This window comes from Rhinopithecus roxellana, chromosome 1 (assembly GCF_007565055.1).
Source record: "Rhinopithecus roxellana isolate Shanxi Qingling chromosome 1, ASM756505v1, whole genome shotgun sequence".
Classification (NCBI taxonomy): domain Eukaryota; kingdom Metazoa; phylum Chordata; class Mammalia; order Primates; family Cercopithecidae; genus Rhinopithecus; species Rhinopithecus roxellana.
This window is the reverse complement of record NC_044549.1, coordinates 90211630-90333525: the sequence shown is the minus strand read 5'-3', so window position 1 is coordinate 90333525 and position 121896 is coordinate 90211630. Positions and strand designations below refer to the sequence as shown.

Sequence of the window (121896 nt, the reverse complement as noted above, 5' to 3'; positions counted from 1 at the left end):
AAAAAAACACTGTGGGCCTCTCTCCTGAGGAAAACATACCAAGTTTCACTTATTAAAGTCTTTGAAGAATGTATGAAGAAGTGATTGGATGAACGTGTTAGGATGGGGATGAATCTAGCTGAAGCCATGCTGGTTCCCCCCTTCTTGATGTGGCCCCAGTCCTTGGGTCCCATAGTCTTCCTTCCCCAATATGCATGAGACAGAGGTGGAGTGAAGATCAGCTTTATTATTGGCATGAAGGCAGGGAGGTGGTGATAGTGCCAGGCCCTCTGCAGGCAAGGAGGCGGAGGGCTTATCAGCCAGCATCGATCCTCCAAGTTGGTCCTCCCAGTGAGGTCCAGGGTTCCAGGTGCCTCTGGCTTAAAGCAGAAGCAGTGGGTGAGCAGACGAGCAGACTGTGAGGCATTGGATATGTGGAATCCTCAGGGCTGCTCTGGAGCTGGGGTCGGGCTGGGGTTGGCAGGGGGTGGGGGCCGAGGCTGGATGTCTCTGGTGCGCATATAGGACAGCAGCTGCTCCGGGATCTCGGCCAGCACATCCTTGGCCAGTCGGGCCATGCTCAACACCTGGTTCCCCGACCGGTCAACATAGTCTCGGAATGGGACGAACTGGGTCAGGCACAGACAAGAAGAGAGAAGCCATGACCAGGAGAGAGGGCATGGGGGTACAGCTGGGAGGCTTCTTTTTTGATCCCCAGCATCTCTTTCCAACTATCATAGTATCTCCCTCCCCACATCTTGAACAGTTTTGTACATTTGCTTTCTCTCCACCTACTTTTTTTTCCACCCTCAACCCACTCCAGTTTGGCTTCACACAGGCCATTGAAACTGCTCTTGCTGATGTCGTCAGTGGCCCTGTGTTGCTAAATCAGTCCAGTGAACAGTAATTTTTAGTCCTCATCTTGCTTGACTTCTCTTTAGCTTTCCATTACATTTGACCATAATTCTTCTGGACACATCCCACTCTTGACACCACACTCTTCTGGCTTCTTGCTTACCTTTCTTGAAGCTCCCCCCTCCCACCACCATTCCTCTGGGTCTACTTGCTCTCTAAACCTGGTCACATCTCTCTCTCAGCTCTCTTCCTGGATGATTTCATACACTTCCATGACTTTAAAAATTGTTCCCTGGAAGGAAGTAGAGCAGGCCAAGAGGTAGGGAGGGAGACTGGAAAGGAGGGATCAGGGGAGAAAAGGGGCAGGGACCAGGGAGAAGGGATCCTGAGAAGAGGAGGAGGCCAGAGAGATGGAGTTGGGGCAAGAAGGAGGAGGAGTCTGTGAGAAGGGGCTGGGAAGAGAGAGAGGCCTAGGAGAGGGTCTTAGGGAGAGGAGAAGAAGAAATGAGGTGTGGGGGGAGAGGGGCTGATAAGGGAGAAAAAAACAAAAGAAAATCTGTTTCCTAATGACTGCCAAATGTATATATCCATCCATGACCTCTTTTAAAAAAATTATGTTTTATTTTTATTTATTTTTTTTCTTTTGAGACGGAGTTTCACTCTTGTTGCCCAGGCTGGAGTGCAATGGTGCGATCTCGGCTCACCACAACCTCCGCCTCCCCCCAGGTTCAAGTGATTCTCCTGCCTCAGCCTCCCAAGTAGCTGGGATTACAGACATGCACCACCACGCCCGGCTAATTTTGTATTTTTAGTAGAGACAGGGTTTCTCCATGTTGGTCAGGCTGGTTTCGAACTCCCAACCGCAGGTGGTCCACCTGCCTCAGCCTCCCAAAGTGCTGGGATTTACAGCCCTCCTCACTCCCCATCATCATCTAATCATCAAGTCTTGTAACATTTTCTTCTTAAATATCTTGTGAACCTGCCACTTTCTCTCCCTTCCCACTGCTTCCAGCCAGATCTTTATCACCGCCCTCTACTACTTCAAAGGCTTCCTCACTAATGAGTCTACTTGCCTTTTCTTTTGCCCTCTTACTGTCCACCCACCTTGCAGCAGCTACAGAGATCCTTTTAAAATGCCATCTCACTCCCCTATGTAAAATCCTTCAAGAGCTTTCCAATTCTTTTATAACAAACCCCCAAATTTTGCCTCCCTCCTCACACTCAGTATGATCCTGCTACCCTAGCTTCTGCATTTTTGTTGATTGGGCCAGTTCTTCTGGGCCTCAGAGCCTTCTCACATGCTGCTTCTCTCCCTGTAATGCTTATCACCTCCCCCTTTGGTCTCGGCAAGCTAAAGAACCGTTTCCTGACTACTGTACCTATGTTAGGTCCCTGTTACAGGCTTTCACAGTGGCATTTGCTATTCCTCTGGAGTACTTATTACAATCTAATGAGATATTTATTTGCGTGATTATTTATTGTTGGTTGCCTCCACTAGAGGGCAGGGGCCTTGGGGATCTCCCGACCTACACCATGGATGCACCAAGGCTGCAGCAACCTTCCTATATATCAAAAAGGAGGTATTCAATGGATGAGAAAGGATGAAAGAGTGACGGGGAAAAAAGTAGGAGACTGAGAAGGCAGTAAGTGTGAGTGGCTCCCAACTTAGCCTATTCTTCTCACTGTGCCTCTCAGCTCCGCAGCCTCTCCCAGGTCAGGTCTACCTGAACGATGTCCCGCTCTGCGTAGCGTCCTCTAGAGGACACGCGCACATCATCACCGTCCAACTCTTCCATTGCTGCAGAAAAGACACCCCTCAGCTGATTGGCCTCTCCAGCCCCACCCCCATGTTGCCACCTCCCTTTGAGCTCCCCTTTGGAGTCATCAGAAGAATGCCTAATGCTTGCGATCAAGTCCTACAAATATCAGGCTTTGTCATGGAGTTATTATTATTATTATTATGCCTCCCAGGCAGTCCGTCCTCCCAGGAACCCCAGGGGAAATATTAGTATCATCAGCCTTGATTCTGATAAGGAAACAGGTTCAGAGAAGGTCTGTGACTTGGCCAAGGCTTCACACAAGGGTATCTTACCTTGTCTCTTCTGTGACGCAGGCCCAAGTACCCGACCCCCTCCCACTTTTCTCCTTCGTTCTTAGTCCCACTCAGGGACACCCCTTCCTACTCACCCTCAAACATGGCTGGTCCTACACCGACGATAATGATAGACATGGGCAATGAGGAGGCCTGTGGGGGAAAGAGGGTGAACGGTTGGGGCAAGCAGCCATCACCAGGGAGGTGACTGTTGGCAGACAGTTCTCTGAGTATGTGTGTCATGGTTCTGCACATCTTGTAAGCAGAGGCATTGATTCTCTCTGCCCCAGACTACTTTTTGAAGGATGTTTCTATATCAAGCAGCCTTGAAAAATACAGTATTTTCCTCTAGAGCAGAGGGCATATTTGCATACTGTCCAATATAGTTTTAAAACAAGTTCTCCAGGCCGGGCGCAGTGGCTCAAGCCTGTAATCCCAGCACTTTGGGAGGCCGAGACGGGCGGATCACGAGGTCAGGAGATCGAGACCATCCTGGCAGACACGGTGAAACCCCGTCTCTACTAAAAAATACAAGAAACTAGCCGGGTGAGGTGGCGGGTGCCTGTAGTCCCAACTACTCGGGAGGCTGAGGCAGGAGAATGGCGGGAACCCGGGAGGCGGAGCTTGCAGTGAGCTGAGATCCGGCCACTGCACTCCAGCCCGGGAGACAGAGCGAGACTCCTTCTCAAAAAAAAAAAAAAAAAACAAGTTCTCCCTGGAGACCTTTGGAACAAAAGGCAAGCATGCTTACTGTCCATTATAAAAGACTCAAGTTCCCTAAGCTCAGGGTTCCTCTTCTGTAATGCAACCCGCAGTGGCTGCAAGTGTCATCTGTCCCTCTTCACATCATCCAGTGGGAACTGGGACTTAGAGAATGCAAGCAAATGCTAATACTCCAGCTACTGCTTTTGCTGGAAATCAAAGTCCTCTGTCTCTAATCCAAGAGTCTTGTGTCTTCTGCCAGCATCCATGAAACTGGCAGGCTAACTTGTTAGCTTGCAAGTAGGATAAAATCTCAGCCCCTTCACAGTATTAACATTACTCCTCCCTGCCAAGCCCTCCTCCTCAGACTCACGCTGACGATGGCCTCCTTGGTCTGCATCATGTCAGAGATGACCCCATCAGTGATGATGAGCAGAACGTAGTACTGGGAACCATCAGAGATCTTGGCTGCGGCCCTGGATGAAAGGCCAAATCAGAATCCAGATGAAAGCCAGACAGGCCACAGGAATACCTTACCCCCGGAGCTTCCACAGCCATTGTGTGGGCAGTGGGCAAGACCTGGGGCTTCTGAAACCCATGCTCCTTCCCCAGACCTGGCAGCCTGCCCCTGCCTGCATATATGTATATATATATACACACACACACCTTTTTTTTTTTTGAGACAGAGTCTCACCCTGTTGCCCAGGCTGGAGTGCAGTGGTGCGATCTCGGCTCACTGCAACCTCCACCTCCCAGGCTCAGGTGATCCTCCTGTCTCAGCCTCCCGAGTAGCTAGGACTACAGGTGTGTGCCACCACACCTGGTTAATTTTTATATTTTTAGTAGAGATGGGGTTTCACCATGTTGCAGGCTGGTCTCAAACTCCTGACCTCAAGTGATCTGCCTGCCTCAGCCTTTCAAAGTGCTGGGATTACAGGCCTGAGCCACCATGCCTAGCCTGCCTTCAGTAATACTTATTGAACACTTACTATGGTAGACACTGGAGATAACATGAGGAGAAAAAATAAATCCATCCCAGCCCTCTGGAGTGAGGCAGACATTAATCCAAGAATCACACAAAAAAGTGTAAAATTACCACTGTGATGAGTGCTGTGATGGAAGGGACACTGCTCTGACAGGGTGCCAGAGGGGATCCTGGCCAGGTGCCTGTAATCCCAGCACTTTGGGAGGCCGAGGTGGGCGGATCACTTGAGGCCAGGGATTTGAGACCAGCCTGGCCAACATGGTGAAACCCTGTCTCTATGAAAAATACAAAAACTAGCCAGGCATGGTGGTGGATGCCTGTAATCCCAGCTACTCGGGAGGCCGAGGCAGGAGAATCCTTGAACCCAGGAGGCGGAGGTTGTAGTGAGCTGAGATTGCGCCACTGCACTCCAGGCTGGGTAACAAGAGTGAGACTCCATCATAGATAGATAGATAGATAGATAGATAGATAGATAGATAGATAGATAGATAGATAGACAGACAGACAAATGGGATCCTGATATGACCCAGAAGGTCAGCGAAGTTTTCTTTAAGGAAGTGATGTTTGAGGATAGAGAGGCTAAATGAAAGAGGAGGAGGATCTTTCTAGGAAGGGGGAACAGTAAGGCCAAAGGCACTAGAGTGGGGCTAAACGACAACTCCCCTGTGTGGAGGTCAGGAATTGAGGGAAGCAGAGTGGGCCATGTGGCTGAGGAAGCACAGAGCTTAGACACACAGGGATTTATCAACCCCTGGCAAGATTTTGATGTTTATACACGAGCAAGAGCAAAGGCTGAGGGCTTCCTTGCTTCCCTCTCCCCTACATTTCTTCCCTCTCCCTTCTTCTCTCTGCTGACCACATCTCATTGCCTGGGCTGTTGGGCCCCGTGCAGTCTTCCCCTGGTCAATCTAATAGCTGCTTCCAGAGCTCCTTTTCCTTCTCTCACCAGTCTTTGAAGCCAAGATTTTTTTTTTCCACCTGAAAAGGATGTCAGAAGTTATTGAGTCCAGTCCCTTTATTATGAATATTCAAAAAAAAAAAAAAAAAAAGACCTAGAGAGGGCACAAAGGTAGTAGGAGACCCTGGTCTCTTGACTTCCAGTCTCCAGTCCTGTGCAGATTGGAAAGGATGAAGCTGTGCTGTCCAGTAAGGTAGCCTTAGCTGCATGTGGCTATTGAAATTTAAATTAATTAAATATAATTAAACATTCAGTTCCTTGGCCACCCTAGCTACTTTCACGTGCTCCATATCCATATGTGGCCGGTGAATACCATATTGGCCTGCACAGATACAGAACTTTTCCATCATTGCAGAAAGTGCTATTGGATGGTGCTGTATTGAAACCTGATCTCAAAATGTGAGGAAAGGGACAGAGAGGGCGTAAAATTATAAAATAGCTTTGGGGACAGGTGGGGTGGCTCACGCCTGTAATCTAAGCACTTTGGGAGGCTGAGGCAGGAGAATCACTTAAGACCAAGAGTTTGAGAACAGCGTGGGCAACATAGTGAGGCCTGGTCTCTACGAAAAAAATTAAAATTAACTGGGCTTGGTGGCACGTGCCTATAGTCTCAGCTACTCAGGAGACTGAGTCAGGAGGATTGCATGAGCCCAGTGAACCATGATGGTACCACTGCACTCCAGTCTGGGAGACAGAGTAAGACCCCAACTGAAATAAAAATAAAAATAAAAATAAAGTAATAAAATAATTTTGGCTCAGTTTGCCCAGGGCCCAGAGTGGGAGTGGGTCATGATCCTCTTTTTTTTTTTTTTTTTTTTTTGAGACAGAGTCTTGCTCTGTTGCCCAGCCTGGAGTACAATGGCACAATCTCAGCTTACGGCAACCTCTACCTCCTGGGTTCAAGCAATTCTCCTGCCTCAGTCTCCTGAATAGCTGGGATTACAGGTGCCCACCACCATGCCCGGCTAATTTTTATATTGTTAGTAGAGACAAGGTTTCACCATGCTGTCCATGCTGGTCTTGAACTCCTGCTCTCGAGTGATCCACCCACCTCGGCCTCCCAAAGTGCTGGGATTACAGGCATGAGCCACCGCAGCCGGCCATGATTCTCCTTTACATCCCCTACCCACTTCCTGAATTCTGGTCCCAGTCTCCTCAGAGACCTGGCTTGGTACCTTTTCCTGTCACTTATTTCACAAATAGCAATTGCATACCTACCATGTATCAGGCACCAAACTGGGTGCTGAGCATGGAGCAGAATAGGATCTTGTCCTTGGGGAGAGAGAGGTTTAAACTACTAAAATGCATTGAGGTTGGGGCTTTGAGGATGTAACATCTAACCTAAGTACCTGAAAAATGGGTTGGGTTTAGCCAGGTGGTGATGGGGGTAGGAAGCAAAGGGAAAAGTGTTCCAGAGGGAGAGAATGGGTAAGTGCAAACCACGAGGAGTTACATGTAGGACTATAGCAGAGAGGCTGGACCTGGTGACACATCTAAAATCCCAGTGCTTTGGGAGGATGAGATCAGAGGATCCCTTGAGCCCAGGAGTTTGAGACCAGCTGGGCAATGCAGCAAGACCCTGTCTCTACAAAAAATAACAAAATTAGCCTGGCATGGTGACATGCACCTGTGGTCTTGGCTACTTAAAAGTCTCAGGTGGGAGGGAGGATTGGTTGAGCCCAGGAGTTCAAAGCTGCCGTGAGCTACAGTGGTACCACTGCACTCCAACCTGAGCAACAGAGTGAGACCCTGCTCTTAAAAAAATAAATAAATAAATAAGGAACTATAGAAGAGAGGAGACAGTGGGCATAATGGAAGGGTTTGGGGGCACAGGAGGTACATCTTTGGTTCCCTGTAGATGCCTTGCATTTTCAAGGCTATTTTTATCTGGAAGTTAGCTGAGAAAATGGGTGAGTGGCCAGAGGCCAGTTTGTGCCTCACTTGGCTGTAGAGTAGGAAACAGCAGAGTCCATTGTGATCATCAAAATCGCAGATGTATACTTGACATACATCATCTAATTTGTTTTTTTGTTGTTGTTGTTTTGTTTTTTTGAGACAGAGTGTCGCTTTATCTCCCAGGCTGGAATGCAGTGGTGTGATCTTGGCTAACTGCAAGCTCCGCCTCCTGGGTTCACGCCATTCTCCTGCCTCAGCCTCCCCGGTAGCTGGGACTACCGGCACCCGCCACCACGCCCAGCTAACTTTTTGTACTTTTTTTAGTAGAGATGGGGTTTCACCGTGTTAGCCAGGATGGTCTCGATCTCCTGACCTCGTGATCCGCCCGCCTCGGCCTCCCAAAGTGCTGGGATTACAGGCGTGAGCCACCATGCCCGGCCATACATGATCTAATTTAATCCTCACCCCCATTCTATAAGGTAGGCACTTTAAAAGTTCCTATTTTTATGGCCAGGTGCAGTGGCTTATGCCTGTAATCCCAGCACTTTGGGAGGCCGAGGGGGGTGGATCACCTGAGGTCAGGAGTTCGAGACCAGCCTGGCCAACATGGCGAATCTCCGTCTCTACTAGAATACAAAAAGTAGCCAGGCATGGTGGTGCGCACCTGTAATCCCAGCTGCTCCTGAGGCTGAGGCAGGAGAATTGCTTGAACCCGGGGGCGGAGGTTGCAGTGAGCCGAGATCATGCCACTGCACTCCAGCCTGGGTGACAGAGCAAGACTCCATCTCCAAAAAAAAAAAAAAGGTTCCTATGTTTAAAATGAGGAAGCTGAAGCTTGGAGACATTAACTAGCATCCCCAAGGGGTTATGAAGCTAGAGTCCAAGCCCATGCCTGATCAGCTGAGCCTAAAACTGGAGCTCTTGATTCTCTTACTCTTTATCCCCAGGCCATTCTCTGTATAGTCCTCTGTACACAGTGTACACTCTAGTCATATTAAACTCTTTACTGTTTCATGAACTTGCCCCTTCATTCTTCTGTTTTTCACATGCCATTCCTTCTACCAGGCATGCTCTGCTTCTGTTTCTCTGATAAAGTCTACCTCGTCCTCTAGACCCAGCTGAGTAGTCCCCTTTCTGGTACTGGAGCCTATGCCCTACCCCCTCCCTCTAGGATACTGCTCCACCCACCAAGATGGGCTGTCTGCTCCTCTAAGTGGGTTCTCACTGCCTGATCTGCTGGATTAAGCTAGATGACTATAAGTACACTTAAAACACCTTTTTCCCCTAAATTAAACATGGATGCAATGTGAGAAGAATATAAAATTTGCATGAATTTTTAAGATGGAATTCAGAAACTTCAAAGACATTTTCAGCCTGACTGCTTTCGGCTATGCCCCCAGATTCCCCCAGAGGGACGCTGTCGCTTGCCTTTGCCGACAGGCGACTTGCTAGAAAAGTCTGGGAAGCTCTGGTCTACAGAAGGTAATGATTTATTTATATTTCTGTCTCCTGCACCAAGGCGGGAGCTCCCAAGGACAGGGACTAGATCTGATTCATCTGTGAATCTTCAGTGCCCCAGCAGAGAACTAAGCACACAGCAGATGCCCTTTGAATAGTGATAATGATAATAATAGTAACAGTAATAGCGAACACCTGTAGTATTTATGATGTGGCAGGCACTGTTCTGGGTGTTTGACATATATTAATTAGTTCTCACAACAACCCTATGAAGTAGACATTGTTACTTTCCTCATTTTACAAATGAGGAATAAGGCACAGAGAGGTTAAGAGTCTTGACCAAAGCCACAGCTAGTGAGTGATAGAACCAGTGTGTTAACTTGGCTAGTCTGGCTCCAGACCCCACACTCAGGATACACTGCCCTTTTACTGAATGTTAACTAAGTGAATGAATAAATTTTGAATTAGTGTAGTTGCATAAGATAATATTTAAGAAGTCCGCTTAATAACAACAAAAATATGATCAGGTTCCAGTATTAGTGGGGAAAAAAATCAGTAGTGAAATGTTATATGTATAATAATTTGACTATAATTATGGATGCATAAGGAAAGTAACTATATACATCTACATTCCATGGGCAGTATTCAGGGTGATTTCTTACTTCATTTCTCTATTGAAATTTTCTACGGTTATTATTAAAGAATCTATTATCATTACTGCAAATTAGAAAATAAACAAATCTACTAGAATTAATACCTGAGTGATAAAATAATCTGTACAACAAACCCCCACGTGTCAAGTTTGTTATGTAACAAACCTGCACGTGTACCCCTAAACTTAAAACGAAAGTTAAAAAAATAAATAAATCTTTGCTAGGGGAAAAAGTATATGGGCTTATAAATCTCACTGAAATCCTTTCACTTTTACTCCCTTTTTGTTTCATCTTTTTTTTTTTTTTTTTTTTTGAGACAGAGTCTCGCTCTGTCGCCCAGGCTGGAGTGCAGTGGCCGGATCTCAGCTCACTGCAAGCTCCGCCTCCCAGGTTTACACCATTCTCCTGCCTCAAACTCCTGAGTAGCTGGGACTACAGGCGCCTGCCACCTCGCCCGGCTAGTTTTTTGTATTTTTTAGTAGAGACGGGGTTTCGCCATGTTAGCCAGGATGGTCTGGATCTCCTGACCTCGTGATCCGCCCGTCTCGGCCTCCCAAAGTGCTGGGATTACAGGCTTGAGCCACCGCGCCCGGCCTGTTTCATCTTTTTACTTCTAAGCTTTCTGAGGGGCTTTATGTTAGCTGGGTTTCTTCTATTTACTATAAAGTGGGGTTTGCTTATTTTTTATTCAATCAAATAATCTTTTTCTTTTTTAAGGTCAAACAGAGCTTATTTATGTTTATTGACATATGTTTGGTTTTAGTTCTGTCATTTCATAAATTTGTTTTAAATTTATTTTAATACCCTCTGGTTTTTAAAGTCATTTGATATATGATCTGGGTTTTCTTTGCTTTGCTTTATGTGTGTGTGTGTGTGTGTGTGTATTTTTTTTTTTTTTTTTTTTTTTTGAGACAGAGTCTTGCTCTGTCACCCAGGCTGGAGTGCAGTGGCGTGACCTGGGCTCACTGCACTGTCTGCCTCCCGGGATCAAGCAGTTCTCTGCCTCAGCCTTCTGAGTAGCTGGGATTACAGGCGGCCGCTACCACGCCTGGCTAATTTTTGTATTTTTAGTAGAGACGGTGTTTCACCATCTTGGCCAGGCTGGTCTTCAACTCCTGACCTCGTGATTCACCCGCCTCGGCCTCCCAAAGTGCTGGGATTACAGACGTGAGCTACCGCGCCTAGCCTGCTTTGTATATTTTTATTCTGAAAACTTGGACAGTCACGCTTCTAGTTTTTAACTTATCATTTATTGAGCATGTACCATGGGCCAGACACTGTGCTAATACTTGTTACACTGTTATCTAATTTTAACCTTGCAATAACTCTGTAAGGAAGCTGCTATTGTCATCCATTATCATACCACCTTACAGGGAAGAAACGGATGCTTAAAGAGGCTAAGTTGCTTAAGGTCACATGGTTAGTGAATGGTGGAGCTAGGATCACACTCAGGTCTTATGCTAAAACTTATGCCTTCACCACAGTGCTGTAGGCTCTTCTCTCTCTTACCCAAACTCAAGCCCTGGGTTGTCATTCTCAGGCAGTGGGGTTAGGGTAATTTGCTGACGCCCTTTCTGCCCCATAATAAGGTACAGTCATCCCTCAGTATCCACAGGGGATTGGTTCCAAGACCCCTGTTGATACCAAACTCCTCAGATACTCAAGTCTGTTATATAAAATGGTGTAGTATTTGCATATAACCTATACACATCCTCCTGTATACTTTAATTTTTAAAATTTAAATATTTAATTTTAAAAAAAATGAGCCAGGCATGGTGGCTTATGCTTGTAATCCCAGCACTTTGGGAGGCTGAGCAGGCGGATCACCTGAGGTTGGGAGTTCAAGACCACCCTGACCAACATGGTGAAATGTCTCTACTAAAAACACAAAAATGAGCTGAGCGTGGTGGCGTGCACCTGTAATACCTGCTATTTGGGAGGCTGAGGCAGGAGAATTGCTTGAATCTGGGAGGTGGAGGTTGCAGTGAGCTAAGATCATGCCACTGCACTCCAGCATGGTGACAGAGCAAGACTCTGTCTCAAAAAAAAAGAAAAAAAAAAAAAGAGATGGGGTCTCACTATATTGCCCAAGTTGGTCTTGAACTCCTAGGCTCAAGTGATTCTCCTGCCTCAGTCTCCTAAAGTGTTGGGATTACCCACTGTGCCTGGCCTCTCCTGTATACTTTAAATCATCCCACATTACTTAGAGTGCTCCTGACTGTCCTTGGGGAATCAGTCCCTTATGTGGGTCCCCTCATTTCTCCCAGCCTCCACCCAGTTCCCTTACCTGGCCACTTGGTTGATGACAGGAGCAAAGTAGGTGGGCCCGTAGAGCTGCACTGTGCGCAAGCTCTGGAAATAGCTCTCCAGCACACCCTCGATGCCCGCACAGTTGGGGTCCTCATCATTGTTGTTCTGTCAAAGAATATGCCCTGCCAGGCTGAGCCCATGCAGGGTACATCCAGGAGTGCTCTGATTCCAGCTCACTCCTTCCATTTTCCATCAGTCCCTTTCATGCTCCCCTCCAAACCCAGCCCTGCTCCCCTCTCTGCTCTGCTATCCTCTCATAGCTTCCTGTTCCTCTACATGCCCTTTGAAGAAATATAAACAGAACAAAATCATCAACTTGGGTGAACCAGATGCCAGGGCATGGAGATTAAGCTCTGGCCAATACCATACCAGGGGGAACTGGTGGGAGATCCGTCCCTCTGGGGGCAGCTTGGCCCCAAAGCCATAAGCTGGGAAGAGCTTGTCACTGTCATAGTCCTGGATGATCTCTCCCACTGCCTTGAGGGCCATGGCATAGGCGCTGAGCTGGTAGGGACTCATGTAGTGCAGGGAGGTAGGCTGCAGAGGATTCCCTGTAGGGACACAGGAACCCCAGCCTCATGATCATCTGGATCATCCATCTGCTCACCTGCTTATCTTTGTGTGCATTCATCCATCTGTATCCATTTATCTGCCCTCTGCCCATGTCCTCCCTCCTTATTTTACCCAATCATCCATTTGTTCATTTATCCATCTATCCACCTACCCATCCCTATATCTATTCATCCATTTACCTACCTACCCACACATCCATCCATCCATCCACCCATCCACCTGGCCATATATCTATCTTTCAGTCTACTTATACATCTTTATCCACCAATCTCTCCATTCTCTTATGCAGCTACCTGCTTACCCACTCATCCATCCATCAGTCCATCCATCCATCCATCCACCCATCCACCCACTTGTCTACTTGCCATTTTTCTTCATTTTCCATCCATCTATATAGCAGTATTATTTTATCCATCCAGCTATCCAGCCCTCTCCATTCCATTCATTCTCTTGTCTGTTCTCATATGGATTTATCCACTCATGCATTTCCCCTATCTAATTACTTGTTATTTCCCCAACTTAAACTTTGGTCCATTTGTCCACCCACATACCCATCCATGCATCTACTTGGCTAACCTATTATACTCACTCACCAACCCATGTACCCACTCCATTTGTTCATGGATCTATGCATTCATTCAAGACTCACCACCTATACACCTATCCATCTCTCCTTATACCCCCTTTCTCTCTCATCCATCAGCCTACTCATCCACCTGTTGAGCTATATATCCTTTCAACCCTCTGTGATCCATCTACCCATCTATTTTTCTGTACTCTATTTTCCTGGCTGGGTTTTGCCTAAGTTTGTGCTTCTTGGGTAGGTAAACTCTTATCCCTAGGTAGGAATCCAGACCAACTCCTAATGACTCCCTTAGAAGTCCCTTCCCACCTCCCCCTTTTTCACTCATCCATGTCTCACCATTGGAAGCCGTGAAGTCAATAGCTACTGTGAAGTTCAGCTGTGTCCTGTTGGGGAAGCAGATGAATTGAGAAGTGAGGAACTAATAATTATTACTTCACTATTTCTCAAACAGTAATGTGCATATGGATCACCTGGGGCTCATGTTAAAATGCAGATTCTGATCCAGATGGTCTGGGTAGAGCCTAACAAACTCCCAAGTAATGCTGATGCTGCTGGCTCATGGACCACACTTTAGGTAGCAGAATTAAATGCCTGCTGTGTAGCAGGTGTATTATAGGTCACTTAATTTAACCCTTACTATAGCCCTGAAGTAGTAATTAATATCCCCATTTGGCTGGGCGCCATGGCTCACGCCTGTAATCCCAGCCCTTTGGGAGGCCGAGGCAGGCGGATCACCTGAGGTCTGGAGTTCAAGACCAGCCTGACCAACATGGAGAAACCCCCCATCTCTACTAAAAATAAAAAAAAATTAGGCAGGCGTGGTGGCGCATGCCTGTAATCCCCACTACTTGGGAGGCTGAGGCAGGAGAATTGCTTGAACCCGAAGGTGGAGGTTGCAGTGAACCAAGATCGCACCATTGCACTTCAGCCTGGACAACAAGAGTGAAACATCGTCTCAAAAAAAAAAAAAAAAAAAAAAAATCCTCATTTTACATAGGAGAAGAGTGAAGTGCAGAGAAGCAAAGTACCTTTCCCAGGTCTGCCTGCTTCCACCAAACCAAACAGAATGTCCCCTATAGTCTGCTTGGCTTTTCCCTCTGTCTCTACCTCTCCGTCTTGCCTGACTATAACTTTCTTCGTGCCCCAATTTAGGTTACTGGGGCCACCAATGAAGACCACTGGTCTGGGAGCCGTCTTCCCGGGAGGAGCCGAAAGCCAAGAATGAAAGCAGCCCCATGAAGGGAACTAAGAGGAGCAGTATTCTGCATTTTACAGAGCACTTTGTAGTTGGCGAAGTGTTTTAAAGTTTATCTACATGGTCTCACTGGACCCTGACCATTCATAAATAAGAAACCTGGGGCTTAGAACTGGGAGTAATTTATTTCCGGGCTTTCAGCCCAGAGCTTGGCCTGTGACTCACCCTCCCTTGATGTAATCAACAAAAGTGAATTCAGAGTCCACAGAGAAGGAGAGCAGCGTCACCTGTGGGACAGAATAGGCAGCCCTGGCACTTTGGAAAAGGCAGTTGGGTTGGCAGAAGGGAGTGAGGCATATAGGGGCTTGGAAAGAGGCACGTGATGGGAGGCACATGATTCCACCTGCTCCCCCAGTCAGCCCCACCCTGTTCAACTTCTGACAGGGAAAAAGGGGAAGCTGTCAGAAACATAGTTGGATTTCCAAAAGTATATTAAATTGGGAAATACAACTTAGGTTTTTTTCTTTTATTCTGCAAAAGAGTAAAATCAGAAAAATTTCCTGAGTGAGAAAAAACAAAAATTTAAGTGGTGCTCCTTGTGCCCAGTATTACTATTCCAAGTAATCTGTGCCCACTGTCTTGCCTTGCCCTCAATATTTCTCATGCTGTGTCAATGGGGACAGACACGGAAGGATCCAGGGAGGGCCACAGCTCTAGGGAGCACTCACAGTTCCTGAGTTGACATATTTTTTCTTCTTACATTTCTTCCGAGGGTTAAGTACCTAAGTGGAGGAGGTAACAGTGATGATGAGAAACAAAGGAAGGGAGGTGCAGACTCAGCACACTGGGATGGAGGGCCTGGGTGATCTGGACAGGGCTGGAATGCTCACCTCATATACTGTGAACTGGTTCTGGGCCTTGCTCAGCTCCCGGTAGCTGGTGGTGAACTCACCAATGAAATCGTGGCTGCAATGAGGTGGGTGTGGCTAAGCAGCAGCTGCTGCCGGTTTGGAACCAGACCTGAACCCAATCTTTTATTCCTTCTATCCTAAACCCCTACTTAGGCTGCAGGGCAGCCTAGTGCTGGGGCCATAAGGGAGGCCAAACATAGGGGAAAAACAGGAAGAGACAGTGTCCAGAGAGACAATTAAGGGGATCAGTTGTACCCAAGACCCTGGTGTTTATCATCACCTTTCCTGGCTCCTAAAGCTACTTTGGGGTTCTCAGTGAATGTACAACCTATTATTGAGAACTGCTTGGGTCAAGTACAGGAGAAGGGACCATGTGGGGCAGTTCTACCTTCCATCCCGATCCCAGTCGTACACGTCAATCTTCACGGTTCTGAAATGTAGGAGACAAACATATGCTGGGTTTGTATGATAAATCCCAGAGACACCCTCATACACTTAACCACACACATATCATCTTCCCATCCACCCATCTGTCTTCCCATTAAGTTGTTCATCTTTCAACCTACCTCCCATCCTGTCTATTCGTTTATCAGTCCATGCCTGTACCCAACCACATACCCCTGTTAATACTACTATGGTTAGTACCACTAGTACTTTTTTTGTTTGGTTGGTTTTTTTACTACTTTGAGCCTTATTGTATTGCAGGCATTGTTCTCAGCACATTCACAGATGTCTCATTTAACTTAACAATCACCCTATATAAAGTAAGTACTATTATTATTATCTTGGGATAAGGAGATTGAGATACAAAAAAAAAAAAAAAAAAGTAATTTGGCTAAGATCCCATAGCTAGTAAATGACTGAACTGAGATTTAAACCCAGGCATCCTGATTCCAAAGACTTTGTTCTTACCTGTCATGCCTAAATCATTCCATATGTCTACCTATCAGTATATCAGCCCATCCAACCATCCGTCTATCCATCTAGCTACCTATTTACCCATACATTTGCCAGTCCAATTACCTATCAGTTCATCTCTTTGGCTACCTAACTATGTGTCTAGCCATTCACTGACTCACTGAGGCATGCAAGCATCCATCCGTCTATCTACCCAACTGTATAACATCTACCCATCTGGTTATCCATTCATCAGTATAACGATTCATCTACTCATGTATGTGCCCATCCATTCTTCCACCCTTCCACCTACCATCTATCTTTATACTACCCATTTACTCATTCATTTGGTTGGCCTATCCATCTAATTTATACCCATCCATCAACTAATTCACCTACAAATCCATCCATTCATCCATTTGCCATCTATTCATCTATCCAACCATCAATCCACTTGTCACTCAACCTATCTTTTTGTATTCCACCTGCTTTTCTGTTCATCCTCCTGCCTCCCCAGTCATCCATCAAACTCATTTACCAATTTATCACCCACCCATCCATCAGCTCATCCATCTGTTAATCACCCATCATCTGTATATCCACAAATCCACCCATCATCAGTCCAATTATCCATTCATCTGCTATCCATTTATCTGCCCCTCTACCCCCCCCACCAATTCACTCATATATCCATCCACATACGTATCCAACCATTCGCTAGTTTACCCATCCAACGATCCATCCATGTACCTGCTTATTCATTCGTTAATCTGCCCTTTCATCTACCCATCCACCTACCATTCCATCCATCAGTCGATCCATCCCTGGATAGTCCACCTATCCATCTGTATGGCTATCCATCTGCCTCTCCATCCACCCAATCTCATGCTGCAAACTCTATCTCACTGAGCAGGACCCTCCAATGCTATTTATGATACTTCTACTATCATTCTTGGGCCCAGGAACCCCACTGGCATGTCCTTGGCTCCTTATTCCCCAGCTTATGCCGGAGCCAACCTGTCATAGTCTCCATTGCACAGAGCCCGCACAGGGATGCTGAAGGGCTGCCACACAGGATTCAGTGTGTTTTTCACAACCTCTGTCTTGTGGCAGATGGTGAACCTGGAGGGGAGTGGGAAGGATTGGTATAATTTATCTTGTGCCTGGGGGTAGGACTGAATCCAGAGACAGAACCGGATGCTCTCAGAGATTCCTGAGATTACCCCACTTGTTAAGCACATGCCCCACCCCAGCCTAACAGCCCTGATGGCAGTGACTCACGTGCCATCCTCATTGCTCCTGTAGAACACAAGAAAGGGGTCTGATTTCCCAAAGAAGTCCTTCTTGTCCAGCTTGTTTGCACACAGCTGCATGGTGGCAATGTCCTAGGGATGGATGAAGTTGGGCTGGTGACACCCAAATTGCCCATAGCCTTCAGACAGCAGTCCATTAAAGGGTTTATGGGGAGAGAAGGGAGCTCCTGGGTCTAGCATGTGGCCCTTACTGACCCGACAATTGCTAAGCTCTTCTGCAGTCAGCAATATGGTCCCACACTTCTTGCCTGGTACACCCCTGGAAGTAGAAAAAGCCTCTTAGTGAGAGGAGGGAGGGTAGGCAACAAGGATTGAGTGGCCAGTCTGGGGTTAGGTGGGCCAGGGGATTCAGTTTGCCATTTACTGACAGTCCATTTTGTCTTGAGTGCCTTCTGGTGAGGAAGGGCCTCACTTTGACTGGGTGGGGTCTGCAGTCTAGTAAAAAGGGGTTAGAACAGCTTAGGTGAACATCTCACAAAAGTAGCATGGGAAAGACAAGGGATTTAGAGTCAGGGGATTTTATGATTGTTAAGCTGTGTGACCCTGGGCAAGTTATTTCCCCTTCCTCAGCTTTAGTTTTTTTCTCTGTGAAATGGGAATCATGATGACTTGTCAGGGCTGTGAAGAGATCTGAATGAGTGCATGGAAGGAAAATCAACTCGTAATCTTTATAGATATGAGCTGGTTGTATTCTTCAAAGCCGACTCTGGTTCCTACTATCTGCCGGGTGCTGTGATAGATATGAATTGAGCAACTGGCACTCTCCAGCTCTGCTAGACTGCCCGCAGGGAGCTTCAGGGGCAGGGGGAGGTGGAATGTCAAAGCCAATAGGTAAATAGAGTGGGTTGTAGTGATACTGAATGAGGGAGAAGAATTTCTATCCAGACCCAGGGACAAAGGGCTGGTTTGTTAGGTCAAAGCTGATGTGCTTTCTGAAGACCATGGAGAGGGAGATTTAAAAGACAAGGGAAACCTTATCCTTTCCTGACCCTAGAAGGAACACTTCCATGTGCTTGAACGGTGCATACAAGGACCCCCAAGGGGGTTCACCCCCTTGGGCCTGTGAACCCTGATTCCCAAAGGGATCCAAAATGTGGCAGGGAGAAAACTAGGTCAGGAGGGTCCTGGATTCCAGTCCTGGCTCTAACTTGCTATATGATTTTCCCTATCCTTAGAATGAGAGTTGAACTATTTCTTTGGATCCTTTGATCTTTGACTCTTTGTGCTTTACCAAGAGGGAGCATGATGAGAATAGGGACTATTCGCCTACGGCTGGGCGTGGTGGCTCACGCCTGTAATCCTAACATTTTGGGAGGCCGAGGCGGGTGGATCACCTGAGGTCACGAGCTCGAGACCAGCCTGACCAACATGGTGAAACCCTCTCTCTACTAAAAAGACAAAAAAAAAGAAAAAAAATTAGCTGGGTGTGGTGGCGGGCACCTGTAATACCAGCTACTGGGGAGGCTGAAGCAGGAGAATTGCTTGAACCCGGGAAGCAGAGTTTGCAGTGAGCTGAGATCGAGCCCTTGCACTCCAGCCTGGTTGACAGAGTGAGACTCCGTCTCAAAATAATAATAATAATAATAATAATAATAATAATAATAATTCACCTGCACATCCAGGACCAACAAATTGTTGATCCTGTTGCCTCCTCACTGTTCTTTGCCTCCTTGATGTTCTCCCTTACCACCTCATCCATCCAGTGTGAATTCCAGTCAGTGATTATAATAATCATTCCTTTGCATCCTGTCTCTTTTTTCCTTCTCTCACTTTTTTTTTTTAAGAGTCGGGGTCTCTTGGCCGGGCGCGGTGGCTCAAGCCTGTAATCCCAGCACTTTGGGAGGCCGAGACGGGCGGATCACGAGGTCAGGAGATCGAGACCATCCTGGCTAACACAGTGAAACCCCGTCTCTACTAAAAATACAAAAAAAAAAAAAAAAAAAAACTAGCCGGGCGAGGTGGCGGGCGCCTGTAGTCCCAGCTACTCTGGAGGCTGAGGCAGGAGAATGGCGTAAAACCCGGGAGGCGGAGCTTGCAGTGAGCTGAGATCCGGCCACTGCACTCCAGCCCGGGCGACAGAGCAAGACTCCATCTCAAAAAAAAAAAAAAGAGTTGGGGTCTCACTCTGTTACCCAGGCAGGATGGAGTACAGTGGCACAGTCATAGCTCACTGAAGCCTCCAATTCCTGAACTCGAGATCCTCCCACATCAGCCTCTCAAGTAGCTGAGACTACAGGTGCACATCACTACACCTGGCTAATGTTTACATTTTTACTTTTTTAGAGACAAGGTCTGGCTGTGTTACCCAGACTGGTGTCGAACTCCTGGCCTCAAGAGATCCTCCTGCCTCAGCCTCCCAAAGTGCTTCGATTACAGGTGTGAGCCACTGGCCCAGCCTTTTCTCTCACTTTCAATATATTTATTTGGCAGAACCACAGCTCTAGTTAAGCCTAACTCTGCCTAACCCATACTGTACCTGTGAAACTGAACATGGCCAGACAAAAACACAATTATGTGAACTTGTCTTGTTTCGAATGCATGACTGCAGACCTCAAGAGGGTCCTTATTGTTGCCTCGGATTCATATGTCCCAAGGCCCTTCACTCTCTGGTAGATGGTAGTTCTGGTAGATGGCAGTTTCACTCCTTCTCTTTCCTCAACCCCTAAAGCCTCCTCCCCTATCCGCATTCTCAGCCAATGACCTTGTTTCCTACTCACTGAGCAAAATTGAAGCAAGCAGAAGAGAATGTCCACCCAGCACCACACCTACCCTGCCACCAGTATCTCCACCCACACAAGTGTGGCTCCTACAGTTGCTATAAATGAACTGTCCTTGTGCCTATTTATCCCTCCACTGTGTACTGTATTTCATACTGTCTTGTCTGCACAAGAACATCACTTCAGTAATGCTCACCTCTTTTTATTACATCAAGTTTTCAGTTTCTACTTGGTCATTCCCATCAATATGTAAATACAGTATAATTTTCCTTTTTTTTTTTTTTCTGTAGAGATGGAGCCTCACTATGTTGCCCAGGCTGGTCCTGAACTCCTGGGCTCAAGTGATCCTCTCACCTCAGCCTCCAGAGCAGCTGGGATTACACTACGCCCAGCCAATGTGATATAATTTATCTCATGTTAAATTTTTTTTCCTTTCTTTTTTTTTTTTGAGATGGAGTCTCGCTCTGTCACCCAGGCTGGAGTGCAATGGTGTGATCTCGGCTCACTGCAACCTCTGCCCCCTGGGTTCAAGCGATTCTCCTGCCTCATCCTCCCTAGTAGCTGGGATTACAGGCGCGCTCCACCACACCCAGTTAATTTTTGTATTTTTAGTAGAGACAGGGTTTCACCATGTTGGCCAGGCTGGTCTTGAACTCCTGACCTCAGGTGATCCACCTGCCTTCACCTTTAGGAGGCCTCAGCCTCCTGAAGTGCTTGGATTACAGGTGTGAGCCACCGTGCCCAGCCTCATGTTAAAAAATTATAAACCTGGCCGGGCATGGTGGCTCACGTCTGTAATCCCAGCACTTTGGGAGGCTAAGGTGGGTGGATCACGAGGTAAGCCGTTCAAGACCAGCGTGGTCAAGATGGCGAAACCCCATCTCTACTAAGAACTACAAAAATTAGCCGGGTGTGGTGGCAGGCGCCTGTAATCCAAGCTACTCGGGAGGCTGAGGCAGGAGAATCACTTAAACCGGGGCGGCAGAGGTTTGTAGTGAGCCGCTGCACTCCAGCCTGGGCGACAGAGTGAGACTCCATCTCAAAAAAAAAAAAAATATAAACGTATTCTTGACCTCTCTTCCTGCTTCAGCCACATCTCCTTCTCTCCTCTCCCCTCCCCTTCCCTCCCCTCCCCTCCACTCCACTCCTCTCATCTCCTCTCCTCTCCCTTCTCTTCTTTTTTTTTTTGCGACGGAGTCTCCCTCTGTTGCCCAGGCTGGAGTGCAGTAGCATGATCTTGGCTCACTGCAACCTCTGCCTCCCTGGTTCAGGCGATTTTCCTACTTCAGCCTTCTGAGTAGCTGGGATTACAAGCATGTGCCACCACTCCCAGCTAATTTTTTTGTATTTTTAGTAGAGATTTCACTATGTTGGCCAGGCTGATCTGGAACTCTGGACCTCAAGTGAGCCACCCACCTCAGCCTCCCAAAGTGCTGGGATTACAGGTGTGAGCCACCGTGCCTGATCACACATCTTTTCTCTTCTCCCCTTTGCTGTAAAACTCCTTGACAGATGCCTTGACTCCCTCCGTCTTCCATCCACTTCACCTACACCTCTCCTTTAAAACTATGCTTGTAAGAATCAACAGGGATTTTCACCTTGCTAAATGCAATGGCCAATTCCCAATCCTCATCTTATTTGAGCTGCAGCAGCATTTGACGTGGTTGGTAACTCTCTCCTTGATAACCCTTCTCTTTGCTTCCATGACAGCACCCTCTCTTGGTTCTCATCCTACTTCATTAATTGCTCCTTCTCAGCCTTCTTTTCTAGGTCCAATTTGTGGAGCCTCAGCCTTTGGTTCTCTCTCTCTCGTCTCCCTCTTTCTTTTTCGCCAGTCCTTCCGCCCCTCCTTTGGTGATCTTATCTAATAGCATGGCTTTAAAGTTAACATCTAAGGCTGGGCTCAGTGGCTCATGCCTGTAATCCCAGCACTTTGGGAGGCCAAGGCAGGAGGACTACTTGATGTCAGGAGTTCAAGACCAGCCTGAAAAACACAATGAGGCCCCTTGTCTCTACAAAAAATAATTTTATTTATTTATTTTTTATTTTTTGTGAGACGGAGTCTTGCTCTATCGCCCAGGCTGGAGTGCAGTGGCCGGATCTCAGCTCACTGCAAGCTCCGCCTCCCGGGTTTACACCATTCTCCTGCCTCAGCCTTCCGAGTAGCTGGGACTACAGGCGCCTGCCACCTCGCCCGGCTAGTTTTTTGTATTTTTTAGTAGAGGCGGGGTTTCACTGTGTTAGCCAGGATGGTCTCGATCTCCTGACCTCGTGATCCACCCGCCTCGGCCTCCCAAAGTGCTGGGATTACAGGCTTGAGCCACCGTGCCCGGCCCAAAAAATAATTTTAAAATTAGCTGGGCCTGCTGGCATCTACCTGTAGTTCCAGCTACTTGACTTCTTGGAAGGTTGAGTGGGAGTATTCCTTGAGCCAAGGAACTTGATGCTGCAGTGAGCTATCATTGCACCATTGCCCTCCAGCCTGAGCTACAAAGTGAGAGCCTGTCTTGAAAAATCAACAACAAAACCAACATCCAAGACTCATTTGATACCTCCACTTGGATGTCTAACATTTTATATATTTATAAAACATAAAATTCAACATGTCAGATTGAACTCTTGATTGAATTCCTCCTCCAACTTGCTCCTCCTTCACATTTTTTGTTTTGTTTTGTTTTTTTTTGTCTTTTCGTCCACAGACAGAGTCTCACTCTGTCACCCAGCTTGGGGTGTCACCTCGCTCTCCTTTGTTTTTTTTTTTTTCTACTATCTCGGTTAGTGTCAATTCCATTTTTCCTGTTGTTCAAGCCAAAGACCTTGGTATTGTCCTCAACTCCTCTTTTCCTCTCACATTCATATTCAATCTGTCAGGAACCTGTTAGCTCTACCTTTAAAATATATCCCAAATCTGACCACTTCTCCCCTTCTTCACTGGTAGCAGCCTGGATTACTGTCAGAGTCTTCTCATTGGCTCTCTGCTTCTACCTTTGGCCACCCAAGGTTTATTCTTTTTTTAAAAATTTTATTTAAAAAAAATTTTTTTTGAGATGGAGTCTCGCTCTGTCGCCCAGGCTGGAGTACACTGGTGCAATCTTGGCTCACTGCAAGCCCTGCCTCCTGGGTTCGTGCCATTCTCCTTCCTCAGCCTCCCGAGCAGCTGGGACTACAGGCACCCGCCACCACGCCTGGCTAATTTGTTGTATTTTTAGTAGAGACAGGGTTTCACCATGTTAGCCAGGATGGTCTCTATCTCCTGACCTCATGATCCACCTGCCTCGGCCTCCCAAAGTGCTGGGATTACAGGCATGAGCCACCGCGCCTGGTCCCCAAGGTTTATTCTTAACCCCATAGCTAGCACCATCTTTTGTAAGCAGCCATATCATGTCACTTCTCTGCTCAGAAACCTCTAGTGACTCCCGTTTCAGAGGAAAGGTAGAAGTCCGCTGCAAGGCCCTGTTAACTCTTCAGCCTCACTTCCTCCTGCCTCCCAGTCATCTGGCTCCAGTCACGCTGGCCTCCTTGCTGTTCTTTGAATGTGCCAGGCTTTTGCACTGGCAGTCTCCTCTGCCTGGAACAGTCTTCCTCCACATGTCTGTACCATTGACTCCCTCACCTCCCTCAAGTTGTTGCTCCACAGTTACCTGTCCATGAGACCTGCTCAAACTGCCACTGTTGAATCCTGCACCTCCCACTCACCCAGCATTTCCAGTTCCCCTTGTTCTGCTCTACTTTGTCTCTTTCCTCATAGCACTTAATATTGTCTAATCTAGTATGTAATTATGTCTATTTTGTACCCCCACAACTAGAGTATCAGCCCCCTGAGGACAAGAACCTTTGTTTTGTTTACCATTGCAAGCTAATCCCCTTTATAAGTGGCTGACATAGGGTATGTATACATAGTGTTTGTGGAATGAATGAAGCCCTGGTGCCTAGAACAGGGTGTGGGATATAAAACATGCTAATGCATATTTAGTGAGTGGATATAATGGAAATTCCTGAGGATTTGATTTATTCCGGGGGAGCTTCCCTGTGGAGAGGGGCTTGGAAGTGGACCTTAAAGGTTGAATCAGATTTAGAAAAAGAGTGAGGGGGGAGAGAGAGAGAGAGAAGAGAGAAGAGAGAGAGAAAGAAGGAAAAGACATATGAGGCCTGAGAGTGACTCGGGCAGAGCACTGGAAATTGGACTTTTCTACGAGGGTGATGGGAGCCAGTGCAGGCTCCTGACCAGGGGCAACCCCAGCTTCCACTGCTATCAGTCAGTGACATCCTTGGGACAGAGAATTTGGAAGCCCCCACCCCACTCCCACACCCCTTCCCATTCAGCTTACGTGAGGGTTCTTTCTACTCGGCTGCCCTGGCCTCCGATCACCTCTCCCAGGGCCAGGAATGCTTGTCCCAGGAAATCCTATGCAGGACAAGGAGTCAGCGAGACCAGAAGCTCTTGAGTGCTGAGTCCCAGCTCAGCCCCAGTGATGCTCCTGCATAGGAGGACCAGGGCAGTTCCCAGGCGAGTGAGTGGTGCAGGAGCCACCACCCTGCATGGGCTTTATTGGAGGGGGTGTGAAAGAAGGGGTCTGCGAGCAATCTCTGTCTCATAGTGGGTCATCAGTCCAAGCTTGTTCTCCACAACACCACCCCCACCCCCAGCCTCTGCCCAGCCCCATTCAGTCTCACCTTCTGCAGTTCCCAGTAGTGGTAGCCAAGAAGGAAGAAGAACAGTGAGTAGGGGACACAGGCAGGACACTCAGGCAGGAGGAGAGGGACCAGGAGGGTGGGTTGGGGGCCTGAAGAAGATGGGGTCTGGGTCGAGGGTTAGGAGGAGTTCCAAGAGTTGTTGAACACATCTAAGTGCATCCTTTGTGCTCTGCCAACCCTCTAGTAAACGTTTGCTCACCGGTTTGGAGATGTTGGTTTTGGAGTCCACGTTGTACCTAGGAAAAGAGTGGAACGGGTGTGGGGTGGGGCTGGGTGGGGGAGAGGGTGGAAGGGGGTCGGGCACCGAGTCTTGGTGAAAATTTTGGGTGGAGGGATGGGTGGCTGTGGACCCGAATTCAGCTTTGGTCTCCTTTGGGGGAGGAGTCAGGGTGGGCCGAGGAGTAAAAGGGTCAAGCCTGGGCCGAGGCCAAATCAGGGGCTGTTGGGGGCAGGGTTGTCTGGAAGGGGTCGGGCCTGAGGTGGAGCTGCGATAGGAGCAGAGTTATGGGCGGGGCCAGAGCGGGGGACGGAACTGGACCGCATCTCACAGAAGGGCAGGACTCAGGCTAGAGGGGGCCATTCAGAATGGGAGGGAGGCCTGCGGGAAGAACCAGGCCGGGAGGCGAGGCGGGGGTGGGGCCAGCCAGAATTCCGGGCGGATCCAGGTTGGGGGCGGGCCAAGCCGGAATTCCGGGCGCAGCCTCACACATCGAAGCGCAGATTTTGCTTTTCCTCAAAGAAATAGTCGAGGACGAATTTGCGCACGAAGTCTGGGTTCAGCGTGTTATCGATCACCTCGGTCCGTCCGAACTGGGTAGGGGGGTGGAGGGTCAGCGTGGTACGTGCAGACGCGCAGGGGATTCCCGGGCGACGCCCTGGGCCGGGGGGAAGGGGGGGCTCTGGGACTCACCTCCCGCCACTCCTGGCTGGCCCGGCTCTGCGTGTAAAGCACCACCACTGCAGGTGGGGGCAGGGAGGGAAGGACGTGAGGTCGGCTTGCACCCCTGGCCCCGACTCCACCCGCCCCTGAGTCTCGCCCAGACCCCAAGTTCCCCCTCCCGGTCCTGGAGCCGCCTACTGGGGTCGGACTTGGAGAAGGTATCAAGGTCTAGCAGGTTCCTAGAGAAAAGCAACAGACAGACAGAGTGGATCATCCTGGAGCCCGCCCGCCTCGAATCGGCTCTGAGCCGGGCACTGAGGGGAGGTATGGGGCCCGCGTCAAACCTCTGTCCCCCATGACTACCCCCAGCTGGGGTCCGCGCTGTCAGCACTCTGGACAGCACCGGAAATCGCTGTCCAGGAACCGTGGCTCTGCGGACTGGACGCGAACGCACCCACACTGTCTCCACGGGCCCAGGAAAGAGGGCTCGCCCCAGAACTTTGTCCTCCTGGGGCCGAGCTCCTACTGAATACCTGCGACCCACCCCCTGAACCCGCAGGCTGAGCCCTTTTTTCAGGGTGGGGCTGCCCAAGAAGACCCCCCCTTCTCGATCCCACCAGCAACACCCCTGTCATCAGTTGTGATTTTCCAGCCAATTTCGCCTCTCCCCTGGGGGTCTAGCCCCTGCCCGGGCTGAGCCCCGCGGCTGGCTGGGGCTGGGGCAGTGCCAGTGCCTAAGCCCTCCCCAGCGCGGCTCGCTCACCGGCAGGACACGGTAATTTCAATCTTGGTGGCCGGGACGCTGCGCTCGGAGGCTCCGCCGAGAGACATGGCTGGTCGGGCGACCCGAGCCGCAGGAGGCTGCGAGACGAGGGCTGCTGGGGCTAGGGGCGACGGCAGCGGCGGGGCCGGCCCATGTGCCGCGGTGGCGGCGGCGGCTGCAGCGGCGGCGGCGGCTGCACTCCCTCCAGTCCTGCGTGCGCTCCCGCCGCTCGCGCCCTGACAGTGGCCGCCGGCGGCAGCGGCTCCAGATGGCAGTACAGCCCCGCCCGGCCCTGCGGGCGGCCCCCGCCCCATTGGAGCAGCCTGGAGCCAGCGGGGAACCTCACCCTGACCCCCAACTCCAACCCACACCTTGGTAGAGTCCACCCTGCGCAACTCTCTGGGGTGGAAACCCAAGCCCCCTAGAGTTGTCCATGATGCTGAAGCATTTGGGGCACCTGGTGGGCGTTGGAATTGTTGCCTCTTACTGAGCCACTCCCTTAGTGTTTCTGCTCTTTCCCATTCCCAGCCTGCCTAGGTCTCTGAATAGGAAAAATACGTCTCTTATTAGCTGTGTGACCTTGGACAAGTTACTCAACATCTCTGTGGCTTGACCGTGAAAGACCGTTAGAAAGGCCCTTAGCAGCTACTTTAGGTGCTGTAAAATTTTACTGCGATAACCCAAGGAAAGCACTTAGCACACAGCAAGTGCTCAACAAACATTCACTGGTATTTATGATTTGTCCTCTGGGTATTCACACTGATGACAGTAAATGGTGGCTGTTAAGCACCGTGCAAAGCTGTCTGCCCATGCCTTTAAACCCTCACAACTTTCATGGCATTACAGATGCGGACACACTCTCATGACGCAATCTACCGTAGGCCACACTGTAGGTCAGCCTACAGGTCGGGAAGAGAGGTCAGCCAGGCTCTCCCCCACCACATGCACATCAATTGCTATCTCCAAAGCTTTAGAAGCCAGTCCCTCCTCCATAGGCAGGCCTCAAGGTAAGGGCTGCAGGTCACTTGTACCAGGACCATGCTGCCTACAGAACTTGTTAAAGATGAAGATCCTGATCGGGTGCGGTGGCTCATGCCTGTAATCCCAGCACTTTAGGAGGCCGAGGCAGGCAGATCACTTGAGCTCAGGAGTTTGAGACTGGCCTGGCCAACATGGTGAAACCCCACCTCTACTAAAAATACAAAAATTAGCTGGGGACGGTGGCATGTTCACGTAGCTACTCGGGAGGCTGAGGCAGGAGGATCATTTGAACCCAGGAGGCAGGGGTTGCAGTGAACCAAGATTGTGCCACTGCACTCCAGCTTGGATGACAGTGAGACTCCATCTAAAAAAAAAAAAAAAAAATCCTCCAGCTAATTCCCAGGCAACTTCCTTAGCAACCCAAAGGCTAAAGCTCAGGCAGCCCTGGGAATGTGCACAACTAATCAGGCTCCCTAGGTGACTAGGACCTGCTTAGGCCTGAGAACCACTACCCTCAACAGTCTTGAGTATTATCCCCACTGCAGGACTACCATGGCTCACGAGTGGAGAGGTACACCTGTCACCAGTTCTCTTCCTGTTTCACCTGTCCTCCACTTAAACACCCCTTGTCCAGCAAAAAGGACAATGATAACCTTCCTAATAGCTCCACAAAGACAATAACCAAATGAGGACACGAGTGGCTGTTCAAAAAGACTTTGATTTTATTTTGTGATCTGTGTCAAACTGCCTCATTCTCAGTGCAGGTGATCCCTCCTCCCCAGGAAACAAGAATTGAGAGGTAGGGTCTTTGTGAAGTCATGGCTTCCATAAGGCCCCAGGGAAACCCCACACAGTTCTGAGAGTTGATGGGAATCCCAGCAAAGACGGGGTGGGTGGGAGACAGTGACAAGGGGTGGTGGTCACCAGTCAAGAGGCTGGGGGTTGGAAACCCGTCTTTGGCCTTGCTCAGCTTTGGGGCTGCCACGTACATGATGGAGATGGGGGAGTGAAATTTCCCCTGACCTGGAAGTACCCCTTTGGCCAGGCATGGCTTTGATTCTGCTAAGGACTCAGCTGAGAGAGGAGCAGGAAACTGTCATGGGCTGGCTTCTTCACAAGGCATTGCTGCTGATGCCCCGGAGTCCGACACCACGGGCAAACTGCTCCAACAGGCCCCCGATGGCACCAGAGGGACTGGGGGCTACTGCCCGAAGCCCCACCGTGCTGCTGTACGCAGCCAAGAAGGCTGAGCGCACCTCCTGCAGCCGAGTCTCTCGATCACTCAGGGCTGCAAGCCTATGGGGAGGGAAAGAGAAAGAACAAAGACATTACCCTGGGACAGGACCCAGCATCCTCCCTCCACACCACCTGTCCTTGTGCTTCTGACTGTACAAATCCAGTGTCTGTCTTATGGCCATGCTATCCTTGTGGTTCAGGCCCCAGATAATTGGCCCTGTTTTCCCTTAAACCATTCCTCAAAGCCTTCAGGCTACTGTTCCCACCTAGAGCAGGAACTTTTACTGGGACACTAACCTTTTTTTTTTTTTTTCTTTTTCTTGAGATAAGGTCTCACTCTGTTGCCCAGGCTGGAGTGCAGTGGCACAATCAGGGCTCACTATAGCCTCAACCTCCTGGGCTCAAGCCATCCTCCTGCCTCAGCTCCTCAAGTAGCTGGGACTACAGGCACATGTCACCATGATGGGGTTTACCATGTTGCCCAGGCTGGTCTCAAACTTCTGGACTCAACTGATCTGCCTGCCTTGGCCTCCCACAGTGCTGGGATTACAGGCGTGAGCAACTATGCCTGGCCTGACCTGACCTGTTGTGAAAATAACTTTCTTTGTGATCACTGGGAAGGAGGGTAGCTAAGCAGGAGGGAATCTGCCCCAGCAGCTCTCTGCTTCCACTCCTCGGGAAGGGCAAGCTGAGGCATGAAGTTTTATACCTAACAGTAAGGAGGCCCCTGAAATCTGGCAGCAGGCTACAGCTGTTGAAAGGCCTCAGCCTTGGCCAGGTGTGGTGGCTTATGCCTGTAATCCCAGGGAGATTGGGAGGCCGAGGCAGGTCAAGAGTTCGAGACCAGCCTGGCCAACATGGCAAAACCTTGTCTCTACTAAAAATACAAAAATTAACCGGGAATGGTGGCATGTGCCTGTAATCCCAGCTATTTGGGAGGATGAAGGCAGGAGAATCGCTTGATCCCCGGAGGCAGAGGTTACAGTGAGCCAGACTGCACCACTGCACTCCAGCCTGGGCAACAGAGTGAGACTGTGTCTAAAAAAAAAAAAGAAAAAGGCCTCAGCCTTGAGGCGTAGACATGAAGCATCTTAGGAGGAAGCTATTGCCCTGGAAGAACCCACTGTCTGCTGGGTTGAGGGCAGGGTTCCCCGCTGGAAACCTCTAGGGCTTTAGCTACACCTTCCATCACTGTGATTCGCAGGTAAACAGCTGAAAGGGTGCTCGCTTTTCCAGAAAGATCTGTGTTCTGATTCTATCCCCCATTCCTCTCTTGGCCTCTGTAGGCTCTGATCACAGATGAAAGCCCCTCTTCTTTCCTTACCTTGAAATTACAAGTCAAGAAGGGAAACAAGTGCACACAACTCAGGCTTATCAAAGTGTGACTCCACATGAGGCTGTGTGACATCCCCAAGGGCCTTTAATAGAAGAGGCCCGTGGACTCGACTCAAAGGTCAGGTACTCACATGGTGTTCTCCCGATGGGTCCCTGGAGGGCCCTCTCTAGGGGGTCACAGACCTACATGAGAAGAGCCCTCACCTACATACACCTAAATACTAAGTATTTACACCTAAATACTAAGACCAGCCATGCCTACTAATCTTGCTCCAAATCCGCCCCCAAGAAACCAATGCCTGGACAGTCCCTCCCTGGAAATGTGTCAGAGGCAGCTGAAGTGAACCCAGTCCCAAAGCCTCTCAATGACTTGTACCCAGGGCTTGTGGGAGCAGAGGGGTATCTGAGGATAAATGACAGTCCTGAGGTAAGTAAGTGGGGAGATAGACAGGACTCAAGGGAAAGCAGATCAGTGGGAGTGAAACGTGAGAGATGGAAGCAGTAGGCTCTGGACAAAGAAAAGTCAAATCGCTCCTGCAGCAGCACTAAGAACATGGAGCTGAGACCGGATTCCTGCACTACCATGAACAATCTTGAAGTCTCTCCTGGTAACTGGGGGAGAAGCATGGCCCGAGATCTTTTTACTTTCTAATTTCACACAGGCCAAAGGCCATGCATGCTTGCCTTAGCTTCTCCTTACAGCATACGAAGAAGAAACAGACCAATTAGTTTACACTCACAGGGAACATCCAAAGATCCATACATGAGCATTCTCACTGCCCTGCCCACCTCCCCCACGCCCCGGCCATGGCTGGGCTGCCCATTTCTGAGAGATGGAAGGGACAGAGACCACAACCTCCTGAGAGACGAGAAAACAAGAGAGGCTATGTGATCCATTTAAGGACACATACCAGGCAAGGGAGGTACTACAGTGCCATTCCTTCTTGAGAGATGAGCTAACAGGCTCAGAAAGGGCAAGGCTGACACTAGAAGATACAGCTGATGAATAGAGCAGCTAGGATTTGGACTTTTTTTTATCAGTTTCTCTGATACCAAAGCCCAAGTGCTGCACTCACATGCTGCACGGCTTCACAGGAATCAACTCTGACCGCATCCCACAATCTTGGAGGCCTTGAGATCATACAGAATCCAGCCCTCCTCTTGAGAACCTCCCAGAACTAAAGGGTTGGCTTGGAGTACTGCCTGGGGCCTAAATTTAGTAGGTTCTAGGGTGGGTGATCTGGGGCTAGAGTTGCCAGTTTCATTGGCTAACCCCAGGTAAGTGAGGGGTGCTATCAAGCAGGGATATCTGTGCTTCCTTCAGAGATGGCTTTTGGGCAAACAGGGCTGGAGTAGGAAGTCTCTACAGAAAGGTGCGATTTTTTTTTTGAGAGGTTTGCTCTTGTTGCCCAGGCTGGAGTGCAATGGCACGATCTTGGCTCACCACAACCTCCACTTCCCGGTTTCAAGCTATTCTCCTGCCTCAGCCTCTCGAGTAGCTGGGATTACAGGAATGTACCACCTCGCTCAGCTAATTTTGTATTTTTAGTAGAGACGGGGTTTCTCCATGTTGGTCAGGTTGGTCTCGAACTCTTGATCTTAGGTGATCCGCCTGCCTCGGCCTCCCAAAGTGCTGGGATTGTAGGCATGAGCCACCACACCTGGCCCGCAATTTTTTTATTTTTAACCTTCAAAAATCGAAGAGATCTTGTTTCTGGCCTAGGGGCTGGCTGCAGTGGAGGCTGTGCCAGGCACAGTGACCTCAGAAGCTCTTTGGTGACTTCACAGCTGCAGGGCCAGGACCTGTGCCATCCTGGAATTTCAAGGTCTGACTGGCTCCTGACTGCCCTCAGTTAGGATCCAGGGCCCCCTTTCCCTTCCCAACTCCGCAAGGCACCTTGCCTCCACCCACCAACATGGGTGGGGATGAGCTGGACTGCGGTGCTGGTGGTGAGGCCCCAGCATGTGCCATTCATCCAGCCCATGGTATGGAGGTGAAGGGAAAGCTTGCTGAGGGGCCCTCAGGCACCACAGCTGAGGAGCAGGTCTTGCTCCCCCGGTCACCGGAGGCTTTCTCCTGCCTGACATCCATGAAGCGGCAGAACAGGCCAGGGGCAGGTGGTTTCCCCGGAGGCAGCTGCTCCAGTCAGGTGGACACATTGTAGGGGCTGGAAACTCAGGGTTTTGTAGGTGTGGGATCTAGAATCCCCATCCAATTCTTATTCCTGCCCAGAGGCAAAAACAGAAGACAAGGCGGGTAGAGACAGCAAGTCAACCTAGATTCTGCTCAGGAGCACAGCTTTGGGCTAACCCAGCACCACTCTGGCTCTGGCCTCCACCATACACCTACCTTCACTATCCCACTGTTCTGCCTTCAAACAATTCTCATGTCAGGCAAAGGCTTATACAGAAATAGAATCTTCTATAGTTACAGTCTAGCAGCTTTCCCTTTGGGTGCACCTGAGACACCAGTGGATGGTTTTTAGAGGCTGCAGAGTGAACGCACAAACCAGTGCACTTCCTGACCAGCCACAGGCCTCCTTCATACCTCGGGTTCAGCAGCTGAGAGGGGAGGGGCAGGAGGCCAGGCCAGCTCCCAAGCGCCAGCCTCTGCCTCATTCCTACCCAGCACTCCTGACTGCTCACCAGCTTTTCACATGGGCAGGGGAGTATCCTGCCTTCTCAAGCAAGACACTTACAGACAACTGTTAGGGAGCTCATCCGGGAAGCTGAAAGGGAAAGAGGAGTCTGTGTGCAGGACAGCCCGCTCCTGAATACTGCCACAGCCCGTTACCATCTGCCAGCTGCCATAGTCTGTGGAGAGAGAGGATCCGGGCAGGGGATGGTCCACTGATCTGGGGCAGAGAGGAGAGAGAGGGGAGAGGATGCAGTCAGTCATATGCCTGACACAGGCTCTGGAGGGGACTGGGGGGCTAGCATGGCCCTGGCTGCTAGGTTCTGTTGTCAATCACTGTCTCCAAAAGTCTAAAAAAAAAAAAGCTGGACAAGTAGTGACCGAGAAAAAAGAACAGATCACCAGGTAAGCTCAGCTGTGAGGACAGTACTTTGTGCAGACTTACTGTGGAAGCAAAAAACGAGAACAAAGCATGGCAGTAAGAGTGAATCGGAGCGACAGCCTGGGACCAGGGTGTGCCTGTGCTGGGAGCAAACATGGCAAGGACAATCTCAACAGCACCAAATGAAGGGAGCAAGGCTAGCACCCAAATGAAGGTGTACCGGCAGCCGGGTCACCCATGCTTCCTGGCATGCAGATTTGCAGGGTGGGCAACAAAGAACCCAGGAGTCCCATCAGAAGAGACAGAACAGGCCTCTTGGGGATTGTGGAGGGTATGACCTAGACTGAAGAGTGATGGAATGGGAGTCCTGAAGTCCCCCCTTTCTCTGCGGTGCCATAGTTTGTATTCAGAAGCATCAGCCCAGCAGACTCAGTGGCTATGCCCAGAGGGAAGGGATGAATCAGGCAGGCAGCCTGACAGCTTCATCAGGCCTTCTTCAGATGGAGGTTTGGGGGGTGGGAGGAAGAAAGTTGTGCTGGGAATCTACTGCTTCCGCCTCCTCCCCACTCACAGCCAACCCCCCTCTTCTGTCCTGGGCAGTAGTCCAGCCAGTGCGGGTGAGGGAGGAGATAGGGAGACATCAAACAAGGCCCTTCCACCTGCTACCCCAGGTCCCAGTCCCCAGAGGGACATCATCTTTGATGCTTGACCCTTTATTCTTTCATCCAAAAACAGCAGGAGGTGTTCCAGTAGGGACCCAAAAACAGGAATGAAGAGCAGGGATTGGGAGTGGAGAAAAATGTTCACTGGCCTTGGCTCCCCCAGCTGGCTGGTATCAAGGGCTCCTAGTCTGAGGTGACAGCCCGACTGGTCACTGGGCCAGTCTTATCCCCAAGCAGCTGCCACTGGACTGCAGCTGGCCAGGCACTGCAACTCTGGCAATCCTTAACCATCTCCATCTGTAAGACAGGTGAAGATACTTGCCTGATGTATCACAGCTAGGGAGTGTGAGAAGAGGTTTTTGTTTTTCCAGTCTTGTCACCCAGGCTGGAGTGCAATGGCGTGATCTGGGCTCACTGCAACCTCTGCCTCTTGGGTTCAAGCAATTCTCCTGCCTCAGCCTCCCAACTGTAATCCCAAGTATCTGGGAACACAGACGCCCACCACCATGTCCGGCTAATTTTTTTGTGTGTATTTTTAGTAGAGATGGGGTTTCACCATGTTGGCCAGGCTGGTCTTGAACTCCTGATCTCTGGTGATCTGCCCACCTCGGCCTCCCAAAGTGCTGGGATTACAGGCGTGAGCCATTGCGCCCGGCTGAGAAGAGATTTTTAAAACCAAGAATGATTGCACATTTGTCCTGAAACAGAACCACCTTGGGACCAGGAAAAACAGATGGTTTTCTATGTTAAGGCTGCCATAAATCGGAACCCCCTACAACATACAGACTTACCACATTCATCATTCCTGCTAAACTCTAGAAGGTGTGTGATGGCAGCATTAGGGATGAGAACAGGACATGGTCTGTCACCTGACGGAAGCCCCTAAGGCCCGACAGAGCAGGGCTTCCTTGTTTCTAGATGGAGAAACTTGGGCTCAGGCAGTCTGTAAATCAAAGAGACAGCTCCCCAGGAGCAGCCTGCCCTGTGCCTCCTCCAGGTCACACTAGGCCTTCAGCCGGCACAACCCTGAGGTGCATCCTAGCTCCACAAATCTCATCTATTGTTCAAGCTGCAGGGTAGAATCTTTTCCAGTTTTAGTAGCTTGTGGGAAAACAACAGCTAAAAACCAGAATGTTGAGGGAATGGAAGGGATGCTGACTAGGATGAGGCACAGCTAGGGCCAGGAGCATGGGGAAGTTTCTCAGGCCCCAAAACCACTCCCCCAGAGCCAAAGAGTAACACTAGCAAGGGAAACATGGCCAATGGGAGGGAGTTACTGACTGGCTCCCCTCAAGGATTCCAGGTCCCCTGGGCTAGTCACTTCCCTTTACTTCCCCCATGTCCCAGCAGGTAACACCGGCCAAGAACTGCATTTGGAGCAGCTGTTGGATGGATTAGGCGGCACAGACAGCAGCAGTGTATGTGATCCCAGGGGACAGAAGCATCTCTCAGCAGGCAGCCATCTTCTGCAGACTCTGGGATTTTTCAAGAGTGAGCATACTGGCTACAAAGGAGTTTTCCTACGTGAGGCCTTTGTCAAAGGAAGGGCTACAAAGTGACCATTCGGCTCCTGGGGTTGAGGGCAAAGGGCCATGCTAAGCAGGAAGGTGTCCACAAATACTACCATGGATTAGCTGGCTGCAGGGTACATCTACAGTGGGTCATGTCACCAGGAGTAAGGACCTGTGCCCATATACTGAGAAGGGAGGAAAAGCCTTCCAGTCAGTCTAAGAACACAGGTAACTTAACCAGCTTCAACAAGAGCCCAAACCCTTTTGCCCTGGGCAGCAAACAGAGGGGTCCAATCTCCACCCCCTCTGCTCTCCCACTACACAACTGGAGAGAACATGGGACCAAACAACCCTCAAACTGGATGGTGGTAGAGCAGACAACGCTTCAGAGGTCACCTGTCCACATCTCAGCGGCTCGGACCTCTGCCTAGGAGGGTGGGAGCTCAGCAACATTTCACTTCCTTAGTGGGATACAGCCCAGGGCCCTCTTCATAGCACCCAGAGCTGTAGTTCCTACAGACTCCCACCTCCCCAGATGCCCTACTGATAGCCAACTCAGAGCAGGTGTCTTTTAGCTAGTCCTTTCTGGAAGGGGGTACAAGAATACTCACACAAACTGAGCTGGCTCAACCCAGGCAAGAACACACAGGTCGGGATGTGGGCCTGGCCTTTTATGCAGCTGTCAGACAAATGACTGATAAGGCCAAATCCTTAACCACAGCTACCGTTTGCTGGGCATTGGTAAAAAGGTATTTACTATGAGTATTTACTCCATCCATCCCAATCCAGTCCAATCCATCTATCTGTCTATCCGTCCATTCAATCTATCTATCTAATCTATCTTTTGTATTGGCAGGGTCTAACTATGGTGCTCAGCCTAGTCTTGAATTCCTGGGTTCAAACGATAATCTGACCTTGGCCTCCCAAAGTGCTGGATTACAGGCATAAGCCATCACGTCCAACCCATTATTTCATTTTAACCCAAACTTACGGGGGCCTGAATCATTTTTCCCCCTTTAAAAACAGGATAAAATAACCAAGCTCAGAAGGGAAGTGATTTTTCCAAGTCAGACAGCTAGGACTGCAAAGCTATGACTGAAACCCAGGTCTGACCAAAGCCCTTGCAATAATACACTCATCTTTCTTCCTGGTAAGGGGTGGGCACCTCAGAAATCAGTTCATGGACCACCACATAACCTCCAATGGGAATAAAACACACAGCTTCTACCTATAACTGAAAAAAAGAGGCTCTCATGTGACCCCTTGATGTGAGAAAGGAAGCAGCGTGTCATCCTGGGAGCCGCTGTCAACCATTTTGCCACCATTAGGGAAGCTGGGCAGAGAACAAAGCTAACATGCAGAAGGAGGCAACGGGAACAAACTACAGGGAAATAGAGCTGGAACCTTGATCAGGCTGCACTTGAAGACTGATTTTCCACTAGGCTTTTCCATATACAGTTGTTCCTTGTTATTCCTTTTTATCGCAGGGGATTGGTTCTAGGATCACCACCCACTTACCACCCCACCAATACCAAAGTCCTTGGATGCTCAAATCCCTTACATAAAATGTAGTAGCACAGCTGATCCCTGAACAACACACATGAACTGCACGGGTCCACTCATCTGCAGATTATCTCCTGCCTCTGCTGCCCTACACAGCAAGACAACCCCTCCCTCCACTTTCTCCTCAGCCTCCTCAGCAAGAAGACCCTTATGATCCACTTCTACTGAACACACAGGAAATACAGTTTCTCTTCCTTATGATTTTCTTAACATTTTATTTTCCTCTAGCTTACCTAAGAATACAGTATGTAATAGAGATAACATACAAAATATGTGTTAACTGACTTTATGTAATTGGTAAGGCTTCTAGTCAACAGCAGGCTATCTGTAGTTTTTGGGGAGTCAGACTTATACACAGATTTCAACTGAATGGGGTGAGGGACAGCCCTAATCCCTGCATTGTTCAAGGTCACTTGTATTTGCATATAACCTATGCATATCCTCCCATATGCTTTAAATCATCTCTAGATTATCTGATACAATGTCAATACTCTGTACGTGGTTGTTATACTGCATGTTCATTGTATTACTTTCTATTGTTTATGTTATCTTGAATGTTTTCAATCTGGTTGGCTGATCATGGATGTGGAACCTGCAGATATGGAGGGCTGACTGTAAATGTGTTTCCTTTACTGTTTCAGTCAGAGATGTGTTTTCTGTTACTTGCATTTGAAAACATCTGACAAGGCTGATACAGAAGGTTTGAAGGTATACAGCTAGGAAGGACCTTGGAATTACCTAAGCCTCTGATTACACAGATAAGAAAATGGAAACCCAAAGTCATCAAGTGATATGTCATGAAGTCACACACAGTTAGTACTTGAACTAAGACAGAGAATCCTGGGTTCTGAGGGGACCTAGCTGTCACCTAATCTAAACTTACCCCGCTCCCACCCACAAGCAGACAGCCTAGGACAGAGCTAGTTGCTCAAGAGTAGTTAGCAGGTGGTGGAGGTTGGGGGAAGAGTAGCTAACTGGGCAGCAGAGGTTGGTCCCTGTGTTGCTACTCAGCTATTCAACCAGGCTGCTGGGCATCCCCCAGCAAACTTCATCTGCTCTTCAGGTAGCCTGGCTTCAAGCTGGGCTCAGTGGTGGCACCATCCCTCCTTGGGCATGGATAATGCTGTGCTAGCAACCCCCCTACTCCTAAAGGATGTGTGACTCCAGAGCAGAGGCCAAGGCCATGCAAGGTGGAGCGACCTGCTAACCAGAGGTGGGGGAGGCATGTGAGCTCAGAGTATTGGTCCTGGCCCGTCTCAGCCCTCAACCCTGTCACTGATGAGAGATTTAACAATGGTCCAGAAATGCAGCTTAATCAGAAGCTGCTGCAGCAACAGCTAAGAATGATTAAAAACCACCAGGCTTGCCAAAAAGGGGTATGGGCTGGGGGTTAGTAAGAATTGGCACCCCACAGAACTTTCTTCCCAACCTGATTCATACCTACTACTTAACTTTGAACAAAGCTTCACAGATTCATTCCATGGGGGAATCCTGCTTTAAAAGAGAGATGCCTGTAGAATTTGGAGCATATAAAAACCCAAAGAATTCACATTAGAAGAATTTTGGTTGTCACAGACAGCTTCACTAAAAGGTTTCTTTCCATACAGCTTCTCCTAACACATTAAAGACCTGGCTATTGTTACCTAAGAGGCAGGGAAGCTAATCCCTTAGGCACTTTAAAAGACTAAATTAATTTTAATGGTAATGGAAATATATAATTAGAATGCTCCAAATCTGAATAATCTAGACTTTCAAAACCTCTGACCAACAGGCATCCAAGTCAGAAGAAGCCTGGCTCCAGACAGGCCTCCCCCAAACAGACCAGCAGAAGGATCTAACACCTCACAGTTGCCCACCCTGCGCCTTTCAAAGCCTTACACCCATCTTGGTACAGCTATCCCAAGTTTGGCCAAGTCCCAGTGTGCAGGGCTCTGAGGTCAGGAGGACAACCCCTATCCTCCTCAGCCTCCCAAGAGAGGGCCTTGGTGGCCATCCTGACTGGCCACAAGAGCCTGAGCCACGTCCTGCAAGCAGAAAGTCACCTGTGAGACTGAGGGACACTATCACAAGATTGGAAAGTGCTATCTTTTGGCAGGCAGAAGATGGCGAGCTAGCGTGTGGTAACGGGTGATGGAGTGCTGCCTCAACTTGGGAGCTCACTGCATTCTGGGCAGTTAAGACTGAGGCAGGACCCAGAGGACAAGAAGAACCTTCTGGTTTCCTCCCTAGTAGTTCAGCAATGCTGCACAGGCAGAAAAGGAGGCAGGGACCATGACCTCAAGCCACAGCCTGGAACAGTGAGGGTCACACAGTGCCACTGCAGCCCCAGAGTGGCCCTGAAGACAGCTGGGTGCAGACAAGGGTGGTGCGGCAGCAGGCATGCACACAGAGGATGGGACGGGGCACCAGCACATGGGCTTGTCTGTCTGGCCCCGTCTCTGCCCCACCACTTCCAAGACACCTCCTATGGGGCCAGACAGCGTGTGGCCGTAGTTTCACAGACTCAGCTCCAGCACTCAGGCAGTGTTCTGAGCTGAAGAGCTCACTCAGGGGTGAGCACACAGGGCCCCTGTGGGCAGTGCAGTCTGGAACGCCCACTCCCGCTTATCTGCTCTGCCTACGTGCAGAGGATGTTCTTCCCCATATTCCTTCATTGCCTGTTTTTGCCCAGAGGGAAAAATCAGAGGGGTGATGGGAGGAGGGTTCCAGAAGTTTCAGAATGTTTTTCTTCTTAACAGACCTATTACTACCAAGGATGAAACTGAGTCTGAAAATCACATGGATGTGATGTGGCAGGGCTTGACTTGAATCTGGGATGGAATCTAAAGCTCATGCCCATTCTTCTAAATGCCCCTTTCTCCCTGGAATTCACCAAGGGCCTGAAGTCCCACACTGCTTTATTTGCTACAGAAAGGCGAGACATTCTCAAAGCTTTAGAAAACAAAGCAATTCACAGAATTCTTTCGACAGAGTATGAAGTGGAAAAAGTGGTAGGAAATGCTTTCCCCAAGTGCCAGACCAGTCCTCAGTCCTAGCCTCTGGCCCGTGCTCAGCTCTAAACTCACCCAGAAAGCACCGTTCCTGCAGCACCCTTCAGCCACGGCCCTGGCATGGCCACCCTGGCTGAGCTGCTCCCTTTCCAGGTGTGCAGTCACCACCATTTGTCCCAGCCACACACATGTAGCTCAGCTCCCTAACATCTGTTCTCACTGCTTCACCAATTCAGACTTGAGATGTGAGAGCCAGAAGGGACTCAGAATCTAGATCCATCTCTTCAATCACAATGGGAGGTGCGCCTAGGGGGCTGGGATCTGCCAAAGGTAACAAGTGGAGGCAGTCCCTATTCCCCACTATCACATCACAGCCACAGCACTTCTGGGTTCCCCTGCATTCTGCTAGGGTTTGAGGTAGGAATCTCAAAACATTCTACAAATCAGCCCTTGGTTTATTACCAAACACTAACCCATCCTCCAAATACTGGGCCTGCAAGCTTAGAAACCCTATCTTGAGACCCTAGCTCAGGTGCTGGGCTCCCGACCCTCCAGTCTTATTAAGGGGGAAAGCTAGCCACTTCCAACAGCAAGGGCTTTGGAGCTCCTCACCTGGGTTTGGGGACCTCCAGGGGACTGCTACCCATCCTGAAAAAGTTATCAGAATGGTTTGAGGATGAGGAGCTGGAAGACCTGGCTTCTACCAGCCCCTGGTAGGAAGGCAAGCGGTCCTCTGAGGGTTGTGGCCGGTTCCAGAGGACACTCTGTGGTGAGGATGAGTGGCTCTTCCTCCTGCAGTGGAAGGAGCAGGGCTGTGAGCCAGGGGCCACTGCAGGCAAAGCCCTCTGCCCACCCTCACTGAATTTCAGGCCCAGGGTTTACTTCCACTGGCAAAACGTCACATAGGAGTGGGCAAACATTAGCACTCTCTCCAGCTCAGGGCCATGGGTAGCAGGGCTGGGTCTTTATGGAGGGCCTATGGCATCCAAATCACACTAGCCTACTGGCCTCGAAGTATGTGCTAGAAAATCATTCCTCACTGTTCAGTCACTGCCCACCTCCATATGTTATGCAAAATCTTTTTTTTTTTCTTCTTTTTTTTCCCCTAAGAGACGGGGTCTCATTATGCTGCCCAGACTGATCTTGAACTCCTGGGCTCAAGTGATCCTCCTGCCTTGGCCTCCCAAAGTGCTGGGATTATAAATATGAGCCACCACTCAGGACTGTGTTATACAACATCTTGAGCCATATGTCTATGGTGAAAGTCATCAGGGTCTCAATTTCATGAAATTCTCAAAGGAGCTGACCTTCAAACAAGTTCCCAATTCCCTATCATCTTACACCCACCTTTTTGGTTTTCTTTTTCCAAAATGGCCCCCTATCTCCCCAACAAATGATACAATGGAGCTCCTCCAATACCAGCCTCCCAGCCCCCCTGCCCTACCCTGCCTAGCCACTTCTCTGTCCCACAGGGAGCCCTAGCCCTTTATGCTCCTGGGCCACCACAGGTAGTGCCCTTCACCAACCAGATGGCTGGCTTCCGAGGCCCAGTAGAGACAGCAGGAGCACGGAGCTATCTTCTCAGCTCTTCTGTTGGGGGCCCCCTTTGTTCTCAGGGCTCCAGCCTGACTCCCTGGTGCTGATGGCCCTGGGCCACAGCTGTGAGTGACCTTGGTCCCAGTCTGGCCCCTTACCAAGCTGCCTGAGTCGGCGCTCCTGCTGGGACCAACTCCACGGCCTCATAGGTGAAGCTCCCAGTGGCTCCTGGGGAACTCTCCATGACCAGGGAGAAGTCGCTGCCAAGGCTGGTGGTGCTGCCACGGTCCTTTCGTCCTAAAAGTAGCCAGTGCCATCAGTCAGTGTGTTACCTTCTCCCACTACTAGTCCCCTACTTTTTCTATACCACATAACTAGGGGGAAAAAAAAAACCAAAAAACTTCTAGGATGAACAGTTCCTGCCTGATCTGTACTCGGGAAGATGCATGGAGGAAGGGAAATCTATTGGGGCCCAGGACTCACTCAGCATACAGATGTCTTCCAGGGTGAAGCCTCCATCCCGGGCTGGCAAACTCTTCCTCCTAGAAACAGAAGCTGGAGCAGTAAATTCCAGATCTATCTGGGGTTTTATTGTCTCCTGTTCCTAATCCTGCCTGCCCTGGAAAGCAGCTCAACTCACTAGCAACTCATGGAGATGGGTCCTAGCCTAGGGAGTGTTATAAAACACCAGGCCCACTGCTGGGACACATGCTGCAAGGCTCTGTCCAACACACAGGTGCAGATTTCTGAGGCCAGCAAGGTCTGCATCCTTCTCATCAGCTTGTGCCCTGAGCGTTCGTGTTCAAATCTGGCCCAACATGCTTGTAGCTCGGATTAGGAAAGCAAACCAACTCAGGCAAGACCCCAACTCTCACAGGGGTCCTAAGGCAGTTGCCAGCCAAGACGCTTGCATTTCCCAGGCTGGAAGCAGCAGCCTTCTGCCCCTTTGTAGGGGGCTGCAGTGTTCAGCCAGACTTTCTGCTATAGGCCATGGAGGGCAAGAGTCAGCTTGAGTGCACTGGGAGTTGAGTCCTCCTACTCCTGGGCTGGCTTCTTCCTGCAGCAACGCACCTGTTCTCTTGGTCATCAGAGACCATTCATCTGTCCCAAAGCCTGTCTGCTAGTGTGACTCCAAGTTGACCCCAACATGGCCTTCCCTGCAGAAGAGCCTCTTCACCAGTGGCCTTCAGCAGGGACCGCTACCCTGGCCTCAGAGCGAAGGCAGGAGGGAGCACCAGCCCAACAAGGAGGGAGGCAGGGTGGGAATGAGGTGGCCAGCCTCTGCCTGCCAGGGAGCAGCCCTTCTCAGAGTGCCCTGGCCCAGCATGACACGTGTAGGCCTCCACTTACCTCTGGGTCTTCAGAGCAGAGAACTCCTCGGAGGTAATATGCTTCAAAAAATTGAAGCAGAAGAAGAAAATCTAAAGGAGAGACCAAAGAGCAAAGCACAATGAGAAGAACCAAGGAGGCAGAACTCACAGGAGAGGGCAGCCAGCCACTCAGGTCAAGGCCCCTGCCGGACAGTGGCCCTGCTGTGGGACTCTGTGGGTGTTCTGGTCCATAAATGGTGTGGGTGGTACAGAGGCCTTGGCAGGGCCTGGCAGATGCACTTGGACCGGGGGAAGGCAGGAAGGGATTTCCTTCCTAGGACTGCCAGGGTTAAGACAGCAATTTTTGTTGTTGTTGTTTGTTTTTTGAGACGGAGTCTCGCTCTGTCACCTAGTCTGGAGTGCAGTGGTGCAATCTCGGCTCACTGCAAGCTCCACCTCCTGGGTTTATGCCATTCTCCTGCCTCAGCCTCCCGAGTAGTGGGACTACAGGCGCCCGCCACCACGCCTGGCTAATTTTTGGTATTTTTAGTAGCGACACGGTTTCACCATGTTAGCCAGGATGGTCTGGATCTTCTGGCCTTGTGATCTGCCCACCTTGGCCTCCCAAAGTGCTGGGATTACAGGCGTGAACCACCACACCCGGCCAGGCCATTGATTTTTCAAACCATTGTCAAATTCAACATATGTGTTCTCAAGTGGTTAAAAAGGATAAAGTGAAATGGTACCCTCTCCACTCTTCTAAGATTCCCAGGGAGAGACGCTAACAGGGAAGGACAGCTGTGGGAGAGATGACTTGGGCGCAGGGAGAATAATGGACAAAGCAGGAACATAATGGAAGGCAAAGGAATCACATTTTTTAGGAGACGCACCCAAAAATACTGGTTCAGAACTAGGGGTGTGGGCAGTCACTGTCTGGTCTAGAGCCTCCCTTGCTGAGAAGCTGTGAGGGTCAGGTCTTAAGCCTGAGATGGGCATAGGCAGGAGGCTCCTGACCCCACCCACATCCCCACCTCCATGAGCAAATTATCTTCTTCCTTCCAGCCAGTGCCTAGCCTAGGGGCCTCCAGGAAGCACACACCAGGCTTCTGTTTCTGTGGTGATTCCCAAAGGCCTGGCCCATGAGCCCCTCCCTCAGAGAAATCCTCACTTGGCATCCCACAAGCCCTGTCAAGTTTCTTCTCTCTGTGTGCCCAGGCAAGGAGCTTCCCCCGACAAGGAGAGGGTTGCCCAGGTCGGGTCAATACGAAAATATTGTGTTACATAAGATTAAACAGGTGTTTTCACTGCAGACTTTGTAGTCTTTAATATACTAATATGTTCCTAGAACCTCCAAGGTGAGGTGGGGAGATGACACAATCATGTTTAACTAATAGGCCTGGGGGTTTTGCTTTGGACACATCAGTGTCTGGATTGTCTTGGGGGTGGTAAACGAAAGGTCCTGAAGATGAACGCTGCAGTTGAGGAGAGCCTCTTGTCTACATGGAGAGATGCCAAGGTCTCAAACTCAGACACTACTTGGCTCAGCCCCACCCTCTGCAGGCAGATCTGGTCTGCTTTGTTGGGGTAGGGATATTACAGGGAGGGTAGAATGTCCCGGAGCTCTGCGCAAGTTCCAAAATGAGAGGCTACAAAGAGGCTTCTTTAAGCACTGATTTCAATGCCAAAGTCACCGCCTCTGAGGAAGTTCACGGAGGCCTCTGAGGAATAGGCTTAGAGCTCTACAGCCCTGGCAGACGCGATAAGTATTCAGAAGAAGAGATTTGGAAGGGGAGAGGAGCAGCTGAGACGGAGGAACAAAAGGAGGAGGCGCGAGATAAGATGCCCAGGAAGGAAGCAGCCTCACGAGGGTGAGAAAGATGAGAAACACACTTTGGGAAAATGGGGGAGTGGGGGCCAAAGAGAAGGAGCTGGCACTGTGGGGCAGCCTCCGTGCTGGGCTTCTGGACTCATTCTCCTAGTGAGGCAGCACGCTTGACACCAGGAGACTCAAGGTGAAGCACATCACCCAAGGTAACCCAGGCAGTAAGGGGGCCAACTAGGGGACACACTCAGGGCCGACTCCAGACCTGCATGTGATGAAAACAGGCACTAACAGGTAAGGCCTGTGGAGAGTAGCCGACAGGATGGGGGCGCAGAGGTGGTGACGGGCATGGGGTAGAGAGTGCTGAGCACGTGGGAAGAGGAAGGAAGAGCAGGTCCGAGGAGAGGGGACCTGGAGGCAACCATCAGGGGCAGGACCCTGCTGCTGGGCACCCTGACATTGAAAATTGGCTGAAGGGTGTGATGGGAGGGTGAGGAAGAGAAGTGCTGCTGCATTTTAGCTATAGAGACGGGGGAACAGAAAAGACTTGTAAGATGGTTCCAGAGCTGAGCAGAGAAAACGAATGGCCTGTGAGAGGGAAGACCACAGGCAGCCAAGGCAGCCTTGTAACTGCTCACCCCGACTTGTGGGCTTGTATTATCTCCACGGCACAGGCCCATGAGGCCCAGAACAGACAGCTACTATGTGGGTGCTTGTCCTGCCATGTTGCCTTGGACAGGTAGGACAGGGGGCCACATTCCTGCATACCTGGGGCAAGGAGCTGTCCCTAAAACATGGAACTCAGACAGGCCACCCCCTGCCCCTCTTTCAGTGCTGAGCTGCGCCCACAAATTGTAGGTGGCACTCACCTCCTCCCCTTTGCTGAGCCGATCTACCAACATGTGCCTGAAAAAAGGAGGGTGGAGAGGCAAAGTCAGCAGCACCAAGATGAGAAGGCCAAGAGGACAGGGTCACCAGACAGACTGTGTCACTGGCACCAGCGTGGCAGGTGGGGCCTGATCAGCAGCTTCGGTCCTTCTCAAGGGGTAGAATTATCCTTACCTCCAACCCCTGTCAAGGGAGCCACTACACAACATACAGAAACTGTTACCAAGGCCCCAAAACCCGACTCCTGCAAAGGCTTACCCAAAGAGGAACCAGTCATAGGCCACAGTGAGGTAGAGGATCTCAGCAGGCTTCAGGGACGTGTGGATGAGCCCATCCTGGAAGAGACCACAGGAGCTGTGACAGAGCCCTCTTCTCGTCCCCAGGAGCTAAACCATAACCAGACCCAGTGACAACGCAAGCTGACGAACACCCTGAAGGACAGGGTTAAACACATCTGCTCTGAGCAATGGCATCCCCTGCCTCAACCTCTGTCTGGAGACAGTCCTAACACACCCAAAGAGCAGAGCTTGGTAAGGGCCCATTCATACTCACAGCCCACAAGGAAAGGCGCAGGAGGGAGATGAAGAGGGGGGTCCGATCCCAGCCTGAGATACAGTGTACCAGCAGCCCGCTGTCATCTACTCAGGAACCACAGGAGAGGATGCCCAGGAGAGAATCAGACATGGGCCGATGAGCAGGGAAGTACCACCACCCTGGCCTGGTGGAGAGAGCCAGGCCCCACCAGCTTCTGTCTTCCCCACTGGCCTCCCCACGGCTCTTCTCCAGCCTAGTCCCAGAACGGGGTGAGTGGCAGGAATCTGGCTTTGTAGCCTCCTTTCTTCCTTTCTGGCTATAGTTCTCAGTGTACTTCTGGGGACACAGTGCAGCCTGCACAGTCCACTTTGCGCAAGTCATTTAGGCAGGGCTGACATCCCTACCCAGTTTCTCAGAGGGCACTACAAGTATTTTTTTGGGGGCGGGGAGTGGACAATTTTTCAGTGTGCAGGGCTGCATGAGTTGCAGGACAATGACTATCCCTGGCCAACCCCAACCACATGCTAGTACTACCTTCCCCACCCTCTAGTTTCTACAGCACCCAATACGCCAGACACACATTTCCAGAAGTGCTTTGAGGGGTAGGTACTGCCCCCAGCTAGAGAACCAGTGCCTGGCTCCAAGGGCTGGCATGTGACTTTGTGGCAACTCTCCCTCCAGTGACTAGTTCAAGGATGGGCACTTAACCCAAACTGGGCCAATGAGCATGAGCTCAGACTTTTACTGGAACTCCAGAGACTGAGGCAGTCTCCCCTGGTGGAGCTAAGATGGTGGAAGACAGGTCTGGAATGGCTGCCAGCCATGAGGCCAAGACAGTGGTTTTGAGAAACAGAGAAAGATTCTTTATGGTGTTCACCTGGCTCTGTTCTTGGGCCTTCTTGGTTCCATAAGCCAATGCATTTCCACTTGTTTGAGCAAGTGCAACTCCTACAGAAGTCCTGACTGCTACCAGGGATTTAGAGTCCGTCTGCTCTAGAGACATTGAGCAAGCCAGGCCCATCCCATCAAAACAGCCAAACTGGGTGGAGGACTCTGGAGAACAGGGCCTCTACAGGCTGTGTGCATCCGCTGAGCAGCCAGGATTGATTCTCTCATCTCATGCCTCATCTTTCTGAATGAGAGGCCCATCCTGGCCCCACACACAATGCTGATGAGCAATGCTGAGCCAGTGTGAAAATACCCTGTGCACGGCAGAGATAGTAATGAGTTCTTAATTTTGTTTTCCAGGATTTTGAGGACATGGAATAAAGCCACCAATGGACAAATCCCACCCAGCCTCTGGGATTCTAGGAACTCCCCAAATCCCTCTCCCACAGTGCAAAAGTTAGGTGTGCGACTCCAACAAACATACAGTTGAGGTAGAATGAACTGGGAACTCCCCAAGGGTGCAGTGGCTCGAGGGATCTGGAGGAGACAGACTCACCATCGCTGTTAACTAAGGAAAGCAGCAGCTTCAGGTAGTTTTGTGTTTGTTGCACCAGGTCCCAACACTGTTGGAGAAAATTGAGAAGAAAAGGGGTCTAAGAATGGACATTAACTCAGATTTAGAATTTAAAGTATTTAAAAAACAAAATGCCCAGTTATTCTGGGGCAACTACACAAGGCCCTTGGTCACACACCACAGGTTTTGAATCCCAGATAATCTGGGACATTCATATTCCATCTCCAGCAGCTCCTACCACCTCTCCCTGCACCCCTCAGCCTGTGGACCCCCTACTCAGTGTGTTCTGACCCAATGTGAGAGTGAGGAACAGAAAGGGATGCTGAGGCCAGGGTGACCCAGAGCCCCCTGCCCACATTAGGGTCCTCTAAGTGCTGGGCTCCTGGTGTGGCTGTCCAGGAAGTCAATAAAGGTAAATGAAGAGCCCTGAGGCTGTGGCCAATGTCTCCAAATGACCACATAAAAAGATTCATTGCTTCATTTGTGATGACATCATAGAAACTAAAACATCAACCTTTTCAAACATGCTTCATTTGCTTTTTATTGCTATTTGCTACATACTATCTTTTGATAAACAACAAATAAGGAGTCTAACAAGGAAAGTCTTTTTCAAAAGGAGGCTCATGAGGTGGGAGATAGGAAATTAAGTAAAAGTCTTTAAAGAGATGAGAACCTCTGTTCTAGCCCAAGTGCAAGGTCTAGTCCAGACCCTCTAAGAAACAGCCCACTCAGAACCTGGAACTCCATGGAAGGGCCTGACCCAGTTTTGCAGCAATCTCTTCCCTAGCTGGCGGAGCCTCTGTTCTCTTAAGATACAATTGCTTAGCAGTGTTCTGGGGCTGTGCAGAGAGGGTGACGCATGCCAGCAAGACAGTACTTCCCAGGGGGAGGGGGAACACGGCACCTGTAATTGGAATGGCTTTCCCAGGAATTTAAAACAGGCTCATTTACCTGACCCTCCCACGCCCCTGGAGAGTTCTGACCCACTTTTAGTGGCTCCAGAGACAGGTGCTGCAGCACTGTGCTAATAAAGTCATTATCAGTAGCTGCACAAGGGATCTCTCAACTCATCTGGCTCAACGTGTCAGACACACCATTGCAGTGATTCTCACAGGGCAAGGAAAAGCAGGAGAGGGAGGTAGGAGCTGCACTGCACCAAGTCCAGTGAGCATCAGGTGGGCTGGGGGATGACTGCAGCAGCCGGGGAGGGCAGGCCCCGCTAAGGACTAGAGAGCTGCGGAGTGCCAGCCACCATGATGGCTGTCTGGAGGAGATGCTGACCATCAGAGAGGAGCAGGAAGTTCCCAGGGCTGGGGCAGGAGCTACAGGCCGGGGAGGGCTGGGCTGGTAGAGGCCCAAGGTCACACGGCTGAACTGAAGGATAAATCAAGCCCTGCCAGACTCCAAAGTCCACATTCTTAATCACATGCTACACTGTAGTTACTCTTCCTATAACACCAGAGTAAGCAGCAGAAGTCTGAGGGGACTGCTCAAAGTGAGGACTGAGGAGATATGCTAAAAAACAAAAACAAAAACAAAAAAAACTAGGCTCATGCCTGACTCTCTCATCCTACGTGCTTCATGAAGAAGTCTCTGGGAGCTGAGTTGAATGCCATGCCTCTGCTTGTTTCTATGCCTAGAGTACTCTTTCTCCTGGTTGGCAAACTCCTATTCATCCTTCAAAGGCCCAGCCCAATTATCTTTTCTTTGGGGCTTCTGTGACCACTGCTGAAAACTGTAATGTAGACGATGGTTATGTTGTTGCCTATTTTCCTATTCTAATCTCCATGAGGGCAGAGGCTGTTTTGGCATCTCTAAGGCTTAGTGTTCAGGGACTAGGAGGTCACTGCAGAATGTTCCTTGCTGCTTGTTCATAGGTGGGGCAATGCTGAGTGCCTGAGGGGCAACAGCCCCAGAGAGGGGTCTTAGTACACAGAAATAAAGGGCATACCTCTATGGAATTCAATTCGGTTACACGGAGGGCAGCAAGACACATGTGTCCTGCCACAACTGCTCCTACCATTCATTCATTCATTCAGTGAGCCTCACACTGCATGCCTCCTGAAGGGCCTGGCACCAGGCACACAAGGGTGAATATGACCTCAGCCCTCATGGAGTCACAGGACAGGGGAGACGAAGCTAACCACTGCAGGCGTGCAACTAAAAGGAGACCTCTAGGATGCTGTGCGACCATGTGACTGGAGAGCCGAGCCTAATCTGTAGGGACATCAGGGAAGGCTTCTCAGAGGTGATGACATGAGACAGCATAAGCAACAGAGAAAGGAGACGTGTTTCTGGCAGAGAAAACAGCACATGTGAACCTGGAGAGGGCTGCCTTTTTTTTTGAGATGGAGTCTCGCTCTGTCACCCAGGCTGGAGTGTAGTGGTGCAATCTCTGCTCACTGCAAGCTCCACCTCCCGGGTTCACGCCATTCTCCTGCCTCAGCCTCCCGAATAGCTGGGACTACAGGTGCCCACCACCACACCCGGCTAATTTTTTGTATTTTTTAGTAGAGAAGGGGTTTCACCATGTTTGCCAGGATGATCTCAATCTCCTGACCTCGTGATCTGCCTGCCTTGGCCTCCCAAAGTGCTGGGATTACAGGTGTGAGCCACCGTTCCCGGCCATGGGATGCCTTCTTAAGGAACTGAAGGGAGGCAGTGGGGCTGCAGGAAGATCAGCTGGTCACAAGAACAGGCAAGACCAGACTGCATGGAGCTGGAAAGGCCATGTACAAGTTTTTACATTGTACTGTGAGGAAAATGGGAAGTCAGTGGTAGGTTTTAAGGCAGGGGTGACAATGATGGCCCTGCTCTATCATTTCAGTGCTTGCTATCTGAGCACTTCATTTCTAGTTACTCCTCAGTGAGGCCCCATGCTCAGCTGTGAGATGCACCGAGACAGTGGTGGCCTGAGCTAGCCACTGCACGGGAGATGAGGGCAAGAAGGATTGCAGTTGCATCTGGGGCAGAGACTAGAGAACCAATGGGAGCTGGTGATGGATGTGGTGGGAGCAAAGAACTCAAGTTTCAGGTGTCAGCATCTGGGTGAACAGTGGCTATGGCCAACTCTACTCTGGACAGCTTGAGTCTGAGGGGCCACCTGAAGGGACAATGTGTGAAAGGTGATGCAGGTATGGATCAGAGAGGCCTGGCTGTGGGCTCATGGCGTGGACGATGGATGAGATCACCTGGGGAAATGGTGAAAAGGAACAGGGTACCCGCACCCCAGGGCTTTGCCGGCAGAAAGGGCAGAGCCCACACCCAGTGAAGGAAGAGGATGCTAGGAGCCCCAGTGAGATAAACAGGTTGAACAACACCGAAGAGGTGGCCTCTTAGGAGGCACCTGCCTGACTGCTACACTCCAGCCCTACTGCCTTCATGCCTGGAAGTTTATCAGTGTTCACTTCCCTGAGTTAGCCAGCTAGCAGCCTCTTCATAATTATCATTACAATCTGTCTGGTATTTCAGTTCAGGAGTCCCTTTCAAGCAGTGATCATATTTGAGCCTGGCACAACCCTGAAATAGGTACTGGCAACACCACTTTCAGGGGGAAGTGAGGTCATTTGTTCTAGGCCACAGAGCCTTGCAGGAAGGGCCAGGCAAGCTGGGACCTAGATCTAGGGCCTGCATCTACTAAGCAGAGTACCTCCTCACATGCACAGGACCCCTTCCTAAAGAGGTAAACATCCTTGGCGGGACCAGTGCCTGGAACTGTCACATCTCATTTGCTGAGTAGTTCATCAGATCCAGTTTGTACCTGCATAAGGAGAAAAAATGGTGCCAGAAGGGACCAGAAAGAGGGTGGCTTGCGGCAGAGTCTACTTGACCCCTGCATGCAGCACATAAAGAAGGAAACCTGCCGGTTCTTTTATCTACTCAATCTGTCTAAACACAGCCTGGGACATGAGACGACAGCACAGGTAGCCCAAACCTGTTCCTTCTCCAGACTTCCAGACCATAATAAACTGGCCTGCTTTCCTTCCCAGTGCTCCCTCTCTTGCAAACACCTGCATAGGGGAGACCTGACATCACCCTACTTCATACACTCAAACAGTTGCTGTGAGCGTAAACCTTGAGATTAGGAGCTGGATATATAGCGAGAAAACAAAATGGACTTTGCTGCTATCAGAACAACAAGAGTACTGACATTGGTGATCTAGGAGCACCCAGTTGCTTAACATAGCCAGGTCAGCCTTTCAAAGAGAGAGATCTCAAGGCTAGGTGGGAGCTGTCTAGACCTGGGGACAGGGGAAACTAGCAGGGAGGCAGAATGTTTTCTGTTGCTCACTGGCTCAGTCTTTCAAGTTCTAGGCTCTGTGCCTGCTTCTGTGCTGGGATACACAAACTGTGGGTCCCTGTCCTCCAGGATTTCAGGGAAGCAGATCTCTAAATCAGTGACTACAGCTCAGTGGAAAATTCCATGATGGATGTGCCCAGGGGGTTAATGGGAATATAGATGCAGGCATCCAACTCTCCAGGGATAAGGAAGAGGCAGATCAGGGAAGTCTTCCTGAAGCAGACACTTGAGCCAAAGCCTGAAGGGCAGTATGTCAGCCAGACAAGAGGAAGCTGAGAGGTGGTAGCCAGGCAGAGGAACAGGACATGGGAAAGGTCGCATAAAAACAAAACTACTTGTTCTGTCTGAAGCAACTGATGAGCAAAGCTGCTGGCAGCCTTCACACTGTGTGGGCTAAGTAAGGGTAGAGAGATGTTTCCAGTAAGACTAGGGGCCCCTTCCATGGTGTGCAGTGATGGAGAAGAGCATGGTGGAAGTAATTTTAACGTTTCTATAATCAAATGAGGTCAGGCAGCTCTGTACTTCCTCTGGCTGAACATACGTTTAAAAGGAAAAATGTAAAAGTAACTAAAGCCCAGATCTGGAATAGCAGACTCTATGAGGTCCTCTGGAAACAGAACCCCCTGGTAGATGCAAATCTTTGAATGAGTCACGTTCAGAAAGCTTTGATTTTCTGGGACATGAGCAAATCAAGAGATAGTTGAACGGACACACAATTCCTCCTTTCTGAGAGGTCAGAGGGCCAAAGGCATCTGAGGGCACAAACCAGCCCATCAGGCAAACATATGAGGACCTTGTGGGGCAGACGTCAGGGGTCTTCTTGGTCCCCACTCCCTTATCCTGCCCTCAATGCTTGAGTCAGGTCTCTCACCTGATACTGGCTCCAGTCAATGTTCAGAGAGTGAGTCAGGAAGTCAGGGATGCTCAGTGGGGCATCAACGTAGTCCTGGGGACAGAAAGACTCCTGTGAGATGTGGGTTGGCCACCAGACGAGGCTAAGGTGATGGGGAAGCTTATAGTCCTGAGGCTGTGACTACCACAGGCAGCGCTTGCCTTCTCTGGGCCAGATACCTGTGCTACCTGGGAGTGACAGCTTAAAAATCAATGTGACCAGATCATTACAGCCGAGGAGAATTTTTCAGTCGGACATTTGATGTTTGTTGCAGAAACATGCAAGATCAATATGTATTCAGCTTCCAGCAGGTTTTCCATGGCCTGCCCCTATAGGGTGGGGAAGGCAAAGAATGCTGCCTCCAGCTTTCACACAGAGAGTACAGAAAGGAAGGGCTTTTCCTATCTTGTTTCTGAAAAATTCCCTTAAACAAAAGACAAATAAAGGGGAGAGGAAAGTATAATGATGAAAATTTAACATGTATATACAAGGAGAAGAGGGAGAGAAAGAAAGAAACAATCAGGGGAGAAAGGAAAGAGGAAGTTACTTTCCCCTAAAAGACTGCTTGTTGTTCTCCTTGGTCTTCCTTTACAAAGAGACATAAGACCCAATTTGATGTATGTTATTGCTCATACCTGCTTCCAGTTAAATATGAGCCCTTCTGCCATGTAATCCCGATCTTTATATTCCTTGAAAAATTCACAGCCTGGAAAAGAAGGGCAGAGTTATGATACCTCCCTTTCCAGCCCAAAGTCTTCTGAGACAGCTCTGGCCAGACCCAGGTCCCTGAGTGCTGTGGAGAGGGGGCCGCCAGCTCACACTTCTCCAAACTAGTGGCTCCAGTGAGGCCAAGGCTGACATGGGTGGGCAAAAGCCAGAGGCTAGCCTCTAGAGTCCCTCTGGTTTCCTGGCTGCATGCCTTTTCCACGAGGCACCGCGTGCTCTCAGCCTCTTTGTAACTTTCTCCATCTATGCTCACTGGTCACCAGTCACTTCCCCCACATTGCAAGTCCCTTTGTCCTACAGTCTCTGTAGTGCCAATCCCAGTAAACAAAGGCATGACTCACAACGTGAGCCACTGCAGCCTAGCTGCAGAGGATCACTCTTCCTCATCTCTAAAATGGGGGCAAATAATGCTAGCCTTGCAGGCTTTTAGTGAAGACTAAACATCCTAACATACTGGAAAGGCCCATGGACAGTGCCTAAAACCTGGTGTTCAAGAGACACTGCTATGCCCAACAAAGCAAAGAGGTACTTTTCTATATTATTTGGTGGAAGAATCATAAGTAACTCCACCAGGACAAGCCCTCAGGAATAGAGAGAGAAACACTAGAGAGAATAGGGCTTTGGCAACATTCCCAGCTTAAAATCTCAGCTTTTTACTTAACACTGTAACGCTGAACAAGTTGTTTAATGTCTCAAAGCCTTGATTTTCTCATTTGTAAAATGGCTGTTTAAGGATGACAGAATACATATAAAACACGTAGCACAGCACTGGTCCAAGTGGCACTCAAATGGCAGCACACCATTGTCATCACGCTGCCACTGCAACAAGAGCCCACAGTGCCAGCCCACAGCTTGAAGTCAACTACTTTGCTCTGCACTTGGGGTTGGCCGCCTTGGTCAGAGAGAATGAGTTGTGCCCCCAGGCTGTGGCCTGCCCCTGCTGAGTCTGACCATAGCACAGTGAGCATCTGGTCCTCCAAGAGCTCCTGGTGGCTTCAAGAAATACCGTGGAAGAAGGCACTTGGCTAGCTTGCAGTTATTCTCAGCACCTCAATCAGGGCCTCTACACAAACTTCAGAGGACACGTAGCTTTGGCCACACCTCCCAGTCTGGTGAGGTCCCAGAGGCAAGAAAACAATCGTCCAAATTCAGGGGAAGTAGCTGCAAATATTCACATGGAATGTCACAGCAATTCCTGGGCCAAGTTCCTGTCTGAGGCCACCTCAGGGAAGATAGGAAAGCTTCCCTGGAGACCCAGCCCATGTCTTCCACAAGTGGCTTTCATTCCATACACACCCTGCACTCTAATCCCCAGGCCTCGGGAAGTCTGGAAACAATCCTCAGTCATAATACTTTAGCCTATTCTTGGGAACCTCACTGGGAGAAAGAAGAATTATAGATCTCAGACAGAGGCCCTGAGTTATGAGCCCAGGTTTAGAAGAGACACCAATTATCTCTCAGAGCTCTTGTGAAGTGCTGTTTTCCCAACTCTAGCTGCTCAAATCAACACTGCAAGCCTTAGGCTGAGTTCAGACCCACCTATGATACAGAAGCAGTTTTTGTGAGAAACAGAATTAAAATAGACTCTACTCAGGGCAATGCCTGATGCTCATTACCTGAATAGGCTTCTGAACCACTGTCAGGCAAGAGGAGAGGGACCAAAAGCAGGATGAGAAGAGCCATTCACTCAAGGAGGAAACAAATTAGATTTGTGCTGCAGAATTTGGGCCCATCTATTTTGGTGTGCTGAAAGAAATGATCCCAGAATACTTCTCATTTCCAAGGGCCCAAGATAGAGTGACACAGCTAGAACTGAGACTACTGAGTACCTGTTTGAGCCTCAAAGTCATCATAGGGCTCAACTGAGATTCCTTAAACAGCATCAAAGTGCAGCTCATGACTTGGTTTTGATAACAGTAATTTTATTTCTTTTTCTTATTATAAAGTAAGAGAAATATGTTAAAACACACACAGACACACACACACACACAAGAACACAAGTCTATCAAATAAAAAGTGATTCTTCTGTTCCCCTTATTTGGGTGTGTAATGGTGTCTCACCCCATCTCCAGCTTTTTTATTTTTATTGATCCTCATTACCCTCCCTAACACACATACACTGTCGGATGCAGTACACACAAATTTTGGTCTGTTTTGATGTCTTTTTTATGTTTTTGTTTTTATTTTTGTTTTGAGACGGAATTTTGCTCTTGTTGCCCAGACTGGAGTGCAATGGCACACTCTCGGCTCACTGCAACTTCCACCTCCCGGGTTCAAGTGATTCTCCTGCCTCAGCCTCCTGAGTAGCTGGGATTATAGGCATGCAGCAGCCTCCCGAGTAGCTGGGATTACGGGCATGCACCACCATGCTTGGCTAATTTTGTATTTTTAGTAGAGATGGGGTTTCTCCATGTTTGTCAGGCTGGTCTTGAACTCCCGACCTCAGGTGATCTGCCTGCCTCGGCCTCCCAAAGTGCTGGGATTACAGGCTTTTGGTGCCTTTTACAACAAAAAAAGTTTTGGGGAAAGCATTCAGGCATCTTAACATTTTGGCACACTTCCTTTTAAGCCTTTTTTTGTAAGCACGTTTTCCTTTACTTAGTTGAGAGTATACTATGCGATTCTGTATCCTGCTTATCTTAAGCTCTGTGACGTTTTCCGTATCAAAAAGTGTAAGCATTTTCTATTTTTTTTTCTTTTTTGGTAGAGACAGAGTGTTGCTGTTTCCCAGGCTGGTCTTGAACTCCTGGGCTCAAGCAATCTTACTACCTAGGCCTCCCAAAGTGCTGAGATTAAAGGCGTGAGCCACCGTGCCCAGCCCATTTCCAATTCTTCTATGACTATACTATATTTCATTCTACTGATGGATGTTCCATCATTCAATCATTATTCTGATTAGTGAAAACATTTCTTGTTTTGCTATTACAAATAGACATCATGAAGAATGTCCTCAACACCAAGTGGCTGAATTATAGCCTAATGACCAATTATTAGAAAAATACCTGGGTTAAAGGGTGATAACATTTTGGGAGTCTTGTAACAAGTTGCCAAACTATAGCAGAAAGGACACTCCGCGCTACTATTTTGGAGCAATGGTATTTATACCTCTAGCAAAACTATTTTTTCCAAACCAAGTCCTACTTGAAACCTAAATTTAAATGAAGTAATGTCTGGTTCCTCAGGCAGTGCAAACCTGCAGAGTTCAGTCTGTGGAACCCCCGAAGCATCTCCTGGGAGCTGGAATTTAAATGAAGTAATGTCTGGTTCCTCAGGCAGTGCAAACCTGCAGAGTTCAGTCTGTGGAACCCCCGAAGCATCTCCTGGGAGCTGGAAACTATGTCTGAAAACTAGCTATGGAGTTACCCAATGGTTCCAGTGTGGACCCCCTTAGGTAGGATACTCCCATCAGTGTGGGTCTGATACTGCCAAGCTCACTCCAGCATCATTATCATCATCATCATCTGCATCAGCCCAAACTTGCTTTTAGGGAAGAGGAGGTTCCCTGAGGCTTTCCCAACTACTCATCATTAGGCCTGTTATTTATAGGACACCTGTTATGGAGGGGTCCAGCACTTCACTCTGAAATAAGCACCATTATCTTCATTTTATTAAGGAGGAAACTGATGCTCGGAAGGGTTACAGGACTTGCTCAAGGAGACACAGTGCTAGGGCTGGGATTCCTGCCCAGTTCTATGTGGCACCAAACACCATGCTAGCAGAGAACAGTGAATAGACTCAAGAGAGGTTGCAGGAGGCAGGGGAAGTCCCCTGCAGAGGTGCTGGGTTACCAGGGGCTGGAGTTTGGATACCACCATCTTGCACGTGATGAGGACACCCCTCCTACAAGGCACTAGATGAACCTGCCTGCCCTTGCTCATGGCTATGTGGCCCCAAGATTGAGGAGATAAGGTCCAACACAAGACTGAAGGCAGATGCTGGTGCTGAGAAACAGGAGAGAGGTTTTAAGGAGAAAGAGTATATTACTCCCTGTTGTCTGCTGACAACATCTTGCACTGATGTTAGAGGTCCTTGCCCTCCCTTGCTGAACAGGCAGGTATTGCCAGAGAGCTTGAATGCTACAAACTAGACTAACAGCTTTAATATCCAGTGCAGAGAATATAGCCCTGGCCACAGGTTGCACACACTTTTATGTGCCAGGGACAAATGCAGCTTTGTGGATACCAATGTGCTTTGCAACATGGTGTGGCCACTGTCCAGTTACTGGGAACATAGCAATTATGTGTTCTTCTACCACCAGAATAGCCTTGCCTGGGGCAATTTCCATAAATAACTCAATCACTTCAAGACATGCACCCAAAGCGTGACATCCACTCCAGCTAGAGCAGCAAGTATAGTTGCTGACACAGAGTACTAATAATGTTATTTTACACTTAAATGGTATTTTCATGCACAGACCACTTTCATATAAATCAAAACGGAACAAAATCGTTCCAAGTTCCTGGGAAAACTTGAGGCTTGGAGGGGTGAAGTACTTCACTCAAGGCTATGGCTAGGACCAGTGACAGTACTCAATCCCTAGACTCCTTGAGTGGAAAGTCCCTTCCCCAGGACACTATCCTATGCTTAGTGTGGCCTGTGACCGGGAACCAAAATGTCCTACGCTGCCTGACGCAAACCCTCCAGGAAAGCTCCCAGGGCACCAGTGTAACTAAGTAGAGAGGGCTTGCTCATGGCCCCCTAGGTCACCAGTCCTAGGATGCCCGCCACTAGAAGAGAGCCCCCTACCTGGATACGGGATGGAGAGGAGAGTGAAGTCGGCATAGCGCTGCGCTTTGTCCACCTTCTCAGAGGAGGTTACGCTATAAGACAAGGACACAAGGTGTTACAGTGTCGCAACACACACACCATTCCCCAAATAAGGGTTATAATCACAAATGAAGCTTCTGCTAAAGAACTATTCTTCAATGTTAATAATTCCCTTCAGCAGTGCCTACTTTGTACAATTAAGAACTATAACTTTGCCCGGGTGCGGTGGCTGGAGGTCAAGTTCCCAACAAGTTCCCGTCAAGACCAGCCTGGACAACATGGTTAAACACTGTCTCTACCAAAAATATAAAAAATTAGCTGGGTGTGGTGGTGCGCTCCTGTAGTCCCAGCTACTCTGGAAGCTGAAGCAGAAGAATTGCTTGAACCCAGGAGGCAGAGGTTACAGTGAGCCAAGATCGTGCCACTGAACTCCAGCTGGGGTGAGAGAGTGAGGCTCCATCTCAAAAAAAGAACTCTACCTTCTCTGCCCCATCCCAACATATCAAGCAAGCGAAGGTACTCCCCCTCTAATACTACAGCAAGCCTGAATCAGAGCCTAAAGGTGCAGAACAACCTTCCACCTGACCCCAAAATGCACAGTGTAGCCACTCTGACCCAGGAGTGAGATGAGAGCCAAATAATATGATCCTATGGGAAAACTTTTTTCCTGCTCTCCTGTCTTCTCTAATAGTCACTGAGCCCACTTCTAAACAGGGTGAACAAACAGCATCTGAAAATAAACACTGGGGACTCTGACAGATAACGGAAGGAATAAGGCAATATTCAGATCTGCAGATAGGTGAGCTCTAATTTTAGCCTCAGTATGCCTTATTTTCTAAGATCACCTTTTAGGATCATTTAAAAACATTTAAAAAACAAAATTTTGCCGGGCGCGGTGGCTCAAGCCTGTAATCCCAGCACTTTGGGAGGCCGAGACGGGCGGATCACGAGGTCAGGAGATCGAGACCATCCTGGCTAACACGGTGAAACCCCGTCTCTACTAAAAAAAAAATACAAAAAAAAAAAACTAGCCGGGCGAGGTGGCGGGCGCCTGTAGTCCCAGCTACTCGGGATGCTGAGGCAGGAGAATGGCGTAAACCCGGGAGGCGGAGCTTGCAGTGAGCTGAGATCTGGCCACTGCACTCCAGCCTGGGCAACAGAGCGAGACTCTGTCTCAAAAAAAAAAAAAAAAAAATTTTGGAAAAAGCTCCTACAGTCTCATCACTAACCCAGGCTCTATTTTCCAGTTTTGACTTCTTATATTTGAATTTGGTCCATATGTGTTATTTTTATATGACAGCAGTCATTGAAGTAAAATTTGAATATATGCTGATTTTTTTGTTCAATTTTAAAAGAAATTCTAGGACCAGGCACAGTGGCTCATACTTGTAATCCCAGCACTCTGGGAGGCTGAGGCAGAAGAATTGCTTAAGGGCCACATGTTTGAGACCACCTTAAGCAACAAAGAGTCCATCTCTATGAAAAATAAATTTAAGGCCGGGCGCGGTGGCTCAAGCCTGTAATCCCAGCACTTTGGGAGGCCGAGACGGGCGGATCACGAGGTCAGGAGATCGAGACCATCCTGGCTAACACGGTGAAACCCCGTCTCTACTAAAAATACAAAAAAACTAGCCGGACGAAGTGGCGGGCGCCTGTAGTCCCAGCTACTCGGGAGGCTGAGGCAGGAGAATGGCGTAAACCCAGGAGGCGGAGCTTGCAGTGAGCTGAGATCCGGCCACTGCACTCCAGCCCCGGCGACAGAGTGAGACTCTGCCTCAAAAAAAAAAAAAAAAAAAAAGAAAAATAAATTTAAAAAATTAAGAGATTCTAATCTGCCACACATGGCATAGAACTTGGAGCCAGAAAAAAAAAAAAAAAAAAAAAGATTTGATAAGTAAGAGAAGGTGGCAACAAAGCACTGGGTAGAGACTGATGGCTGCCACAGTCACTAACATACAACCTGAGAAAGCTACTTCATCTCTCTGTGCTTCAGTATCTGTAAAAGGGGGACACCGATACCTGTTTTGTAGGGCTGTCTGAAGATACAGTGAGAGAATGTACAGAAAGCCCTTTGTAAGAAGGCCAGCACGCAGTGACAGCTACGTACTAATGCCAGCCCTACAAATCTGTACACACTGCTTCTGCTCATTTTGTGGCCCCTATACTTACTTCATGCCAAACTTCACCTTCTTGTTCTCCACCATCAGGTCACAGATGTATTTGACTGACAGGTATCGAAGCAGCTTGATGTCATAGCCTCTGACCTTATCAAAAAGATGCGTGTCACCACTTCTGAAATAAAGAGTCAGAGGAAGAAGTTACATAGCATGTTCACTCAGAGAAGCCTGGGGGTGGGCATTCATTCAGGGAAGTATGGATGTCACTCTTCTTCAGAAGCTGGGGCGTGTGCTAGGTGGATGCATGGGTGCCAAACAGGACAACTGGTTTCAGAGAGGTTGCAGGGAAGGTGACTTTCTAAGAGATTACCCCAATCTCTGGGATGTATTTCAAAGAGGAGCAATTTGCAGGTGGAAATGGAAAAGGACTTTCTCGCGTTGCTTGACATTAAGCCAGAGGACTCAAGATAATCTCAGGGTTCTAAAAAGCAGCAGGCTGGTGGCTGATAGAATCTTTCCATTTCCATTAGAATTGATCTCCTTCTGCCGCCTCCTTTTCCCCCATTTATGACCATTTTTAGCCACATGACTTGCTCATAATGTAACAGTCTGAAATTCTTGTAGAGATAAAGTTTTTAGAGCTATTTTATCAACTGACTATGAAATACTAGCAAGTAAATTCCCTCTACCTAGCAGGCCAATGAAGCAAAGAGAAAGATAAAAAATTTAATGCTCAATGCTGTCTTTTGATCAGCCCTGCAGATATAGGCAGAAGTAGAAAGCATAAACAGTCATCATTACTTTTTTATTTTTTTAATCCACACCGCTTTGTTGTCCCCAGCAGTTTCCTTGCCAAGAACAGTGTATGCTGAAGATGGTGACCTGGCTGGGCAGAGGTCACCTGATCTAGGGAGAAGAGCCAGACATTCTTGAGCACAAGCCAGAGCCGCTGCTTTCAGAGCTAACAGGCAGAACCTGGGCATAGCAAGATGCCCTTTCATGAACTGAACTATGATTTGGGAAGCTGATCTTAACTAGGGTGCTTGTGTGCATTCCAGAGATGCTTGACACCAGTTAAAGACTTTCCATGTGGTACAGACCATGCAAAGGAGCTTTTCTAAAATATCCTGTAGTATTGTTTTCTAAAAACATTTGGAAAGGGGATAGGAAGAGTGTGAACCAGCCCATTTCCTCCTTTTATAGGGATTCAAACTCCTGTTCCATACCAATTATGCAGCTGTGACACATCTGGTCTCCAAATGTGCCTTCCAGGCTAGACCTCATGTCTCCTACGTATGGACTATAGCCCTTGCCCTGTGCCTCAGTATCAGGTGTACTGGGTGAGATGTGGCACACTGGTAGTCAGCATCACAGCTGCAAAGTGGCAACTCTGTGGGGCTTTTAAACAAATATAGATGTCTGGGCCCTATCTCAGGCCTGCAATATCAGGAACCCCAAGAGTGGGATATTCTCTGTGAATCCAGATGTGCACTCAGTGGACTTCAACAGCCCTATTTCAGGGGCACTGACTTGGCAGACAGAAGGGAAGCAGCCAATCCACTCACCTGAACCAGTGACAAATACACATGGACAATATGAACACGGCCATCTCTGGCCAGACACCTCGTCCCCAACACAAGCCCCTGACCACAGCAACTCAGCACTGACCGAAGAGCACCGTCCTCCTCCGTGACGTCCTCCGCATCTGCCCAGGCATCATCTGTACCCCCTGCCAGAGAAACTTATCTGTCAGTACTAAGGCTGGTGACCCAGGGCTCCACACAGGGGCCTCCTCACCAGCCTCCTTCCCCGTAGTGCCAAGGGTGGGCTGGGCCAACATGGCTCTACCCTTAAGGACACACTATGCCCCCATATGTCTGTTAGTCTTCACCTCTAAGGTGAACTCCTATTTGTTTCCTGGTCCCTGATCAAAGGCAGGCCCCTGATCTCCACCCAGCTCACTGAGACCCCCTACCTATTCTACTGTGGCCATGGGTGGCTATTCTTTTGTTTTGGGATGGAGTCTCACTCTGTCGCCCAGGCTGGAGTGCAGTGGTGTGATCTCGGCTCACTGCAAGTTCCGGCTTCCAGGTTCAAGTGATTCTCCTGCCTCAGCCTCCCGAGTAGCTGGGACTACAGGTGTGCACCACCACGCCCAGCTCATTTTTTGTATTTTTTTAGTTAGCCAGGATGGTCTTGAACTCCTGACCTTGTGATCTGCCCTCCTTGGCCTCCCAAAGGGTTGGGATTACAGGCGTGAGCCACGGTGCCCGGGTAGCTATTCTCTATGACTGGGTTCTCATTCTACATTAGAGGATGCTGTTCAACATTCACCTGAGAAAAAATAGTTGTAGCCTGAGCGTCCATACAGCTCTCCCCATCCAGCCAGTGTGGCCGACCTGCAAATGTGCTGGGAGAGAAACAGCATTTTCAGGGTCAGATGGTTTTCTGAAGCATGCACAGTTGAAGGAACACCTGGGACTCCTCTGATTCTTCCAGGCCAGCATAATGGGCCCAAGAGCACTCCCCAAAGTTTTATCAGCATCAAGGCTGCCGCGATCAGTCAGAAGATCCCTAGTACTTAATTCACAACCTCTACTGAGGGAGTCTCACTCCCAAACAAGAGGCGCGTTACCAACACGATCGGATCAGATTGGGTGGTTGTTGCATGTGTACCACATGCTGGACATGGTACTGAAAAACCCGCCATCTTTTCACTGAATTTTCACAACAAGCCCATGAGGGACATGTGGCAGGTGGCATGCATTGTTGCTGTTACACAGATGAAGAAAAGAAAAACAGGCTCAAGGAGGTTAAGTGATATGTAAGGTCACATAACGAGGGGTAAGCTAGGATTTGATCCAAACCCACTGAAAACCCACTGACCCCCAAAGCCTATGTGCTTACTGTGATTTGGAACTGTTCAGTGTAGAGGGGAAAAACCTTTCTAGCGGGGGTGGATGAGAAATGTTTTAGAGCTTTCTTTTCCTCATCACTGAAGGGATCACTGCAAGAGAATTCTAGAAACCAGGCAACTGGCACAAACTTCAATATCTAATTGTAAGGTTACTTGTTTAAATAAATAATGTTTGCTGAAATGTGGTAGGGTGGGGGGAATGGGAGGAGATACCTGGTGATGGCAAGCCAAACCAGCCCAGAATTTAGCTAAAGGCTAGGAGAACATGGCCCCGTTACACTGCAATGGGGAAGTTGTGAGGTGACAGACAAGGAGTGAAGCTCACTGCTAAACAGGTCACACAATGTGCAAATGGAAAGTGGATCCCTGGAAGACTGCCAAGTACCATCTGAAGACTTCTTCTCTACCTGTAACATAATGGGAAGGAAAGTTTTGCTGCTACAGCAAAGAGTTGTGCATGGGAACAATTAGGTCACTTTCTGGCTCTCCCTGAGGTAGCAGCAGCCTAGGGGTGGGGACAGCAATAGAAAAGCTACCTGGGACAGAGTGAGGGGCTTTACTGGTGCTGGGGCAAGAGCTGGTTTGTGGAGAGGTTATCCTGGAAACCTACTGAGGAAGCCTACCAAGGGCTGGCATTCCTGCTGGCCTAAGTAGGATGTACTCCAGTGGGGGCCACTTAAATTTCTGTGGGTCTAAAAGCAATTTGAAAATCTGATAAAAACTATCAACCATCTCCTAAAAAAAAAAATATATGTACACATCATAATCTACTTACATTTCCAGGGATTTCTGGACTCTCTCAAGTCCACTGATGAATCCACCCCCAGACCCTGTTAAAAGCCCTTGCTTTAAGGAATCAGTCAAGTAGTGAGGAGCAAAGTGGATGCTTCTGCAGGAAAGGGCTGAGGACCTCTAAGACTCCAAAGAAAAGGGGTAAGTCTGATTTCCTCAAGATGTTGGGAGGGTGTGTGGCTGCCTGTTCCACTGGCATTTGTATCATGTCCACCCTCCCCACTTCATCTAAGCTGCTGGCAGCTGACCTCACTCTCCTTTGCATTATTTCTGTTAAATCTTTCAGTGAAGATAGCTGCCTTCTTTTTGGCTGTTGAGTTGAGACCCTTTTTCTGTTCCCAATTCTTCTTCCACATCCCTTCTATTGACCTTGTCTTTCTAGTAACTGAGGCAGCCAGACCTAGGCCAGCAAAACCCCAGAGTCAGATGGAGAAGAACAAGTTGGCCAAGTCCCCAAGTGGGGCACCGGCCTCTTCAGGAAGGTCCCTGGGGAGGGCTGACCCCTCTTGATAGACACCTGTCTCATGGTTGTGACTTATAACCAATCATCTCTGCCCTTTAAGCTGGCTCCTGACTGAAAACGCAAGATCTACCCTGAATGCTCTCCATTTACCTAGTTAGGAATGGCCTCTAATTCTGTCTGTGGAAAAGTACTCTGGATGATTTGCTAATTTAGTAACCTCTGACCTCTGCTCCCCACCTCTTAAACAAAAAGAAAGACGAACTGTTCCAGTTTCAGTGGTCTAAAAGCCAGACACAAGTGTTTGGGGAGAAAATGGTAAGAGAACTTACCGCTCAATGCTTGAACTGAATTTTGAAAAATTATTTAAATATTTTACTTAACCCATCATATCCAAGACATTAGGTCAACATGTAATCACTTTTAAAATGAATATTTTACATTTTTTCTATTAAATCTTCAAAATTTGATGTGTATTTTACACTTAAAGCATATCTTCAGTAGGATGTGAAACTTTGGGCATTGGCCAGGTGTGGTGGCTCATGCCTGTAATCCCAGCACTTTGGGAAGCCAGAGTGGGCAGATCACTTGAAGCCAGGAGTCTGAGACCAGTCTGGCCAACATGGTGAAACTCAGTCTCTACTAAAAAGACAAAAATTAGCCAGGTGTGGAGGCATGTGAATTAGCCAGGTGTGGAGGCACAAGAATCGCTAGAGCCTGGGAGGCAGATGGCATCACTGCACTCCAGCTTGGGCAACAGAGACTGTCTCAAAAAAAAAAAAAAAAAAAACCTTTGGGCATTTTAAGGGAAATGTGGGCCCATTTCAAAGTTCTTTTTAACAACGACAAACTTTTATACTGCTTCAAGCCTTAAAAATTAAATTGAAATGAAGTAAAATATAACCCTTAGTTCCTCAGTTGCACTAGCCATGCTGAACTGCGTTTTGAAGGAAGCAGAACACAAGCATTTCTTTTTTTCTTAAACGTTAGATTCAGGGGTACACGTGCAAGTTTGTTACATGGATATATCGTGTAATGCTGGCGTTTAGGCTTCTATTTAACTCATCACCCAAATGGTGAACATAGTACCCAATAGGTATTCTTCAACCCTTGCCTCCTCCTCCTCTCTCCCCTTTTTGGAGTCCCCGGTGTCTACTGTCTCCACCTTTATGACCATGCGTACCTGTTGTTTAGCTCCCACTTATGAATGAGAACATGCGGTATTTGATTTTCTGTTTCTGCTGGAAGTATTTAAGTTTTAAAAATATTTGTGTGTACATTTATTTATTTATGGGGTACATGAGTTTTTTTTTTGTTTTGAGACAGAGTCTGGCACTGTCACCCACGCTGCAGTGCAATGGCATGATCTTGGCTCACTGCAACTTCTGCCTCCTGGGTTCAAGCAATTCTCCTGCCTCAGCCTCCAGAGTAGCTGGGACTACAGGCGCCTGCCACCATGCCCGGCTAATTTTTTGTATTTTTAGTAGAGATGGGGTTTCACTATGTTGGCCAGGCTGGTCTCGGACTCCTGACCTCATGATCCGCCTGCCTCTGCCTCCCAAAGTGCTGGGATTACAGGCGTGGGCCACTGCGCCCGGCTGATATTTTGATACAGGCATACCATGCATAACAATCACATCAGGGTAAATGGGGTTCCATCACCTCAAGAATTTATCCCCTATGTTACAAACAATCCAATTATACTCTTATTTTTAAATGTACAATAAATTATTGTTGATCGTAGTCACCCTGTTGTGCTATCAAATACTAGATCTTATTCATTCTAACTATATTTTTGCACCCATTAACCATCCCCACTCCTCCCCCTTGTCCCTGCCAGTACCCTTTCCCAGTCTCTGGTAACCATAATTCTACTCTCTATCTTCATGAGTTCGATTGTTTTAATTTTTTTAGCTTTCAAGTAAGTGAGAACATGTGAAGTCTGTCTTTTTGTGCCTGGCTTATTTCACTTAACATAATGACCTCTATCCATACTGATACAAATGACAGGATCTCATTATTTTTCATAGCTGAATGGTACTCCATTGCGTACATGTACCATATTTTCTTTATCCATTCATCTGTTGGACATTTAGGTTGTGGAAGCAAGCATTTCTTAACACACCTCTCTCTCTTCCTCAACCTGGCAGAGGCTGGTGCCCCTAAAGTAGTGCTGGTAATAATAATGCTGCCACCATCATACTAGTTCCTAAGTGCCTGCTGTGAGCCACGTGTCTGACCTAACACAGGCCTCTCTGCTACAAGACTTCTCAGAGCCTTAACTATATCAGCATACATTTAACAATCTACTTTATGAATCTAGTATGCAGTATTTCTAATTCTTATTTGACAGGGAATGCTTTTCACAAGCATATCCTTAAACTGCTGTTCTATAGAAACACTGGTTGGAGTATCTCCTGTGCAACTTCTAATGACGAGCACTGTGCTGCACAGGGTGGTACTCTTTAAAATGAAGCTGCAGGCCAGGCATGGTGGCTCATGCCTGTAGTCCCAGCACTTTGGGAGGCCAAGGTGGGCGGATTACCTGAGGTCAGCAGTTCGAGAGCAGCCTGGCCAACATGGCAAAATCCCGTCTCTACTAAAAATACAAAACTTAGCTGGGTGTGGTGGCACGCTCCTGTAATTCCAGCTACTCAGGAGGCTGAGGCAGAAGAACTGCTTGAACCTGGGAGGTGGAGGTTGCAGTGAGCCAAGTTTGGGCCACTGCACTCCAGCCTGGCAACAGAGAGAGACTCCATCTCAAAAGAAAAAAAAAAAAAAAAAAAAAAAAAAGCTCCAATAACTTTCGGGAACATGAAAATTTTCCAAAGTGGCAACAGCTTTAGGAAGATCAATTTCTAGGGCCTAACTTCCATACATACTTCTGAAAACTGATCTGCCAAAGAAAGCCTTTGGCAGAGTCTCCCTTCCTTCCTCCCCTTTCCCAATTTACAAAAAAGGCATACCAGGGACTGAGACAACAGTCAAGACTCTCCCCACTGCCCTGCCGTTGACCACTGAGGCACTCAGATACCGGCTAAATGAACAGACTGAATTCCGCTCCCTTCCACTCTGAGGCTCTCTGTATGTTGGTCCACTCCTCCAGGACCAATTTTTCCCCAGTTGCTATTGCATTCGGAATTTCCCTGCTCAAACATCACAATGGCTTTCTGAGCAAACACAGAGCCACCTCCCTGCTCAGCCTGCAGCCTTCCTCATTCAATTCCCTTCATCCTTTGCCCTGATGTGTACCCTGTACTTAGGGAAGTTACTTAGTCACTCTGAGCCTTTGTTTCATCTGCAATGAAATGGGCACATCCCTTACACCGAAAGATAGGTAAAATGAAACCATACTGGGGAGCCAAATTAACAGAAGTCCTTAGAAAATAAGCTCCATGAGAATAAAGATTTTTGTCTGCTTTACGTGATGTATTTTAAGGCCTGAAGCAGTGTCTGGCACACAACATACAATAACTACTTGGTGAATTATATAATTGAAAGAATGGACCAACAATATATGAACTCATTTGATTTAATCTAATCCATAAACCTTTGAAATAGGTGATTATTATTCTCATTTTATAGGAGAGGAAAAGGAGGCTTTGCATAGGCAGGAAATAAGAGTCAGGATCTGAACCCAGGCAGTCTGGCTCTAGAACACAGGGTGGGGTATGCTGGTGTGACCATCCCTTCCCTACCTAGAACCATCCTTCAGTCAGAATTGGTCTGTTTCTCTGGACTGCTTCCCACAACACCAGGCACCCAGTAACCACCCAATGCTTGGCTACTAAATGTTGAGGGAAAAAAAGACCCTATACTTTGCATTAAGTCAGCTACTCCAGAAGAGTCTTGGAACATGAAGCTATGGTATGGGCCTTACCTTGCCCTTGAACAGGATTACTGGGCAGACAAACCGTCCTCTGCACCGGGCCATCTTGCTGCGGTGGATGAGGTCTTGCAACTTGCTCACCTGTACGGTACTCTCAAACCTAACACACAGGCAAGAAAAGCAGGTCAAGCTGACTTTGAAGTGGGAACTTTGTGTATATTTGTTTATTCACACAGACCCCCATACCAGATCTGTGTATATAATGCTTGCTTGAAATTAAATGTCATTCCGAAATTTTATATCATCTATCGTCCGTCCGTCCGTCCATCCATCCATCTTTTTTTTTGAGACTTTCTTTCTTTCTTTCTTTTTCCTTTCTTTCTTTCTTTCTTCTCTCTCTCTCTCCCTCCCTCCCTCCCCCTCCCTCCCTCCCTCCCTCCCTCTCTCTCTCTCTCTGTCTTTCTTTCTTTCTTCTCTCTCTCTCTCCCTCCCTCCCTCCCTCCCCCTCCCTCCCTCCCTCTCTCTCTCTCTCTCTCTCTCTCTCTCTCTCTCTCTGTCTTTCTTTCTTTCTTTTGAGACAGAGTTTCACTGCTGTTGCCCAGTGGCGCAATCTTGACTCACCACGACCTCCACCTCCCAGGTTCAAGTGATTCTCCTGCCTCAGCCTCCCAAGTAGCTGTGACTATAGGTGTGAGCCACCACACCTGGGTAATTTTTTTATTTTTGGAAGAGACAGGGTTTCACCATGTTGGCCAGGCTGGTCTCAAACTCCTGACCTCAGGTGATCCGCCCACCTCGGCCTCCCAAACTGCTGGATTACAGGCATGAGATAGATTAAGTTTTTCAGGAAAAGCAAAAAGTGCTAATTATAGGTATTAAAACTTAAATCACTCTGATTTCTGAACCTTTAAGATTACAAGAAAAATAGGTGAGCTAAACTGAAGACATACACAAAATTCAGAAACATACACAGAAAACTGGATGTTATGTCTAGGGTGTCCAATTTTTAACTCCCAGGATAAGACCTGATGCCCTGGGGACCCTCTCTGGAAATCACAGGACCATTTTTGTGAGTATTTATCTTTTTTTTTTTTTTTTTTGAGACGGACTCTCACTCTGTCACCCGGGCTGGAGTGCAGTGGCCGGATCTCAGCTCACTGCAAGCTCCGCCTCCCGGGTTCACGCCATTCTCCTGCCTCAGCCTTCGGAGTAGCTGGGACTACAGGCGCCCGCCACCTCGCCCGGCTAGTTTTTTTGTATTTTTTAGTAGAGACGGGGTTTCACCGTGTTAGCCAGGATGGTCTCGATCTCCTGACCTCGTGATCCGCCCGTCTCGGCCTCCCAAAGTGCTGGGATTACAGGCTTGAGCCACCGCGCCCGGCCTAAGTATTTACCTATTTTTTACATAACTCTGAATATAGATTTTTGTGATCTTTTAGAGCAAGCAGTCCCCAAGCCCTGGGCCCCAGACCAGTACGAGTCCGTGCCCCATTAGGAACCAGGAGGTGAGCAGGGTGCAAGTGAGCATTACCGTCTGACTTCCACCTCCTGTCAGATCATCAGCGGTGGCATTATATTCTCATAGGAACTCGAACCCTATTGTGAACTCCGCATGTGAGGGATTTAGGTTGCAGAGAACCTAATGCCTCATGATCTGAGGTGGAATAGTTTCATCTGAAACCATTTTCCCCTCCCTGCCGTGAAAAAATTGTTTTCCACGAAACCGGTCCCTGGTGTCAAACAGGTTGGGGAGTGCTGTTTTAGAGGGCAGAATGAGATAACGTTTCTTGGTCCACATGGCTCTAGGCCTCTGCTTTCACAGTCCATATGGCCAACAGCGCACAGAGCATAGGAGGCATAAGAGAAGCCATGTGTGACACAGGGACGTGTAGTAGTTAACGCACTGGGCTTGGTAAGTGAGCTTCTAGAACATGAGTCAGGTTTAGAAGTGAGCTCCAGCAAGTCACACCCATATCAAATCACACTTCCCTAAAATAAGGGTTCACTCTCATAAACTCACCTACCTGGCCGGGCACGGTGGCTCAAGCCTGTAATCCCAGCACTTTGGGAGGCCAAGGCGGGCGGATCACGAGGTCAGGAAATCGAGACCATCCTGGCTAACACGGTGAAACCCCGTCTCTACTAAAAATACAAAAAACTAGCCAGGCGAGGTAGCGGGCGCCTGTAGTCCCAGCTACTCCAGAGGCTGAGGCAGGAGAATGGCATGAACCCGGGAGGCGGAGCTTGCAGTGAGCTGAGATCCGGCCACTGCACTCCAGCCCGGGTGACAGAGCAAGACTCCGTCTAAAAATAAATAAATAAATAAACTCACCTACCAACCTTTGGCAAAGCTCACATCAGCCAGTCAGAGCTTCTGATAGCAAGAGAAACAAGAGGCAGCGAAGTTAGAGCAGGAAGCTTTCCCAGCTATGCAGAGTAACCCAGCAGAAGGAAGGAAAGACACTCACGTTCCTTCCTTAAAAGGGTTGAGCTTTCAGATCAACTCCTAGAGGGAATTTAATTCCTTTCACATCCTAATCCTTCTAGGAATCTGCATGTTATTACACAGCTCCTCTTGTACACATGCACCCAAATATTATCTCAGAAGGAATAAATCAGTGACTCCCACATACTTGCAGTACCTCTTTAAATGTATCTGGATGCTGTTAGGGTTAATAAAAACACAAAGTCTTTAAAATACTACCGAATTCTTACTTAAACTATATCTAGGGGCCAGGCGTGGTGGCTTACACCTGTAATCCTAGTGCCTTGGGAGGCCAAGTCGGGCAGATCACTTGAGGTCAGGGGTTCAAAACCAGCCTGGCCAACATGGTGAAATCACATCTCTACTAGAAATACAAAAAAATTAGCCGGGTGTGGTGTCAGGCGCCTGTAATCCCAGCTACATGGGAAGCTAAGGCAGGAGAATTGCTTGAATCCAGGAGGTGGAGGTTGCAGTGAGCCGAGATTGCACCACTATAATCCAGCCTGGGTGACAGAACGAGACTCCATCTCAAAAAAAAAAAAAAAATATGTATATATATATATATGAGAAACATATATATGAGATATATACATAGAAGACATATACAGAAGATACATATATAGAGGAGATATACAGGAGATATATAGGAGATATACATACTATATATATAGCAGATATATATAGGATAACAGGATATATATATATATATATACAAGATATATATAGGTGATTGTGGCTTGACAATATAACTGCTATCAAATGGGGGTCTGAAAATGAAGTTAAAAAGCAGACTTCAAATAAAAACCAGGACGAATAGTTTGATGATCTTGGAAAGAGAACAAAGGGGTATAAAAAGAGGACTGAACTTCCCATGGTGTCTTTTCCTGTAAGATATAATTTCTGTAATTAAATTTTTTTCTCTGTTCAAAGAAGGAGGAAGAATGGCAAACTTGAAGAGGCTGGGGTGCCTTTGCAAAGAAGTGCCCATAGGTGCGGTGGCTCACGCCTGTTATCCCAGCACTTCGGGAGACCAAGGCAGGTGGATCATGAGGTCGGGAGTTCAAGACCAGCCTGGCCAACATGGTGAAACCCCAACTCTACTAAAGATACAAAAAATTAGCCTGGCATGGTGGTGCATGCCTGTAATCCCAGCTACTCAGGAGGCTGAGGCAGGAGAATTTTTGCTTGAACCCAGGAGTCAGAGTTTGCAGTGAGCCAAGATCGTGCCACTGCACTCCAGCCTGGGCGAAGGGCAAGACTCCGTCTGGGAAAAAAAAAAAAAAGAAAGAAAGCAAAGCACCCATAGGGTGGCAACAACCCACCAGGCAGGCCTAGGCACACAAGCTGACAGAGAACCAGAGTGTGCTGCCTTCCCCTCACCCAGTTTCTCTATGAAATCAAAAGGCACCTCAGTACCAATTAATTGCCTAACTAGACCACGAGAACATAAAACCAAGCACCTTTAGTACTGCCACAGTGGCCTTCCTCCCACTTACTTGGCCCATGGCCAATGTCACAGATCTGGTCAGCACCATATGTTGCAACTGACTCTCACTTAGCTCATACCAGTCCTCTGAACCCTGCCTACATCTGATTTTCCCAGGTTAAGTTCTATCCTCAAAACCAAGCTGCATTTCTCAGGCTAAACTTCTGTTAAAAACAAACAAACAAAAAACCCCTGGTGGAGGACACATAAGCAGTTTCCTCTAGGGAGGTCTTTTAATGTAATGACCCAGCTTTTCTTGTTAGGCCGGCCAGTGGTTCCTTTACCGGTTCCCCTATATCAAGTGCCAATTCAGTTTCTGGCCAGGCACAGTGGCTCATGCCTGTAATCCCAACACTTGGGGAGGCTCAGGCGGCAGATCGCCTGAGGTCAGGAGGTAAAGACCAGCCTGGTCAACATGGTGAAACCCTGTCTACACTAAAAGTACAAAAATTAGCCAGGCTTGGTGGCACGCACCTGTAATCCCAGCTACTCGGGAGGCTGAGGCAGGAAAACTGCTTGAACTCAGGAGGCAGAGGTTGCGGTGAGCAGATTGCGCCACTGCACTCCAGCCTGGGCAACAGAATGAGACTCCGTTGTAAAAAAAAAAAAAAAAGAAGCAATTCAGTTTCTGTTCTCTCACTAGTTCCTGTTTTTATTTTATTATCTCTTGTCCTTAGGATTCTTTTACTGCAGTGCTAAGCACTGAGCTGTGTCTGGCACATAATACTCACATTTGAAGGGATAAATGTAGGCTTCCGTATTTACATTTGTAATGTATGCACTGAAATTTCTGGCAAGATGTTACCAGGTAGTGAGATTTTGTTGTTTTTTTCCCAACAAGGTCTTCCTCCGTTGCCCAGGCTGGAGTGCAGTGGTGCCATGGTTCACTGCAGCTGACCTCCTGGGCTCAGGTGATCCTCCCACCTCAGGCTCCCAGGGAGCTGGGACTACAGGCACATAGCATGACACTCGGCTAATGCTTTGTATTTTTCGTAGCGACAAGGTCTCACCATGTTGCCCAGACTGTTTAATTCAGTCTATTTTTTATTCAGTCTATTCAGTTTAATTCAGTCTCAAACTCCTGGGCTCAAGTGAAACGCCCATCTTGGCCTCCAGTAACTAGGATTATAGGCATGAGCTACCATGCCCAGCCAAAGTATTTTCAAATACAGAAGAAAATGCTGTTATCGCCTATTTCCAATAGGAAGCTTTCCCAGACAGGCACCACACTTACCAAACTAGGTGGGTTATTCCTGTGATGTGCCTCACAACTTTCTGAGATAAATGTTACTGCTGATATTATTTAATAGATAAGAGGCACAAAGTAGAGCTTACACCCACATTATCTCACTCAGTCCTCACTTACCCCATTTTACAGAGGAGGTAGTTTAATGAGATGAAATCTCTAGCCCAAAGTCACAGAACAGGTAAACAGGGTAGCTGAGATTCTAAACCCTGGTGGGTAGCCACTGGGCCCATGGTTTTAACCACTATCCCACAGAGCCTCACCTGTACTTCCCCCAATTCCAGCTCTTATTAACAGTTATTGCTTCTTTATTGGACTCTGTTTCCCACTAGACCTACTGGTAAGGACTTCTTCTATTTGGCGTCCAACTTGATCCCTGAGGTCTACTACACAGCAGCAGCTGAATGAACACTGTTGACAAACATGTCTTGGCTATTCAGGGATCTCTATCCAGGCTTCTATTCCCAGATGATGAACCAAATTGGAGAGGTTCCTTAACAGGACCAAAACATTGCTTAAATCCAATTCTACCCTGTTTAATTCAGTCTATTTTTTATTCAGTCTATTCAGTTTAATTCGGCATCATAGTAACAGCCAAGCCAGACAGTAAAAAAGCAAAAAATTCTATTTCTTCCCACCCAAACACACCCGAAGTCCCCCCTTTCAACAAGTAGGCATCACCCACTCAATATCACTTCAGTAACACTTTAAGGCCTTGCAAGGAGTGCAAAGTAAAAGCAAACTCCAACAAGCTCCTCTAAGGTTAATGATGTTCCATAGCGGCCTTGGCCTGACTGTGAGGTTCTGCTAGACAAGGTGGGAGAGCCGGAGTGGTGAAAGAAAAGGCAGACAGGCAGAGTCAGGAAACATAGCTTTTAACCCCACTCTGTTTACTACCTCTGTGATCTTGGGCAAAGGCAAATTACTTCTCTGGGCTTCAACTTCATCTATCTAAAACCTCAATACCTGCCAAATAGGAGGTACTCAATAAATATTAGTTTCTTTCTCTTCAAGGGATCAACACTAAACTTGTTTCCTTCCAGGAAAAGCTTCTACAAGGCAACCACGACTAGGTTCCTCAATGTACTATTATGTTACTGAAGGGTAACATTTGGTATTACCTGAGAGCTTGTTAGAATATGCCAAATGTCAGGCCCACCTCAGGTCTACTGAAATCTCTGCATTGTAGAAAGATCCCCAGTTGATTCACTCATAAAATCAACATAGAAAAGAACCACTCTGTTGGGTGCGGTGGCACATAACCTCTAATCCCAACACTTTGAAAGGCCGAGGTAAGGAAATCTGTCGAGCTCAGGAGACCCACCTGGGCAATGTAGTGAGACCTCGTCTCTACTAAAAATTTAAAAAAATCAGCTGGGAGTGGTGGTATGTGCCCATATTCCCAGCTACTTGGGAGGCTGAGGTGGGAGAATCACTTGAGCCCAAGGGATCAAGGCTGCAGCAAGCCATGATTGTGCCACTACATTCCAGACCCCATCTTAATTAAAAGCAAAAACAAAAAAACCCATCTTGATTACAGCTGAGCTTAATATCAGAATGTCATCATCAGGGCACAGAGGTAAAACCACCAGCCACCCAGCACCAAAGAGGGTAGGAAGAAGGGGATAGAAGAGGACGGCAAGGCAAAAACAAAACAAGACCCTCTTGTTCAGAAACTTTAGCTTAAAGGTTGATGGAAACTAAGTTTACTCGGCCGGGCGCGGTGGCTCACACCTGTAATCCAGCACTTTGGGAGGTCATGGCAGGCGGATTGTTTGAGCCCAGGAGTTGAGACTAGCCTGGCCATTATGGCAAAACCCATCTCTACTAAGATACAAAAATTAGCTAGGCATGGTGCCACGCACCTATAATTTCAGCTACTTGGGAGGCTGATGCACAAGAATCTCTTGAACCCAGGAGGTGGAGGTTGCAGTGAGCCAAGATCACACCACTGCACTCCAGCCTGGGCAACAGAACAAGATTCTGTCTTTAAAAAAAAAAAAAAAAAAAAGAAGAAACGAAGTTTACCTAATTCTGGAAGGAGGAATTAAGGAAGAGCTAAGAACCATAAATAACGGGGCCATAACCCCAATTCTTTAGGCTTGGCGATCCCGAGTTCTTAGGTTATATAACTGAGAACGTGATACAATTTCTGTGATCTGTTTACAAGAGTCCTTAACATTCTTTTCTTAGAGAACCCCACAACAACCTTGTGAAATGGGCACTCTTTTATTTTTTTGAGATGGAGTCTCGCTCTGTCTCCAGGCTGGAGTGCAGTAGTGCGATCTTGGCTCACGGCAATATCCGCTTCCTGGGTTCAAGTGATTCTCCTGTCTCAGCCTCCTGAGTAGCTGGGATTACAGGCGTGTGCCACCACGCCCAGCTAACTTTTGTATGTTTAGTAGAGATGGGGTTTCACCATGTTGGCCAGGATGGTCTCAATCTCCTGACCTCATGATATGCCCACCTTGACCTCCCAAAGTGCTGGGATTACAGGTGTGAGCCACCATGCCCGGCTGAGATGGGCACTCTTATAGACATCCCCACTTTACAGATGAGGAAACTAAGGCTTAGTGCTTAAACTTCTAAAGCATTGTTCCTCTGCTGTAAACCTTCTCTGGCTCCCCATGGCCTGCAGCAGCGGTTCTCCAGCTATACTGTAATTTAAGACATCAAGGGAGCTCTCACAGAATGTAGACTGGAAATTCTGATTCCAGAAGGCCCAGGAGAGGCTCTAGAATCTGTAATCTTGTTTTTGAGATGGAGTCTTGCTCTTGCTCTGTTGCCCAGGCTGGAGTGTGGTGGTGCAATCTCGGCTCACTGCAACCTCCACCTCCCGGGTTTAAGCAATTCTCCTGTGTCAGCCTCCTGAGTAGCTACTGGCGTGTGCCACCACACCCAGCTAACTTTTGTATATTTAGTAGAGACGGCGTTTCACCATGTTGGCCAGGCTAGTCTCAAACTCCTGACCTCAGGTGATCCGCCCAAAGGAGGCTGGGATTACAGGCATGAGCCACTAGGCCAGGCCGAGAATCTGTAATCTTAAGTGCTCAGGGGTTCCTAGCACAATAAAACCACTGACACCCACACACAACCCACAGGTTCACACTCCCTGGCCTGATGATCAGGACCCCTATATGAGTTGATCCCTAAGGACATTTTCAGGGAAACTCCTGCTCATCCTTCCAATTCCAGTTCTTCCCTGGCACACAAACACCAGGCAGAATTAACCATTCTCCCCAGTTGGCCTATGGCAGCGCTTCTCAAACCTGGTAGTGCATTCGCATCACCTGGACATCCTGTTCTGCTGTGATTCTGGCTCAGTGGCTCTGGAGCTTTAGCTTCTGCGTTTCTAACAAGTTATTGAGTGCACTGCTAGCCGTGCTTTGAGTAGCAAGGGGCTACTGCACTATGCAGCATGACTGCTGCAGTACTCCTCACAACATTTCACCCACGGGGCCAGGATTTCACAGATAGTGCTGACAACGCCTCCTGAAATTCCCTTAAATTCAGCAGGAAGTAGGGAGATTAGGGGAGCAAACTTTGAGATCAACATATAGTACTTCCTAGAGCCTCATGCTCTGAGTACTTATCAGTATCAAATAACTACACCATTTACCGACTAACTACAGGCCACATCCCGCACCAAGCATTCTGTCTGCTCTGGTATAAATTGTTATCCCACATAAGGTACTCAGGTCTTGGTAGGCTCACCATAAATGGTAGCTTTTATTTCTAATTCTTACAACGTACATGTCAGGCTTTATCAGCCCTATTTATCCTCTGGACTACCACTTTTCTAAAATTTTAGTTAGTCCTTAAAAGGACTAATTAACATGAGGTAGAGAATTACCAATAAGAAAACTAAGGACAAAGCAGTTAAATACCTTGCCCAGCATCAGTTGCACAGCCAGCAAAAGCGGAATCCAGGATGTGAACTCAAGCAGTCTGATTCTAGACCTCAGGGTCCTAAGTGCTACATATGGTAAACGCTGGTAAGCCTGTCTTGACAGTGTACCTCCCACCCACACTCTCTAAAAAAGGGACACTGATATTCAGAGAAGCGAAGTGTGAAGTCAGCTGTCTTAGGACAATGAGCTCTAGGGTGGAACTGAAACAGAAATCAAGGGCTATTACTCCCAACCCCTCATTCTATGCCATGCCACCTTGTCAGTCTGACTTGTCCAACCTTGAAGTAAATAAAAATGCCAATGAGGCTTAACACCTGGGGAAAGTGAGTCTGCCCTGCCCAGCTACAGACTTCCTAGCCACAGGGATTAGCTGCCACGGACTCCCCAGACATGCACACTACGGTCACATGATGCTCACGTGTCTTTCTCCTTCTCAGAACTCTCATACTCCAGGAACACGATGTGCCGGGGATAGTGGCCGCAGATATCCCCGTTCGTGTTTGGAATCACGCTGAAACAGTAGTCTCGGCCAAACAGCTCCAGACATCTCTTCTCAATGCGCTCAACCTGCACAGAGGAGACCAGACCACAAAGAGAATTATGGGGTTCTGAGGGTGAGAATTAGGAGGTCCATGGCCTGAGAGGTCACTGGGAAAGACATATACCTCGGTGATAATTATTCTGTGCTGGGAAGATGTAATGCTAGGCCACAGGCCCTACATGTAGTTCATTAACCCATATATTGTATGCTTCAGGAAGGATTCTTAATTCCCTAACAATGAATCTGAAATTGTGGGTGTTGAGCATTTGGAGGAGAGGATTACAGCTTTCATTAGATTCAAAGAGGTCTACAACCCATAAAACATACGAACTCTTGGTCCAGTTACTGAAACTGCTACTAATCCACTACCTTCCTTGGTCAGCTTCCCCATTCTTTTTTTTTTTTTTTTTTTTTTTTTTTTTTTTTTTTTTTGAGGCGGAGTCTCGCTCTGTCGCCCGGGCTGGAGTGGTGCAGTGGCCGGATCTCAGCTCACTGCAAGCTCCGCCTCCCGGGTTTACGCCATTCTCCTGCCTCAGCCTCCCGAGTAGCTGGGACTACAGGCGCCCGCCACCTCGCCCGGCTAGTTTTTTTGTATTTTTAGTAGAGACGGGGTTTCACTGTGTTAGCCAGGATGGTCTCGATCTCCTGACCTCGTGATCCGCCCGTCTCGGCCTCCCAAAGTGCTGGGATTACAGGCTTGAGCCACCGCGCCCGGCCCCCCATTCTTTTATTTATTTATTTATTTTTTGAGACGGAGTCTCGCTGTCACCCAGGCTGGAGTGCAGTGGTGCAATCTCAGCTCACTGCAGCCTCTGCGTCCTGGGCTCAAGTGATTCTCCTGTCTCACCTCGAGTAGCTGAGATTACAGGTGCACAGAACCACGCCTGGCTAATTTTTCTATTTTTAGTAGAGACGGGGTTTTCACTATGTTAGCCAGGCTGGTTTCAAACTCCTGACCTCAGGTGACCCGCCCACCTCGGCCTCCCAAAGTGCTGGGATTACAGGCGTGAGCCAATGCACCCAGCCTTTATTTTTTTAAAAGACAGTCTCACTCTGTCGACCAGGCTGGAGTGCAGTGGCACGATCTCAGCTCACTGCAACCTCAGCCTCCTGGGTTCAAGTGAGCACATTTGGCTAATTTTCATATTTTTAGTAGAGATGGGGTTTCACCATGTTGGCCAGGCTGGTGTTGAACTCCTGATCTCAAGTGATCCTCCCAGGTGTGAGCCACCGCACCTGGCCTCTTCCCTTTTTTTTTTTTCTGAGAAAGAGTCTTGCTCTGTTGCCAGGCTGGACTGCAATGGTCTCCACTCACTGCAACCTCTGCCTCCTGGGTTCAAGCAATTCTCCTGTCTCAGCCTCCCGAGTAGCTGGGATTACAGGTGCGGCGGTGCCACCATGACCAGCTAATTTTTTGTATTTTTAGTAGAGATAACGTTTCACCATGTTGGCCAGGCTGGTCTCTAACTCCTGACCTCATGATCCGCCTGCCAAAAGTGCTGGGATTACAGGCGTGAGCCACCACACCCAGCCAACAAAAATTTTTTAATAGTGGTGGGGGTCCATGTTTACAGGCTGCTCTTGAACTCCTAGGCTGAAGCAATCTACCTGCCTCGGCCTACCAAAGTGCTAGGATTACAGGCATGAGCCACCGTACTGGCCCTCTTCCCCATTCTTTAGCCATAGACTAGTACCTACAAGCTCTATTCCATGTAATCAGTAAAAGCTGCAGTCTCCTTATACACAACTCGCTTGTGAAATAGAAGAAAGAGCTCCCCCTAAAATTACTTGTTTTGTTCACAGTTCAGAGAAAAACACAACAGAAAAAAAGACATAAGAACTGTAACATCGGCCAGGTGTGGTGGTTCATGCCTGTAATCCCAGCACTTTGGGAGGCCGAGACGGGCGGATCACGAGGTCAAGAAAGAGATCGAGACCATCCTGGCCAACATGGTGAAACCCTGCCTCTATTAAAACTATAAAAATTAGCTGGGCATGCTGGTGGGCGCCTGTAGTCCCAGCTACTCGGGAGGCTGAAGCAGGAGAATCACTTGAACCCGGGAGACAGAGGTTGTAGTGAGCCAAGATCATGCCATTGCACTCCAGCCTGGGCGACAGAGGGAGACGCCGTCTCAAAAAACTATATATATATAAATAAAAAAAATTAGCTAGGCGTGGTGGCGCATGCCTGTAGACCTAGCTACTAGGGAGGCTGAAGCAGGAGGATAGCTTGAATCCAGGAGGTGGAAGTTGCAGTAAGCCAAGATTGCACCACTGCACTCCAGCCTGGGTGACAGAGGGAGACTCCGTCTGGGGAAAAAAAAAAGAAGTTTGCAAGAGGTTAGTCCAAAGGGGTAGTGAGTTACCTCAATCGATTGTTCAGTTACAGATTTAACTCCCTCTTCTACCTGAACAGTTATAAATACATATAAATACATATACATCTAAGTTTGCAGGAGATCAGAAGGCCTGGAGAGATAATTAAGGCCAGCTGCAGCCACTATCAGGTGTAACTTATGACAACCCTAATCTTCAGTGTCATGTAAATTGAAAGAGGGGTCCAAAAAAACCAATGACCAGAAAAACCAAAAGACCCTCACTGGCCAGGTGTGGCAGCTCAGGCCTGTAATCCCAGCACTTTAGGGGGCCGAGGTGGGAGAATTGCTTGAGTTTAGGAGTTTGAAACCAGCCAGGGCAATACAGTGAGACCATGTCTCCACGAAAATAAAAAATAAAAAAAAAATTAGCCAGGTATGGTGGTGTGTACCTGTGGTCCCGGGTACTTGGCAGGCTTAAGTGGGAGGATGGCTCGAGCCCAGGAGTTCGAGGCTGCAGTGAGCCATGATTGCACCACTGCAGCAGAGCGAGACCCTGTCTCAAAAAAAAAAAAAAAAAAAAAAAGGCCAGGTGCGGTGGCTCATGCCTGTAATCCCAGCACTTTGGGAGGCTGAGGTAGGCGGATCACCTGAGCTCAGGAGTTCAAGACCAGCCTGGCCAACATGGGGAAACTCCATCTCTACTAAAAACTACAATAATCAGCTGGGCGTGGTGGTGGGGTCCTGTAATCCCAGCTACTTGGGAAGTTGAGGCAGGGAGAATTGCTTGAACTGGGGAGGTGGAGGATGCTAATTCTGACTTGGTAGGACTGGGTGGGACTAAGGAATCTCTATTTTCACAAAGTACCCCACAAGCATAAATTTTAAAAGTACCCCAGATGATAATTAAACAGGTGGTCCCCAGACTATACTTGGAAAAATTACTTGGCCATTTGGAGAGTGAGCAAGTTCAATCCTTACTGAAGTCTTCCCTGGGTTACTTCAGAGACTACCAGATGCCAACTACAGAATCGCAACTCAGGGTAACCTCTGGGGCCAAATCAGAGTTCTGTGGTGCAGGATGGAACAGAGTTCCACGGGAAAACTTGGTGCTAAAGTGGCCAAAACCATGTGGGGAAATGAGATGGCAGGGTCAGCAAGATTCCCATCGCACTGCGAGCCAGTGCTTAGGGTGGGGATGGCCTGAGCTGACAGGAAGCCCTCCAGGTTTGGCGATAAGAGGACTGGGTGGAAATCCCAAAGGGAGGAAAAAGAGGAACTGAGGCCTGCTTTTGACGAAGGAACTGAGTGGGAGTGTGGGTTGTCTTCTTGCTCTATAGGGGAAGGAAAGGGATGGGCCTAAGTTATGCTGAGACCTTATAAGGGGGCAACACAATGGGTTCACCTCCTGGCTCCATTCTGACCTCTGACCCTGAGAAATCGTCTCCCTATTTTTCTTAGGTTCGAGGGCTTTTTCCCCGACACAACTCATCCTACGGCACCTGAAGCAGGGAATGGCCCCTCAGCTTCATCTCTCACCTTCAGACCCCTTCTCAAACAAAAAGGACCTTTCTGCTGGGCTCATTTTGACCCCAGTTTCTCCTTTTATGGTTGTCAAGTCTGACTCTTAACACTCTGGTTCCAGACCCTGGAGAACTCCTCTCTCTCTCCTCTTCCTCAGCGGCGAGGTACCACTCCTACCTTTCTCTCACCCCTGGTCTCAGCCTTTCCTCTGTAATTCCCCCAAGTTAGGGGCCTTCCCCAGCTCATCGCGCCTCCAGTCTCACCTTAGAGCCGCCGGTCCCGCTGCCGTCCTTGGCCCGGTACTGAGTCCGGGAGAACTCCTCCAGCAGCTCCCCAAGCCCCGGCTCCTGCCGCGGCGGGTTGCCCGAAGAGGCCGAGGACCCCGCCGAGGCGGTGGCGGCGGCGGCCCGAGCGCCGGCCATGGCCCAGCCCCGCGTTCCGTCAGTGTGCCTCAAGCCGGCCCATAGCACCTGCCTGCACCAACTCCGACACCAGAACCTCCGGAACCGCCTCAGCCACCGCCTTCTACCTCCACTTCCGGCCCCGCCCCGTCCCGTCCCGCCGGATGTTTACTCCTGCCCTGGCCAATCGGAACCCGGGACCCGCGCCCCGCCTACGATTACTGGCCCGCCCCCGGCGCGGAGCGATCCTTGTAGCCTCCAGGGAGGCCACTCGCAGATACCGCGTGATCCGCCCCAAGGGGTTTCCCCTGGGGAAACCGGACTCAACCATTGGGCTGCCAGGGGATGGGGATAGCAGGAAGGAACCATTGAAAAGAACCAGAAGAAAAGCGGAATCAATAATTACAGGGAAGCCGAGCGTGGTGGCTCACACCTGTCATCCCAGCACTTTGGTAGGCCGAGGCAGGCGGATCACTTGAGGCCAAGAGTTCAAGACCAGGCTGGCCAACATGGTGAAACCCCATCTCTACTAAAAGTAAAAAAATTAGCCGGGCATGGTGACACCCACCTGTAATCCCAACTACTTGGGAGGCTGAGGCAGGAGAATCGCTTGAACCCATGAGGTGGAGGTTGCAGTGAGCCAAAATCGAGCCACTGCACTCCAGCTTGGGTGACAGAGCAATACTCTGTCTTAAGAAAAAAAAAAAAAAAATACAGGGAGAGGAGGAGGGAACGCTTGGAGGCAACAAATCAGTACTAGAAACCATAATGGCAGTGGTTACAATATTAAAGCAACATTTCAGCGGGCCGCAGTGTCTCACGCCTGTAATCCCAGCACTTTGGTAGGCCGAGGCAGGCAAATTACGAGGTCAGGCATTCGAGACCAGTCTGGTCAACGTAGTGAAATCCCGTCTCTACTAAAAATACAAAAAGTAGCCGGGCATAGTGGCCCGCGCCTCTAATCCCAGCTACTCAGGAGGCTGAGGCAGGAGAATCGCTTGAACCCCAGAGGTGGAGGCTGCAGTGAGCCGAGATCGCGCCACTGCACTAGAGCCTGGGTGACAAAGTGAGACTCCGTCTCAAAGACAAAAACAAAAACACAACATTTCATAAAACTCTTTTCTCCCCCTGCTGCTCACAACATCCCTATGAGTACAGTGCATTATATCATCAGTCCTATTTTATTGAGGTAGAAATCGGGAGTCGGGGGTGAAGCAACTGCCTTGAAATTCTGTGATTAAAAGCCTCTCATTTATTATTATTATTATTATTAGAATATTTCAGACATTCACAAAAGTGGAGACAATAGTATAATGAACCCTCATGTACTGGTTTTGAACAATAATCAACATCTGCTTATTTATCCTGTTTAAGCAATCCCTTCCCATCCAGGGAATTATTTTAAAGCAAATCCCAGACATCACATTATTTCATCTGTGAATACTTAAGCATTAATCACAACAGATTAGTGCTTCAAAAAAATACATTAAAAATACAAGGCTATTAACGTACCTAAGAAAATTAACAATATTCCTTAATGTGGTCTAATACCCAGTCTGGGTTTCATTTTCTCAGATTGTCTCACGAATGTAACGAAAGTAATTCGTTTTTGGTAAACTTTTAATAGAAGTATGATATACATATAGTATGATATACACCAGCACCCCGGAAGCCCCCTCCTGACCACTTTCAGTCACTATCTACCCACTCACCACCCACCACCCTACCCTCTCCACCCCCAGATAATCACTGTCCTGACTTCTAAAGTTTTAAAACAGTAGATTGGTTTTTAATTTAATTTTTTTTTATTTTTATTTTTTTTTTTAGAAACAGGGCTTCACTCTGTTGCCTAAACTGGAGTACAGTGGCATGATCATGGCTCATTGCAGCCTCCAACTACTGGCCTCAAGCAATCCTCCTGCCTCAGCCTTCCAAGTAACTGTGACTACAGGCATGTGCCACCACACCCAGCTACTTTTTAAATTTTTTTGTAGAGACCGAGTCTCACCATGTTGCTCAGGCAAGTCTCAAACTCCTGCGCTCAGACAATCCTCCTGCCTCTGCCTCCCAAAATGCTGGGATTACAGGTTTGAGCCACTACTCCTGGCCTAGTAGATATTTTCTGACAAATCTATATACACATTTATCTTAAACACCTAGGAATGAAATGACTGCATTATATAGTGTTAAAGAAAAATTACAGACCGGGCATGGTGGCTAATGCCTGTAATCCCAGCACTTTGGAATGCCAAGGTAAACTGATTACCTGAGCCCAGGACTTCGAGACAAGCCTGGGTAACACGGCGAGACCCCTGTCTCTACAAGCAAATCAACAAGGTGTGGTGGCTGGCGCACATTGAGAGGCTATTTGGGAGGCTGAGGTGGGAGAGGATCCCTTGAGCCAGGGAGGTGGAGTCTGCAGTGAGCTGTGATCACGAAACTGTACTCCAATCTGGGTGACAGAGCGAGACTCTTGAGACTCTGTCTAGAAAAGAAAAGAAAAGAAAAGAAAAGAAATGAAAAGAAATTATAGAAGGCCATTATTTTGGACAAAGCACCTGCACTAGATCCTAACAAACAAGAGTAAGAACCAAAATGGAGTAATTCCTGCTAAAGTTACATTTTACCAAGCTGAAACTTAATTATCTGACCATCAGAGAAATCTGGAGAGATAACAGATATTTCCCCAACAGGCCACTTTCAATAAGCATGATAATGAACTTTCCTCTGCCGTTAATCCTTACAACAAAAGTAACCTGATGTTAATCAATGTTATTTTTCTTCTTCTTTTTTTTTTTTTGAGACGAGTTCCCGCCGTTCTGTCGCCCAGGCTGGAGTGCAGTGGTGTAGTGGTGCCATTTCGGCTCACTGGAACCTCCACCTCCCAGGTTCAAGCAATTTTCCTGCCTCGGTTTCCAGAGTAGCTGGGATTACAGACGTGCGTCAACACACCCGGCTAGTTTTTTTGTATTTTTAGTAGAGACGGGGTTTCACCATGTTCACCAGGCTGGTCTCGAACTCCTGACCTCAGGTGATCTGCCCACCTCAGCCTCCCAAAGTGGTAGGATTACAGGCATGAACCACTGCGCCTGGCCCAATCCCTTATTTTTCTATTGTTTCCTTGTTCTCGCCCTACAAAGAAAGTTACTTTGAAATGACCAATGCGGCCGGGCCCGGTCTCACGCCTGTAATCCCAGCACTTTGGGAGGCCGAGGCGGGAGGATCACGAGGTCAGGAAATCCAGACCATCCTGGCTAACACGGTGAAATACCATCTCTACTAAAAAAAAAAAACAGCCGGGCGTGGTGGCGGGCACCTGTAGTCCCTGCTACTCAGGGGGCTGAGGCAGGAAAATGGCGTGAACCCGGGAAGCGGAGCTTGCAGTGAGCCGAGATCGCGCCACTGCCTTCCAGCCTGGGCGACAGAGCAAGACTCCGTCTCAAAAAAAAAAAGAAAAGAAAAGAAAAGAAAAGAACTGACCAGTCCACTTTGTGTTGTTTGTGCTTTCTTCAGCCCTTATCTGTCTATAAGCGCAATGACTCACGCCCATAATCGCAGCACTTAGGAAGGCCGATGCGGGCGGATCACCTGAGGTCGCGGGCGGATCACCTGAGGTCGGGAGTTCAAGACCAGCCCGACCAACATAGAGAAACCCCATCTCTACTAAAAATACAAAATTAGGCCGGGCGCGGCGGCTCACTACTGTAATCCCAGCACTTTGGGAGGCCAAGGCGGTTGGATCACCTGAGGTCAGGAGTTCTAGACCAGCCTGCCCAACATGCTGAAACCCCATCTCTACTGAAAATACAAATATTAGCCGGGCGTGGTGGCAGGCGCCTGTAATCCCAGATATTTGTGGGACCGAGGCAGGAACATCGCTTGAACCTGGGAGGCGGAGGTTGCAGTAAGCTGAGATCACGCCATTGCACTCCAGCCTGGGGACAAGAGCGAGACTTCGTCTCCAAAAAAAAAAAAAAAAAATTAGCCAGGCGTGGTGGTGAATGGCTGTAATCCCAGCTACTCAGGAGGCTGAGGCAGGAGAATCACTTGAACCCAGGAGGCGGAGGTTGCAGTGAGCAGAGATCATGCCACTGCACTCCAGCCTGGGTGACAGAGGGAGACTCTAACTCAAAAAATAATAATAAAATAAAATAAAAATAAAGCCAATTAAGAACTTTAAGTTGCAATTTTGTCTTTTGACAACAGTCAAAGAGTAACTTCCCAAGAGTTTTCCCATGACATTTACATTGCCTCCTGCAAGTTAGCAGAGTTCCAGTTGCTCTGCATCCTTGTCAATACTTGGTAATTTTTATTTTAGTTTTTCTGGTGAGAATGTACTGGTATTTCTTTTGTTTTTTCCTCATACTAGTTTATACTTTGGAAGAATGTAGTGGTATTTTATTGTGCTTTTGTTGTTGTTGTTGAGACAGGGGCTTGCTCTGTCCCCCAGGCTGTAGTGCAGTGGCTTGATCACGGCTCACTGCAGCCTCCATGCCTGGGCCCAAGCAATTCTCCCACCTGAGCTTCCTGAGTAGCTGGAACCACAGACATGTGCCACCGCACCCAACTAATTTTTTAATTATCTGTAGAGACAAGGTCTTGCTATGTTGCCCAGTTTGATCTTGAACTCCTGGGCTCAAGTGAACTTTCCACCTCAGCCTCCCAAAGTGCTATAATTACAGGTATAAGCCGTTGGTGCCCAGCCCTACTGTGCTTTTAAAAAATCAACTTTATTGAGGTATGAGTACGTAGAATAAAATTCATCCCCTTTAATTGTACATTTTGATGGGTGTTTCCAAATTATAAAATCACCAGTGTAATTAAGATATTGAACATATATATCACCTCCAGAAAGTTCCACTGAGTCCCATCTCAGTCCATTCCACCCCTACCCCCAGCCCCAGGCAACAACTGATTTGTTTTCTGTCACTAGCCTTCCTATAAATGGAATTATACCCTGTGTATTCTGTGTCTGGCTTCTTTCAGCATAGCTAATTTTGGTTTTAATTTGCATTTCCCTGATTAACAAAGTTGATCACCTTTTCACATATTTATTGCTCGTTTGAATATACTCTTGGGTAGTGCTTGTTAACATCCTTTGCCCATTTTTCTAGCGGGTTGTCTGTATTTTTATTATAAATTTGTAGAAGAGGTTTGAATATTCTGGACATGAGTTCTTTTGAAATCGCCATTACAAAATGGTAACAGTGAAATAGATTTGACCTAACCAACTCCATCTTGCTTCTTTTTTAAAAAAAAATTTATTATTATTACACTTTAAGATCTAGGGTACATGTGCATAACATGCAGTTTTGTTACATAGGTATACAAGTGCCATGCCGGTTTGCTGCACCCATCAACTCATCATTTACATTAGGTATTTCTCCTAACGCTATCCCTCCCCCAGTCCCTCACCCCCCAACAAGCCCCAGTGTGTGGTGTTCCCCTCCCTGTGTCCATGTGTTCTCATTGTTCAACTCCCACTTATGAGTGAGAACATGCAGTGTCTGGTTTTCTGTCCTTGTGATATTTTGCTGAGAATGATGGTTTCCAGCTTCATTCCTGTCCCTGAAAAGAACATGAACTCATCCTTTTTTACGGCTGCATAGTGTTTAATGGTGTATATGTGCCACATTTTCTTTATCCAGTCTATTATTGATGGACATTTGGGTTGGTTCCAAGTCTTTGCTATTGTGAATAGTGCCTTAATAAATATACATGTGCATATGTCTTCATAGTAGCATGATTTATAATCCTTTGGGTATATACCCAGTAATGTGATTGCTGGGTCAAATGGTATTTCTAGTTCTAGATCCTTGAGGGATCGTCACACTGTCTTCCACAATGGTTGAACTAATCCACACTCCCACCAACAGTGTAAAAGCATTCCTATTTCTCCACATCCTCTCCAGCATCCGTTGTTTCCTGACTTTTTAATGAACGCCATTCTAACTGGCGTGAGATGGTACCTCATTGTGGTTTCAATTTGCATTTCTCTGATGACCATTCATGATGAGCATTTTTTCATGTCTGTTGGTTGCATAAATGTTTTCTTTTGAGAAGTGTCTGTTCATATCCTTTGCCCACTTTTTGATGGGGTTGTTTGTTTTTTTCTTGTACATTTGTTTAAGTTCTTTGTAGATTCTGGATATTAGCCCTTTGTCAGATGGATAGATTGCAAAAATTTTCTCCCATTCTTTAGGTTGCCTGTTTACTCTGATGATAGTTTCTTTTGCTGTGCAGAAGCTCTTTAGTTTAATTAGATCCCATTTGTCTATGTTGGCTTTTGTTGCCATTGCTTTTGGTGCTTTAGTCATGAAGTCTTTGCCTCCCATCTTGCTTCTAACCTCCAAGCTGTCCTTGTTCACTCCGGGCGTAGGCTGAACTAACTTTGGGAGGAACTTAGTTTACGGTTTAAAACAAAAATGATAACATCCCTTTCCCGTAACAAACCCCCTTCTTGCCTGGGGACTAAACTGCCATTGTAGGATTTAACAAATTAGCCGTAAGATTAGAAATGATGGTTTAGGAGTCACACAGCTGGAGGCGACAAGACTCTGACCCTCCCCAAATTGCTCCTGGGGACATCACTATTGTAAACCTAAGACCAGTGTCTGAGATATTTTGCAGACACTGCACTTGATGGATCAGCTGGTACCACCCAGACTGATAAACTGGCTTATCTGATCTTGTGGCTCCCATCCAGGAACTTACTCAGCACAAGAAGACTCTATGTGAGTTCATCTTTGATCTGACCAATCAGTGCTCCTGGCTCACTGATTTTCCCCACCCACCAAGTTGTCCTTAAACACTCTGATCCCAGAAGGCTTAGGGAGACTGATTTATTTGAGTAATAATAAAACTATGTTCTCCCGCACAGCCGCCTCTGTGTGAATTATTCTTTCTCTATTGCAGTTCTCTGTCTTTTTTTTTTTTTTTTGAAGTGGAGTTTCACTCTTGTTGCCCAGGCTGGAGTGCCATGGCGAGATCTCGGCTCACCACAACCTCCACCTCCTGGGTTCAAACTATTCTCTTGCCTCAGCCTCCAGAGTAGCTGGGATTACAGGCATTTGCCACCAAGCCCGGCTAATTTTGTATTTTTAGTAGAGACAGGGTTTCTCCATGTTGGTGAAGCTGGTCTCGAACTTCCGACCTCAGGTGATTCGCCTGCCTTACTCTCCCAAAGTGCTGGGATTACAGGCGTTAGCCACTGCACCTGGACCCCCAGATTTATCAACTGATCTTGATAAATCAGTTCTGTTTAGGCAGCAGGCAAGGTGAACCCATTGAACGGTTACAAATTTGGGGACTTGTCTGAGATTGCCCTTGTGGCTACCTGCTTGTGGTTTGGTAGCACCCCTCTCCGCCGATGGATCCAGAGGCTAGCCCAAGCGGCCGCCTAGTTCTCTTGTACTAGGGGTTGACTCTGGTATTCTCTCTAGTTGAGGGACACTGACAACCCAATGTACATGGATTTTTTTTTTTTTTTTTTTTGAGATGGAGTCTCGCTCTGTTGCCCAGGCTGGAATGCAGTGGCGCCATCTCGGCTCATTGCAAGCTCTGCCTCCCAGGTTCACGCCATTCTCCTGCCTCAGCCGCCTGAGTAGCTGGGACTACAGGCACCCGCCACCATGCCCGGCTAACTTTTTTGTATTTTTTGGTAGAGACAGGGTTTCACCATATTAGCTAGGATGGCCTCGATCTCCTGACCTTGTGATCCGCCCGCCTTGGCCTCCCAAAGTGCTGGGATTACAGGCGTGAGTCACCGCGCCTGGCCTGCATGGATTTAATTGCAATGGAGAAATAGTCCTGGGGAGATATCCCATAACTGTAGCCCTATCACAAGGTCTCTGTCTGTAGCCCCATGGTGGAGTGTCTGTAGTCCCATTGCAGGGTGTCTGTTTGTCTAATAGCTCCACCACAGATAGTCTGTCTCGGTTTGGCTCCCTCAGGGGTCTCAGTTTGTCTGTTGCCCCATTGTGGAGTGTCTCTCTTGGTTTGGCTCCTGGTGGGGGTTTCAGCTGGCTCTTCCTAACTAGTAGGAAGAGACTTCGTTCAGGAGAGTTCTCAATCAGGAAGATTTCGGGGAGATTTCTCAGATGGAGAATAGAATAGTTTAGAAGGGATAATTTTGGAGTTCTTCGTTAGGGATATAATTTGGAAGGCCTTCTCTCTGTCTCGTCTTTATGTATGTGTTTGTATATGTGGAGGGCATCTCAGAAGGAATTACTGACGGAAGTCCAGCAGGCCTAACTCAGAGAACCCTCCTATTAGTCTGTTAACATTCATTGAGCCCTGGAGAAAGCTCAACAGGCCTGTCTCTGTGTGACTATCCACTCTTCACCTTGCCCAGAGATCACCCATTGTGAGTTACCTTTCAGAGCTCATCCCTCCCCACCCAGAGTGGATCAAAAACAACAGGGACCAACAGGAGAAAGTTTGCGTTTTGCCAGGATGATACTGGGTGCTGAAAGAGGTGACTAGTGTCTGTTGTATTATGTATATTTTGCTGGGATGGAAAACAATTCGGTTCCCCGTGCAGCCTGTTGGACAACATCTTGCAAAATGGAGAATCTTTTGCCTATGGTTCCACGAAGCAGAAAAGGATGATTTTATTTTGTAACAGGGCTTGGTCCTCCATAGCTATGGCACAGTGAAGAGGGTCATCAAAAGCCGCTTCATTCTTCTGGAAGCTGCAGCAGAGAAAAGGGACCCATAAAGCTGATATGTCAGCAAAAAGGGTAATAATTCTTAGCAGCCAAATTTCTGGTCTTTCTCTCTCTCTCTCTGTATGTGTGTAAACGATAAATGTCATTATTTGTGTCCTCTGCAAGGTTTAATTAATAGAAAAATAAAGGATTTGTGAGACTGATCTTAGGCTGTAGCAAATCTGATGCAGTTTGTACTAAAAATGCGTCTTTCTGTAATGGAGAGAGGGGTATCACAGGATAGAACATGAGCTTAGGATCCCTATAAGACTCTATAAGACTATTTTTCAAGCCACCCCAGCAGGCTGGTCAGTTACAAACTTTGCTGCAGTTCCCTGAAACCAATACCAGACAAAATTTCTCTTTCTTGTTTTATGTCACTAAGAGTTTAACCTTAGGCTGGGCGTGGTGGCTCATGCCTGTAATCCCAGCACTTTGGGAGGCCCAGGAGGGTGGATCCCCTGAGGTCAAGAGTTTGAGATCAGCCTGGCAAACATGATAAAACCCTGTCTGTACTAAAACTACAAAAATTACCCAGGGATGGTGGCAGGCGCCTGTAATCCCAGCTACTCAGGAGGTTGAGGCACCAGAATTGCTTGAACCCAGGAGATGGAGGTTGCAGTGAGCCGACATCGTGCCACTGCACTCCAACCTGGGCAACAGAGTAAGACGCTGTCTCCAAAAAAAAAAAAAAAAAGAGCTTAACCTTGTGACCATGTAAGGATACTTTCTCTTGGTTCTCTTGGTTTCCACTGTCCAGAGCACAGGAAAATTTAGGGTTCAAGTTATAGCTCTAAAAATTATCTTGAGTAGGCTGGGCACAGTGGCCCATGCCTGGAATTCCAGCACTTTGGGAGGCCAGGGCAGGCGGATTACCTGAGTTCAGGAGTTCGAGACCAGCCTGGCCAACATAGTGAAACCCTGCTAGACGTGGTGGTGGGCACCTATAATCCCAGCTACTCAGGAGGCTGAGGCAGAAGAATCCCTTGAACCGGGAGGCGGAGGTTGCAGTAAGCAGAGATCAAACCACTGCACTCCAGCCTGGGGAGCAGAGATTCTGTCTCAAAAAAAAAAAAAAAAAAAAAAAAAAAAAAAATTATCTTGAGCAGTTAAAGCTCTTTCCAAGCTTGAAATTGGTTACTGTAGACTTCTTCTGGGAAAAACAATAGAAACTGCTTGATGTTATGTAGGTCAGTAGCTAAGTCTTTATCTTTTGACAATTGTGGCCTGGGTTCAATTCTTAGCTTCCAGAATGATTCCTTTCTGGTTTGTTATTTGTGTAACTTTGCCATTTATTGAGGAATTTTTTTAAGCCCCATGGATAGCTTCTGATTTTCTGTTTTGGATTTTCCTTTCTCCAAACTACCCTTGAGAGACAGAGACAGAGAGAAAGAAAAGAAAGAGACAGAGAGGAAGGAAGGAAGGAAGGAAGGAAGGAAGGAAGGAAGGAAGGAAGGAAGGAAGGAAGGAAGGAAGGAAGGAAGGAAGGAAGGAAAGAAAGAGAGAGAAAGAAGCTTACCATCCCTTTGAGACACCTTATGCGTCCGTGGTTAAGTTATAAACTTAGTTAAAGCATATTAATTTCATGTGGGAAGTTACCTGTGGTAGAATTCAAAAGCCAGAAATACTGGGTACCCTGGTAATAAGATACTGAAAAGGATTTTTTTTTTTAGAAAAAAGAGCTCTGTGGTTAAAACCAGCTTAATTAGGCCAGGCGCGGTGGCTCGAGCCTGTAATCCCAGCACTTTGGGAGGCCGAGACAGGCGGATCACAGGGTCAGGAGATGGAGACCATCCTGGCTAACACGGTGAAACCCCGTCTCTACTAAAAAATACAAAAAAAACTAGCAGGGCGAGGTAGCGGGCGCTTGTAGTCCCAGCTACTTGGGAGGCTGAGGCAGGAGAATGGGGTGAACCCGGGAGGCGGAGCTTGCAGTGAGCTGAGATCCGGCCACTGCACTCCAGCCTGGGTGACAGAGCGAGACTCCGTCTCAAAAAAAAAAAAAAAAAAAACACCTTAATTAAAAATGGATAACCAAGCCATATGTATTTAAGAGGAATTTATCTTTTTCCTCTTCTTGAAGCATGTTTTTCTGAAAAACAGTTTTTTTCTTCTCAGGTGACTGAATTGTTCTCCATGTTGTCTTTTTGTCACTCTTGATGCCCACATGAGAGAATCTAAGATAAATTCTAACAACCTGGGACTCCTGGGGAAAAGCAGAGGAGGCACCACAGATCCCATTCTGGGAAAAACCTCAGATTTCCTCACAGAAGCCTAGAAATTAAAAGAGAATAGATCCTTCTCAAAATCTAAGGCTCTGTTCTGTTTTGCATTGCATTAACTGATGGGTTTGGCTTTTGTGGGTATCAGAAATTACTTCGCATTATGAAAGAAACTTGGTGTGTAATAACTAGGTAGGAAATATGCTTTTGAGGATGGCTAATGGCACTTATAGGGGGATATTCCGTTTTGATGTTTCAATTAGGGAAACACACTCTTGGCCATTAAAAGATAGGGAAACATCCCCAACCTACACTGAGAGATGAGACTCCCACAGGGGATGGGCTGATTATAAAATGGGCTAATTTACTATGGGTGGTTTTGCAATGTTTTGCTCAGCAGAAGCACTGCACTGTCTTCTCTTACAGTATTTCCCTCCTTTTGGGGATCCAGGATACAGTATATACCCTGAATTTTTGGGATCTATCTTTGCCTTCCAGCTGTGCCTGCTTATTAGGTCCTAGAAACTGAATGCTTTCCTGGCCCTGTTCCTCCAAGGGCTCCACCGCGAAGTCAGTAATCCAGTTAAGAAATTGGCAAATGAAAAATCTTACAAGTGCTGAATCTTCTGTCCATCTGTTTATTTATTTATTTATTTGTATATTTTTTTGAGATGGAGTCTCTTTCTGCCAACCAGACTGGAGTTCAATGGTGTGACCTTGGCTCACTGCAACCTCCACCTCCCGGGTTCCAGTGATTCTCCTGCCTCAGCCTCCCGAGTAGCTGGGATTACAGGTGCCCACCACCATGCCCAGCTAATATTTGTATTTTTGGTAGAGATGGGGTTTTACCATATTAGACAGGCTGGTCTCGAACTCCTGACCTCAGGTGATCCACCAGCCTCGGCCTCGCAAAGTGCTGTGATTACAGGCACGAGCCACTGTGCCCGGCCAGAAAAATAGAAACTTTAATGCCTTTTTGTTCATGTTACTTTAGTAGTCTTTTAGAAATAAACACAGTTTTCAAGATTATTTGTAAAATAAAAATGTCTTCAAATTTTAGACATTTGGCCTAAAGTCAGATATGAGATTTGCTAAATGCTTTAAGGTCATAAACTATTTCTTTGACTTTTGAAAATTATTCAGTTGCTGGGCACGGTGGCTTACATCTGTAATCCCACCACTTTGGGAGGCCGAGGTGGGCGAAACACCTAAGTCTAGGAGTTCGAGTCCAGCCTGGCCAATATGGCGAAACCCCATCTCTACTAAAAATACAAAAATTTTCCAGGCATTGTGGCACATGCATGTAATCCCAGCTACTCGGGAGGCTGAGGCAGGAGAATTGCTTGAACCCAGGAGGTAGAGGTTGCAGTGAGCCGAGATCGTGCCACTGCACTCCAGCCTGAGCAAAAGAGCGAGACTCTGTCTCCAAAAAAAAAAAAAAAGTCCGTTGCTGCGAAAATTGTTTGATTTACCTACTTTGGAGCATTAGATTCTAGATGAGGCCTGGGGACATGTGGAGAGCCATGCCCCTAGCTATGCTGCAAAGGGCCAGACCTTATCCGTATTTCTGTCTGATGTCCTAGGCTCTACACCTAGTACATAATTAAAATTGCTTATTTATCAGGTTTTTCATCAAAATAAAAGTTGCTAAGAGTTAACATTGTAACATGTAATCGAGACTACTGGAGAAACAGTTTTACATATAAGGCGTGTAGGGAAAGTAGAATGAGTTTTTGGTTAAAGAGTATGAGAAGGCATGGTAATATGGCTTTTGTTAAAGGGAATGTAATTTTGTCTACTTCAGGGGGTTTTAAAGATTGTCTTAACCTAGAAGAGTAACGGGACAAAAAGAAGGTTCTGTGGGTGTAAACAAGTTGACTAAAATTTGAAGGGGATTTCTTTTTTTTTTTTTTTTTTTTTTGCCCTAAGTTGAAGATAAAATAAAAGCACACTAATGTGGGGTCAGAATCTGGGCCCATGTGTTCAAATAACAGGGTTTTCTTAGAAAATTGATCTGTTGTTTAACAGAAAATTGTAAAAGGTTCTAAAAAGTTTATGAAAATCTTACCTTATGGTCAAACTAATTAAAACTGGATAGAGTTATAAAATTTTATTTAAAAACTTGCCTTAGTATTGAAGATGCATTAATGCAAACATAAATTTGGTTTTCTCTTTTGAAAAAGATTTTTTATGTTATATTAAAAGATAAAGGGCCAGGCCCCGTGGCTCATGCCTGTAATTCCAGCACTTTGGGAGGACGAGGCACGTGGATCACCTGAGGTCAGGAGTTCGAGGCCAGCCTGGCCAACATGGTGAAACCCCGACTCTACTAAAAATACAGAAGAGTCGGGCGTGGTGGTGGGCGCATGTAGTCCCAGCTACTCAGGAGGCTGAGGTAGGAGAATCGCTTGAAACCAGGAGGCAGAGGTTGTGGTGAGTCAAGATTGCTCCATTGTGCTCCAGCCTGGGCAACAGAGTGAGACTCTATCTCAAAAAAAAAAAAACAAAAAAAAAGATCATGAAAGGTTTTTGTTCACTCTTTCGGGTAAATGGCAGGGAAAAAAGGGGGTAGAGAAAAGAGACAGATTCAGCTGGCCTCATACTATCTTCATTGGGTCTTGTTTGGAAAGCTGTCTTTTTTTTTTTTTTTTTGAGATAGTGTCTCGCTCTGCACCCAGGCTGGAGTGCAATGGCATGTTCTCGGCTCACTGCAACCTCCACCTGCCAGGTTCAAGTGATTCCTCCACACCCAGCTAATTTTTGTGCTTTTAGTAGAGACACAGTTTCACCATGTTGGCCGGGCTAGGCTAAGTCTCTTTTATCAGAATAAGGGTTTTTGCCTTTAAAAAAAAAATTTTTTTTTTTGAGACGGAGTCTCACTCTGTCGCCCAGGCTGGAATGCAGTGTTGCGATCTTGGCTCACTGAAAGGTCCACCTCCCTGGTTCGTGCCATTCTCCTGCCTGAGCCTCCTGAGTAGCTGGGACTATAGGCGCCCACCACCACGCCCAGTGAATTTTTTTGTATTTTTGGTAGAGATGGGGTTTCACCGTGTTAGCCAGGATGGTGTCGATCTCCTGACCTCGTGATCCATCCACCCCGGCCTCCCAAAGTGCTGGGATTACAGGCATGAGCCATTGCGCCCGGCAAAAAAAATTTTTTGACTTACCAGTTTGGATAAATGAATAATGTATGATTCTACTTTGTGATATCCAGTGTTTTAAACTTTCTATATTTGAAAAACTTTCCAAAATCAAATATAAAGTATGTCATGTGGGGAAAAGAAAGAGAGATCAGACTGTTACTGTGTCTATATAGAAAGAAGTAGACATAAGAGACTCCATTTTGTTCTGTATTTGAGATGCTGTTGATCTGTGACCCTACCCCCAACCTTGTCCTTGCAAGAGACATGTGCTGTGGTGACTCAAGGTTTAATGGATTTTGGGCTGTGCAGGGTGTGCTTTATTAAACAAGTGCCTGAAGGCAGTATGCTTGTGAAAAGTCATCACCATTCTCTTAATCTCAATACCCAGGGACACATACACTGCCAAAAGTCGCAGGGACCCCTGCCTAGGAAAGCTAGGTATTGTCCAAGGTTTCTCCCCATGTGATAGTCTGAAATATGGCCTTGTGGGATGGGAAAGACCCGATCGTCCCCCAGCCTGACACCCGTGAAGGGTCTGTGCTGAGGAGGACCAGTACAAGAGGAAAGAAGGCCTCTTGGCCGTTGAGATAGAGAAAAGCATCTGTCTCCTGCCCATCCCTGGGCAATGGAACATCTCGGTGTAAAACTCGATTGTATGTTCTGTTTACTGAGAAAGGAGAAAACCACCTTAGGGCAAAAGGTGGGACTTGCTGGCACAATGCTGCTCTTTATGCACTAAAAAGGTTTATGGAGGCCGGGCACGGTGGCTCAAGCCTGTAATCCCAGCACTTTGGGAGGCCGAGACTGGAGGATCACGAGGTCAGGAGATCAAGACCATCCTGGCTAACACGGTGAAACCCCGTCTCTACTAAAAAAAAATACAAAAAATCAGCCGGGCGAGGTGGTGGGTGCCTGTAGTCCCAGCAACTCGGGAGCCTGAGGCGGGAGAATGGCGTAAACCCGGGAGGCGGAGCTTGCAGTGAGCTGAGATCCGGCCACTGCACTCCAGCCTGGGCGGCAGAGAGAGACTCTGTCTCAAAAAAAAAAAAAAAAAAAAGGTTTATGGAGATGTTTGTATATGCATATCAAGGCACAGCACTTTTCCCTTAAACTTACTCATGTCACAGAGATCTTTATTCATATGTCTTACTGCTGACCTTCTCCCTAGGATGATCCTATTATCCTGCCACTTCCCTTTTTCTAAGATGGTAAAGATACTGATCAATAAATACTGAGGGAACTCAGAGACCGGTGCCGGCGTGGGTCCTCTGTATGCTGAGGGCCGGTCCCCTGGGCACTTTTTCTTTCTCTATACTTTGTCTCTGTGTCCCATTTCTCAAGTCTCTTGTTCCACCTAATGAGAAACGCCCACAGGTGTGGAGGGGCAGGCCACCCCTTCATGTCATTTTCTGACCTATGTAATCCTTCAGACATTAGGTCACCTGAAGCCCAAAAATGACATGTTTGGCTTATTTGGTATAAAAATCATACAGGCAGCATTGTCAAATATGAAATGGTGTATGGCTTTCTTTGGGCTATATTTGTATAAATATGTTATCAGTATGTGTTCCAAAATTATGAGAAACTTCTGTAATTCTGATATGATTTAGTGTATGTTATTAATGATTATAATTAATGTAAAATTGTTGTATGTCACAGAAGTAACCAAAACCACTAGTGAATTGTAGCTTTAATAGTGGCTATCCTAAGACTTGTCGCCAGGCACAGTGGCTTACGCCTGTAATCCCAGCACTTTGGGAGGCTGAGGCCTACAGATTGCCTGAGGTCAGCAGTGGCAACCTCACCATGAGACCAGCATGGGCAACATGGTGAAACCCTGTCTCTACTAAAAATACAAAAATTAGCCGGGCGTGTTGGCAGGTGCCTGTAATCCCAGCTACTCAGGAGGCTGAGGCAGGAGAATCACTTGAACCTGGGAGGCAGAGGTTGCAGTGAGCCGAGATCGCGCCACTGCATTCCAGCCTGGGTGACAAGAACAAGACTTTGTCTCAAAAAAAAAAAAAAAAAAAAAAGATTTGTCATCCACAGACATTTTGTCTTGTTTTGATCCTTTTCAAAAAGCAGTTTATAATCAGATATAGGATTCTGAGTACTGGTCTATGATAACTTTAAGAATTATGCTATTGGGCCAGATGTGGTGGCTCAGCACCTGTAATCCCAGTACCCTGGGAGGCCGAGGTGGGCGGATCACCAGGTCAGAAGGTCGAGACCATCCTAACATGGTGAAACACGATCTCTACTAAAAATACAAAAAAAAAACTGGGTGTGGTGGCACTTGCCTGTAGTCCCAGCTACTCGGGAGGCTGAGGCAGGAGAATCTCTTGAACCCAGGAGACGAAGGTTGCAGTGAGCCGAGATCATGCTACTGCACTCCAGACTGGGCTACAGGGCGAGACTCCATCTCAAAAAAAAAAAAAAAGAAAAAAGAAATTGTGCTCTTGGGCTTGGCACAGTGGCTCATACCCGTCATCCCAGCACTTTGGGTGGCTGAGGCAGGTGGACCACCTGAGGTCAGGAGTTGGAGAGCAGCCTGGCCAATTTGATAAAATTCTCTCTCTACTAAAAATACCAAACAAACAAAAAAAAGTTAGCCAGGCATGGTGGTGCATGCCTGTAATCCTAGGTACTTGGGAAGCTGAGGCAGGAAAATTGCTTAAACCTGGGAGGTGGAGGTTGCAGTGAGCTGAGATCATGCCACTGCACTTCAGCCTGGGCGACAGAGCAAGATTCCGTCTCAAACAAAACAAAACAATACAAAACAAAAATTGTGGCCGGGCGCGGTGGCTCAAGCCTGTAATCCCAGCACTTTGGGAGGCCGAGACGGGCGGATCACGAGGTCAGGAGATCGAGACCATCCTGGCTAACACGGTGAAACCCCGTCTCTACTAAAAATAATACAAAAAAAGTAGCCGGGCGAGGTGGCGGGAGCCTGTAGTCCCAGCTACACGGGAGGCTGAGGCAGGAGAATGGCGTAAACCCGGTAGGCGGAGCTTGCAGTGAGCTGAGATGCGGCCGCTGCACTCCAGCCCAGGTGACAGAGCGAGACTCCATCTCAAAAAAAAAAAAAAAAAAAAAAAAAAATTCCAAAACAAAAATTGTGCTATTGGAATAGAGGAAAAAACGAAACTTCTAGGACTTTCATGGAGAGCTGATGTGTTAAATATTGCTAATCCTTTTGTTTTCAGAGTCAATAGAACTTATTTCTTTAGAGCTATTTGAAAGTTTTAACAAGTGAGTAAAATATACTCCTGTGAACAAAATTTGGAGCATATTTGTTTCTCTCTACCTGATTTTTCCAGAATTTGGAAACTTTCTGAGTATTCTCAATTTATGTCATTATAGTTATTTGCATAAATGCAATAAGAATCTATTTTCTGCTGGGCACGGTGGCTCACGCCTGTAATCCTAGCACTTTGGGAGGCTGAGGCGGGCGGATCACCTGAGGTCGGGAGTTCAAGACCAGCCTGACCAACATGAAGAAACCCCGTCTCTACTAAAAATACAAAATTAGCTGAGTGTGGAGGCGCATGCCTGTAATCCCAGCTACTCGGGAGGCTGAGGCAGGAGAATTGCTTGAACCTGGAAGGCAGAGGTTGCGGTGAGTCGAGATCATGCCACTGCACTCCAGCCTGGGCAAGAAGAGCAAAAACTCCGTCTCAAAAAAAAAAAAACCATCTGTTTTCTTTTGTAACAGGACACAATTGGAGAAATTGGTCGTTTTACCCAGGCTTTGACTTGAATGCCATGCGTTCTTTAACAAAACAAAGTTGACTTACAGAGCCAACAAAAACCCCTTGGGAAATCTGGCCTCACCTTGTCTACACAGTCCCTGTACAAGGTTCCTGACTAGTGGTAAGTAAAGAATGTCCCCCCTTTATTTTTTTTGAGATGGAGTCTCGTTCTGTCACCCAGGCTGGAGTGCAGTGGCTCGATCTCGGCTCACTGCAAGCTCCACCTCCCAGGTTCACGCCGTTCTCCTGCCTCAGTCTCCCGAGTAGCTGGGACCACAAGTGCCTGCCACCATGCCTGGCTGACTTTTTGTATTTTTAGTAGAGACAGGGTCTCACCATGTTAGCCAGGATGATCTCGATCTCCTGACCTCGTGATCCGCCTGCCTCGTCCTCCGAAAGTGCTGGGATTACAGGTGTGAGCCACCACACCCCGCCAAGAATGTCACTTTCTAACAGGCCCAGGAGCACCAAGTTATCTTGGGACCTCAAGAGGAGAGGAACTTACCCAACTCACAGGTATTTGGGATTGGCATTATTTCATTTCATTTCATTTATTTTTTGAGATGGAGTCTTGCTCTGTTGCTCAGGCTGGAGGGTAGTGGCACGATCTTGGGTCACCGCAACTCCCACCTCCTGGGTTCAAACGATTCTTGTGCCTTGGCCTCCTGAATACCTGGGATTACATGCATGTGCCACCAAAAAAAAAAAAAAAAAAGCATTATTTTTGGATTTTTAATAGAGATGGGGTTTCACCATGTTGGCCAGGCTGGTTTCCAACTCCTGACTTCAGGTGATCTTCCAGCTTCGGCCTCCCAAATTGCTGGGATTACAGGCATGAGCCACCATGCCCGGTCTGGGATTGGCTTTAAAAATGTTTTATTGGGTCTGGGCTCGGTGGCTCACACCTGTGATCCCAGCACTTTTGGAGGCCGAGACGGGTGGCTCACAAGGTCAGGAGATAGAGACCATCCTGGCTAACCATCATCCTGACCATCATCTGAGGCAGGAGAATGGCGTGAACCCGGGAGGCAGAGCTTGCACTGAGCGGAGATCGTGCTGGGCAACAGAGCGAGACTCCCTCTCAAAAAAAAAAAAAAGTTTTACTGGCCGGGTGGGATGGCTCATGCCTATAATCCCAACACTTTAGGAGGCTGAGGTGGGTGGATCACGAGGTCAGGAGATCGAGACCATCCTGGCTAACATGGTGAAACCCCGTCTCTACTGAAAATACAAAAAATAAGCCCGGTGTGGTGGCGGGCGCCTGTAGTCCCAGCTACTCAGGAGGCTGAAGCAGGAGAATAGTGTGAACCCAGGAGGCGGAGCTTGCAGTGAGCCGAGATTGTGCCACTGTACTCCAGCCTGGGCGACAGAGCAAGACTCCATCTCAAAAAACAAAAAGTTTTATCTGAGATTCCTTATGGAACAGAGTTCCATCAAAACCAATTTAAAAAACCTATGTGAAAAATAACTGTTCTTGCTGCAGTTTATGCTAATAATCAGGACAAGTTCAGTAAGACTAAAGTTTATTTTGCAAACAAATCAGTTCTATCATTTGTTTTTAATAAAAATGGGGACTGGAGAGTGAAACATGCTTCAAAAGAAAAACTATAGTGCACCTGTTGTTAGTTGTTCTTGAGTTTTTTTTCTGAAGTTTAGACTAAATCCTGAATTATATGTAACCTGCAAGTCCCCAGTCTAATGCTTTCAAATCTTTACTTTTTTTTTTTTTTTTTGAGACAGAGTCTCGCTCTGTTGCCCAGGCTGGAGTGCAGTGGCCGGATCTCAGCTCACTGCAAGCTCCGCCTTCCGGGTTTAGGCCATTCTCCTGCCTCAGCCTCCCAAGTAGCTGGGACCACAGGCGCCCGCCACCTTTAAAAAAAAAAAAAAAAGTTTTTTGTATTTTTTAGTAGAGACGGGGTTTCACCGTGTTAGCCAGGATGGTCTCGATCTCATGACCTCCTGATCTGCCAGTCTCGGCATCCCAAAGTGCTGGGATTACAGGCTTGAGCCACCGTGCCTGGCCCAAATCTTTACTTTTAAATCTGGGAATTGCACTCCTTACCCTAGTACTCATTATTTACCATTATAGTACGTTGTTCCCTTAAATATGGTACTAAAGGTATAGATGACAGTACTAACGCCTTTGCCATGCAAGCCTTGGAACCCCAGCCAGGCCTGCATGAGTACACTCAGTTACAAAGTGGTTCCACTCCTCTCACCTTGGGGTCAACACCTACCCCACTATGCCCTGATCAACAGGAAGAAGTTAGAGCAAACTTCACCCTTTTTCCATCTTCATTAGCCAACACCTTAAGATTAACGTGTTATAAAATCCAAAGGGATGGATTGAAACCACCATTGCAAAATTGTAATTGAGACAAGTGAAAGAGATCTGACCTTTAACCAATTCCATCTTGCTTCTAACCACAAAGCTGTCCTTGTTCACTCCTGGGTGTAGGCCAGACTACCTTTGGGAGGAACTTAGTTTATAGTTTAGTTTTCAAACAAAGATGATAAAACAGCCCTTTCCCAAAACAAACTCCCTGCCTGTCTGGGGACTAGACTGCCTTTGCAGGACTAACAAATTAGCTGCAAGATTAGAAATTATGGTTTAGGAGTTACGTGACTGAAGGCTGCAAGATTCTAAACCTCCCCAGATTGCTCCTGGGGATGACATCACTATTGTAAAAACTAGGATCAGTGCTTGAGATATTTTGCAGACCCTGCACACAGTGGCTTAGCTGGCACCACCCAGATCAATAAACTGGCTCATCTGGTCTTGTGGCCCCCACCCAGGAACTTACTCAGAACAAGACAGCTTCGACTCGCTATGATTTCTTTTTTTTTTTTTTTTTTGAGACGGAGTCTCGCTCTGTCGCCCAGGCTGGAGTGCAGTGGTTGGATCTCAGCTCACTGCAAGCTCTGCCTCCTGGGTTTATGCCATTCTCCTGCCTCAGCCTCCCGAGTAGCTGGGACTGCAGGCGCCCGCCACCTCGTCCGGGTAGTTTTTTGTATTTTTTAGTAGAGACGGGGTTTCACTGTGTTAGCCAAGATGGTCTCGATTTCCTGACCTTGTGATCTGCCCATCTCGGCCTCCCAAAGTGCTGGGATTACAGGCTTGAGCCACCGCGCCCGGCCGACTCGCTATGATTTCATCTCTGACCTGATCAATCAGCACTCCCAGCTCACTGGCTTCCCCCTACCCACCAAGCTGTCCTTAAAAACTCTGATCCCCGAATGCTCGGGGAGACTGATTTGAGTGGTAACAAAGTTCTGGTCTTCCATACAGCCAATTCTGTGTGAGTTACTCTTTCTCTATTGCAATTTCCCTGTCTTGATAAATGGGCTCTGTCTAGGCAGCAGGCAAGGTGAACCCATTGGATGGGTACATGGTGGTGAAATATATATATGGTAAATATCTCCTCTCATTCTGACTTGTCTTTTCACTCTCCTAATGTACCCTTTGAGGAACACAGTACTTAGTTTTAATGTAGTTCAATTTATCCACTATTTTTTCTTTTATTTTGGTTTTGTTTTTTCTTTTTGTCTTTTTACCTGTAATGACATATTTTTGCTTTTACGGTCAGTACTTTATGTGCCAAGATTAAGAAATCTTTGCCAACCCCAGGGTTTTGTATTTTCCTAAACTTTTCTCTTAGAAAAAGTGAGTGTCATTTGATTTATATTTAGGTCTATGATGATCTATATGGAATTCTTTTCTTTTTTGTGTGTGTGTCTTCTGCTTTTTCCTTTTCGTGAAGAATGAGGTGGAACTGTTTTTCTCTTAGCCAAAGTTTATGTATTTATTTAGTTACTTATTTTGTAGAGACAGGGACCTATTATGTTGCCCATGCTGGTCTCAAAACTCATGCTCAAGCAGTCCTCCCATCTTGGCTTCACAGCCCACAATCAGCTTTGGTTTTCGCTACACCAGTAATTGTCAAACTTGAATGTGCAGGAATCACCTGTAAGAATCTTGTTAAAATATATATTTTGATTTAGAAAGTCTGGGGTGGGACCTGAGCTACATTGTGTGTGTGTGTTTTTTTGAGACAGGGTCTCCCTGTGTCACCGAGGCTGGAGTGCAGTAGCACGATCACAGCTCCACTGTAGCCATGACTTTCTGGGCTCAAGTGATCCTCCCACCTCAGCCACCCAAATAGCTAGGACTACAAGCACATGCCACCATGACTGGCTAACTTTTTGTGTTTTTTTGTAGAGATAGGGTCTCCCTATGTTGCCCAGGCTGGTCTCCAACTCCTGGACTCAAGCATTCTGCCCGCCCTGGGTTCCTAGAATGCTGGGATTACAGGCATGAGCCACCGTGCCGGCCTGAGCTTCATTTCTTATAAATTCACAGATGATGCCATGGCTCCTGGTTCACAGATCACATTTTGAGTAGCAAAGCGTTGGAAACAGCTGTTAAAAATCACAGCATTCATTGGGCATGGTGACTCACACTTGTAATCCCAGCATTTTGGGAGGCCAAGGCGAGCAGATCACCTGTGGTTGGGAGTTCAAGACCAGCCTGACAAACGTGGAGAAACCCCGTCTCTACTAAAAATGCAAAATTAGCCGGGTGTGGTGGTGGCACATGCCTAAAGTCCCAGCCACTCAGGAGGCTGAGGCAGAGAATCGCTTGAACCCGGGAGGTAGAGATTGCAGTGAGCCAACATCCTGCCATTGGACTCCAGCCTGGGCAGCAAGAGCAAGTCTCCATCTCAAAAAAACCAACCAACCAAACAAACAAACAAACAAAAAAACACAGCATTTGGCCTAGCATGGTGGCTCACACCTGTAATCTTAGCAGTTTGGGAGGCTGAGGCGGGTGGATCAGGAGTTTGAGACCAGCCTGGCCAACAGTACGAAACCCTGCCTGTACTCAAAATACAAAAACTAACTGGGTGTGGTGGTTCACACCTGTAATCCTAGCTACTCAGGAGGCTGAGACAGGAGACTCGCCTGAACCCAGGAGGTGGAGGTTGCAGTGAATTGAGATTGTGCCGCTGCACTCCAGCGTGGGTGACAGAGTGAGACTCCCTCTAAAAAACAAAACACAAAAAAACACTGCATTGAGTTTTGATTCCTTCTCAGCAAGTTCTGCTATAAGTAAATGGTTCTTATTTTGCAATGTATCAAGATCTTCATTCTCGGCCGGGCGCGGTGGCTCAAGCCTGTAATCCCAGCACTTTGGGAGGCCGAGACGGGCGGATCACAAGGTCAGGAGATCGAGACCATCCTGGCTAACATGGTGAAACCCCGTCTCTACTAAAAATACAAAAACTAGCCGGGCGAGGTGGCGGGCGCCTGTAGTCCCAGCTACTCGGGAGGCTGAGGCAGGAGAATGGTGTAAACCCGGGAGGCGGAGCTTGCAGTGAGCTGAGATCTGGCCACTGCACTCCAGCCCGGGCGACAGAGCGAGACTCCGCCTCAAAAAAAAAAAAAAAAAAAAAAAAAAAAAAAAAAAAAAAAAAAAAGATCTTCATTCTCAAAGAAATCAGTAAATAAAATTTCTACTAAAAGCCCCTGTTCAATGACACAGATGAAATGAAACCTCTTTCAACTCAGGACCTCCCCTCTCCATTGTCTTTTACCTAGGATTGTGTCAGAGTTCCAGGGTGCTCACATGCTTGTGTAGTGCACTCCCTTTTTTTTTTTTTTTTTTGAGACGGAGTCTTGCTCTGCTGCCCAGGCTGGAGTGCAGTGGCCGGATCTCAGCTCACTGCAAGCTCCGCCTCCCGGGTTTATGCCATTCTCCTGCCTCAGCCTCCCGAGTAGCTGGGACTACAGGCGCCCGCCACCTCGCCTGGCTACTTTTTTTGTATTTTTTAGTAGAGACGGGGTTTCACCGTGTTAGCCAGGATGGTCTCGATCTCCTGACCTCGTGATCTCGGCCTCCCAAAGTGCTGGGATTACAGGCTTGAGCCACCTTGCCCGGCCAGTGCACTCCCATATTGCATCAGGATTGGCCTGTATAACTAATAGAATACAGGGGACTTGACCGTGTTGTGAATATTTTGGGAGAGGGTAATGAAAATGTTATAAAATTGTGGCAATGGTTGCATAGCTCTGTGAATATACTAAAAACTTTCGAATTATTCACTTTAGATAGGTGAATTATAACATGCGAGTATATACAAAATATATAAATTATAGCACATTATTTGAATTTAATAAAGATGTTATTAAAAAACAAATTCATTTATGGTGTTAAAAATGAGAATGGGGCTGGGCATGGTGCCTCAATCCTGTAATCCCAGCACTTTGGGAGGGTGAGCCTGGTGGACCATCTGAGGTCAGGAGTTTGAGACCAGGCTGCCCAACATGGTGAAACACCGTCTCTGCTAAAAATACAAAAATTAACCCTGGTGTGGTGGCAGGCACGTGTAATCTCAGCTACTCAGGAGGCTCAGATATGAGAATCGCTGGCACCTAGGAGGCAGAGGTTGCAGTGAGCTGAGATCCTGCCACTGTACTCCAGCCTATGTGGTACGAGTGAGACTCTGACCCCTACTAAAAAAAAAAAAAATGAGAGAGAAATCAAAATAGGGATTTTCTCTGGAGTAAGGAGTTATTGGTTCAGAAAGGATATAAGAGAAACTTTGGTGTGCTGGAAATGTTTTATAACTTGATTTTGGTGGCAATTACATAGTTACATAACTATGAGAAAATAATCAGATGTACACTTAAGATTTGTTCACTTTTAGGCCGGGCGCGGTGGCTCACGCCTGTAATCCCAGCACATTGGGAGGCCGTGGCGGGTGGATCACGAGGTCAGGAGATCGAGACCATCCTGGCTAACATGGTGAAACCACGTCTCTACTAAAAATGCAAAAAATTAGCCAGGCGTGACGGCGAGCAGCTGTAGTCCCAGCTACTTGGGAGGCTGAGGCAGGAGAATGGCATGAACCTGGGAGACGGAGCTTGCAGTGAGCCGAGATCACCCCACTGCACTCCAGCCTGGGCAACTGAGCAAGATTCCGTCTCAAAAAAAAAAAAAAAAAAAGATTTGTTCACTTTTATGTAGGAATACTATGCCTCAATATATTTTTTTTTTTTTTTTTTTTTTTTGAGGCAGGGTTTCATTCCCATCTCCCAGGCTGGAGTGCAATGATGCTATCTCAGTTTATTGTAACTTCTGTCTTCCGGGATCAAGCGATTCTCTTGCCTCAGCCTCCCAAGTAGCTGGGACAAAAGGTGCACACCACAGTGCCCAGCTAATTTTTTTTTTTTTTCTTCATGAAGACAGGTTTTTGTCATGTTGTCATGGCTGGTCTCAAACTTCTGGGCTCAAGTGATCTGCCCACCTTGGCCTCCCAAAGTGTTGAGATTATAGCCTGGGCGATAGAGTGAAAAAAAAAAATAGATCTCAAAAAAAAAAAAAAAAAGAAGAAGAAGACAAAGATGTTTTCTGGCCAAAACAAACCTGAGAGAATTAGTTGCCAGCAGTCTTGAACCATAAGAAATATTACAGGAGTTGTCTGGGCTAAAGGACACTGATAGGAAGCATGGAACTACAGAAAGGAATGAAGAGTGTAAGAATGGGTAAGTAATGTGGAGGAAAAGCAACAAATATTAGACTGGGTGTGGTGGCTCACACCTGTAATCCCAGCACTTTGGGAGGCTGAGGCGGGCAGATCACTTGAGGCCAGGAGTTCGAGACCAGCCTGGCCAACATGGTGAAACCCTGTATCTGCTAAAAATACAACAATTAGCTAGGCGTGGTGGTGCGCACCTGTAATCCCAGCTACTAGGGAGGCTGAGGCCAGACAGTTGCTCGAACCCAGGAGGCAGAGGTTGCAGTGAACCAAGATTGGGCCACTGCACTCCAGCCTGGGTGGCAGAGTGAGACGCCTTCTCAAAAAAAAAAAGAAAAGTATATATATGTATATAAAAGCTGGGCTCGCTGTGGCTCACGCCTGTATTCCCCAGCACTTTGGGAGGTTGAGGTGGGAAAATTGCTTGAGTCCAGGAGTTTGAGACCAGCCTGGGCAACAAAATGAGACTCCATCTCTACAGAAAATTTAAAAATTAGCTGGGTGTGGTGGTGCATGCCTGTGGTCCAAGCTATTCCAGAGGCTGAGGCAGGAGTGAGGCAGGAGGCAGGACTCCACTCCAAAGGTGGGGCTTGGACACTGGACCAATTTGAGGACAGTTAAAACAGGGACAGGATGGAAGCGGCTTTCCAAAAGACATGCCCACCAGTGTGCCATGTCAGTTTACCATTGCCATGGCAACACCTGGACGTTACTGCCCCTTTCCATAGCAATGACCTGATTACCCAAAAGTTACTACCCCTTCCCAAGAAATTTCTGCATAAACCTCCCCTTAATTTCTATGTAATTGAAAATGGTATGAATGTGACCACAGCACTCCCCTGAGCTTCTACTCTCAGCACACTGCCTGTGGGGTGTGTGCCCTGCTCTGCAGGAGCAGTCATGGAGCTACAACGCTGCCCAAGTTGCAACACTGCTTCTTCAATGAAGCTGTTTTCTTCTACCCTAGCACTGGCTCACCCCAGAGAAGCCAAGAGCCCTGTGGGCCAAGCCCCACTTTAGGACTTGCTTTTCCTGCATCAGCAGGATTGCTTGAGCCCAGGAGTTCGAGACCAGCCTAGGCAACAAAGTGAGATCTTCCATCTCTACAAAAAAAACTTTTTGTTAATTGGCTGGGATTACTTGGCAAAATAAAACCACAACGAGATAATACTTCACAATTACTAGAATGGTTAAAATAAAAAAGGCAATACTAAATGTTGCCAAGGAAGTACAACAACTGGAACTCTCACACACTGCTGAAGGATGTTAACAATACCTTTGGAGAACTGTTTATAAAATTAATTGAACATCTACCCTGTGACTCAGCAATTTTGCTCCTAGATATTTATACAAGAGAAATGAAGGCTGGGCGCAATGGCTCACACCTGTAATCCCAGCACTTTAGGAGGCCAAGGCAGGTGGATCACCTGAGGTCACGAGTTCCAGACTGGCCAACATTGTGAAAACCCAACTCCTAAAAATACAAAAATTAGCCAGGCATGGTGGTGTGCACCTGTAATCTCAGCTACTCGGGAGGCTGAGGCAGGAGAATTGCTTGAACCTGGGAGGCAGAGGTTGTAGTGAGCCAAGATTGCACCACTGCACTTTCGCCTGGGCAATAGAGCAAGACTCTGTCTCAAAATAAAAAAAAAAAAAGGCCAGGCACAGTGGCTCACACCTGTAATCCCAGCACTTTGGGAGGCTGAGACGGGCAGATCACGAGGTCAGGAGATTGAGACCATCCTGGCTAACACGGTGAAACCTTGTCTCTACTAAAAATACAAAAAAACTAGCCAGGCGTAGTGGCAGGCGCCTGTAGTCCCAGCTACTCGGGAGGCTGAGGCAGGAGAATGGCAGGAACCCAGGGGGTGGAGCTTGCAGTGAGCCGAGATTGCGCCACTGTGTTTACTCCAGCCTGGGCGACAGAGGGAGACTCCATCTCAAAAAAAAAAAAAAAAAAGAAAAAGAGAGAAAGTATATGTCTACATCCACACAATGACTTATACAAAAATGTTTATGGCAACTTTATTTAAAAAGCCCCAAATGGGAAAAGAAAAAGAAAAAGAAAAAATAAAATAAAATTCAAAACAAGCCCCAAATGGGAAATAACCCAAATGTTCATCAAAAGGAGAATGGGTAAACAAACAAACCATGGTATATGCATACAATGTAATATCATCTAACAATCAAAAAGAATGAGCTATTGATACACTCATCCACATTTTAAAAAGAACCCATTGTGTTAATGAAAGAAGGAGGCCTAATGGGTACTTACTGTGTGGCTACATTTATATGAAACTCAAGGACAGACAAAACTGTTCTATGGTGATGGAAATCAGAAAGTGGAGACAGAAGAGGGAAATTAACCCAGAAAATAAATGATACACTGTTTATATGAGCACATTCTAAATATGTACACTGAGAAGTTGAAAATAAAAGTTTAGGAAAAGATACACCATGTAGATACTAACCAAAAGGAAGCCAATGTGGTTATATTAACACAGGAAGCATTGCAAGAGATAAAAGAGGGATGTTTCCTTTAGGAGTGGTGGCTCAAGCCTGTAATCCCAGTACTCTAAGAGGCCGAGGTGAGCAGACCACTTGAGCTCAGGAGTTTGAGACCAGTTAAATGCAGACCTTTTTCAGGCATTTTGCTTCCCAAAATAAAATTGTAGTTCTATTCCTGAAAAGTAGATATTGTAGGAGAATGGGTGTTGTGTAGGCAATTATCATTCACTGCCAGAAAGTTCAGAATGCAAAGAAATAGACACCAGATACTGTAGGCCTCCTGACACAATGCAATAGAAATCATAGTACCACCTATTAAATAGTCTTTAAAAAATTAAATCTCAATTTAATTAAGACTTCAGATATTTCTTTCATACCACAGAAACATCGGGATAGAGGAACAACTTAAATGACACCAACAGGAAACAGCCAGCCAAATCCTCTAGACAGTAGGACATTTTACCAGACAACTGATCTCATTTCTTCAACAAATCAATGACAGGATAAAAAAAGAGGAGGCAGGGCTGGGTGTGGTGGTTCATGCCTATAATCCCAGCACTTTGGGAGGTCGAGGCAGGCAGATCACTTGAGGTCAGGAGATCAAGACCAGCCTGGCCAACACGGCAAAACCCTGTCTCTACTGATAATACAAAAATTAGCCGGGCAGGGTGGAGGCTGAGAGAGAAGAATTGCTTGAACCCAGGAGGTGGAGGCTGTAGTGAGCTGAGATTGTGCCACTGCACTCTGGCCTGGGTGACAGAGTGAGACTGTGTCTCAAAAAAAGAAAAAAAAGAAGGAGGAGTGTCTGGAGCCATGAGGCCCGGAATTAGCCGACCTCTGTTGCTTGATCTCCGCAAAGCGGAGACAAGATGGCACATTTCCAGGTTCTTCATTATAAACTGTTTCCGCGCACGCACCTAAAACTTTTCCCGCGCGCGCCTAAACTGTTCCCGCGTGCGCAAACCTTTCCCACGCGCGCGCAAACATTTTTCCTCCCAGGAAGATATGCAGCCTACAGCGCAGGCGCGATCCAGCGCCCGGGAAAATCATCAACCAACGGGGCATGCACAACTGTAATTTGAGTAAACCCAGCCTCCTGTCACCGCCCTGGCCCAACCTCTTCCTCTGCCAGCCTATATAAGGCATTGCACCGCCACCATTAAACGAGACTTGATCAGGCTATTTGTCTTGTCTCCATTTCTCGTGTTTTCTTGTCTCCTCCATTCCCACTCCCCCTTCCAGGGCCCGTTCGACTGTCCTGCAGGTCAGGACACCTGGCGCCCGAACAGGGACCTGGACACGGGGGAAAAAGTGAGGAAGAAGGCACTAAAGTCGGCCAAAAGTAAAAGTGGAAGAAATTCCTCCGGACGTCGCGGGAACCTGCCACGTTGGAACCAGAGGTGAGTAACAGTGTCTGATCATGGGACAAGAATTAAGCCAGCATCAGATCTATGTAGGACAGTTAAAAGAGGCTCTAAAAGCACGAGGAGTAAGGGTTAAAAGTAATGATTTATTTAAATTTTTTGATTTTGTAAAAGATACCTGCCCTTGGTTTCCACAAGAGGGAACCATTGACATAAAGAGGTGGCGTAGGGTGGGAGACTGTTTTCAGGATTATTATAGTACTTTTGGACCAGAGAAGGTTCCGGTGACAGCCTTTTCCTATTGGAACTTAATCAGAGATATAATAGATAAAAAGGAAAAAGAAAAAGATCCTGAGGTAATAGCAATGGTTACTCAGACTGAGGAAATATTAAGAGGCAGCTCCCAAACTGACCTCGAAAAATCCACACCTAACAAAGAAATAGACCTTTTTTTTTATTTTTTTTTTTGAGACGGAGTCTTGCTCTGTCGCCCAGGCTGGAGCGCAGTAGCCGGATCTCAGCTCACTGCAAGCTCCGCCTCCCGGGTTCACGCCATTCTCCTGCCTCAGCCTCCCGAGTAGCTGGGACTACAGGCGCCCGCCACCTCGCCCGGCTAGTTTTTTGTATTTTTTAGTAGAGACGGGGTTTCACCATGTTAGCCAGGACGGTCTCGATCTCCTGACCTCGTGATCCGCCCGTCTCGGCCTCCCAAAGTGCTGGGATTACAGGCTTGAGCCACCGTGCCCAGCCAGAAATAGACCTTATATTGCTACAAAGCGACGAGGAAGAGGCTGGGGTCCCCTCAATAACAAATATAGAAACATCAAATAAGGAGAAGGCCAAAAAATACCCAGTTTTACCTACAACTAATGAAAACAAAAGTAAAAATAACCTTAACCCTTCAGAAGTAGACTGGGATAATTTAGAGGAAGAGGCAGCAAAATACCATAATTCTGACTGGCCACAAACTTTTACTTATCCCCCTCCCTATAATAAGGCTTCTGCCCCCGCAGTTATGGCAGTAATAGACCCAAAAGAGGAGCTTAGAGAAAAAATTGCACAACTTGAAGAGCAAATAAAGCTCGAAGAACTACATCAGTCTTTAATCACTAGATTGCAGAAATTAAGGACAGGAAGTGAGAGCGTTCAATACTCTAAAGGAATAGAGAAACCCTCTCACCCTCAGAGACCCGGACAGCATGTCCCAAAAGGAAGGTCACTTGGTAGTAGGGATAGGGAGGATTCCTCTCCTGGAGACGTTTTTCTAGTAACTGAAACTACAGATGTGCAGGGCCGAGCCTGGAGACACCACAATGGGTTTGAATTTACTGTAATAAAAGAACTAAAAACTGCTGTCTCGCAAGACAGAGCTACTGCCCTGTACACCCTGGCCATAGTCGAATCTGTGGCCGAAAATTGGCTCACTCCCATAGATTGGAATACCTTAGTTAGAGCAGTTCTTTCCGGAGGCGACCATCTGATTTGGAAGTCAGAATTTTATGAAACTTGTAGAGATATGGCCAAGAGAAACCAACAAGCCGGAAATGGTTGGGATTTTGATATGCTAACTGGCTCGGGTAACTACACAGAAACTGATGCTCAGATGCAGTACAATCCCGGACTGTTTTCTCAAATCCAAGCAGCAGCTACCAAAGCCTGGAGAAAACTTCCTGTTGGCCGGGCGCGGTGGCTCAAGCCTGTAATCCCAGCACTTTGGGAGGCCGAGGCGGGCGGATCACGAGGTCAGGAGATCGAGACCATCCTGGCTAACACGGTGAAACCCCGTCTCTACTAAAAAATACAAAAAACTAGCCGGGCGAGGTGGCGGGCGCCTGTAGTCCCAGCTACTCGGGAGGCTGAGGCAGGAGAATGGCGGGAACCCGGGAGGCGGAGCTTGCAGTGAGCTGAGATCCGGCCACTGTACTCCAGCCCGGGCCACAGAGCGAGACTCCGTCTCAAAAAAAAAAAAAAAAAAAAAAAAAAAAAAAAAAAAAAAAAAAAGAAAACTTCCTGTTAAGGGGGATCCAGGACCCTCGCTCACGGGGGTCAAACAGGGGCCTGATGAGCCCTTTGCAGACTTTGTACATAGACTTTTAACCACGGCCAGCAGAATATTTGGAAATGCTGAGGCAGGGGTGGATTATGTAAAACAGCTAGCTTACGAAAACGCTAACCCAGCTTGTCAGGCAGCAATCAGACCTTATAGAAAGAAAACAGACTTAACAGGCTACATCCGCCTCTGTTCAGACATAGGGCCCTCATATCAACAGGGCTTGGCTATGGCTGCTGCCTTTAGTGGACAAACCGTAAAAGACTTCCTCGCTAGTAAAAATAAGAATAGCAAGGGGTGCTTCAAGTGTGGAAAAATGGGACACTTTGCTAGGGATTGTAAGGGAGAGCTAGCTAAGACCTTAGAGGCAAAAGCCCCAGGCCTCTGCCCTAGGTGTAAAAGAGGAAAACACTGGGCCAACGAATGTAAATCTAAAATTGACAATCAAGGAAATCCCCTAACACCTCAACAGGGAAACGGATTGAGGGGCCGGCCCCAGGCCCCGAAACAAGCTTATGGGGCAGTCAGTTTTGTACCAACCAACCACAGTCCGTTTCACAACTTAGTAGAGCAACCCCAGGAAGCGCAGGATTGGACCTCTGTTCCACCTCCCACACAGTATTAACCCCTGAAATGGGACCCCCAAGCCTTGGGTACTGGGGTATATGGACCCCTACCCTCAAACATGTTTGGATTAATCCTAGGGAGAAGTAGCGTCACCATGAAAGGCCTACAGGTCTGGCCGGGCGCGGTGGCTCAAGCCTGTAATCTCAGCACTTTGGGAGGCCGAGACGGGCAGATCACAAGGTCAGGAGATCGAGACCATCCTGGCGAACACAGTGAAACCCCGTCTCTACTAAAAATACAAAAAACTAGCCAGGCGAGGTGGCGGGTGCCTGTAGTCCCAGCTACTTGGGAGGCTGAGGCAGGAGAATGGTGGGAACCCGGGAGGCGGAGCTTGCAGTGAGCTGAGATCCAGCCACTGCACTCCAGCCTGGGCGACAGAGCAAGACTCCACCTCAAAAAAAAAAAAAAAAAAAAAAAAAAAAAAAAAAGAAAGGCCTACAGGTCTTTCTGGGAATAGTTGATAGTGATTATATAGGAGAAATCAAAATCATGGCCAAGGCTATTGACAACATCATTGTTATTCCTCAAGGGGATAGAATAGCACAGTTACTCCTATTACCATCGCTAAAAACAGCTAATAAAGTCCAATCGCCCCTAAGGGGAAAGGGAGGATTCGGATCCTCAGACATCCACTGGGTACAGTCCATTACTAATCAAAAACCCTCTCTCACCTTATGGCTAGACAGAAAGTTATTTACAGGACTAATAGACACAGGGGCTGATGTAACAATTATTAAACAACAAGTTTGGCCCGCCAGTTGGCCCACTTCAGAGACCTTAACAAATTTACGAGGAATCGGGCAAAGTAATAACCCTAGACAAAGTTCCAAATATCTCACCTGGAGAGATCAGGAAAGTAATTCCGGTCTCATTAAGCCATTTGTTATTCCTGATTTGCCTGTTAACCTTTGGGGTAGAGATCTTCTCTCCCAAATGAGGGTCATGATGTGTAGTCCAAATGATATAGTCACTGCACAAATGTTGGCTCAGGGCTACCACCCTGGGAAAGGGTTAGGAAAAAGAGAAGATGGCATTTTACAGCCAATCTCAGTCATAGGAAAATTGGATAAAAGGGGGCTTGGAAATTTTTGACTATGGCCATTGACATGCCTGCACCCCAAAAAAGTGCTGACCCAATCACTTGGAAGTCAGATGAACCCGTTTGGGTTGATCAATGGCCACTAACCAATGAGAATCTTGCCACTGCCCAACAGTTAGTGCAGGAACAATTAGAGGCAGGACACATTACAGAAAGCAACTCTCCTTGGAACACCCCCTTATTTGTCATAAAAAAGAAATCCGGAAAGTGGAGACTCTTACAAGATTTAAGAGCAGTAAATGCTACTATGGTCCTTATGGGCGCCTTACAGCCAGGGCTACCTTCTCCAGTTGCAATCCCTCAAGGATATTTTAAAATTATCATAGACCTTAAAGATTGCTTTTTTACAATTCCCCTTCATCCTACTGACCAAAAACAATTCGCCTTTAGCTTGCCATCTATAAATTTTAAAGAACCAATGAAGCGATACCAATGGAAAGTGTTGCCTCAAGGTATGGCCAACAGTCCCACCTCGTGTCAAAAATATGTGGCTACAGCCATACACTCAGTTAGAGAGACATGGAAACAAATATACATTATACATTACATGGATGATATCCTCATAGCAGGAAAAATGGGAGAACAAGTTTTACAGTGTTTTGCTCAACTCAAGCAAGAACTAACCACAGCGGGGTTACAAATAGCTCCAGAAAAAATACAATTACAAGACCCGTATACTTACCTTGGTTTTCAAATAAATGGACCTAAAATTACCAATCAAAAAGCCGTTATCCGTAAAGATCAGTTACAAACAATGATTTCCAAAAGCTCCTTGGAGACATAAATTGGCTCTGGCCATACTTAAAACTCACCACGGGAGACTTAAAACCTTTATTCAACACCCTGAGAGGTGACCCCAACCCTAAGTCCCTTAGGTCATTATCAAAAGAAGCTCTTTTATCACTTAATAAAGCAGAGGCGGCTATTGCTGAGCAATTTGTTACCAACATAGACTATTCACAGCCATTAACCTTTTTAATCTTTAACACAACACTGACACCTACTGGTTTATTCTGGCAAAATAACCCTATTATGTGGGTCCACTTGCCTTCATCACCCAAAAAGGTATTACTCCCCTATTATGATGCCATAGCAGATTTAATTATTCTAGGGAGAGACAATAGCAAAAAATATTTTGGAATTGAACTTTTTACAATCATACAACCTTATTCTAAGCCATAAATCCATTGGTTGATGCAAAACACTGAAACGTGGCCAATTGCTTGCGCCTCTTATGCCGGTAACTTAGATAACCATTACCCGCCAAACAAGCTTATCCAATTTTGTAAGCTACATGCTTTTGTCATCAGTAAAACACCTTTAGACAATGCCTTATTAGTATTCACTGATGGGTCATCCACAGGAACTGCTGCATATACCTTTGCTGACACCACTGTTAAATTCAAAACCAGCCATACCTCGGCTCAGCTAGTAGAATTGCAGGCCCTAATCGCAGTGCTGTCAGCCTTCCCTGATCAGGCCCTTAATATTTATACTGACAGTGCATACTTAGCTCACTCAATACCTTTACTTGAGACGGTAGCACAAATCAAACATGTGTCAGACACAGCCAAGTTATTTTTACAATGCCAACAATTAATACATGACAGATCAACTCCCTTTTTTCTTGGACACATTAGAGCTCATTCAGGATTACCAGGACCTCTATCCCGGGGCAACCAACTAGCTGATATGGCAACCAAGACGGTAGCCATAGCTACAAATACAAACCTAGCCCAAGCACAGGCTACTCATGCCTTACACCATCTTAATGCTCAAACTTTGAGACTGATGTTTAAAATAACTAGAGAACAAGCAAGACAAATAGTTAATCAATGTCAGACCTGTATAACATACCTGCCAGTCCCTCACTTAGGAATTAACCCAAGAGGACTAGTTCCCAACATGATTTGGCAAATGGATGTCACCCATTATTCAAAATTCGGTAACTTAAAATACGTCCATGTATGTATAGATACATTTAGTGGATTTATACTAGCCACCTTACAAACAGGAGAAACTACCAAACATGTCATAGCTCATTTACTACACTGTTTTTCCATAGTTGGAAAGCCTAAACAACTAAAAACAGACAATGGTCCTGGCTATACATCCAAAGCCTTTCAAGACTTCTGTCTTAAATTACAAATAAAACACATTACTGGAATTCCCTATAACCCTCAAGGACAAGGAATAGTTGAAAGAGCACACCTATCGTTAAAAACCACCATTGACAAAATTAAAAAGGGAGAATGGTACCCTACTAAGGGCACCCCTAGAAATACCCTTAATCACACATTTTTATTTTAAATTTTTTAAATTTGGATAACCTGAACAGATCAGTAGCCAATCGATTTTGGCATTCCGAGTCCAAAAAACAATTTGCCATGGTTAAGAGTAAAGACCCCTTAGACAACACATGGCATGGTCCAGACCCAGTGTTAATCTGGGGAAGAGGTTCAGTTTGTGTTTTTTCTCAAACTCATGATGCAGCCAGATGGCTACCAGAGCGACTGGTAAGACAGGTACCTAACGATAGCCAATCCAGGGAGTAATTTTCTCCCTGAGAGTACTCTTTTCCTCTATTGCAGAGATGAACTCCAACTACAAGTCCCTCTGGACCATGGTGCTGATTTGCCAAGCATTCCACGTTTATGCCGGCTTCGGTAATCCCCATGAGGCCCGTACATATATACAACAATGATACGGTAAGCCCTGTGATTGTTATGGGGGATATGTGACCTCCCCTCCAATTAAGTACCTCTCAACTGTGTCCTGCTCTGCTTACACAGCATACCTGCCTAGTAACTCCCTTAAGTGAAGGTGTGTGTCAGCCCCAAGAATATCTAGCGGAGGGGGTACCACAACCTGCCCTTGTGACACATTTAAGGCTGCTATGCATAGTTCCTGCTACACTACTTATCTAGAATGTACCTCTGGCAACAGAACATACTATACTGCTATCTTAACAAGATCTAGAACCCCCACTATAGGGGCCAGTAGTGTCCCTACAGTTGTAGGAAATACCAATAACCTTACATCAGCTGGCTGTACTGGAATTGTAGGACAGCCTGTCTGTTGGAATATTTGCCCCTCTCTTCATATCTCTGACGGAGGAGGACCACAAGACAAGGTCCGAGAGATTATGGTATACAAAAAACTTGAGGAGTTGCAAAGGTCCCTGTACCCGGAAATTCACTACCACCCCTTGGCCTTGCCCAAAGCCCGAGGGAAAGAGAAAATTGATGCCCAGAACTTTGACCTCCTCACTGCTACTCATAACCTGCTTAACAATTCCAGCTCTAGTCTACCTAATGACTGCTGGCTGTGTCTGCAATCAGGAGATCCCATTCCTCTTGCCATACCCAGCGATGACTTAAATTATACATCTAATACCCCTTGCACCATAACTCCTCCCCTTAAAGTACAGCCTTTAGAATTTCCTAGTTCCTCTTGTATCTACTCCCCTCCCCTTAATAACATTTATGACCTCGATGTAGGATTCAATGAGTTCAATAATTGTTCTACCATAGCAAATATTTCCCAATCATTGTGTGCCCCAAACAGCTCAGTTTTTATATGTGGCAATAATAGGACTTATACCTATTTACCTACTAACTGGACAGGACACGGTGTCTGAGCCACACTTTTGCCAGACATAGACATTATCCCTGGAGATGAACCTGTACCTATCCCAGCTATAGATCACTTTTTAGGAAGAAACAAAAGGGCAATACAATGTATCCCCTTACTTGCAGGATTAGGCATCACTACTGCCGTAGCAACTGGGGCTACACGCCTAGGGGTTTATCCCCTTACTTGCAGGATTAGGCATAACTACTGCCGTAGCAACTGGGGCTACAGGCCCAGGGGTTTCTGTCACTCAATACACCAAATTGTATCACCAATTGATCTCAGATATGCAGGCCATTTCAAGTACTATACAAGATTTACAAGATCAGGTAGATTCTCTGGCAGAAGTAGTGCTCCAAAATAGAAGAGGCCCAGATTTACTAACTGCGGAACAGGGAGGCATCTGCTTGGCTTTACAGGAGAAGTGCTGTTTTTATGCCAACAAATCCGGGATTGTCAGGGATAAAATCAGGCGTCTACAAGAAGATCTAGAAAAACGACGAAAAGAAATAACCAATAACCCGTTTTGGACTGGGTTCCATGGACTCATTCCCTATCTTATGCCATTCCTGGGCCCCCTGCTTTGCCTATTGCTCTTACTCTCTGTAGGACCTTTGGTCTTCAATAAGCTCATGACATTCATTAAGCAACAAGTCGAGGCTATCCAAGCGAAACCTATACAGGTCCATTATCATCACCTAGAACAAGAAGATCGCGGTGGTTCATACTCACACCCATTATGACCACCTTCCCTATGTGCTGAACTAGACAGCCAATGACAGGTAAGAGAGTATCATCTTTCACTAACCTAAGACAGGAGGGCTGTCATAAGCTACTGCCTAATCCCATGACAGGTACCAGTGATGAGATGTATTACTCCAACCTAAGACAGGCGCAGTTCCCGAGGGATAATCTTCTAGCCACTATTATATATTAAAAAAAGGGGGACCTGTCCGGAGCCATGAGGCCCGGAATTAGCCGACCTCTGTTGCTTGATCTCCGCAAAGCGGAGACAAGATGGCACATTTCCGGGTTCTTCATTATAAACTGTTCCCACGCACGCGCCTAAAACTTTTCCCGCGCGCGCCTAAACTGTTCCCGCGTGCGCAAACCTTTCCCGCACGCCATTTTTCCCGCCCAGGAAGATATGCAGCCTACAGCGCAGGCACGATCCCGCGCCCGGGAAAATCATCAACCAACGGGGCATGCGCAATTGTAATTTGAGTAAGCCCAGCCTCCTGTCACCGCCCTGGCCCAACCTCTTCCTCTGCCAGCCTATATAAGGCATTGCACCGCCACCATTAAACGAGACTTGATCAGGCTATTTGTCTTGTCTCCATTTCTCGTGTTTTCTTGTCTCCTCCATTCCTACTCCCCCTTCCAGGGCCCGTTCGACTGTCCTGCCGGTCGGGACAGAGGAGGCTACACTTTAAATTGAAAGAGACTTAAAATACGCTTCAATGGTAGAACAGCCTAATATAATAAGACCTATTTAAATCCTGATTTGAACAAACTAACTATAGAAATATGCTTTACAATATTTCAGGGACATTAGAATATGGACTAGGTTTTAGGAATGACGTTAAGGAATTTAATTTTGCTTGACTGCTAAATAATAGTTATTTATCAAATGTTCTTATTTTAAAGATGCAGCCTTAGGTTTTGTGAGGAGGAGTGAAAAGATACACTGTTTGGGATTTATTTTAAAATACTGTAGCCAAGAAAAAGTGGGGGAGAGGCACAGGGAGTGTTAGATGAAACAAGTATAGTGAAATATTGATGGTTGTTTAAGCTGGATGACAGATATTGTTTTCCTAATAAGTTTAAAGAAAAAGAATAAAAGGAGGGTTTGTAACTAAACGGTCTTGTTTTGTTTTTTAGAGACAAGATCTCACTATGTTGCCCAGGCTATTCTTGAACTCCTGGGCTCAAGTGATACTCCTGCCTTAGCTTACTGAGTATTGGGACTACAGGCATGTGCCACCATGCCCAGCTAATTTAAAAAAAAAAAAACTTTTTTTTTGTGGAAACGGGGTCTCACTATGTTATTCAGACTGATCTCAAACTCCTGGCCTCAAGTGATCCTCTTGCCTCAGCCTCCCAAAATGCTGGGATTACAGGCATAAGCCATTGTGCCTAGCCAGTATACAGTCTTTATCTTCTATTCAGGATCACCATTATGTAATAATCAGATGTCACCCCTACTGGAGTCTCAGCTGTCCATTGGTGAGGTCTGCTCTGTGAGTCATCTTACAGACTGAGCTGAGCCTGACACTGTCACATCTTTTCAGGAGATGTATTCATTTGTGAGGACTGCCATAACAAAGTCTCACAAACTGAGAGTCTCAGAACAACAGAAATTTATTTGTCTCAAAATTCTGGAGTCTTATAATTCAAAATCAACGTGTTGGCAGGGCCATGCTCCCTCTGAAACTGTAGGGAGAGGATCCTTTCTTGCCTCTCCCTGGCTTCAGGTGGTTTGCTGGCAATCTTGGGCATTCCTTAGCTTGTGAGTGCTTTGCTCCAATCCCTTCTTCACATTATGGCTGTCTTCCTCCTATGTGTGTCTGCCCCATATCCAAATTTCCATTTCTTTTTTTCTGTTTTGCTTCTGGCACCATGCATTCTGAATTCAGTCGAATTCAGACTGCGTTCATAAGGACCTACGTAATAATCTCATTTTAACTTTATTATCTCTGTAAAGACCCTATTACCAAATAAGGTCATACTGCAGGTTTGGACTCTTTAAGGTATCTTTTTTTGGGAAGTTGGGGGAGGACACAACTCAACTGAGAAAAGAAAAACAGCTCAGGCCAGTTTGAGCTATGTGAAGTTTGCAACATTTATCAGGCCCAGAGAGACCTGAATATTGGACTTCAGCCAGGCTTCTCCCCTCCTCCCTTCCTCTCACTAATGCCCGGGTGCAATTGTTTAAAGGCATTCTGTTCTTGAGCAGCTGCCTCACGCATTATCTTCATGTTCCTGAGATTCGAGATACAAAGAACAAGGAATAGCTAAAGGATAATTTATGTTGGCTGGCCCCTGTGGCTCACACCTGTAATCTCAGCAATTTGGAGGCTGAGGCAGGAGGATTGCTTGAGGCCAAGAGTTTGAGACCAGCCCAGGCAACATGGTGAAACCATATCTCTACAAAAAATACAAAAAATATAACTGAGCGTGGTGGCACTCACCTGTAGTCCTAGCTACTGAGAAGACTGAGATGGGAGGACTGCTTGAGCCCAGGAAATCAAGGCTGCAGTGAGCTGTGATTGCATCAC

At 47.5% G+C, this 121896-nt stretch overlaps 2 protein-coding genes across 7 annotated transcripts; both read right to left on the bottom strand.

The window, feature by feature from the left end:
* Nucleotides 1-206: 206 nt before the first annotated feature.
* On the bottom strand, nucleotides 207-26663 carry CPNE9 (copine family member 9). Of its 2 annotated transcripts, none has more exons than XM_010369424.2 (21): nucleotides 26419-26656; nucleotides 25854-25894; nucleotides 25686-25732; nucleotides 25482-25585; nucleotides 24975-25011; nucleotides 24755-24757; nucleotides 24409-24485; nucleotides 17559-17622; nucleotides 17332-17435; nucleotides 17068-17172; nucleotides 15542-15583; nucleotides 15133-15208; nucleotides 14971-15024; nucleotides 14468-14529; nucleotides 13384-13430; nucleotides 12258-12439; nucleotides 11866-11993; nucleotides 4002-4104; nucleotides 3022-3079; nucleotides 2559-2632; nucleotides 207-608 (listed from the first exon to the last, which is right to left on the bottom strand). In XM_010369424.2, the coding sequence occupies exons 1-21, from the start codon at nucleotides 26484-26486 to the stop codon at nucleotides 423-425; spliced, it is 1662 nt and encodes a 553-aa protein (XP_010367726.1). In that variant the 5' UTR covers nucleotides 26487-26656; the 3' UTR covers nucleotides 207-422. The 2 variants fall into 2 exon arrangements, with proteins under 2 accessions (XP_010367726.1, XP_010367728.1); XM_010369426.2 differs by lacking the exon at nucleotides 207-608 and adding an exon at nucleotides 2297-2396 and having other exon boundaries at nucleotides 26419-26663.
* A 1434-nt stretch (nucleotides 26664-28097) lies between these two features.
* MTMR14 (myotubularin related protein 14) lies at nucleotides 28098-82138 on the bottom strand. 5 transcript variants are annotated; one of them, XM_010369427.2, is made up of 19 exons: nucleotides 81837-82138; nucleotides 77612-77760; nucleotides 68117-68225; nucleotides 62402-62477; nucleotides 61736-61796; nucleotides 60120-60242; nucleotides 57930-58003; nucleotides 53093-53163; nucleotides 52437-52511; nucleotides 47248-47314; nucleotides 45822-45907; nucleotides 45528-45604; nucleotides 45251-45287; nucleotides 42600-42670; nucleotides 41733-41791; nucleotides 41408-41546; nucleotides 40326-40505; nucleotides 32670-32825; nucleotides 28098-28695 (listed from the first exon to the last, which is right to left on the bottom strand). In XM_010369427.2, exons 1-19 carry the CDS (start codon nucleotides 81993-81995, stop codon nucleotides 28512-28514), a joined length of 1953 nt encoding a protein of 650 aa, XP_010367729.1. In that variant the 5' UTR covers nucleotides 81996-82138; the 3' UTR covers nucleotides 28098-28511. The 5 variants fall into 5 exon arrangements, with proteins under 5 accessions (XP_010367729.1, XP_010367730.1, XP_010367731.1 ...); XM_030927414.1 differs by lacking the exon at nucleotides 28098-28695 and adding an exon at nucleotides 31308-32195; XM_010369428.2 differs by lacking the exon at nucleotides 32670-32825.
* Nucleotides 82139-121896: the final 39758 nt, after the last annotated feature.

Excerpts from the sequence above, each read along its gene's own strand:
- CPNE9 (XM_010369424.2), bottom strand. The coding sequence starts at position 26,486 with ATGTCTCTCGGCGGAGCCTCCGAGCGCAGCGTCCCGGCCACCAAGATT. Across the intron at positions 25,586-25,685 it reads CCAGCCAGGAGTGGCGGGAG|TTCGGACGGACCGAGGTGAT; the intron begins GTGAGTCCCAGA and ends CCCCCTACCCAG. Across the intron at positions 13,431-14,467 it reads GTTGATTACATCAAGGGAGG|GACACAGCTGAACTTCACAG; the intron begins GTGAGTCACAGG and ends CTTCCCCAACAG.
- MTMR14 (XM_010369427.2), bottom strand. The coding sequence starts at position 81,995 with ATGGCCGGCGCTCGGGCCGCCGCCGCCACCGCCTCGGCGGGGTCCTCG. Across the intron at positions 68,226-77,611 it reads TCTGAGAAGGAGAAAGACAC|GTTTGAGAGTACCGTACAGG; the intron begins GTGAGCATCATG and ends CCTGTGTGTTAG. Across the intron at positions 60,243-61,735 it reads GAGGAGGACGGTGCTCTTCG|AAGTGGTGACACGCATCTTT; the intron begins GTCAGTGCTGAG and ends TCTTTATTTCAG.